We start from the raw sequence: 144,179 nt of genomic DNA, 5'->3' as shown, positions 1-144,179 counted from the left end.
TTTATTTATTAATTTATTTTTAAGATGGAGTCTTACTCTGTCACCCAGGCTGGAGTGCAGTAGTGCAATCTCAGCTCACCACAACCTCCGTCTCCCAGGTCGAAGCAATTCTCCTGCCTCAGCCTCCCGAGTAGCTGGGATTGCAGGCTCATGCCACCACACACAGCTAATTTTTGTATTTTTAGTAGAGACGGGATTTCACCACGTTGGCCAGGCTGGTCTCGAACTCCTGACTTCAGGTGATCTGCCCACCTCGGCCTGCGTAATTATTTTGTATACCACTAAGAAGGAAAAGTAGGCCAGGCACAGTGGCTCACGCCTGTAATCCCAGCACTTTGGGAGGCCAAGGCAGGCAGATCATCTGAGGTCAGGAGTTCAAGACCAGCCTGGCCAACACGATGAAACCCCATCTCTACTAAAAATACAAAAAATTAGCTGGGCATGGTGGCGGGCGCCTTTAATCCCAGCTACTCAGGAGGCTGAGGCGGGAGAATTGCTTGAACCCGGGAGGCAGAGGTTGCAGTAAGCCAAGATCGCGCCATTGCACTCCAGCCTGGGCAACAAGAGCAAAACTCTGTCTCAAAAATTAATTAATTAATTAATTAATTAATTAATTAAATTAAAATTAAGAAAAATACTTCTAATTAAACTATGACACAATGCTAAGGTGTCATCAATTGTAAGTGCATCATAATTTTGGAGATACTAAACAAGTCTATCTTATGATCAATGAATACAATAGTGCTGCTTAATACCATGACAATAGTTAATATAAACCCAAAATTTGGCTCCAAAATCACTGGGTAACACGTTAAAATACAGAATATATTTATAATGAATTTCTTTAAATTATCAGTGACCTGCAAACAACATTTAAAAGACATTTCTAGGGAACTTGTGAAACCTAAAAACATGTACATGCATTCCTGATATTCCACCAATACTACTTTGAGAAACATTGACTTAGGCTTCATGTCTAAACCACAGTAACATCACTGAAACATCAGAAATGTTGTAGAAATTGACAAGATCACTAAAAGGAAGCATTCTCAATTCTTAAAAGAGAACAAAGACCCTACTCCTAAGAAAAATTATTTTAACACTTTATTTATCAAATGCCACTTGTGTATGGTAGAATGACACCTTAGAAAAAAAAGGTAAACCAAAAATTTTCAACTCTGTCTTTTTGGAAACTAAGGGTGTTCACTTTCAGTAATTAACTGCTATGTTCCAACACTATTTTAGCATTTTACATACATTACTCCAATGTGACATTATCCACATCTTCACAATACATCTATCATTTTAATGCATCTCCCTTTTTGGTGTAAATATTTTCCACTCAGTATGTGTTCCAAAAATATCCGTATAAACTCTGCCCATTCTATCATCTCCTTAATTTCCAACCTTACCTGAATTCGACATTTTTCTTTCCCAACAATTACACAACTCAACATCTATTATAGATAACAAAACATAGATAAGAAAAAAAGAATAAATATTAAATTAATACGGTATCATTTTACCAATAAATAACTACTTTTCTCATTTGGGTATATAGCCTTTCAGAAGTTTCAATGCATACAAAGCTTGATACTTCTCAAAAATGGGATATACTGTGTTTATAGTCATGTAACCACCTTTTCCATTTAAGATTATATGCTGCACTTTTTCCATGTAAATAAATGTAGATGTCAATCAATATTTTCAATGGCTGCAGAATATTTAAATATGCAGATATATCTTAAATTTATGAGTAAAAAGTCGATAAAATCACCCATAGAGAACTAATAACATTCTCGGAGTATGCAGCAGAGTTTATGCAGAGATAATTTAGATATGTTTTCTTCATAAAAAGTGTGGCATGTGATTTTACAGCCTACTTTTCCCACTTAAGATTATATGCTGATGTTCTCTCTTATTTGTGGGAGCTAAAAATTCAAACAATTGAACTCATAAGAGAGTAGAATGATGGTTACCAGAGGCCGGGAAGGGTAGTGGGGGACTGAGGGGAAGTGGGAATGCTTAATGGGTACAAAAAATGGTTAGACTACAGAATGGAAGAAAAATTTTGCAATCTACTCATCTGACAATGGTCTAATATCCAAAATCTACAAGGAACTTACACAAATTTACAAGAAAAAAACAAAGGACACCATCAAAAAGTGGGCAAAGTATATGAAAAGACACTTCTCAAAAGGACATATTTATGTGGCCAACAAACATGAAAAAAGGCTCAACATCACTGATCATTAGAGAAATGCAAATCAAAACCACAATGAGATACCACCTCACACTAGTCAGAATGGCTATTATTAAAAAGTCAAGAAACAATAGATTCTGGCAAGGCTGTGGAGAAATAGGAACACTTTTACACGGTTGGTGAGAATGTAAATTAGTTCAACCATTGTGGAAGACAGTGTGGTGATTCCTCAAGGATCTAGAACCAGAAATACCTTTTGACCCAGCAATCCTGTTACTGGGTATATACCCAAACGATTATAAATAATTCTACTATAAGGACACATGCATGCGTATGTTTATTGCAGCACTATTTACAATAGCAAAGACATGGAACCAACCCAAATGCCCATCAATGATAGACTGGATAAAGAAAATGTGGTACCTATACACCATGGAATACTATGCAGCCATAAAAAGTAATGAGATCATGTCATTTGCAGGGACATGGATGAAGTTGGAATCCATCATCCTCAGCAAACTAACACAGGAACAAAAAACCAAACACCGTATGTTCTCACTCATAAGTGGGAGTTGAACAATGAGGACACATGGACACAGAGAGGGGAACAACACATGCCAGGGCCTGTTGGGGGGTAGGGGGTGAGGAGAAGGAACCTAGATGATGGGTTAATAGGTGCAGCAAATCACCATGGCACATGTACACCTATGTAACAAACCTGCACGTTCTGCACATGTATCCCGGAACTTAAAGTAAAATAAAAATTAAAAATAAATAAATAAATAAAACTAAATAGTTAGAAATAATGAATAAGATCTAGTATTCGATAGCACAACAGTGTGACTATAGTCAATAATAATTTAATTGTACATTGTAAAAAAGCTAAAAGAGTACAACTGGATTGTTTGTAACACAAAGGATAAATGCTTGAGGTGATCGATACCCCATTAACCCTGATGTGATGATTACACATTGCATGCCTGTATCAGAATATCTCATGTAACTCATAAATATATACACCTATTATGTACCCACAAAAATTAAAAATTAATTTTTAAAAAAACTGTATGCTGAATTTCTAATGTAGGTAACTGTAGATGTCCACTAACATTTTCAATAGCTGCATAATATTTAAATGTGTAGACATACATCAATTTGCTTAGCCGACTGCCTATCTTGAGATACTTAGGTCGTTTACAACTTTTCACCCTTCAAAACAGTTTGAAGATGCACAGCTTCCTACAAGCCAATTACGTGTTATTTCCTAAAGATACATTTTTACAAGTGGAATTACAGGGTCAAAGGATATGCATATATTCCAAAGGACCTTGTACCAGTGTATACTCCCACCAGCAGTTTGAGAGTGCTCCTCCCCCGACATCCTCACCCTCACTACGGCGTAGGAGCGAGGTAGATCTTCTATGTGTATCCCAACAACACTCTCTATGGTTCCATAAAGGCCCCACCTTAATCAACCTTATAAAGGAAATCTGATACAAGCACTAAAACTTATGCTTTCTTATTATTTCAAAGTTGTAACTGTTTACTTACATAGATACCAGAACTGGCTAAGAGGACATTTTTCTGTCAAATGCCCCAGGACCCAAAATAAAATTGGTCCTCTTTGTATGTCTCCAGAATACATCTAAGCACTTTTTGGTTCAAAAGATCTCTCATTTCCATCCTCTATTTACCATTCCCATGGCCACCAGTAAAATTTCACACCTTTATTATCTCATGCCTGGACTAAGTTGTGGTAGCTTCCTGTTTTTCCAATCTCCAGTCACCACTCCTATCCCCACCCCAGCTTGGACTCATGCTGCACATAAATCTACCATTTCGTTTTCCTTTCATGTCATTCGTCTGGTCACAAAAGGCCTTGATGTCTCCCAGGGGTGGATGCAATAATATTCAGACACCCCAGTTTAGCAGTTAGGGGTGCTCCACGAACAGGACTTACCTCTACTGCCTGACTCTCTCTCTTGTCACTACCCTCCCTACACTTTCCATTCCAGCAGGCCAGCACTTCTCTCTGGAGAACGATTCCCATCTCCATGCCTTTCTTCTCATCCCTCCTCCCAACTTGAGTGCCCTTCTGACCTTTTGTATCCTATCCTTCAAACCCAGCTTACTTAAGAAGGAGGTGGGAGGGTTAGACCCCGCCTGGCCACCGCCCCGTCCGGGAGGTGAGGGGCGCCTCTGCCCGGCCGCCCCTACTGGGAAGTGAGGAGCCCCTCTGCCCGGCCAGCCGCCCCGTCCGGGAGGGAGGTGGGGGGGGTCAGCCCCCCGCCCAGCCAGCCGCCCCGTCCGGGAGGTGAGGGGCGCCTCTGCCCGGCCGCCCCTACTGGGAAGTGAGGAGCTCCTCTGTCCGGCCAGCCGCCCCGTCCGGGAGGGAGGTGGGGGGGTCAGCCCCCCGCCCGGCCAGCCGCCCCGTCGGGGAAGTGAGGGGCGTCTCTGCCCGGCCGCCCTACTGGGAAGTGAGGAGCCCCCCTGCCCGGCCAGCCGCCCCGTCCGGGAGGGAGGTGGGGGGGTCAGCCCCCCGCCCAGCCAGCCGCCCCGTCCGGAAGGGAGGTGGGGGGATCAGCCCGCCGCCCGGCCAGCCGCCCCGTCCGGGAGGGAGGTGGGGGGGTTAGCCCCCCACCTGGCCAGCCGCCCCGTCCGGGAGGTGAGGGGCGCCTCTGCCCGGCCGCCCCTACTGGGAAGTGAGGAGCTCCTCTGTCCGGCCAGCCGCCCCGTCCGGGAGGGAGGTGGGGGGGTCAGCCCACCGCCCAGCCAGCCGCCCCGTCCAGGAGGGAGGTGGGGGGGTCAGCCCCCCGCCCGGCCAGCCGCCCCGTCGGGGAAGTGAGGGGCGCCTCTGCCCGGCCGCCCCTACTGGGAAGTGAGGAGCCCCCCTGCCCGGCCAGCCGCCCCGTCCGGGAGGGAGGTGGGGGGGTCAGCCCCCCGCCCGGCCAGCCGCCCCGTCCGGGAGGTGAGGGGCGCCTCTGCCCGGCCGCCCCTACTGGGAAGTGAGGAGCCCCTCTGCCCGGCGGCCACCCCGTCTGGGAGGTGTACCCAACAGCTCATTGAGAACGGGCCATGATAACAATGGCGGTTTTGTGGAATGGAAAGGGGGGAAAGGTGGGGAAAAGATTGAGAAATCGGATGGTTGCCGTGTCTGTGTAGAAAGAGGTAGACATGGGAGACTTTTCATTTTGTTCTGTACTAAGAAAAATTCTTCTGCCTTGGGATCCTGTTGATCTGTGACCTTACCCCCAACCCTGTGCTCTCTGAAACACGTGCTGTATCCACTCAGGGCTGAATGGATTAAGGGCGGTGCAAGATGTGCTTTGTTAAACAGATGTTTGAAGGCAGCATGCTCGTTAAGAGTCATCACCACTCCCTAATCTCAAGTACCCAGGGACACAAACACTCTGCCTAGGAAAACCAGAGACCTTTGTTCACTTGTTTATCTGCTGACCCTCCCTCCACTATTGTCCTATGACCCTGCCAAATCCCCCTCTGCGAGAAACACCCAAGAATGATCAATTAAAAAAAAAAAAAAAAAAAAGATATCACAAAAAAAAAAAAAAGAGTTCTCCTCTGCAAAACTTTCCTTGAGCACTGTGGCCTGCAGCTGTTTCTGCTGCCTCTAAGCACTGATGGTCTCCCGGTTTTGTTAATATCTCTTTGTTTTAGTTTCCATATATCTTACCTTTCCAAACAGATCGTAAACTCAAGGACAAGGACAACGTCTTTTTTTTTTCTGCTGCTTAAAACACAACTTTATTGATGAAACACAAGTCTTAGAATAACAAATATAAACTAATATAAAAGTGTAGCTTATTCATGATGTATAACTAATTCATTGTCAGTTTAGGTAGAGGAAAGATTAAAAAATCTCAATCTAGGTAATAAGATCAAATCAATAAATTCTTTCTGTGTACAAATACTAATATTTCATTTGGCATCCTTAAAATGGTTCATCCTGAACCCAACCGTTACAACCAACATCAGTCACTGTTATGATATATGATAGTCATTATTCCAAAATAGCAGCTGAAAAGATCTCTTTACCATATACGCACAATGAAAAACAAAGAATTTACAAATCACATCGTACCAACTGCAAATACCTTAATATTGTTTGGGACAGACTCCAAATTAGAGTTTGGTTAATACTTTCAGGACTTTTACTTTCACCACCAGATCATTGTGATTTGCTAGTGCTTTGATTTTCTTAACACAAACTCCAGACTCTTTGAATAAGAAAAAAAGTGAACTTCTGCTGAATTCTTTCCTGGATGATGCGAGCCCTTCATTTTTTATGTTGTCATTTATATTCTCAAATAGGGTAAGGATATTAAGAAGAATCTCTCTATCCCATTCTTTATTAAAGAGGGAAATCAATTCTGATGGTACTTTACAACTGACCAGCTCTCTTGTCATGGCTGGATTTTCAGTAAAGTTTATAATTAGTTTCATAATCTGTATCTTGGTGAAGTGATTTCCCAGGAATAACAAAGCAAAAAAGTCTGGAAAAGAATAGGAAAGCAAATGTTGGTAATGATTAGTCACAGTCATGTTGGTTAACAGTCTTAGCCCAGCCATCTGCACAGCTGAGTCCAAGCGACAGACCATGGTGTCATCACACACTTGACTGATGTACGTCTTAATCTTGCCCTGATTTTCTGCGTTCACACTCAAGTTATTAAGGGCATTGTAAGTCTTTTCCCTAATTATGGGGTCTTTTGTTTTTATCAGTTTTGCAATAATTGGGACACCTCCCAATTCACGTATGGCATTCTGGTTAAATGAATATGCTGCATTGTTACCCAGAGTGACCAAGGCTACTTCTTGAATAAAGGGATCATTTGTTCGCTCCAGGATGTTGAGGACCTTTTGGAGGTCTGGAGCACTCAGAATATCATCAATTTTATAAGGAAAGTTGAACTTGCCTCTCCGGACAGGCCATGTTGTAGCTGGAGCCCTGGTGCTCTTACTTCGGGCCTTTCCCTTGGATTTTCCACTTGCCCTGCCCCCGGCCCTAGATCCACTCCTGGTGGGGTGGCAGCCTCCACCCCTGCCTCCTGGGCAGGGTAAACTCGGTGCAAGGGTCCTATTCCCAGAGATGGTACCCACCCTAGCCCCTTTGCCTGCCTTTGCACTTGCCTGTTCCTTCAGCGTGTTGAAAAGGGCCTTGGCCTTGGCCTCTAGGCCACCTCCGCTGTGGGATCCTGAATGGGCCTTCTCTTTTACACCCGGACAATCCTCGAGTCCCAAACTCACCTCAGGCTTGACCTCTGAATCACCCTGAAGTTTGGCCCCAGACCCTGCCCCGGCGTTAGTTTTAGCTCCTTTCACAGTCTCAACCCCAATCTCTGAGGTGTCCGTAGACTCCTCGTCTTCGTCCCAGATTTTCTCGTTCTCGTCTCTTCCCCAAGCCAGTCTGTATACACAGTAGCAGGCACCAGCCCCGATAACCACACCAGCGGCCACGCAGCCAGCTTCCCGAGTGCGGCCCATGGTATAGCTGGGACAAATCTCTTAACCGGAGCACAAAACAGGCTCGCTCTGGCCCAGAGAAGCGCGCACACGTCGGGGGCGGAGTCTGCAGCTACTGCTGGCCGGCTCTGAGGCAGCTTGACCTAGGAATAAAGGATGCATTTCAGATTTCAGGCTCCTCCTCCTTTTGTGTCTTTGCACGCAAACAGACTGAAACAACAACAAAACAAACAAACGTACAAAAATACAGAGATACTGGCAGAGACTCGGGGCTTGATATCTAGATCACTGATTCCTTTCTTCCACCCGGAAGCTAAGTTTGGAAATTTTCCCCGCTTAAAGACTCTCCAACCTCACGTTCCACCACCCCACCCCAGAACGTTAAAGTTCCCTGCCACCGCTGCCCTTCCAGATATCCTGTGAACAGTGGCGCCCTCACATGCACCCACAGAGGTCCAGGCAGTTTTTTTTTCCTTCTCTTTCTTGCTTCCAAGTGCACTGCTTCGTGCAAACCTGCAGACAAGGGCGCGGGGAGAGGGGTACTGAGAGCTCGGGGTACATATAGATCTCACCTGGGACGGGACACACATCCCTCTTCTGAATTCCTAGCCCTTTACAACTGCCTTGCCCAATGTTTCCCGCCTTCGGTTACCCTCCTGTCCTCACAGAGCTGCGGCTTTGGAATTCATTATCTCCCTCCCTCTTCCTCCTTCGATGATTCCTCTAACCCTCCATTCCACCTCCACCCCTACTCCCATCATTGGCATCCTCCGAAGATGTCGCCACACATTTTCATCGTTAACATTTTCCTTGTAACAAAATGAAGTGAGAATATCTAAAAGCCGTACTGGCGTGAAATGCCTAAAGGTCTCCAACTCTGCCCTTGCCTCCGCCAACTCCTCCATCTCAAAGGTACCAGGACACCCCCACCCACCCACCCCCCCCCCCCCCCCGTGTCATTATACCAACTACCTCTGCTCCCGAGCAATTTCTTACCTCCCTCACCTCGGTTTCCGCTTCCACTAAACCTTCAAGACTGACAAACTTCAGAAGTGAGTGCTTGGTCGACGGACCAACACCAAGGACACTGTACCCCAAACAGTAATTTGGAGTAACGTCCTCCCAACCCCTGGACTCTCTTGACGCCCACCCCTTCTCAGCTATTTTCTTCCCTGTCTTGTACTTGCAGAGCAATTTCTTTTGCAAGCTCCGAAATGGTGTAGATAAGAGGGAAGGAGGGGGATATGGAAGGGGTCCACGGGCCCACTCGAGTTGCAGTCGCCACCATGCTCCACCCCCAAATAATGCCATCACCCTTATTATGACCTACTTGGTTCTTGACAACTTTGCGTTTCTTCCTGCTCCAAGGGATGGACTGGCCTCCGGCCCCAAGATCTGCAGACACAGGCAACAAGGCAGAAACTGAAGGCTCAGCGGACAGAAAAGCACTTCGGGGAGTCCCAATATCCACTTCTCCTAATTCAGGGTCCTAGCTGTCAATGGATTTTACCTTTTTGTTTCTCACCCTACCCTCACTTCTCTGGACTCCGCTGACACCAGCCCTGTCGCTTGGTAGTGTTCCCCTACCCCCGTCCCCGCCCCCGGCCCTCACTCCCTCCCGCAGCCCCAGCGGTCGGCCATTTTCCCAGCAAAACCACACCCCTTTCAAGCCACTGGAAGCGGGGCGGGGCGAGGGGGGATATGGAAAATCCGAGGAGAAAAACAAAACCAACCGATCTCTTCTATCCTTCTCCCCAACGCACCCTGCCCGCAATGACAAGCACTTTTCCTGCAGGCACTGTTACATCCTCTTTTACTGAAGAAAAAAAAATGGCAGGAAGATTGCTTGAGAGTCGGTAAAGGGCCCAAGTTAAGGCAAGGACCTCAGTCATCCCAGTCGTTCTGGGCGCCGCGGGACAGCTCCAGGTTTACACTGACCTGCAGGGATTCCAGGCAGACTATTCCTTTGTTCCCAAATGGCACAGCGTCCTGCTGAAAGAAAAGGGGTATGACTGTCAGACGCACAGCCCCAAGATTCTGGCTTGGTAGATGTACCAGCACACAGGACATGAATCCGAATATCCGCCCTCCCTGATTCAAGGCCCTGGATGTTAAAGGTCCCACGACGCCCGAGTCTGGGGTCGCCCCTGGAATCCGGCCCCAAGGTCTACCATTTTTGTTCTAGAAAGGGCCAGGGATACTGCAAGGGTTTGGAGAAAGTGAACTGTGCTCCCCCTTCGGCCTCCACCGTTCACTGCCCGCGCCGCAGGGATCCCCTGGCAACGCCCACCCACACACAAACCTGCTGGGATCCAGGCAGAACCTCGTCCTCCTTCCCCCAGGCCACAGGCCCTCTCGCCCTCTGGGCGATAGGAAGAGTGCAACCGGACCAAACGAAGACTAGGATTAGAAGGACGTCTGCACGCGTCGGCTCCAGCTCACGTGAGGGCCACGTCAACCATGAGATCAGGACCCCAATTACCACTCCCATCAGCAGCGCCGCAGAAGCCGGCCCTCCCCTTCCTTCCCTGACACATCAGGTCCTGCCACTCATTTTCCTCTTTGCCAACCCCGGAGACTAGAAGTAGCTTCTCTTTGTGGTGAATTTGCCTTTCTTTGGTTTACAGGGAGAGGCTGTATCTGCTCCCGTGTCCGTTGGCCTTTTCTTCCTCTTCGAGGAATAATTTTTTATCTTCTCTAGTCCCAGTCCAACTGTCTCTCTCTATACCTCCCCCCATCACCAGTCATGAATGTCCAATTTCTTCTGCACGCCTGTAAAATGTGGAGCAAGATGTTAGAAAAGGAGATAGATCGTGGGAGTGTCTTATTTAAACTTTTCTGCTCATTTGTTTTTAAATCAGTAACGCATTACTTTTATATTGAGAAAATAAAATGATGCTATTTTCCTTTGAGTGGAGAGTTTAAACGGGAGAGAAAACCCAAAAGGCCTCATTAATTTCGTTATTTTATTTGTAACAGTAGGAAAATATTTCTACTGGTTACAGCCAATTAGTAGCTTTTAAAACAAAATAACTCATTTTAAAATTGAAAAGTGGGCTGAGGTGGGTGGATTGCTGGAGCCCAGGAGTTTAAGGCTGCAGTGAGCTATGATGTCACCACTGCCCTCCAGCCTGGGTGACAGAGAGCAAGCCTCTATCTCTTAAAAAAAAATGGATTTTTTTACATGATCTATGAATTACTCCACAAAGAGACGACCAGTTGTCTAATCTTGGCCATTTTACACAAATAATTCCTTACTTTTTCTATTTTTGAATCAACTTGCAATTTGATAAGTTAAAGCAACACAACCCTGTCTTATTAAATTAAAGAAAAGCATGTATTTAACGTCCCAAAGTCTTGACCGACTGTTATATGAACCTCTTGTGATTTGATGGCTACTCTGGTCACCTGCCTCTGAATTGAATTCCAGTCTACCAAGGCTGAGGCACCTGAGGGTGTGAGGGATGCAGCGATGTTCTAATCCTCCCCGCCCTGTCAAGAGCGGAAGAAGGTGCTGCCCTCCCACCCTTCCACATTCCATAGCCTCTCATCCCCTGTATTCAGGCACCCATCTATTGTTCACTCCAAAAATATATATAGATGAGTGACCAAGGTGGTAAATGCCACGTTTACTCAGGTGACCAATCAGAGTAAATACCTTTGGCTCCTTCCCTTCCTTCCCCAAATTCCCACAGAGGTAACAGCAATGCATCGAAGGGCTTTCTGTTCCTACCTACCCCTCTGCCCTTATTCATGGTGCCTAAGTGAGCATTGCTCCTAATACTGTGTGCCGCCACCACCTGACCTGAGAGGTGCAGCCCGCTGGGCTTCTTGCCTCTGGCTTCCTTAAAAAGGGAACCTAACCTTGTTGCAGAGTTACTGCCTGCCAGTCCATAACCACCTTGGTGCCCGCTCAGCCAAATGTATGCCTAAGGAACAATCCCCACGGATTAACCCAGAGTAGGCATTCTCACACGGACAACCTTGTGGACCACCTGCAATTGTGGTCATACGTATATTCATTTTCGTGGAGAAAGGAGCCATAGCTTTCATCAGATTCTCACAGGCATGTATGACTTTTAAAAAATAACTAAGAACTATTAATACTTTCCTGAAAAAAAGCTATATATCCCTTCAATAGAAAATCTACTCCTTCCCAGCACTGTGGGAGGCTGAAGCTGGCAGATCACTTGAGGTCAGGAGTTCGAGACCAGCCTGGCCAGCATGGTAAAACCCCATCTTTATTAAAAATACAAAAATTAGCCAGGAATGGTGGCACGAACCTGTAGTCCCAGCTACTTGGGAGGCTGAGGAAGGAGAATTGCTTGACCCCAGGAGGCAGAGGTTGCAGTGAGTTGAGATTGTGCCATTGCACTCCAGCCTGGGCAACAGAGCAAGACTCCATTTCAAAAAAAAGAAAAAGAAAAAGAAAAAGAAAGTCTATTCCTCTCCCCTCTTCTCTGCCTCTAGTTATATACTTATTTTTTTAAGTGCAGAAATCTGTAGAGTGGAATGCAAAACTGCCCTGCAATGCCTATTCTACCACCAAGCACTTCCAATGATATCGACCTTTCTTCCTGCAAATATACAGTATATGTATGTGGATGTGTCAAGTTCCAAGTTGAACAACATGCAAAACAAAACAATTGACATTTACTGCAGTACTTGCAATAAATCTGCACTTTAATCGGAGAATTTATATCTTTAAAAATGGAGTCTTTCTATCCATGCCAACTTTTGAGATTTTCAATAAATGTTATCTTTCTTTATACTCATTTCTTATTATGTTTGTGTTTTGTTTATATGAATGACATTCCCATTATGATTACACATTCTACCTGGTTATTGTTTGTCTCAGGTAAAGTAATTAATTATGATATATTTATCTTTAGTGACCATTCTTATTATTTCTAATAGTTTTTTCATTGATACTTTTGGTTTTTCTAGGTATGCATGCATAATATCTGCAAATGATGATTTTTCATTTCTTCTTTTCCAGTATTTATATTCTTTATTCTTTTATTTTCTGCATGTATTCCATTGACCAGAACCTCCAGAACTAGTTTGAATGATAATGGTGATTGAGGGCCTCCAGATCTCATTCTTGAAGAAAATGGGAGTGTCCTTAGTATTTCATTGTTTAGTGCAACCTGACATTTGCTGTTTGTTTTTCATGTGTTCTTCTTCATCTGTGTATGGATGATTTGGGGGATGCCTAAAGGTGCACTTTTATAACCCTTTATATAAGACTGAGGAAAATTAAATTGTCCACATCATAATACTGGGAAGGAGAGGAAATAGGGAGAGCGGCCACAAGTGCTGAGCTTATGGGGAATGTATTGGTGAGTAAAAACAACACAGACTCTTCTCTCGTGGTGGAAATAAGACCTTAATAAAATGAGCGTGCACACACACACACACACACACACACACACACAGAGAGAGAGAGAAAAATACTGTAAAGGAAAAAACCTCTGTTAATACCGTTTTTAAAAAAGGGGCATAGTCTGAGGATCAGGGAAAGTTTCCTTGCTGGGGCAGAGAGAGTGAAGTTTTCAGCTGAGATGAAGAAAAGCAGGTGGTAACTAGGAAAAGAGGGGAACAGAAAATAAAAAATCTCAATTTCCCCACCCCTCTGATAACTACTGTGATAACCAATCTACTTCAATCCTAGGATAAATCCTATGAAAACCACTGTTAATTTTTCAGGTGACTCTTTCCACGTTTTGTTGTTGTTTCATATATATTACTAAAAAATATATGTAGATACATTATGTGTGTGTGTACACATATATCTTTCTAAAATAATTTGGGATTATATTATGCATATTATTCTGCATAACTATTTTTTTCACCTGATATATCATGTGAATCTTTTTAGCAGACACACTAATATTCTGTAGCGTGGAATTACCAGAATTTAACCAATCTTTTACTGATTGATACTTAGCCTCTTCCTAATCTTTATCTACTACAAAGATGCTGCAGTGAAGACTTCTGTCTATATATATTTTGGCAACTATGATATTATTTCCTCAAGATAAATTCCTAGAAGTAAAATAACTGTGTCAAAATGGGTGTTCATTTTAAATTTTACCCATGCTGCCAACTTTCACCTCTTAAATTTATATATATAGAGAGATCGATCGATAGATAGATATATATATATGCATTCTATGTTGTGCTCCAAATAATTAATTTATTTAATTATAAGTGAGATTAAACATCTTCTTAGAGGTTTGTTAAGCATCTGTATTTATCTTTCTGTGTACTGTCTTTCCTCATTTTTTACTAAGTTGTTCATCTGTTTCTTACTAATACATAAGAACTTTCTGCAAATTAAGCAAATGAGTCTTTTGACTTCAATAAGTGTTATAAATATTTTCCCGATTTATAATTTTTTGGACTTCTATATAGAATTTTTTATCTTTACAGTACAAAATTTACGAACTTTTTTCTTTTTTTTATTATACTTTAAGTTCTAGGGTACATGTGCACAACGTGCAGGTTTGTTACATATGTATACATGCGCCATGTTGGTGTGCTGCACCCATTAACTCGTCATTTACATTAGGTATATCTCCTTTTTTTAATTATTATTATACTTTAAGTTTTAGGGTACATGTGCACATTGTGCAGGTTAGTTACATATGTATACATGTGCCATGCTGGTGCGCTGCACCCACTAATTCGTCATCTAGCATTAGGTATATCTCCCAGTGCTATCCCTGCCCCCCTTCCCCCACCCCACAACAGTCCCCAGAGTGTGATGTTCCCCTTCCTGTGTCCATGTGATCTCATTGTTCAATTCCCACCAATGAGTGAGAATATGTGGTGTTTGGTTTTTTGTTCTTGCAATAGTTTACTGAGAATGATGATTTCCAATTTCATCCATGTCCCCACAAAGGACATGAACTCATCATTTTTTATGGCTGCAAAGTATTCCATGGTGTATATGTGCCACATTTTCTTAATCCAGTCTATTACTGATGGACATTTGGGTTGGTTCCAAGTCTTTGCTATCGTGAATAATGCTGCAATAAACATACGTGTGCATGTGTCTTTAGAGCAGCATGATTTGTAGTCCTTTGGGTATATACCCAGTAATGGGATGGCTGGGGCAAATGGTATTTCTAGTTCTAGATCCCTGAGGAATCGCCACACTGACTTCCACAAGGGTTGAACTAGTTTACAGTCCCACCAACAGTGTAAAAGTGTTCCTATTTCTCCACATCCTCTCCAGCACCTGTTGTTTCCTGACTTTTTAATGATTGCCATTCTAACTGGTGTGAGATGGTATCTCATTGTGGTTTTGATTTGCATTTCTCTGATGGCCAGTGATGATGAGCATTTTTACATGTGTTTTTTGGCTGCATAAATGTCTTCTTTTGAGAGTGTCTGTTCATGTCCTTCGCCCACTTTTTGATGGGATTGTTTGTTTTTTTCTTGTAAGTTTGTTTGAGTTCATTGTAGATTCTGGATATTAGCCCTCTGTCAGATGAGTAGGTTGCGAAAATTTTCTCCCATTTTATAGGTTGCCTGTTCACTCTGATGGTAGTTTCTTTTGCTGTGCAGAAGCTCTTTAGTTTAATGAGATCCCATTTGTCAATTTTGTCTTTTGTTGCCATGGCTTTTGGTGTTTTAGACATGAAGTCCTTGCCCATGCCTATGTCCTGAATGGTAATGCCTAGGTTTTCTTCTAGGGTTTTTATGGTTTTAGGTCTAACGTTTAAGTCTTTAATCCATTTTGAATTGATTTTTGTATAAGGTGTAAGGAAGGGATCCAGTTTCAGCTTTCTACATATGGCTAGCCACTTTTCCCAGCACCATTTATTAAATAGGGAATCCTTTCCCCATTGCTTACTTTTCTCAGGTTTGTCAAAGATCAGATAGTTGTAGATATGTGGCGTTATTTCTGAGGGTTCTATTCTGTTCCATTGATCTATATCTCTGTTTTGGTACCAGTACCATGCTGTTTTGGTTACTGTAGCCTTGTAGTGTAGTTTGAAGTCAGGTAGTGTGATGCCTCTAGCTTTGTTCTTTTGGCTTAGGATTGACTTGGCAATGCAGGCTCTTTTTTGGTTCCATATGAACTTTAAAGTAGTTTTTTCCAATTCTGTGAAGAAAGTCATTGGTAGCTTGATGGGGATGGCATTGAATCTGTAAATTACCTTGGGCAGTATGGCCATTTTCAGGATATTGATTCTTCCTACCCATGAGCATGGAATGTTCTTCCATTTGTTTGTATCCTCTTTTATTTCCTTGAGCAGTGGTTTGTAGTTCTCCTTGAAGAGGTCTTTCACATCCCTTGTAAGTTGGATTCCTAGGTATTTTATTCTCTTTGAAGCAATTGTGAATGGGAGTTCACTCATGATTTGGCTCTCTGTTTGTCTGTTGTTGGTGTACAAGAATGCTTGTGATTTTTGTACATTGATTTTGTATCCTGAGACTTTGCTGAAGTTGCTTATTAGCTTAAGGAGATTTTGGGCTGAGACAATGGGGTTTTCTAGATATACAATCATGTCATCTGCAAACAGGGACAATTTGACTTCCTCTTTTCCTAATTGAATACCCTTTATTTCCTTCTCCTGCCTAATTGCCCTGGCCAGAACTTCCAACACTATGTTGAGTAGGAGTGGTGAGAGAGGGCATCCCTGTCTTGTGACAGTTTTCAAAAAGGGAATGCTTCCAGTTTTTGACCATTCAGTATGATATTGGCTGTGGGTTTGTCATAGGTAGCTCCTATTATTTTGAAATACGTCCCATCAATACCTAATTTATTGAGAGTTTTTAGCATGAAGGGCTGTGGAATTTTGTCAAAGGCCTTTTCTGCATCTATTGAGATAATCATGTGGTTTTTGTCTTTGGCTCTGTTTATATGCTGGATTACATTTATTGATTTGCATATATTGAACCAGCCTTGCATCCCAGGGATGAAGCCCACTTGATCATGGTGGATAAGCTTTTTGATGTGCTGCTGGATTCGTTTTGCCAGTATTTTACTGAGGATTTTTGCATCAATGTTCATCAAGGATATTGGTCTAAAATTCTCTTTTTTGGTTGTGTCTCTGCCCGGCTTTGGTATCAGGATGATGCTGGCCTCATAAAATGAGTTAGGGAGGATTCCCTCTTTTTCTATTGATTGAAATAGTTTCAGAAGGAATGGTACCAGTTCCTCCTTGTACCTCTGGCAGAATTCGGCTGTGAATCCATCTGGTCCTGGACTCATTTTGGTTGGTAAGCTATTGATTATTGCCACAATTTCAGATCCTGTTATTGGTCTATTCAGAGATTCAACTTCTTCCTGATTTAGTCTTGGGAGAGTGTATGTGTCGAGGAATTTATCCATTTCTTCTAGATTTTCTAGTTTATTTGCATAGAGGTGGTCATAGTATTCTCTGATGGTAGTTTGTATTTCTGTGGGATCAGTGGTGATATCCCCTTTATCATTTCTTATTGCGTCTATTTGGTTCTTCTCTCTTTTTTTCTTTATTAGTCTTGCTAGCGGTCTATTTTGTTGATCCTTTCAAAAAACCAGCTCCTGGATTCATTAATTTTTTGAAGGGTTTTTTGTGTCTCTATTTCCTTCAGTTCTGCTCTGATTTTAGTTATTTCTTGCCTTCTGCTAGCTTTTGAATGTGTTTGCTCTTGCTTTTCTAGCTCTTTTAATTGTGATGTTAGGGTGTCAATTTTGGATCTTTCCTGCTTTCTCTTGTGGGCATTTAGTGCTATAAATTTCCCTCTACACACTGCTTTGAAAGCGTCCCAGAGATTCTGGTATGCTGTGTCTTTGTTCTCACGGGTTTCAAAGAACATCTTTATTTCTGCCTTCATTTCGTTATGTACCCAGTAGTCATTCAGGAGCAGGTTGTTCAGTTTCCATGTAGTTGAGCGGTTTTGAGTGAGATTCTTAATCCTGAGTTCTAGTTTGATTGCACTGTGGTCTGAGAGATAGTTTGTTATAATTTCTGTTCTTTTACATTTGCTGAGGAGAGCTTTACTTCCAAGTATGTGGTCAATTTTGGAATAGGTGTGGTGTGGTGCTGAAAAGAATGTATATTCTGTTGATTTGGGGTGGAGAGTTCTGTAGATGTCTATTAGGTCCACTTGGTGCAGAGCTGAGTTCAATTCCTGGGTATCCTTGTTGACTTTCTGTCTCGTTGATCTGTCTAATGTTGACAGTGGGGTGTTAAAGTCTCCCATTATTAATGTGTGGGAGTCTAAGTCTCTTTGTAGGTCACTCAGGACTTGCTTTATGAATCTGGGTGCTCCTGTATTGAGTGCATATATATTTAGGATAGTTAGCTCTTCTTGTTGAATTGATCCCTTTACCATTATGTAATGGCCTTCTTTGTCTCTTTTGATCTTTGTTGGTTTGAAGTCTGTTTTATCAGAGACTAGGATTGCAACCCCTGCCTTTTTTTGTTTTCCATTTGCTTGGTAGATCTTCCTCCATTCTTTTATTTTGAGCCTATGTGTGTCTCTGCACGTGAGATGGGTTTCCTGAATACAGCACACTGATGGGTCTTGACTCTTTATCCAATTTGCCAGTCTGTGTCTTTTAATTGGAGCATTTAGTCCATTTACATTTAAAGTTAATATTGTTATGTGTGAATGCGATCCTGTCATTATGATGTTAGCTGGTTATTTTGCTCATTAGTTGATGCAGATTCTTCCTAGTCTCGATGGTCTTTACATTTTGGCATGATTTTGCAGTGGCTGGTACCGGATGTTCCTTCCCATGTTTAGCGCTTCCTTCAGCAGCTTTTTTAGGGCAGGCCTGGTGGTGACAAAATCTCTCAGCATTTGCTTGTCTGTAAAGTATTTTATTTCTCCTTCACTTATGAAGCTTAGTTTGGCTGGATATGAAATTCTGGGTTGAAAATTCTTTTCTTTAAGAATGTTGAATATTGGCCCCTACTCTCTTCTGGCTTGTAGGGTTTCTGCTGAGAGATCCGCTGTTAGTCTGATGGGCTTCCCTATGAGGGTAACCCGGCCTTTCTCTCTGGCTGCCCTTAACATTTTTTCCTTCATTTCAACTTTGGTGAATCTGACAATTATGTGTCTTGGAGTTGCTCTTCTCGAGGAGTATCTTTGTGGCATTCTCTGTATTTTCTGAATCTGAATGTTGGCCTGCCTTGCTAGATTGGGGAAGTTCTCCTGGATAATATCCTGCAGAGTGTTTTCCAACTTGGTTCCATTCTCCCCATCACTTTTAGGTACACCAATCAGACGTAGATTTGGTCTTTTCACATAGCCCCATATTTCTTGGAGGCTTTGCTCGTTTCTTTTTATTCTTTTTTCTCTAAACTTCCCTTCTTGCTTCATTTCATTCATTTCATCTTCCATTGCTGATACCCCTTCTTCCAGTTGATCGCATCGGCTCCTGAGGCTTCTGCATTCTTCACGTAGTTCTCGAGCCTTGGTTTTCAGCTCCATCAGCTCCTTTAAGCACTTCTCTGTATTGGTTATTCTAGTTATACATTCTTCTAAATTTTTTTCAAAGTTTTCAACTTCTTTGCCTTTGGTTTGAATGTCCTCCCATAGCTCGGAGTAATTTGATCGTCTGAAGTCTTCTTCTCTCAGCTCGTCAAAGTCATTCTCCATCCAGCTTTGTTCTGTTGCTGGTGAGGAACTGCATTCCTTTGGAGGAGTAGAGGTGCTCTGCTTTTTAGTTTCCAGTTTCTCTCTTCTGTTTTTTCCCCATCTTTGTGGTTTTATCCACTTTTGGTCTTTGATGATGGTGATGTACAGATGGGTTTTTGGTGTGGATGTCCTTTCTGTTTGTTAGTTTTCCTTCTAACAGACAGGACCCTCAGCTGCAGGTCTGTTGGAGTACCCTGCTGTGTGAGGTGTCAGTGTGCCCCTGCTGGGGGGTGCCTCCCAGTTAGGCTGCTCAGGGGTCAGGGGTCAGGGACCCACTTGAGGAGGCAGTCTGCCCGTTCTCAGATCTCCAGCTGCATACTGGGAGAACCACTGCTCTCTTCAAAGCTCAGATGGAAATGCAGAAATCACCCGTCTTCTGCATCACTCACGCTGGGAGCTGTAGACCGGAGCTGTTCCTATTCGGTCATCTTGGCTCCTCCTTCCTACATTAGGTATATCTCCTAATGCTACTCCTCCCCCCTCCCCCCACCCGACGACAGGCCCCTGTGTGTGATATTCCCCTTCCAGTGTCCAAGTGTTCTCATTGTTCAATTCCCACCTATGAGTGAGAACATGCGGTGTTTGGTTTTTTGTCCTTGTGATAGTTTGCTGAGAATGATGGTTTCCAGCTTCATCCATGTCCCCACAAAGGACATGAACTCATCCTTTTTTATGGCTGCATAGTATTCCATGGGGTATATGTGCCACATTTTCTTAATCCAGTCTATCATTGATGGACATTTGGGTTGGTTCCAAGTCTTTGCTATTGTGAATAGTGCCGCAGTAAAAATACATGTGCATGTGTCTTTATAGCAGCATGATTTATAATCCTCTGGGTATATACCCAGTAATGGGATGGCTGGGGCAAATGGTATTTCTAGTTCTAGATCCTTGAGGAATCGCCACACTGTCTTCCACAAGGGTTGAACTAGTTTGTAGTCCCACCAACAGTGTAAAAGTGTTCCTATTTCTCCACATCCTCTCCAGCACCTGTTGTTTCCTGACTTTTTAATGATCGCCATTCTAACTAGTGTGAGATGGTATCTCATTGTGCTTTTGATTTGCATTTCTCTGATGACCATTGATGATGAGCATTTTTTCATGTGTCTTTTGGCTGCATAAATGTCTTCTTTTGAGAAGTGTCTGTTCATATCCTTTGCCCACTTTTTGATGGGGTTGTTTGGTTTTTTCTTGTAAATTTGTTTAAGTCCTTTGTTGATTCTGGATATTAGCCCTTTGCCAGATAAGTAGATTGCAAAAATTTTCTCCCATTTTGTAGGTTGCCTGTTCACTCTGATGGTAGTTTCTTTTGCTGTGCAGAAGCCCTTTAGTTTAATGAGATCCCATTTGTCAATTTTGGCTTTTGTTACCATTGCTTTTGGCGTTTTAGACATGAAGTCCTTGCCCATGCCTATGTCCTGAATGGTATTGCCTAGGTTTTCTTCTAGGGTTTTCATGGTTTTAGATCTAACAAGTAAGTCTTTAATCCATCTTGAATTAATTTTTGTATAAGGTGTAAGGAAGGGATCCAGTTTCAGCTTTCTACATATGGCTAGCCAGTTTTCCCAGCACCATTTATTAAATAGGGAATCCTTTCCCCATTGCTTGTTTTTCTCAGGTTTGTCAAAGATCAGATGGTTGTAGATGTGTAAAATTTACCAACTTTTTTCTTTACATTTTTGAGGTTTGTGTCCTGCTTAGGGAGATCTGTGTTTTCTCCTAATTTTTATGTTTCCTTTTATATTTAAATTTTTGGTCCATACGGAATTATTTTCTTCCAAATGGCTAGCAAATTGTCCTAATGCTAATTATCAAATAATCCCCTCTTTAGCTCACTGATTTAAAGTGCCATCTTTGGGCTGCTTGGGCTAGGCGACCCTTGGGTCGGCGCTGCCGGTGAGGTGGGCAGGTAGGTGGGCGGACGGCCGCGGTTCTCCGACAGGCGCGGGCGGCGGTGTCCCCCACAGCGTCCGAAGCGCTCCCCCGCACCCCCGGCCTCCAGCGTTGAGGCGGGGGAGTGAGGAGATGCCGACCCAGAAGGGACAGCAGCACCATGTCCCACAGGGTCACAGGCGGCTGCAGTGGGGACCATTCCCACCAGGTCTGGGTGAAAGCCTACTACCGCCGGGATATCATGATAACACATTTTGAACCTTCTATCTCCTTTGAGGGCCTTTACAATGTGGTTCGAGGCATGTTCTTTTGACAACAAACAGCTCTTCACCATGAAATGGATAGACGAGGAAGGAGACCCGTGTACAGTATCATCTCAGTTGGAGTTAGAAGAAGCCTTTAGACTTTATGAGCTAAACAAGGACTCTGAACTCTTGATTCATGTGTTCCTTTGTGTACCAGAACGTCCCGGGATGCCTTGTCCAAGAGAAGATAAATCCATCTACCGTAGAGGTGCACGCCACTGGAGAAAGCTTTATTGTGCCAATGGACACACTTTCCAAGCCAAGTGCTTCAACAGGCGTGCTCACTGTGCCATCTGCACAAACTGAATATGGGGACTTGGATGCCAAGGATATGTGTATCAACTGCAAACTCTTGGTTCATAAGAAGTGCCATAAACTCCTCACAATTGAATGTGGGCGGCATTCTTTGCCACTGGAACCAATGATGCCCATGGATCAGTCATCCATGCATTCTGACCATGCACAGACAGTAATTCCATGTAATCCTTCAAGTCATGAGAGTTTGGATCAAGTTGGTGAAGAAAAAGAGGCAATGAACACCAGAGAAAGTGGCAAAGTTTCATCCAGTCTAGGTCTTCAGGATTTTGATTTGCTCTAGGTAATAGGAAGAGGAAGTTAAGCCAAAGTACTGTTGGTTCCATTACAAAAAAAAAAACAGATCGTGTTTATGCAATGAAAGTTGTGAAAAAAGAGCTTGTTAATGATGATGAGGATATTGATTGGGTGCAGACAGAGAAACGTGTTTGAGCAGGCATCCAATCATCCTTTCCTTGTTGGGCTGCAGTCTTGCTTTCAGACAGAAAGCAGATTGTTCTTTGTTATAGAGCATGTAAATGGGGGAGACCTAATGTTTCATATGCAGCGACAAAGAAAACTTCCTGAAGAACATGCCAGATTTTACTCTGCAGAAATCAGTCTAGCATTCAATTATCTTCATGAGTGAGGGATAATTTATAGAGATTTGAAACTGGACAATGTATTACTGGACTCTGAAGGCCACATTAAACTCACTGACTACGGCATGTGTTAAGGAAGGATTACGGCCAGGAGATACAACCAGCACTTTCTGTGGTACTCCTAATTACATTGCTCCTGAAACTTTAAGAGGAGGAGATTATGGTTTCAGTGTTGACTGGTGGGCTCTTGGAGTGCTAATGTTTGAGATGATGGCAGGAAGGATTCCATTTGATACTGTTGGGAGCTCCGATAACACTGACCAGAACACAGAGGATTATCTCTTCCAAGTTATTGTGGAAAAACAAATTCGCACACCACGTTCTCTATCTGTAAAAGCTGCAAGTGTTCTGAAGAGTTTTCTTAACAAGGACCCTAAGAAACAACTGGGTTGTCATCCTCAAACAGGATTTGCTGATATTCAGGGACACCCGTTCTTCCAAAATGTTGATTGGGATATGATGGGGCAAAAACAGGTGGTATCTCCCTTTAAACCAAATATTTCTGGGGAATTTGGTTTGGACAACTTTGATTCTCAGTTTACTAATGAACCTGTCCAGCTCACTCCAGATGTCGATGTCATTGTGAGAAAGATTGATCAGTCTGAATTTGAAGGTTTTGAGTATATCAATCCTCTTTTGATGTCTGCAGAAGAATGTGTCCGATCCTCATTTTTCAACCATGTATTCCACTCATGTTGCCATTTAATGCATGGATAAACTTGCTGCCAGCCTGGATACAATTAACCATTTTATATTTGCCACCTACAAAAAAACACCCAGTATCTTCTCTCGTAGACTACATGAATCAATTATTACATCTTTTTTACTATGAAAAATAAATTAATACTAGCTTCCAGACAATCAAGTCAAAATTTAGTTGAACTGGTTTTTCAGTTTTTAAAAGGCCTACAGATGAGTAATGAAGTTATCTTTTTTGTTTAAAAAAAAAACAAAGAAAACCACTGCATTTAAAAAGTATCAGTTGCATTAAGGCACATAGTGGGATTACATCATAAATCTCCTATAATTTTTGTCATTCTGTGTTAAATCACTTCAGGGTTTAATTTTGAAATAAAACATTAATATAAAATGCAACAACTTTTTATATTACCTATTAGTTTTGGTGTTCTTTATGTTTAAAAATTCAGGTGTAAATTTTATTGCCTTGGATAAATAAATTATCGATTTTTTAAGGCAGCAGTTACTAAATTGGTAATAGAAGATGCTGCTTGCTTAAAATTGGGAAATTCAGCTGGGTGCAGTGACTCAACGCCTGTAATTCCAGTACTTTGGGAGGCTGAGGCGGGCAGATCACTTGAGGTCAGGAGTTCGAGATCGGCCTGACCAACATGGTGAAATCCTGTCTCTACTAAAAATACAAAAATTAGCTGGGCACGGTGGCGCATACCTGTAATCCCACCTACTCGGGAGGCTGAAGCAGGAGAATCACTTGAACCCAGGAGATGGAGTTTCCAGAGAGCCAAGATTACTCCAGCCTGGGCAACAGTGAGTGAGACACGGTCTCAAACAAAACAACAAAACAAAAACCAAATTGGGAAATTCTTCTTGAGTTAAAAAACAGACACTTTTTATTATGAATCAGATTGCAAATCATTAACTATTTTTGCAAAACTGGCACAAATGATTTTTCTTTTTAAGTATATTAACGGGGTAGCTCCTGAGCCTATCCATTTATTGGAAACTTTAACTGCAATGTTAATATATATACTGCAAAAGACCAAGGATGCAGTTGAATGGAAGATTACTCAGTATATAGAAAGGAAAAAAACAGAAATTTAAAATAGATACAGCAAAGTACAGTGGTAATATTTTTATTTCCTATTGGAGAGTGAATCCCCACAGTTGCTTTTGTGACTTGATTCAAATGAGGCACTCATTATTGTTACCAAACTTGTAAAAGCATTCCATGTATTCAGTGGAGGCAGAATGTATAACATTTTTTCCTTACAATTTAGTATACAGGAAAATTATTTATTTTTTAAGTAGGGTATCTTAATTATGCTCATTTCTCCCCCTAAACCACATTATCTATATGGTTGGACCCTGTTTATAGAGTAGTGAAATCAGAAAAATCAGGTAGGCATGAATAAATGTTCAGGACACACACATACACTCACACACGTCACAGTATCAGCTCTTTCAGTGAGTTTTTATTAACTGGATAACACATGTAACACATAGTAGAATACATTTCAGAGGCAGAGTTCCTCGGATTATTTTTTATTAATATTAGTGTTTAGCAGTTTATTATTTAAGGGGGTGCCAAATATAGCATCCTTCTGTTGTTTATTTTAAATATTTTTTAATGAAAAGGGACTTAAAAAGTAACCATGATCATCTAAATTACTTAAAGTTTTTTAATCTTAGTAAAACTTAATTTTAGGAAAGGGTCCTAGTTTAAATTTCAAATGTTTCAAAATTTGTAGGCATTTAATAAATTGTCTTTTTTTGGAGGGGTGGATGCTACATTTCATTGGAAATGTCATTTTTCCAAAGTTTCTAGCTGTGTACTCGCTTTCCTTCAAATAACATAAGTCTGAAAGCAATGAAAACCTCAAAGGAAAGTGTTTATATACATGCACATGTTTATTTAATATGTTTCTCTTAACATCTGAAACTCGTTTTAAAACAAAAAGCAGTATTCACTTCAAATCATAAACTTAGAATTCTGTATCTCATGTCAGAAATATGTTATGGCCTTGCTTTTAAGTGGTGCTGTTTCCCACAGGGCATTAGTTCTCAGATTTTGGAATGTGAAATAATCACCTAGGAAGTTTGTTTAAAATGCACACTAGTGGGCCCACCTTAGACTTCTTTTAGGGCCTTCAACTTCACTTTGAGAAACACCTTCTTCAGGTTATTCTTTATGTTTGTCCTGTGGTTAAATACTAGAGTATTCATGATAAAACATTTTGAGAGGGGTAAGCAGTGAGTTATTACCCACAATTTAAAGCAAATTTTGAATGAATCTTTAAGTTAGGTGTCTACCTTCCCACCAGCCCCCCAAGAAAACCTCTCAGTAGTTTCTATCAATAATGTGCAAAATGATGAGCATTTTTCTATGATGAGGTTTTAACCATTATTCAGGGTGGTCTTTACGGTGTATATTTTATACAGAAATGCATTATAAATGTTTTTAATTGTGTTCTGTTTTTTGCAGTCTTTAAGTGCCATGCCAATTGTTTTTATATTCTATAGAAGTTCGCTCAAAATACTCAACAGGGGAATGGGCAGCAGACAGTCAGAATGGTTGGAATTTTGGCGTTCTAAGAAAAACTTTACTTTGCATAAGCATGTGGTCAGATCATTTTGTGCATATGCAGCCTGGATTGGATGTTAAGTAAATGCTTGTTCAGTGCCGATACATTTACTTAAATCTGTTTTTATTTTTGTCATGTAGAATACTACTGTGGTCATCACAATGTAATCTGTATTTCTGTACCTTTTTTTTACTTTGAAGTCTTTAAATTAAATGTATAATACCCAAAAAATAAAAAATAAAGCGCCATCTTTACCATAATTATCATAATCTAAACATCCACATATGTTTGTATCTATTTCTTTATTCTTTATTATATTCTTTTAATCTGTTATCTTTTCTTTCTTCTTAAAAACCAAACTGTTTTAACTATAGTATCTTCATAATATGTTTCAATATCTGAATGGTAAGGTCTCTCATAACTCATCTTTTTTATCATTACCTGCCTGTTCACATGTATTTATTTAGAGACTAAAATCTGTTATTTTGTTATAGTACCCTCAAAACTACTGTTTTTAATTTCAATTTGTGTTGCATATAATTTATAAGTTAACTGAGGGATAATTGGCATCTTTACAGGAATATCTTTCTATCCAACAACCCAGTTTTTCTACTTATTTGTCTTTATTTTTCTCAGCAGAGTTTCTAAATATTTTAATAAAAATAACTTCTAGAACATTGCCTGGCACACTGTAGGTTATCAATCCATATTTACTGAATGAATGGATATGTCTTACAGATTTTTTTGTTAAGTTTATTCAAAAGGAGCTTATCTTTTCCCATGGCTATTGTAATTTAGATTTTTTTTCTTATTTTACATTTTGTTTGTTGTTTTTATACATGAAAGTGATCAGTTTTTATTCTATTGATTTCATAACCAGCCTTTTTATGGAGTTCCAAAGGTTTCAAGTAGTCTTTAGTTGATTCTCTTAGATTTGCTTCATTTGTGGTAATGATAATCTTGCCTGCCCCTTCCTTTCCAATATCAATATTACATTTCTTTCTCTTGGTTGACTGCATTAACTAGTACTTCTAGAACAATGTTAAATAATTGTGGAAATAACTGGCATTCTTGTCTTTTTCCTAATTTTAATGGAAATGCTTCTAGTGTTTATCCCTTAAACATGAAAGGCTTCTTGTTAGAAATGTATATATTTTTGTCATATTTAAGAAATATCCACCTATTCTTACTTCAGTGAGTTGCATCCAGAAGTTATCTGACTTTAAGTACAATTTGATTAAGATTCTGCTTCATTTTTCTATAATTTTCTCTGCTATACCCTTCCTTACGTGAAAGCTTTATCCTTGACTGTGCATTCTAATGGTATCAAAATAGCTGCAGTAATTCTAGGCCTCACACCAGCACCTCAGTCAGAGTCCTAGCCAGTAAAAAAATCTAAATCAGATGGTTCAAGGGACTTTAATGTAGGGACTACTTACAGAGGTATATGCAAGATTATGAGACCCAACAAGCAATTTTGTGGCACCCAGAGGTTAGCAATAGCAGGTAGCTGTTACCCTAGGCCTAAGAGGGCAAGAGGAAGAAATAGTATTTCTGGAGCCTAGTGAGAGCTACAGTCATGGAGGAGGGGACTTCTGGAAGAAGCTAAAATCTTGAAGGGATGCAGTCCCTGCCAACAAAACATAGCCCAAATCAGAGTGGGAGCAGTGAAGAAATACACTGTCTTCTCTCTTCTTCCCTCCAAAGCTGTGCCAGGGCATTCCATTGACCAAACCCAAGCAGAAGTCAATTACAAATGGAGCCTGGGGGATGCAGTCCCTAAGGATCAGCCGCCCAGGGCATAGAACAAGACAGAGAAGGGCAGGAAATGAATCAGGATGTGTGGGAAAATAAAGACTAACCACCATGGCCCACTCCTTTCACATTCAGCATCTATTCTTGTTATTCTATTCTCCCAACAGGGAGGCAGGGACAAAAAAAAATCCCATCAGCCACTGTACTGTTACGGGATAATGCTAATTCAATCATATTCGCCCACCTGAAACCTGATTTATAACAATTATCTCAAGTATTTTTCATATAATCAGAGGAAAGGAAGAGAAAAATAAATTAACAAAGATGTGCATAGCTGTTACAGTTTCCCACTGAAGCTGATCATGAGGCCAAAGTCAATAATCAACTTCATTCTTCTACCACCCATTTCATATTCCCCTTACAGCAACCTGGTCAAAATTATTTCCCTGATGTAGTGACCCTAATCTTCAATCCTGTATTTATTGAATTTCTGCACTTTCCCACTTACCAGGACTATTAGGCAAAGCAGTACTAGGAGGTGCCCCAGTGAGTATCCCTGGGCTCTGAGCATTGCTCTCCCTGTTTGTATATCAGCAACCTTATTTCCCCTTAGTAATTGGGCTCAATCCCTCTAGCCACTATAGCAGCCCCTTTCCCTGCCTGTCAGTTCAGTGGTACGAGAGGACAAAAATGGCCAGAGTGTAGTCTCAGCTTTTAATATAATGGAACCATGGCTTTATTACCTGGTGAAAGCATTCATCCCTGCTGTACCTAAGAGCCCAAGGTTGTGGAGACAGAAAAAAAGAATCACATACTTCTTCAGTAGGTTAACTGGTGCAATAGTGAAAAGGGCCACTGCTTTCATGACTTCTTTATTCCTAGTCCTGTGTAACCTCACTATGGGGAAAAAAAGCACCATATATGGGTGGCTCTGTTAAAGCATCTATTGCAATCTTGTCATACAGTACTCCCAGGAACAGCTGATCCCATAACTAAGCTTCCAGTAAGTTATTTATTTTTGTGTAAGGCAAGCTGCTTCTGCATGGTAAAGTAAGTAGTAAAGACTAGTGAATCTTTGGATGTGCACTTCACTTACCATTAAATGAGTTCCTTGGTCAGAGACAACTTTGTGTAGGATACTCTGATGATGATTAAGGCATTCTGGAAGTCCATGGAGATGGTGATGACAGAATCATTGTCAGCAAAGAAGGTAAATGTGTGTCTAAAATACATATTCATTTCCATGAGGAAAAGTTTCTGTTTTCATCATGATGAAAGGTGTCCCATGTAATAATCCTACCACCATGGGACTGGCTGATGCCCCTAAGGAATGGTGTCTTATAAAGGCTCATCATCTTCTCTGTTGTCAGGTTGGGCACTTAGTATTAGTACAAGATCAGCCTTGGTGAGTAGAAGTTCGTGTTGTTGAGTCCAGGCATAGCCTCCATAATATCGATGCTAAAATCTAGCAAAGATAACATAGACATAAAAATATGACTATTTGCACTATTCTATTATTTTGCCACAGTACTAGCTTGAATTTACTACTATTCTATTTTGGATATTTACATCTATAGTTCTAAGTTAGACTGACCTCTCATGTTTACTTTTTTACTTCTATTCTTCTTTGTTTGGACATAAGCATTATGTTAGCCTTAGAGAAAGAATTAGGTAAATTTCTACATTTTCCTATGCTCTAGAACACTTTAAATTATATAAGAATTATTGAATCCTTGACAATTGTTGTTGTGGGAAGAATAATGGCTCCTCAAAGATGTCCACATATTGGAACCTGTGAATATGTTACCTCATATAGCAAAAGGGACTTTGCAGATGTGATTATGTTAAGAATATTGAGATAGGAAGATTATCCAGTTCTATCTGGGTGGGCCCAGTGTAATCACAGCGTCCTTGTAAAGGAAGGAAGGAAGCAGATGAGTCAGAAAAAGATGTGACAATAGAATTAGGCAGTGAAACAGTGGAATTCAGGCCGCCTGTAGAAGCTGGACAATGCAAGGAAATAGATTCTCCACTAGAGCATCCAGTGGTAACACAGCCCTTTCAACCCATTTTAGTCTTCTGACCTCTAGAACTGTATGATAATAAATTTGTCTTGTTTTAAGCAATTGAGTGTGTGGTAACGTTTTATACAATTTGTTATAGCAGTAGGAAACTAGTGTAACAGCTATTTTTAAAGAACAAAAGAGGAAAAAAGTATTTTCTATTTACTCAGATATTTATCATTTCTATTGCTTCTCCATCCCTGAGGTTCAAGTTTCCCTCTGGTATCATTTTCCTTTAGTCTGAAGAGCTTCCTTTAACATTTCTGGTACAGCATGTCTACTGGCAACAAATTATGTTTGCTATCCTTCATCTGAGAATATTTTCATGTTGTCTTCGTTTTTGAAGGATATTTTTGCTGGACATAGATTTATGGGTTGGCAATTCTTTTCTTTCAACACTTTAAAGATGTTCCACTGTTTTCTGGCCTTCATTGTGATCAGAAAACCACAGTCATTCAAATTATTGTTCCCCTAGAAGAAATGAGTTATTTTCCTCTAACTACCTTAAAATTTTTTTCTTTTTTTATATACCACTTTTTTATTTTTATTTTTATTTTTTATTTTTTTATTATACTTTAAGTTCTAGGGTACATGTGCACAACGTGCAGGTTTGTTACATATCTATACATGTGCCATGTTGGTTTGCTGCACCCATTAATTCATCATTTACATTAGGTATTTCTCCTAATGCTATCCCTTCCCCATCCTCCGACCCCACAACAGGCCCCGGTGTGTGATGTTCCCCGCCGTGTGTCCAAGTGTTCTCATTGTTCAATTCCCACCTATGACTGAGAACATGTGGTGTTTGGTTTTCTGTCCTTGCGATAATTTGCTCAGAATGATGGTTTCCAGCTTCATCCATGTCTCTACAAAGGACATGAACTAATCCTTTTTTATGGCTGCATAGTCTTCCATGGGGTGTATGTGTCACATTTTCTTTATCCAGTCTATCATTGATGGACACTTGGGTTGGTTCCAAGTCTTTGCTATTGTGAATAGTACCGCAATAAAAATACGTGTGCATGTGTCTTTATAGCAGCATGATTTATAATCCTCTGGGTATATACCCAGTAATGGGATCGCTGGGTCAAATGGTGTTTCTAGTTCTAGATCCCTGAGGAACCACCACACTGTCTTCCACAAGGGTTGAACTAGTTTACACTCCCACCAACAGTGTAAAAGTGTTCCTATTTCTCCACATCCTCTCCAGCACCTGTTGTTTCCTGACTTTTTAATGATTGCCATTCTAACTAGTGTGAGATGGTATCTCATTGTGGTTTTGATTTGCATTTCTCTGATGACCATTGATGATGAGCATTTTTTCATGTGTCTGTTGGCTGCATAAATGTCTTCTTTTGTGAAGTGTCTGTTCATATACTTCGCCCACTTTTTGGTGGGGTTGTTTGATTTTTTCTTGTAAATTTGTTTAAGTTCTTTGTAGATTCTGAGTATTAGCCCTTTGTCAGATGAGTAGATTGCAAAAATTTTCTCCCATTCTGTAGGTTGCCTGTTCACTCTGATGGTAGTTTCTTTTGCTGTGCAGAAGCTCTTTAGTTTAATTGGATCCCATTTGTCAATTCTGGCTTTTGTTGCCATTGCTTTTGGCATTTTAGACATGAAGTCCTTGACTATGCCTACATCCTGAATGGTATTGCCTAGGTTTTCTTCTAGGGTTTTTATGGTTTTAGGTCTAACATTTAAGTCTTTAATCCATCTTGAATTAATTTTTGTATAAGATGTAAGGAAGGGATCCAGTTTCAGCTTTCTACATATGGCTAGCCAGTTTTCCCAGCACCATTTATTAAATAGGGAATCCTTTCCCCATTTCTTTTTTTGTCAGGTTTGTCAAAGATCAGATGGTTGTAGATGTGTGGTATTATCTCTGAGGGCTCTGTTCTGTTCCAACGGTCTATATCTCTGTTTTGGTACCAGTACCATGCTGTTTTGGTTACTGTAGCCTTGTAGTATAGTTTGAAGTCAGGTAGCGTGATACCTCCAGCTTTGTTCTTTTTGATTAGGATTGTCTTGGCAATACGGGCTCTTTTTTGGTTCCATATTAACTTTAAAGTATTTTTTTCCAGTTCTGTGAAGAAAGTCATTGGTAGCTTGATGGGGATGCCACTGAATCTATAAGTTACCTTGGGCAGTATGGCCATTTTCAGGATATTGATTCTTCCCATCCATGAGCTTGGAAATTACTTCCATTTGTTTGTGTCCTTTTTTATCTCATTGAGCAGTGGTCTGTCATTCTCCTTGAAGAGGTCCTTCACAGCCCTTGTAAGTTGGATTCCCAGGTATTTTATCCTCTTTGAAGCAATTGTGAATGGGAGTTCACTCATGATTTGGCTCTCTGTTTGTCTGTTATTGGTGTATAGGAATGCTTATGATTTTTGCACATTGATTTTGTATCCTGAGACTTTGCTGAAGTTGCTTATCAGCTTAAGGAGATTTTGGGCTGAGATGATGGGGTTTTCTAAATATACAATCATGTCATCTGTGAACAGGGACAATTTGACTTCCTCTTTTCCTAATTGAATACCCTTTATTTCTTTCTCCTGCCTGATTGCCCTGACCTTAATTTCCAACACTATGTTGAATAGGAGTGGTGAGAGAGGGCATCCCTGTTTTGTGCCAGTTTTCAAAGGGAATGCTTCCAGTTTTTGCCATTCAGTATGACATTGGCTGTGGGTTTATCATAAATAGCTCTTATTATTTTGAGATACATCCCATCAATACCTAGTTTATTGAGAGTTTTTAGCATGAAATGCTGTTGAATTTTATCGAAGGCCTTTTCTGCATCTATTAAGATAATCATGTGGTTTTTGTCTTTGGTTCTGTTTATGTGATGGATTACGTTTATTGATTTGCATATGTTGAACCAGGCTTGCATCCCAGGGATGAAGCCCACTTGATCATGGTGGATAAGCTTTTTGATGTGCTGCTGGATTCTGTTTGCCAGTATTTTATTGAGGATATTTGCATGGATGTTCATCAGGGATATTGGTATAAAATTCTCTTTTTTGTGTGTGTGTCTCTGCCAGGCTTTGTTATCAGGATGAGGTTGGCCTCATAAAATGAGTTAGGGAAGATTCCCTCTTTTTCTCTTGATTGGAATAGTTTCAGAAGGAATGGTACCAGTTCCTCCTTGTACCTCTGGTAGAATTCGGCTGTGAATCCGTCTGGTCCTGGACTTTTTTTGGTTGGTAGGCTATTAATTATTGCCTCAATTTCAGAGCCTGTTATTGGTCTATTCAGAGATTTGACTTCTTCCTGGTTTAGTCTTGGAAGGGTGTATGTGTCGAGGAATTTATCCATTTCTTCTAGATTTTCTAGTTTATTTGCATAGAGGTGTTTATAGTATTCTCTGATGATAGTTTGTATTTCTGTGGGATCGGTGGTGATATCCCCTTTATCATTTTTTATTGCATCTATTTGATTCTTCTAGATTTTCTAGTTTATTTGCATAGACGTGTTTATAGTATTCTCTGATGATAGTTTGTATTTCTGTGGGATCGGTGGTGATATCCCCTTTATCATTTTTATTGCATCTATTTCATTCTTCTCTCTTTTCTTCTTTATTAGTCTTGCTAGCAGTCTATCAATTTTGTTGATCTTTTCAAAAAACCAGCCCCTGGATTCATTGATTTTTTTGAAATGTTTTTTGTGTCTCTATTTCCTTCAGTTCTGCTCTGATTTTAGTTATTTCTTGCCTTCTGCTAGCTTTTGAATTTGTTTGCTTTTGCTTCTCTAGTTCTTTAAGTGTGATGCTAGGGTGTCGATTTTAGATCTTTCCTGCTTTCTCTTGTGGGCATTTAGTGCTATAAATTTCCCTCTACACACTGCTTAAATGCGTCCCAGAGATTCTGGTATGTTGTGTCTTTGTTCTCACGGGTTTCAAAGAACATCTTTATTTCTGCCTTCATTTCGTTATTTACCCAGTAGTCATTCAGGAGAAGGTTGTTCAGTTTCCATGTAGTTGTGCAGTTTTTAGTGAGTTTCTTAATCCTGAGTTCTAGTTTCATTGCACTGTGATCTGAGAGACAGCTTGTTGTGATTTCTGTTCTTTTACATTTGCTGAGGAGAGCTTTACTTCCAAGTATGTGGTCAGTTTTGGAATAAGTGCGATGTGGTGCTGAGAAGAATGTATATTCTATTGATTTGGGATGGATAGTTCTGTAGATGTCTATTAGGTCTGCTTGGTGCAGAGCTGAGTTCAAGTCCTGGATATCCTTCTTAACCTTCTGTCTCATTGATCTATCTAATGTTGACAGTGGGGTGTTAAAGTCTCCCATTATTATTGTGTGGGAGTCTAAGTCTCTTTGTAGGTCTCTAAGGACTTGCTTTACTAATCTGGGTGCTCCTGTATTGGGTGCATATATATTTAGGATAGTTAGCTCTTCTTGTTGAATTGATCCCTTCACCATTATGTAATGGCCTTCTTTGTCTTTTGATCTTTGTTGGCTTAAAGTCTGTTTTATCAGAGACTAGCATTGCAACCCCTGCTTTTTTCTGTTTTCCATTTGCTTGGTAGATCTTCATCCATCCCTTTATTTTGAGCCTATGTGTGTCTCTGCACGTGAGATGGGTCTCCTGAATACAGCACACTGATGGTTCTTGACTCTTTATCCAATTTGCCAGTCTGTGTCTTTTAATTGGGGCATTTAGCCCATTTACATTTAAAGTTAATATTGTTGTGTGTGAATTTGATCCTGTCATTATGACATTAGCTGGTTATTTTGCTCATTAGTTGATGCAGTTCCTTCCTAGCATCAATGGTCTTTACAATTTGGCATGTTTCTGCAGTGGCTGGTACCGGTTGTTCCTTTCTACATTTAGTGCTTCCATCAGGAGCTCTTGTAAGGCAGGCCTGGTGGTGACAAAATCTCTCAGCATTTGCTTGTCTGTAAAGGATTTTATTTCTCCTTCACTTACAAAGCTTAGTTTGGCTGGATATGAAATTTGGGGTTGAAAATTATTTTCTTTAAGAATGTTGAATATTGGCCCCCACTCTCTTCTGGCTTGTAGAATTTCTGCTGAGAGATCCCCTGTTAGTCTGATGAGCTTCCCTTTGTGGGTAACCCGACCTTTCTCTCTGGCTGCCCTTAACATTTTTTCCTTCATTTCAACCTTGGTGAATCTGACAAGTAGGTGTCTTGGGGTTGCTCTTCTTGAGGAGTATCTTTGTGGTGTTCTCTGTATTTCCTGAATTTGAATGTTGGCCTGCCTTGCTTAGGTTGGGGAAATTCTCCTGGATAATATCCTGAAGAGTGTTTTCGAACTTGATTCCATTCTCCCATCAATCAAACACAGATTTGGTCTTTTCACATAGTCCCATATTTCTTTGAGGCTTTTTTCATTTCTTTTTACTCTTTTTTCTCTGAACTTCTCTTCTCACTTCATTTCATTCGTTTGATCTTCAATCACTGATACCCTTTCTTCCACTTGATTGAATAGGCTACTGAAGCTTGTACATACGTCATGTAGTTCTTGTGACATGGTTTTCAGCTCCATTAGGTCACCTAAGATCTTCTCTACACAGTTTATTCTAGTTAGCCATTTGTCTAATCTTTTTTCAAGGTTTTTAGCTTCCTTGCAATGGGTTTGAACATCCTCCTTTAGCTCAGAGAAGTTTGTTATTACCAATCTTCTGAAGCCTACTTTTGTCAACTTGTCAAAGTCATTATCCGTCCCACTTCATTCCATTGCTGGTGAGGAGCTGCGATCCTTTGGAGGAGAAGAGGCGCTCTGGTTTTTAGAATTTTCAGCTTTTCTGCTCTGGTTTCTCCCCATCTTTGTGGTTTTCTCTACCTTTGGTCTTTGATGCCGGTGACCTGCATTTGGAGTTTTGGTGTGGATGTCCTTTTTGTTGATGTTGATGCTATTCCTGTTTGTTAGTTTTCCTTCTAACAGTCAGGACCCTTAGCTGCAGGTCTGTTGGAGTTTGCTGGAGGTCCACTCCAGACCCTGTTTGCCTGGGTATCTCCAACAGAGGCAGCAGAACAGCAAATATTGCAGAACAGCAAATGTTGTTGCCTGATCCTTCCTCTGGAAGTTGTGTCTCAGATAGGCATCTGGCTGTATGAGGTGTCAGTCGGCCCCTACTGGGAGGTGTCTCCCAGTTAGGCTACACAGGAGTCAGGGACCCACTTGAGGAGGCAGTCTGTCCATTCTCAGAGCCTAAACTACATGCTGGGAGAACCATAGCACACTTCAAAGCTGTCAGACAGGGACATTTAAGTCTGCAGAAGTTTCTGCTGCCTTTTGTTAGGCTATGCCCTGCCCCCAGAGGTGGAGTCTACAGAGTCAGGCAGGTCTTGTTGAGCTGTGGTGGGCTCCACCCAGTTCAAGCTTCCTGGCTGCTTTGTTTACCTACTCAAGCCTCAGCAATGGCAGATGCCCCTCCCCCAGCCTAGTTGGTCTCGGACTGCTGCATTAGCAGTGAGCAAGGCTCCATGGGCATGGGACCTGCTGAGCCATGTGCAGGATATAATCTCCTGGTGTGCCGTTTGCTAAGACCATTGGAAAAGTGCAGTATTAGGGCGGGAGTGTCCCGATTTTCCAGGTACCATCTGTCATTGCTTCCCTTGGCTAGGAAAGGGAAATCCCCGACCCCTTGCACTTCCCAGGTGAGGCAATGCCCCACCCTGCTTCAGCTTGCCCTCCATGGGCTGCACCCACTGTCCAACCAGTCCCAGTGAGTTAAACCATGTACCTCAGTTGGAAATGCAGAAATCACCCATCTTCTGCATCGATCACACTGGAAGCTGCAGACTGGAGCTGTTCCTATTTGGCCATCTTGGAACGATCAGTCCAAAATTTTTGCTTTACTTTTCATTTTCAGCAGTTTAATAAGATGTGCCTAGAGGTGGTTTTCTTTGAGATTATTCCATTTGTAATTCATGAAACTTCTTGAATTTATAAATTTATGTCTTTCAACAAATCTGGACAATTTTGACAATTATTTCCTCAAATATATTTTCTATTCCAAAATGGGCAATCCAAGAGGACCAGGAGCTGCCACCCCTTCCTAGAACTATCTCACAGAGCAGGGGCATCACTCAGATAAAAGCAGGTCCCTGGCTCCAGCTCTGGTGCAGTAGTTCAGGGATTCTTCCCAGGAGGAAAGGCAGGACATAAGGATAAAGGACTCTGCAGCTCTGCTTGAGGGTACTGACTTAACTTGGAAAAGCGGAAAAAAAAAAAGCTATGCCTGCAGGCATTTTCTAAAACAGTGAAGATCTTGGTAGACAATAATTTATATTTATACACTGTATGAACATCAACACAAATTTATACATGTTGCTTTATAAAGTCAAGTAAGTAGGAGAAAAAAACAGAGTTATTACAAAATTCATTTATATTGTCTTGTATTTACCTATGTAGTTGTTGCTGCATGTGTTGTATTTTTTGTTGAAAGCTGGACATGTTAGATAATATATTATAGAAACCCTGAATACTGAACCACCTGCCCACACCCTGGAGATTGTTGTTGTTTGCTTGGTCATGGGTTTGTTTGTTGGCTTGGCTGAACTAATTCCGTGAAGTCTATTTCCCCCAACATGTGCAACTCTGGTGTCCCTGCTCAGATATTTTTTCTTTATTTTTATCTTTTAGCCTGGCTACTTAGGTTTTGACCATAGCTTGGCATAAGCTATTTATTAGTTAAAGATTATGCTTAAGCACCCTTTAGCCAATTAGATTTTTATCCTTTGCCATTGGATATGTGGATGGCTTGGAGATGGCTCTCATAGTTCAGTGAATTTACATATTTCCTTGTCCCCCATCCACCACCTCATTCAGCCACTAGTACCTTGGAGGATCCTTCTGTGATTGCTCCTTCAAGGGCATAGCCTTGGGCATACACACATTCTTCTAGACTTCCAGGGATGATACTGATTTTATTTTTCATCCTGGATTTCTAGGATTTGCCCCTGGGTCAGAGTAGCCTATGGTTGAGTCAGTGTTTGCTCAGAAGTTGTGTTTAAGTCCCTGTGCCACTGGTGCTTTTGCCCTATGTTTATAGGTCTGTGTGTGGCTTGAGGAATTCTTTCAAGCCTGCTCCATCCTTCTCTGATTTCTCCTAAGTGAATGTAGCTTCATATATGTACATAGCCTTCCTAACTCCCGAAATGTATGTGATCCCAGAAGCGTTGTTATTGATGGTCTCCTTCCCTGGCTGTTCTGCCAATACATGCAACAACAATGACATAGGTAAATATAAAATACAATATAAATGAATTTTGTTATAATTCTGTCTTTTCTCCTATCTAACTTATAAGACTTTATAAAGCTATATGTATAAATCTGTGTTGATGTTCATACAATGTATAAAAATGTAATTTGTATGACAATAACGATGCAAAGGAGTAAAGAGGTTATGAAGTTATTAAGAGCAAAGATTTGAAATTAAGTTGACATTGATATGAACTTGATTTTTATGTTAAGATATTAATTGTAACTCCAAGGGCAACCTCTAAGAAAATAAATTCTAAAATATAGTAAATGGAATGGCAAAGGAATGAAAATGGTACACTAGGAAACTCCTATTTAACACAAAAGAAGCAGTAATAGAAGAATAGAACAAAAAAGATATGAGACATATAGAAAACAAATAGTAAAATGGCATATGTGAATCCCAATCTATAAGTAATTGCATTAATATAAATGGATTAGACACTCTAATGTAAAGGCAGAGATTGACAGAATTAATTTAAAACGTGTGATCCAACCATATGCTGTCTATAAGAGACACACTTCAGATTCGAAGACACAAACAAGTTGAAAGTAGGACAGAAAAAGATATACCATGCAAACGGTTGCCAAAAGGGACCTGGAGGGCTTTACTAATACCAGAAAAATTATACCTTGAGACAAGCATTTTTATTAGAGGCAAAGAAGGATAATTTAAAATGATGAAAAGGTCAAAAAGATATAACAGCTCTCCCTCTCCCTCTCCCTCTCCCTCTCCCTCTCCCTCTCCCTCTCCCTCTCCCTCTCCCTCTCCCTCTCCCTCTCCCTCTCCCTCTCCCTCTCCCTCTCCCTCTCCCTCTCCCTCTCCCTCTCCTCTCCCCTCTTTCCACGGTCTCCCTCTGATGCCGAGCCGAAGCTGGACGGTACTGCTGCCATCTCAGCTCACTGCAACCTCCCTGCCTGATTCTCCTGCCTCAGCCTGCCGAGTGCCTGCGATTGCAGGCGCGCACCACCCCGCCTGACTGGTTTTCGTATTTTTTTGGTGGAGACGGGGTTTCGCTGTGTTGGCTGGGCTGGTCTCCAGCTCCTAACCGCGAGTGATCAGCCAGCCTCGGCCTCCCGAGGTGCCGGGATTGCAGACAGAGTCTGGTTAACTCAGTGCTCAATGGTGCCCAGGCTGGAGTGCAGTGGCGTGATCTTGGCCCGCTACAACCACCTCCCAGCCGCCTGCCTTGGCCTCCCAAAGTGCCGAGATTGCAGCCTCTGCCCGGCTGCCGCCCCGTCTGGGAAGTGAGGAGCGTCTCCGCCTGGCCGCCCATCATCCGGGATGTGAGGAGCCCCTCTGCCTGGCTGCCCAGTCTGGAAAGTGAGGAGCGTCTCTGCCCGGCCGCCATCCCATCTAGGAAACAAGGAGCGCCTCTTCCCAGCCGCCATCACATCTGGGAAGTGAGGAGCCTCTCTGCCCGGCCGCCCATGGTCTGAGATGTGGGGAGCACCTCTGCCCTGCTGCCCAGTCCGGGATGTGAGGAGCGTCTCTGCCCGGCCACCCCGTCTGAGAAGTGAGGAGACCCTCTGCCTGGCAACCGCCCCGTCTGAGAAGTGAGGAGCCCCTCCGCCCAGCAGCCACCCCGTCTGGGAAGTGAGGAGCGTCTCCGCCCGGCAGCCACCTCGTCCGGGAGGGAGGTGGGGGGGTCAGCCCCCCACCCGGCCAGCCACCCCGTCCGGGAGGGAGGTGGAGGGATCAGCCCCCCGCCCGGCCAGCCACCCTGTCCGGGAGGTGAGGGGCGCCTCTGCCCGGCCACCCCTAATGGGAAGTGAGGAGCCCCTCTGCCCGGCCAGCCGCTCCGTCCGGGAGGGAGGTGGGGGGGTCAGCCCCCCGCCCGGCCAGCCAACCCGTCCAGGAGGGAGGTGGGGGGGGTCAGTCCCCCGCCCGGCCAGCCGCCCCGTCCGGGAGGGAGGTGGGGGGGCCAGCCCCCCGCCCGGCGAGCCGCCCCGTCCGGAAGGGAGGTGGGGGGGTTAGCCCACCGCCCAGCCTGCCGCCCTGTCCAGGAGGGAGGTGGGGGTTCGGCCCCCCGCCTGGCCGGCCACCCGGTCCGAGAGGTGAGGGGCGCCTCTGCCCGGCCGCCCCTACTGGGAAGTGAGGAGCCCCTCTGCCCGGCCAGCCGCTCTGTCCGGGAGGGAGGTGGGGGGGTCAGCCCCCCGCCCGGCCAGCCACCCCGTCCGGAAGGGAGGTGGGGGGGTCAACCCCCCGCCTGGCCAGCCGCCCCGTCCGGGAGGTGAGGGGCACCTCTGCCCGGCCGCCCCTACTGGGAAGTGAGGAGCCCCCCCCGCCCGGCCAGCCGCCCCGTCCGGGAGGGAGGTGGGGGGGTCAGCCCCCCGCCAAGCAAGCCGCCCCGTCCGGGAGGTGAGGGGCGCCTCTGCCCGGCCGCCCCTACTGGGAAGTGAGGAGCCCCTCAGCCCGGCCAGCCGCCCCGTCCGGGAGGGAGGTGGGGGGGTCAGCCCACCGCCCAGCCTGCCACCCTGTCCGGGAGGGAGGTGGGGGGGTCAGCCCCCCGCCCGGCCAGCCAACCCGTCCAGGAGGGAGGTGGGGGGGGGTCAGTCCCCCGCCCGGCCAGCCGCCCCGTCCGTGGGGGAGGTGGGGGGGCCAGCCCCCCGCCCGGCGAGCCGCCCCGTCCGGAAGGGAGGTGGGGGGGTTAGCCCACCGCCCAGCCTGCCGCCCTGTCCGGGAGGGAGGTGGGGGTTCGGCCCCCCGCCTGGCCGGCCACCCGGTCCGAGAGGTGAGGGGCGCCTCTGCCCGGCCGCCCCTACGGGGAAGTGAGGAGCCCCTCTGCCCGGCCAGCCGCTCTGTCCGGGAGGGAGGTGGGGGGGTCAGCCCCCCGCCTGGCCAGCCACCCCGTCCGGAAGGGAGGTGGGGGGGTCAACCCCCCACCTGGCCAGCCGCCCCGTCTGGGAGGTGAGGGGCACCTCTGCCCGGCCGCCCCTACTGGGAAGTGAGGAGCCCCTCAGCCCGGCCAGCCGCCCCGTCCGGGAGGGAGGTGGGGGGGTCAGCCCACCGCCCAGCCTGCCACCCTGTCCAGGAGGGAGGTGGGGGGTCAGCCCCCCGCCTGGCCAGCCGCCCCGTCCGGGAGGGAGGTGGGGGGGTCAGCCCACTGCCCAGCCTGCCGCCCTGTCTGGGAGGGAGGTGGGGGTTCGGCCCCCCGCCTGACCAGCCGCCCCATCCGGGAGGTGAGGGGCGCCTCTGCCCGGCCGCCCCTACTGGGAAGTGAGGAGCCCCTCTGCCCGGCCAGCCGCCCCGACCAGGAGGGAGGTGGGGGGGGTCAGCCCCCTGCCCGGCCAGCCACCCCGTCCGGGAGGTGAGGGGCACCTCTGCCCGGCCGCCCCTACTGGGAAGTGAGGAGCCCCTCTGCCCGGCCACCACCCCGGCTTGGAGGTGTACCCAACAGCTCATTGAGAACGGGTCATGATGACAATGGCGGTTTTGTGGAATGGAAAGGGGGGAAAGGTGGGGAAAAGATTGAGAAATCGGATGGTTGCCGTGTCTGTGTAGAAAGAGGTAGACATGGGAGACTTTTCATTTTGTTCTGTACTAAGAAAAAATTCTTCTGCCTTGGGATCCTGTTGATCTGTGACCCTACCCCCAACCCTGTGCTCTCTGAAACACGTGCTGTATCCACTCAGGGTTGAATGGATTAAGGGCGGTGCAAGATGTGCTTTGTTAAACAGATGCTTGAAGGCAGCATGCTCGTTAAGAGCCATCACCACTCCCTAATCTCAAGTACCCAGGGACACAAACACTGCGGAAGGCCGCAGGGTCCTCTGCCTAGGGAAACCAGAGAACTTTGTTCACTTGCTTATCTGCTGACCTTCCCTCCACTATTGTCCTGTAACCCTACCAAATCCCCCTCTGCGAGAAACACCCAAGAATGATCAATAAAAAAAAAAAAAAAGACTTGCAAAAAAAAAAAAAAAAAAAAAAGATATAACAATTATAAACATATATGTACTTCATGACAAATCCCCAAAATACATAAAGCAAAAGTAGACAGAATTGGAAAAATAGACAGTTCAATAATAATAATTGAAGAATTCAATACTCCACTTCTAACAATGGATAGAACAACTAGATAAAAGATCAACAAGGAAATATAAGACTTCAACACCACTTTAAATCAACAAGAAGTGGCAGACATCTATAGAACACTTCACTAAACAACAGAAAAATACATATTCTTCTCAAGGACACATGGAACATTCTTCAGGATAAAGCACATATTAGATTTTAAGAGTCTCAATAAATTTAAAAGGATTGAAATCATATGAAGAATGTTCTTTGACCATAATGAAATTAAATTAAGAATCAACAACAAAAATAGAGGTAGATGCACACATATGTGCAAATTAAACATATGCCTATGTCACCAATGAGTCAAACAAAATAAGTTAGAAAATATTTTGAGCTGAATGAAAACAAAGATACAACATACCAAAACTTATAAGGTACAGCTGAAACAGTGCTTACAGAGAAAAATATAGCTATAAATACCAAAAGGTCTCAAATCAAGAACCTAACCTAAAGATACTGTGAAAAGAAGAGAAAAATAAACTTAAATCAAGCAGAAAGAAGTATTAGAGAGGAGATAAATGAAACAGAATAGAAAAATAATACAGAAAACCAATAGAACCAAAGTCTGGCTCTTTAAAAAGATCAACAAAATTGACAGACCTTAGGCTAGATTGACCAAGAAAAAGAGAGAGATTCCAAATTACTAGGATAAAGACTGAAACAGGGAAATTACTACCAGCCTTACAAAATGAAGTGTTATAAGGAATACTATGAAAAATCGTATGCCAACAAATTAGATATCATATATGAAATTGGACAAATACCTAAAACCGAAAATTACCAAAACTGACTAAAGAAGAAATACAAAATAAAAACTGACCAATTTAGTAAAGAGATTTAGGCTGGGCACAGTGGCTCATGCCTGTAATCCAAGCACTTTGAGAGGCTGAGGTGGGCAGATCACCTGAGGTCAGGAGTTTGAGACTAGCCTGGCCAATATGGTGAAACCCCGTCTCTACTAAAAATATGAAAATTAGCCAGGCATGGTGGCCGGCATCTGTAATCCCAGCTACTTGGGAGGCTGAGGCAGGAGGATCGCTTCAACCTGGGAGGTGGAGATTGTGGTGAGCCAAGACTTCATCATTGCACTCCAATCAGCCTGGGCAACAAAAGCGAAACTCCATCTCAAAAAAAAAAAAAAAGACATTTAATTAGTAATAATTTTTTTTAAAAAAACCTCATAAAGAAAATTCCAGGACCAAATGGCTTCACTGGTAAATGCTACCAAATGTTTAAAGAAAAATTAATATGAATATTTCACAAATTCTTCCAAAAAATTAAAGAGAACACTTCAAAACTCATCCTGTAAGGCCAGTATTACCCAGATACCAAAATCAGATAAAGGCATCACAGGAAAGGAAAACCACTCTAACCAATATAACTTATAAATACAGACAAAAACATTCTCAACACAATACTTGCACACATAAAAATAATTATACATCACGACCAAGAAGGATTTACCCCAGGAATGTAAAGTCAGGTTAACATCTGAAAATCAGTCAATGTAATATGCCAGATTTAAAAAGTAAAGGAGAAATAACACATGATCATTTCAATAGACACAGAAAAAGCATTTGACAAAATTAAACACTCCTCATAATAAAAAATGCTTGATAAACTAGGAAGGGAAGAGAACTTCCTCCATTTGATAAAAGATGTCTATGAAAAACCCACAGATAACGTATTCAATGGTGAAAATCAGGAACAAGACAAGGATATCTGCTCTTACCACTTTTATTCACCATTTTAGTGGAGGTCCTAGCCAGGGTAACTGGGTAAGAAAAAGAAATAAAATGCATCCTGATTGGAAAGGAAAAAATATGATGTCTATTTGCAGATAACATAACCTTGTACATGAACAGTTTTAAAGAAAGGTTGCAGGATGCAAGATTAATTAATATACAAAAATCAGTTATAATTCTATACACAAGCAATCAAAAAATAAAATTAGGAAAATAATTCTGTTTAAAATAGCATCATGCGTATATCTGATAAGGGTTAATCTCCAAAATATATAAGTAACTTCTACAACTCAATAGGAGAAAACCAAATAACTTGATTTTAAAATAAGCAAACGACTTGAATGGACATTTCTTCAAAAAAGACATACAAATGGCCAACAGATATATAAAAAAATGCTCAACATCACTAATCATTAGGGAAATGCAAATCAAAACCACAATGAGATATCACCTCACACCTGTTAGAATGTCTATTATCAAAAAAAAAAAGATAACCAGTGTTGATGAGGATGTGGAGAAACTGGAACCCTTGCACACTGTTGATGGGAATGTAAAGTGGTGCAGCCATTATGAAAATCAGTATGGAGGTTCCTCAAAAAACTAAAATAGAACTACCATATGATCCAGCAATTCTACTTCTGTATATATATCTAGAAGTATTGAAATCAGAATCTCAGAGAGATATCTGCAGTCTCATGTTTATTGCAGCATTATTCACAGTAGTCAAGATAGAAAACAATGTAAATGTCCACCAAAAGATGAATGGAGAAAGAAAATGTGGAATATACATATAATGGAGTGTTATTCAGTCTTTAAAAAGAAAGAAATTCTGCCCTTGTGCCTATGTGACAATATGGATGAAACTGAAAGACATGCTAAATGAAATAAGCCAGTCACAGAAGGGCAAATACTGTAGGATTCCACTTATATGAGGTATCTAAAATAGTTAAACTCAGAAACAGAGAATAGAATGGTGGTTGCTAGGAGCTGGGTGTAGGGGGAAATGGGGAGTTGCTGTCCAATGGATACAAAATTTTAGTGATACAAGATAAACAAGTTTTGGAGATTTGCTATAAAACATTGTACTTACAGTTAACAAAACTGAAAATTATAGCTGATACATCATGGATGTGGCTTATACAAGGAAAATGATGTGAAACTCTAACCAGAAGATTTATACTCAAAGTTAAGTTGTTGGTTCTATATCAAAGGCAGCCAAGTGAAAGAGAATTTGTGTATTTTAAGTTAAAATGCCTAATATATATTTTATTATTTTCTCCAATGTCTCCATTATTTTTCAATTAACTGATGAGCTACCAGTCCAAATTTCATTGGATAATAGGGCTTCTGCTATATTTCTAATAATATTAATTTATATATTTCAATGCTATGCTGTTTGATAAAGTTTCTTGTATATTCTTGGTGGATCACACCATTTATAAATATAAAATAAAATACATAGATATAAAATAAGATAGTTATTTTAAGCTCTGATAAGCTCTGATATTCAAAGCTTACCAGCTAAGCTTCGAATTTAACTTATCTGATATTAATCTTAGCAATTCTGATTTTTTAATTCACATTTACCTGGGTTTTTTAAATCTTTTTATTTTCAATCTTTGTGTGTTTGTTTTTGATGTGTATCTTGAAAAGATTATATTGTTGGCTTTTTAGTCCAATCTGGATATCCTTGTATTTTAATAAGGGAATTTAACCATCCATGTTAATTGTGATTACTTCTTTCTGGTTTTATTCCTGCCATCTTATATTTATGCTTTCTATTAATCATGATTCCTTATTGCTCCTTTTAGTTTTTCTTTTCTGACAAATTTTTCCCTCTAGTCACTTGAAAATTCTACATTTTAATGCTAGTCTACTATTGACTACAAGTGAAAATTTTACCAAATGTATATAAATGTATTTCCTACTAATGTCACCATTTAACCACTATCTATAACTGCACTCAATCTCAAGTAAGATGCGACCTTTAATATGCTTTCAATTATATCCTAACTCCGCTTCCAAATGTGTTCACATTACCTTGAACTTCAGTTTTATTTCTCTATTTTTTACTCTGTTATTATAGTATGTCACTATAATTTTAGGAATTCTTTACAAACAATTGCATTAAACTTTACAGAATATTACTACTACAAATGATTAATTGGTTGTATACAGACTTCTAGGTTCATGATCTTTTTCCTTCAGAATTTTAGAGACATTGCTCCATTACATTCTAACATAAACTTTTTTGGGTAAAAAAATCCAATTACATTTTAATTTTCTCTTTAAAAATTACCTTTTTTCTCCCTCTGGAAGCATGTAGGATTTTATATGTTTTATGTGCTTAAGATGTGTCTAACTATTTTTCTTACTCAGCATTTGGTGGGGCATTTAAATCTAGAGGACCCAGACTTTCAGGAAATTTCTTTCTATTATTTCTTTGTTTGTTTTTTTTTACAAACCTTGAGTAGATATTAGATCTACTGGATTTAATTTCTATGTCACTCAATCTTTCTTTTATAATTTCCATCTCTTTTTAATTTAGGAAGAATTCCATGATTAAATCTCCCAAACAACAAATTCCACCTTCAGTCATATCCATTAGGTTCTTCTGTACTTCTGATGAGGTGTTTGTTTTTTGTTTCACATCTTTGATACTGTCTTAAAAGGTCTGTTACTTTTCAACTATCTCAGTGTACTTCAAAATACAAAAGTAAATGTAATAATCAGGCCAAGTGTGGTGGCTCACCCTTGCAGTCCCAGCACTTTGGGAGGCAGAAGTTCATGGATCGCTTGAGCCCAGGAGTTCGAGGCCAGCCTGAGCAACATGGCAAAACTCCATCTCTACAAAAAATACAAAAAAAGAATTAGCCCAGCATAGTGGCATGCACCTGTAGTCCCAGCTCCTGAGGAGGCTGAGGCAGGAGAATCACTTGAGACCAGGAGGTCAAGGCTGCAGTGAACAGTGATTCCACCACTGCACTCCATCCCAGGTGACACAGTGAGACTCTATCTCAATAAGAAAAAGAAAAGTAATAACTATTGTTGGTACAGTTATTCTAAATCTAAATAGATAATTTCCACAGCAATATTATTTATTTAGCCCATATTTTCCTTTCAAATATATGTAAAAATTTCTAAATCAGAATACTACTTACTGAACAGAAGCCTCATTGTTTAAATCTCAACATTCAGTAAAACAGACACTACATATTAGGTTGCCTTTGAATATGAATCACTCATTTAGGTAAAGATATAATTTCTAGCTTGTGTTAAAAGTGAAAGAAAATTAAGTGAAGAAATAATTTTTTATGTGAAGCCTTGACCAAAACCAATTAGTCAAATACAAGATTACTGCCACGGGTATCAACTATCCAGGCTGGTGGCATGAGCAGTAAAAAGAATTTATCAAGACAATTGTAGGTAAATAAAGGTAAATTTATTAGAGAAAGTATGAAAATATGCTGCAAGAAAGCAACAAGCAAATCAGGAAGAGAGGAGCTGACTGCAAAAAGACAAAGGCTTGCTGGCGATTTTTTAGGATGGTGCTTGTGCTGGAGAGGGCTGCGTGCAGTACTGATAATGCCAAGGTTGCAGTGAGCTAACTTGCATTTTTCTATCAGACGAGGGTTTGGTAATAGCTGGACACAAGAAGATTGTGAGTTATCTGCGCAGGAGGGGTATGTGTCCTGGACCATGAAGAAAGACAGGCTTATAGATTATCTGCTTTCTCTTCTTGCTTTCTCCTGCTCCCGCCAGCCTGACTCCTTTTCCTTTATTAGGACTCCAAAATTACCGTATTATAATACAACTGAAGCTCTAATAACACGACACATTTGTTAGAGATTTGGATGCAGATATAACTACAGTTGAGGAATTGAATGTTCTTTAGCTAGGGGGTAATAAGAGAAAAAGACATTTTGTGGATCAGGCCCCAATTTTTATTATTTTACTGATAACAATGCCTTACTTTGTTTATTGAAGAATGTTTCTTCCAATTAAGATACACTTATAATTTTATAATGTTAGTGGGGAGAAAAGAGGGGCCCACTTTTTAGAAATCCGCTGTTTATAAAGTTATTAATTAGACATGGAATGACTTCATTTTCTGCTCTGATGACAACCAAATTTTTTTTCAAGTATTGACTTGCCAATTTATCCTTGACAAGTGATTCAGAAAGATAAATGAGCTTTCTGATTTTGCAAATAAGAATGTGGATATATTTTTTTCTGAGAAACTATGTCCCATCATCTGGCCCATACTTCTAATTTAAAATATAACTGTTATCTCAACAAACAGCATTAATTTAAAATTTTAAACTTAAATCATCCTTACTGCACTGTTCTAATTCTCTGTACTTTTTATTTTTATATTATTTCTATAAAGAATCTTAAGTGTGAATTCTGTGGTTTTAGAATTAGTTCTCTAATCTGATTAGATTTAAAGATACTAATAACTCTGTTTCCAGTGGTAAAGAGAACACGGATAGTCAATGGCATGATGAGGCAGTAGAAATACACAAAACATGGCTGTGCACAGTGGCTCACGCCTGTAATCCCAACACTCTGGGAGGCTAAGGCGGGAGAATCACTTGAGGCCAGGAGTTCAAGACCAGATTGACCAACATAGCAAAACCCCATCTCTACTAAAAATAACAAAAAAATTAGCTGGGTGTGGTGGCAGCTGGCTGTAATTCCAGCTGCTCAGGAAGCTGAGGCACGAGAATCGCTTGAACCTAGGAGGCGGAGGTAGCAGTGAGCCAAGATTGCACCACTACACTCCACCCTGGGCAACAGAGTGAGACTTTGTCAAAGAAAGAAAGAGAGAAAGAGATAAAGAGAGAAAGAGGGAAAGAGAGAGAGGGAGGGAGGGAGGAAGGAAGGAAGGGAGGGAGGGAGGGAGGGAAAGAAAGAAAGAAAGAAAGAAAGAAAGAAAGAAAGAAAGAAAGAAAGAAAGAAAGAAAGAAAGAAAGAAATGAAAGAAAGAAAGGGAGGAAGGAAGGGAGGAGAAAAGAAAACAGAAAAGAAAAAAATACACAAAATATCATCACTGGATACTCCTAATCACATACTTGGAAGAGTCAAGGTTCTGAGTGACCAAACATGTATTTTATACCTGAGGACATTTTTTGTCAAACTAACAAGTAAGATGAGATTAGCTGGTTGCTGTTAATCGTGCTGGATAAAGTTGCAGAAGAAAGGGATGAGCTCAGGGCTTCAAATTCCCAACACAAGTACTGTATAAATGACCTGGAAGTTTCTATGTCTGCAAGTGGCTGAATTACAATGTAAATTGAATTCCCAACTCTCAGGGTGTCTGATGTTAAAGTGAGAGCATTGATTAGGAGGGAATTGGATTCTGAAAGTTCAAATGAGAACATATGGGTAGATCCTGATGAAGCTGGGGACCTTCGTTAAGGAATTTAAACCCCTAAATTCAACTGAGTCTTCTTTGCCAGTAAAGACAGCCCTTCCATCCCTGTCTAAGGAGATTAACCCTGCCAGCATTAAAGACCAAAACTGAGTCCTCCATTATGGAAACATTCCCCAGGGAAATTAACTAGCTACCTGGAGGCAGGTTGATTATGTTGGACCACTACCATCATGGAAGGGGCATCACTTTTTTCTTATTGGAACAGACACTCTGGATATGGATTTGCCTTCCCTGGTTGCAATGCCTCTGCCAAAACTGTCATCCATGGATGTACAGAATATTTTATTCACTATTATGGTATTCTGCACAGCGTTGCTTCTTGTAAGAAACTTACTTCACAGCAAGTGAAGTGCAACAATAGGTGCATGGTCATGGAATTACTGGTATTAAACCATGTTCCCTATTATCCTGAAGCAGCTGACTTAACAGAATGGCCTTTTGAAGACTCAGTTACAGCATGAGGTAGGTAACAATTTCTTACAGGCAACTCTATATAGGAGTAATGTTCTCCAGGAAGTTTTATGTGATCTACATCAGCAATCCAATATATGGTGCTATTTTTTTCATAGCCAGGTTTCATGGGCCCAGGAATCAAGGGGTGGAAATGGGAGTGGCATCACTCTCTATCACCCCTAGTGTTCCACTACCAAAATTTTTGCTTCCTGCCTCCATGATCTTATGCTCTGCCGGTCTGAAGATCTTAGTTTCAAAGGGAGAAATGCTTCCAGTAGGAAACTCAACAATGATTCCACTGAAGTTAAGACTGCCACCAGGCCACTTTGGGCTTCTCATGCCTGTGAATAAACAGGCAATGAACAGATTTGCTGTACTAGCTGGGGTTATTGGTCTTGATTAACAAGGGGGAAATGTGAGTCTATTCCACAATGGAAGTAAGGAACAGCTTGTCTGGAATATAGGATATCCCTTAGGGCTTAGTGCTACCATGCACTAGTATTCCTTAGTACTAATACTAGTACTAATATCCACTAGTATTAGTACTGGTACTAGTACCCCTTAGTGTTTCCATGCCCTGTGATTAAAGTCAATGGAAAGCTACAATAACTCAATTCAAGCAGGACTAATAAAGACCCAAACTCTTCAGGAATGAAGGTGTAGGTCACCTGACCTAGCAAAAAACCATGACCAGCTGGAGTACTTGCTGAGGGCAGAGGGAATATGGAATGGATAGTGAAAGAAACTAGTTATAAAAACCAGCTGTGACCACATAACCAATTGCAGAAATGAGGACTGTAATTGTCATGTGTATTTTCTCCTTATTTCATTATGATTATGTTTGTTTGTGTGTATATAGCAAATATCTTTGTGTGTGTATATAGCAAATATCTTATTCCCTTGTCATATAACAAAATATGTATTAGCTTTACATCATAGCATTTAAGTTACAGGATATCAAGGAGAAGTGTAAACATTGCCCAAGGACTTTGCGTCCTCTTCTGGGGAAAAGGTTGGTGCATTTTCAGTTGAACACAGGATATCTGTATCATGATAAGTGGAGGTATTGCTTTGTTATTGTCTACATTTAGAGATTACGTATGGTTTAAGGAGATGTGTATGGGTGCCAAGGTGACAAAGGGTAGACTGTGATGGTTAATACTATGTGTAAAGTTGGCTAGGTTGTGATGTCCAGTTGTTTGTTTAAAAACTAGTCTAGATGTTTCTGTGAAGGCATTTTGTAGATGTGATTCACATTTATAATCTATTGACACAATGGATTGTTTTTCATTGTCTGGATGGGTCTCACCAAATCAGCTGAAGACCTTCAGAGCAAAACTTGAGGCTTCCTGGAGAAGAAGGACTTCTGCCTCAAGACATAGAAATCCTACTTGACTTTCTAGCCTGCAACATGCCCTATGGATTTCAGAATCAAGATCACAACATCAACTCTTACCTAACTTTTCAGCCTGCCAGCTTGCCCTAAAAATTTCAGGCTTGTCAGTTCCCATTATGTGAGCCAACTCCTTAAAAATGAATCTCTCTCTCTCTCTTCTCTCTCTCTCTCTCTCTATATATATATATACACATATATGTATATATATGTGTATATATATGTGTATATATATATATGTGTATATATATATATGTGTATATATATATATGTGTATATATATATATGTGTATATATATATATATGTATACACACATATATTCCCCTATTGGTTCTATTTCTCTAGACAGTCCTAATACAGAATACAACATATGCATTTATCTCAAGTCCATCTTGAAATCTCATTAAAATAATCAGAAATACAAACAGAAATGGAGAAGAAATAATAGTTCATGGAATATATTAACAAAATATTGGAAGATCAGTGGATAAACATTGAATGACCTAGAAAAACAGGAAAAGCTGAAACTCCAATCTCCCATTAATGATGATGATGAGTAAGGAGTATGTGATTCACTCCACAGAGCAATACAGAAGCTCAGGAATTTGAGGCACCAGTTAACTGCTGAAGGGTCCTCATTGGACTAAGAACAAAAGGATTAGTTGAAATTTTTGTTTTCTTTTTTCGTGAGATAGAGTCTTGCTCTGTCACCCAGGCTGGAGTGCAGTGGCACAATCACAGCTCACTGCAACCTCTGCCTCCCGGGTTCAAGCCATTCTCCTGCCTCAGCCTGAGATTACAGGCGCCTGCCACCACATCAGGCTAATTTTTGTATTTTTAGTAGAGATGAGGTTTCGCCATGCTGGCCAGGCTGGTCTCGAACTCCTGACCTCAAGTGATCCATCCACCTCAGCCTCCCAAAGTGCTGGGATTACAGGCGTGAGCGGCCGCGCCCAGCCCATTAGTTGAAATTTTTAATAAGGGGCAGTTAGACCCCAAGATCTTCTCCTCCAGCCCCTATACTAGGTGAGTTCTCTCAGAAAACAGATGGTTTACTTTCTGGAGAAGTTAAACCAGAAAAGGTCTGAACTTATGAGTGCAGCTGAAGGTGGGTATAATAAGTTGTACTAAAAAAAAAAAAGGAATAATTAAGTGAGAGTTTGCATATTGAAAGGTGAGACATTCTCCCCACTCAAGGTCCTTTCCCTTGCTCAGCCTCCTGAGCACTGTCAACTGTGCTTATATGCCCAAGGAAGGAGATTGAAGGATTCCTCTCCATGTAAACTAATTAGCCTAATAAAAAGTACCTACAGAGGTTGAGGTGGGAGGGTCACTTGAGCCCAAGATTTCAAAGTTACAGCAAACTATGATCACACCACTACACTCCAGTGTGGGCAACAGAATGCTCAGAAAAAAAAAAGTATCTATGAAAACTGGCACTTGTGTGTGCTGCAATGATATAACTGGATCCCTCCTAACCCTATGGAGGGGCTCATTCTTAAAGATAAATATATGTTTGTTAGAGGACTAACATTGTTTTGGTGAGACCAAGACAAACGGCCATAAAAAGGAAGCTGAGAGTAAAATAGACAATACATGAAACAGAAGAAAGCCATAAAAATCTATAATATCCATAAATAGATAAGAATATATAATATCCATGAGACATGTGCAGAATTCTATTTTAAAAGAAACAATCAGAGGTCAGGAAAAGCTCCATGTATCAATAGAAGATCAAAAGAGTAGGGGGAAGAAATCCCCAAATGTAGAACACAATAAGAAAGAGATTTTTTAAAATAGGAAAAAGATAATAAAATTATCATATGGGAGGTAAAACATAGAAATAGTACAAGTTCCATAACAAAAGAACAGAAAAATGGTAAGAAGAAACAATCAAAGTGCTAATACAAGAAATCAAAAAATCATTAAAGAACTAATGCAAAATATGTGTCACCAGATTGAAACAGCCCATTAAGTTCCTATCAAAATGAATAAAAATAGACTTACTTAATATCATGATTTTTCTTTTCATAGCAACCCCTACAAAATTAAAAAATCATATTATTGATAAGTTTCAAAATATTAAGGATGAAAAGAAGAACCTAAACATTTTCAGAGAGGAAAAAAATGTCATGTATAATGGACAAGAAATAGAAGAGCATTAGGCTTCTCAAACCACACACAACTAAACGATTTCAGAAGGATAATTTCAAAATTCTAAGGCATGAACTCCCAATAAAATATTTGGGGATGAACTTAGCATTAGACTTTATTTCTTCCTAAAAATCCCACTAAAATTACAGTAAAGATATTTAAAGGTACAATAAAAAAAGAAAAGGATAGGAGACAACAGTAACACAATTTTAGAAGCTGGAGTACAGATGGGCACATTGCAATCAACTTATTAGATTTGAGATAGCTGCATCCTATCCCTAAAGTAGAGAAAGGTGAGAAGTAATCTAACTTACATCACATAACCCCCAACCTCAGAGAATAGTATTCTGTAATAAGCAAGGGTGAAAATAAGACCAAAAATAGGAGGCTTGGTTAAATGTTTCAAAAACAGACCCTCACCCTTCCACTCCAAGTACCTCAGTGACTATCCCTCCCCGACCCTGGCAGAAGACTGGAGATTATTTACTGAAGCAATGTTTGTCATTGGAGTGACTGGAAATAATCAAAATATTCATTGGAAGAGAGCTTTCTAAATAAAATTGGTACATTCACACAAAGGGAGATTATGCAGCTGTAAAATGCGAGTAAATTATGTACTCATGTGGAAAGACTTCCGTGATATCTTGTTAAGTAAAACAAGCAAATAAACAACCTAAAAAAAGCAAAGTGCAGGACAGCAAGTGTGTGAATATATGCGCATATATATTCTATATTTCATCATTTATAAAAGGGGTAAAATAAGAATATTTACATTTATGTTTCCTTACATATGCAAGATGAAATCCTGGAAGTATGAAAAAGAAACTAATAACAATAGTTATCTGTTTTCGGAAAAGAGGAACTGAGTGGAAGAAGAATGTTGGTTGGAGGAAGGTTTTTCACTGCATTTTTTATTATTAATTTGAACCATGTGAATGTATTACCTAGTGTAAAAGTAAATATATAAAAAAGAACTGGAGTAACATCTGACTTCTCAACAGCAACACTGGAAGCTAAAATACAATGAAACAATGTCCTCAAAATTCTTAGAGAATTTCCAGTTCAAAATTCCATCTCCAGCCAAGCTATCAATCAAGTATTGGAGTAGAAAAATGACATTTTCAAGATAACCTGTCAATGTAGTAGGAAAACAGGAGAGGACAGTAACAGAAAAGCACAGGGGAAAAGATGGCAAGGTTAGTTAAAATAGAAAAGTGCTCAGTGTCTCATACCTGTAATCCCAGCACTTTGGGGGGCCAAGGCAAGTGGATCACTTGAGCCCAGGAGTTCAAGGCCATCCTGGGCAATGTGGCAAAACCATCTACAAAAAAATACAAAAAGAGGAAGAAATGATATTTCACAAATTTGTATCATTTGTCATGATGTGATTCTTGAATATATTAAATTTTTTTCCTTTGAATACTGTATGCTGTTTGCTTACATAAAATTTTTTGATTAAAAAAAAGAAAAATGACTTTCAAACCTGAAAGATCTCAGAAGTGTGCTTTGCATATACACTTTCTCAGGAAGCTACTGGAAGATATGTTCTGTTCCGCCAAAAGAGAGCATAAACCAAGAAAGAGGGAGATGTGAGATCCAGGAAACAGTGAATCTAACACAATAGTGAGCAAGGAAAGTCACCAAGATTATTGTGAAAAGAGATCCCAAAATAAAAGTTGTGTTGCATGCCTAGAGTGCAACCAGTCTAGTTTAAAGCAGGTCCAAAGATTCCCAAGAGAAACTTTGTCCAGAAAATGAAATTGTTGGAATACCTAATTTATTTAAACATAATGGAAGAATATTTACATAATTGGGAGTGTATTTTGGAAATAAATTGGTGATAAATACATAGAAAAAGAGAGGGGGGAAGAAATTAAATCTAGAGAAAATAAAAAGTTGTACAGGACGGGAAAAAATAATCCTAATATACTATGTAACTCAACTGTCAATAACAAGTACATAGTCAACATAATACTGTCAATATAACTAAAATAAGAATAAAGCAATTGAGAGGGCAGGGTATAAGAAATGTAGAAATGTATGATTACAATAAGCAGGGGTGAGTATAAAAGAAGAGCTAAACTCATCTCCCATAGTGGGAAGTCAGTGACTTAAAACTCAAAAATCAAGAAACAATATAAGTACGTTATTTTGACATAGGTAGATAATACCAAAATAATACATTAAAAGAGTTGAAATTTATTGTTTCTGGGTATAGAAAATAGTGTTGCGATACAAGGATATTGCTGTTTTTCATAGTAAGCTGTTATATACTGAATCGTGTCCCCCAAAATTTATATATTGAAGCCCTAAACCCTTAATGTGACCGTATTCAGAGATAGAGCCTTTAAGGAGGTAATTATGGTTAAATTGGGTACTAAGAATAGAGCCCTAATCTGATAGGATTGGTGTCCTTATAAGAAGAGACAACAAAGATCTCTCTCTATCTCCACGCCCACACAGAGAAAAGGCCATGTGAGGACACAACAAGAAGGTGGCCATATACGAGCCAGGAAGAGAGGCTACACCAGAAACTAACGCTGATTGCGTCTTGATCTTGGAATTCTAGCCTGCATAACTATGAGAAAATAAATTTTTGCTGTTTAATCCACCCAACCTGTGGAATTTTGTTATGGAAGCTCAAGAGGACTAATACATTAGCCTTGTATGATTATACTCATGCATTGCTTAACAGTGAAGATACGTTCTGAGAAATGCATTGTTCTGTGATACAGTCATTGTGTGAACATTACAGAGTATAATTTACACGAACCTAGATGATATAGCCTACTACCTACCTGGGCTATATGGTATAAACTATTGCTTCTAGGCTATAGACCTGAACAGCGTGTTACTGTACTGAATACTGTTGGCAATTGTTACACAATGGTATTTACATATCTAAACATTTAAACATAGAAAAGGTAATGTGTTGTGCTGCGACATTACAATGGCTACGACATCACTAGCTGATAGGAATTTTTCAGCTTCATTATAATCTTATGGGACCACCATCGTATATGCTGTCCATCATTGATGTTGTTATGCAGTGCATGACTGTATTGGATTGTTAAACTATATGCATATACAGCTTTGATTTGAAAAGTAAATTTTTAAAATTCTGAGGGAAATGACCTAAACCTAGAATTTTATATCCAATAATTATCAGTCAAGTGTAAGGGTAGAATACAGGCATTTTCAGACAGGCAAAATCTCAAGGTATTTATATACTATACACTCTTTCTCATAAACCTAGATTTACTTTGTCAAAATGAGGTCATAAATCAAGAAAGATTAAGCCATGGGATGTAGGGAAAGCAAGATCCAACATGAAAAAGAGACTAAGAAAATTCCACTATGATGACAAGGGAGTTTCTAGGACAATAGCTGTACATTAGGCCTGAAGAGTAATCTTCCAAAATGGAGCAGGAATACAGAAGGATCCATGAACTCTAGGGAAAAAATGTATACAATGAACAACAATAATATATAATAGATGCCAATTACTATGTACCAAGTATGACTCTGAGTGTTTAATCTTTTAATCTTCATAGAAATCTTATGAGATATGCCATTCCCCATTTTAAATATGGGGAAAGTGAGACAGAGAGTGGAAGAGATTTGTTCAAGATCATGTAGCTATTACATGACAAATTCAGGATTTGAAGCCAGGCTGTCTAGTGGCAGAGTCCATGCACTTATCTGCCTCTCCTTCTAATGTCTCAATTGTGAAAAATCCTTACACAGACATAATGTAAACACTGAATATTGATTGAACATAATATAGTGATACAACAACAACAATATATTGGGAGAACATGGGAGAAGTATGGTTTTGTATAGGATGGGAGGTATAAGACAACTGAATCCTTCCACTGTAGGAAGTCCCAGCTGATACATAAAATTCAAAAATCAAGAAATAAAATGGTTAATAAAAAATATAAAGGCAATATCAGAAGAAATAGTTAAGAGAATTGTAAGTAATCTGGAATTAAAAGTAATTTTAAAAAGAAATTGAAATTAATTTGGAAGCAGAAATCTGGGGTGGGGAAGGATGAAGGAAGGTTCTGTAGGATTTCTGTAATTGTTATGGTACCCTATAACTATGAAAATTACATTTCAAAAACCAGGTTCTGAAATTGAACATAGAGTACTCCAATTCTGTGTAAAGAACTAGAAGCTTGAGAACCATTATGGACTGAATGGTTGTGTGCCCGCAAAATTCACATGTTAAAGCCCTAACTTTCAGTGTGGCTGTATTTGGAAATAGGACCTCTAAGGAAGTAACTGAGGTTAAATGAAATCATAAGGGTGGGGTTCTGATTTTGTAGGATTAGTATCCTTATATGAAGAGACATCAGAAAGTGTCTCTCTCTCTCTTTCTCTCTCTCTCTCAACGCACCAAGGAAAGGCCACATGAGGACACAGTGAGAAAGCAACCATTGACAAGCCATGAAAAAAGCCCTTACCAGAAACTTTTGGCATTTTGATCTTGGACTCCTTAGCCTCCAGCAAATAAGTTTCTGCTGTTTGTGAGCCACCCAGTCTGTGGTATTTTGTTGTAGCGGCCCAAGTAGACTAATAGAAGAATATTATGCTAAGTCACAAAAGGACAAATCATATATGGTTCCACTAAAATGAGGCACCTTGAGTAGTTAAATTCATAGAAATAGAAAGTAGAATAGCACTTTGCAGGGGCTGAGGGAGCAGTGGGAGGAGTTACTGTTTAAGGGGTAAACATTTCAGTTTGGGAGATGAAAACAGTTCTGGGCGGGGCGTGGTGGCTCTCACCTGTAATCCCAGCACTTTGGGAGGCCAAGGTGGGTGGATCACCTGAGGTCAGGAGTTCGAGACCAGCCTGGCCAACATGGTGAAACCCCGTCTCTATGAAAAATACAAAAAATTAGCCGGGAGTGATGACAGGTGCCTGTAATCCCAGCTACTTGGGAGGCTGAGGCAGGAGAATCGCTTGAACCCGGGAGGCAGGGGTTGCAGTGAGCCATGATCGTGCCATTGCACTTCAGCCTGGGCAATCAGAGCGAAAATCCATCTCAAAAAATAAAAGAAAAGGAAACAGTTCTGGAGATGAATGGTGGTAATGGTTGCACAACAATGTGGATGTATTTAATGTCACTGAACTGTACACCTAAAAATGGTGAAGATGGTAAATGTTATGTATATTTTACCACAATTTTTTAAAGAAAAAAGAAGGATGTACAAGGACATGCATGATAATACTGCTGGAAGGCTCTACCCTTGGTTTCAATTCTGCACTATTCTCTGCCAAAGCCCCACATGTACTAGGCTTCCTCAGTGTTCTGTCCTCAGTTTTTCCATCTGTACTCCTCACTAAGGCTACCTGACTTACTCTTCTGTTATCATCTGTAATATGTATATTCAGCCCAGACATTTATTCTGAGCTCTAGACCCATACCTCTCAAATAAATACTGAGCTTCTCCACTTGGAAGTCCCACAGTGTCTTAGTTTGTTGTGTGTTGCTATAAGAGAATGCCTAAGACTTAGACATTTATAAAGAAACGTTTTATTTAACTCACAGTTTTGAGGGCTGGGAAGTTCAAGACTGGGCAGTCACATCCGACAACTTCTTTTGAGGGCATCAAAATATGGCAAAGAAACAAAAGGGGAAACAGGTACACGCAAAAGACACCAAGCACAAGAGGCAGACTCACTTTATAACAACCAACCTTCTCACAGTAACTAATCCAGTCCCATGAGCACAAGAACTCTCTCATTCCAAAGAGACTGCATTCATACCCTCATCAGGACAGATTCCTCATGACACAAACGCCTCTTAAGGGTACCACCTCCCAACACTGTCACATTGGGAACCCATCCTCAACATGACTTTGGATGGGGATAAACCATATTCAAATCATAGTACATAAGCACTTCAAATTCAAAGAGTTCAAATCAGGATTTATCCTCTCCCTCTCCCAAATCTTCTCCTTTATGTCTGAAAAATAAAAGGGGAAGAGAAATGTTAATATCCCTCCCCATTCATTCCTCACTCCAGATTATATTCTTTCCCCTACACTAAACTGCCTCAAGGACCAATCAGTTCATATGATTTTCAGAAATTGACCTTTTTGCCCAAGAAGAAGGACTGCATTTTCACCTTTGAAAAGTGGTGTTATATGATTTCTTATATGTGCATGACCCAGCAAACCCACTGTACTCAAAACCTTAAACCAGCCTCTAAGCCCTAATTCTACTACTACAACAACACTAGAGTAAGAATCTGGGGACCCAGGGCCAGAGTCAGACCCAGAACTGACTATAAGACCAGCTATCTCTCCAAAACATTTAGAAATGTTGTCCACTGCTACCCTAGCCTCATAACTAGGCAGGAGGGCTCTTAGGACTGAGCCAGAAGGCCCCCCTAAGTCCCACGTTTTGAAGGGTCTTGGGTCTAGAATCTCTCTCTCCTTCTCTCTCTCTCTCTCTCTCTCTCACACACACACACACACACACACACACAAACTTATTAAAGAACACTTGGGTAGGAAGAATCAATATTGTGAAAATGGCCATACTGCCCAAGGTAATTTATAGATTCAATGCCATCCCCATCAAGCTACCAATGACTTTCTTCACAGAATTGGGAAAAACTACTTTAAACTTCATATGGAACCAAAAAAGAGCCCGCATTGCCAAGTCAATCCTAAGCCAAAAGAACAAAGCTGGAGGCATCACACTACCTGACTTCAAACTATACTACAAGGCTACAGTAACCAAAACAGTATGGTACTGATACCAAAACAGAGATATAGACCAATGGAACAGAACAGAGCCTTCAGAAACAATGCCACATATCTACAACCATCTGATCTTTGACAAAACTGACAAAAACAAGAAATGGGGAAAGGATTCCCTATTTATTAAATGGTGCTGGGAAAAGTGGCTAGCCATATGTAGAAAGCTGAAACTGGATCCCTTCCTTACACCTTATACAAAAATTAATTCAAGATGGATTAAAGACTTAAATATTAGACCTAAAACCATAAAAACCCTAGAGGAAAATCTAGGCAATACCATTCAGGACATAGGCATGGGCAAGGACTTCATGTCTAAAACACCAAAAGCAATGGCAACAAAAGACAAAATTGACAAATGGGATCTCATTAAACTAAAGAGCTTCTGCACAGAAAAAGAAACTACCATCAGAGTGAACAGGCAACCTACAGAATGGGAGAAAATTTTTGCAATCTACTCATCTGACAAAGGGCTGATATCCAGAATCTACAATGAACTCAAACAAATTTACAAGAAAAAAACAAACAGCCCCATCAAAAAGTGGGCGAAGGATATGAACAGACACTCTCAAAAGAAGACATTTATGCAGCCAACAGACACATGAAAAAATGCTCATCATCACTGGCCATCAGAGAAATGCAAATCAAAAGCACAGTGAGATACCATCTCACACCAGTTAGAATGGCAATCATTAAAAAGTCAGGAAACAACAGGTGCTGGAGAGGATGTAGAGAAATAGGAACACTTTTACACTGTTGGTGGGAGTGTAAACTAGTTCAACCCTTGTGGAAGTCAGTGTGGCGATTCCTCAGGGATCTAGAACTAGAAATACCATTTGACCCAGCAATCCCATTACTGCGTATATACCCAGAGGATTATAAGTCATGCTGCTATAAAGACACATGCACATGTATGTTTATTGTGGCACTATTCACAATAGCAAAGACGTGGAACCAACCCAAATGTCCAACAATGATAGACTGGATTAAGAAAATGTGGCACATATACACCATGGAATACTATGCAGCCATAAAAAAGGATGAATTCATGTCCTTTATAGGGACATGGATGAAGCTGGAAACCATCATTCTCAGCATACTATCACAAGGACAAAAAACCAAACACTGCATGTTCTCACTCATAGGTGGGAATTGAACAATGAGAACACATGGACACAGGAAGGGGAACATCACACACCGGGGCCTGTTGTGGGATGGGGGGAGGGGGGAGGGATAGCATTAGGAGATACACCTAATGTTAAATGACGAGTTAATGGGTGCAGCACACCAGCATGGCACATGTATACATATGAAACTAACCTACACATTGTGCACATGTACCCTAAAAGTATAATTTAAAAAAGAGAAAAAAATTCCAAGGCAATAAATTAAGCAAATTGTCCTAAAGAAGAAGAAAAAAATAAAAAATAAAAAAAATAAAGAACACTTGAATGCCTGTGTCACATAGGATCTGGTGTAAGGCCATAGCTATAGATAAGGAAAGGTACTAGTGCAACAGTGGTGGCTATCATAGAGGATCTGCTCTACCTGATTGTGCAACTGCTTATGACCTCCAGTCCTGCTTGTGCTTGATCCCATATATAAAACTTCCATCTTGGCTGGACACAGTAGCTCATGCCTCTAATCCCAGCACTTTGGGAGACCAGGGCAGGAAAGGCCCTCGAGCCCAGGAGTTTGAGACCAGCCTGAGCAACATAGTGGAGCCTAAGCTCTACAAAAAAATTAAAAGATTAGCGAGGTATGATGGTGTGTGACTATATTCCTACTACTCAGGGGGCTGAGGTGGGAGGATCACTTGAGCCAGGAGGTCAAGGCTGCAGTGAGCCATGATCGTGCCACTGCACTCCAGCCTGGGTGACAGAGCAAGACCCTGTCTCAAAAAAAGAAACAAAAAAGAAACTTCCACCTCATTGCTGGGGCTACTCAACCTTATACCTTGGTGGATCTGACAGAACTCAGCTCATGAAGCAGTTCTGGCTGCATGGCCACTAGATGTTCTATAGTCAGGCATTTCATCTCTACCAGGATGTAGTAGCATGTCAGGAGCTGTTCTTAAAAGGTATATAATTTTCCATTCATATGGCATGGCTTTGCTCCACAACCCTAGCTAAGTTGCGATTTCCCCATAGGGACTTCCCATAGGGCCTTTCCCATAGGGGCTTCCAAAAACTCCACATGGCATCTTTTTCCAACACAGATACCTCTAATACTGAGATAGGACATCAGCAGGACTTGCTTTCCAAGCACTGGTAATGGCCCTGCTCATCAAAAACAGGATGCAGTAAAGACACCAGGAGATGACGAAAAAAGCAACCTCTGGTTGTCCTCACTGCTCATTATTAAAGACACTCCAACCAGTGCCATGACAGTTTACAAATGCCATGGCAATGTGCCATGGCAATGACCTAGAAGTTGCCTTATATGGTTCTAGGAACTTTCCACTCCTTTTCTAGAAAATTCCAAAAACCCATTCCTTCATTAGCATATAATTATGAGTGGGTAAAATATAGCTAGCCAGCAGAACTGCTGCTCCTGCTCCCTCTGCTGCTCCAGAATGCTACTGTTGCTATATATTGCTGCTGCTGCAGCTGCTGCTGCTGCTCCAGGCTGCTTTGCCTGTGGAGCAGCAACTTTGCTGCACACTGCTACTCAGGGCTCCTTCGCCTATGAGACAGCCCTGGTCTGTCTATGGAGCAGCCATTTTGCTATACACTATTGCTCTAATAAACTTGCCTTCTTTTACCGTCAGCTTGCTCTTGAATTCTTTCCTGAGTGAAGCCAAGAACCCCCCCAGGCTAAGCCCCAGTTTTGGAGTTCACCTGAATCAGTACCATAAGGACTGTCTCTTGTATGCATCAAGTGGCAGAACTGCCTAAAAATGCATCCTGGACCTGCTATAGGGCCTTGTTCTGCTATAGTTCTCCTCAAAGCTGGCACTTTTTGTGTCACCCAGTATATGGGGTGAAACAGTAATTCCAGGTGTGAAATGTGATATTTCCAGAACCCAAAGAGCCCTACCAGGCAGTGCACTTCCAGAAAATTCTCTGTGAAGAAGGTAAAAAATACCTTAATTTGTCCTTCCCTTTGAGAGGATATTCTAGCATTCCCCAGGCCATTCAACCCCTAAAAATTATACTTAATGTGGCCAACTGCCTGGATCTTTGTAGGGTTCATCTCCCATTCTCCATAGTGCATGTGCCTTACTAAGGCCTCCAATGTGCTGGCCCCTTCCTACTTATTTTGGTCCAATTAGCATGATGTCACAGACATTGTGGACTAGTACTATATTCTGAAGGATGTTCGAGTGGTCCAGACCTCTTCAGACTATATTATGACAGAGGACATGATAGTTAGTAGAGCACTGAGGAAAAACTGTGTATGCATACTGTTATCCATTCTGTGTGAATATGAACTTTCCATTACGATACAGATAGGGAAAAAAACACATTTTCTAAATCAATAGCTAAAAACTAGGTACTTAAGGCCATGCTTTCTGCTGTAGCAAAGATATCATGTCTGGTATGCCATTGCAATTGTCTTACTACTTGGCTGAGTTTTCAGTAGTCTAGTGTCATCTAGGCTCTGTCCACATTTTGCAGGGGATTAAACTGGTGAATTAAACGAAGATATGATGGAGACCACACCTCTTCATTCTCTAGGTCTTCAAAGGCGGCAATAATTTCTGCCATCCCCCACTCCACAGATGTCATATGTTTTCATTTACTATCTTGGCCATGGAAGGTGAGGGCAGTTTCAGAAGCTTCCACTTGGCCTTCTCATCTACAAATAGCTCTGACTCCACAGGCCAAAGAACTACTATAGGGCTTGTACCAACTAACCAACTATGTCTATTCCAATTATACATTCAGAGATCAAAAACATAACCACTGAGTGGGTCTGTGAACTCAGTGGGCCCACTGTGAACGCTACCTAGGCCAGGATCCCCCTTAATACTTGGCTCCCATGTGCCCCCATTCTAATAATGGGGCCAATTAAGACACTTTAGGTCTCTGGGTGTCAATATCAACTCAGAACCAGTGTCCATCTGTTCTCAAAATGTTCAAGTATTTCTCTTTCCTTGGTACACAGTTACCTGAGTAAATGGAAGGACGAGAGAAATCATTACTACACATGCGTTGCAGGGTCCTTCTTCCCGGGCACTCAGCCTTTCTTTCAAACCATGTGTTGTGGATCAAAACCTGACTTGAGACTAGAAGCTGGATAAGTAATTATGACTTTTTATTGAGGCAACCTCCCTCAAACCTGTGAACACCTTTCACTTCTTTTGATTGTATAGAGTGCAGATTGTTGGCTGCCTATTTCCCCCCAGGACATTATGTTGTATTGACTGTCCATGTCCTATTAACTGTCTCTTAACCATCTACCCACTAGGGGTACTGTGTTCTGTTAACCATCTCCATAGCTCTCTGCAGGTCAGGCCTCCCCACCTGCCACTCTGACCCTGCAGTGCATTGTGGTATTTACATCCGCCTAACTTCTGACAGTTAAGTGCAACCATCTTGCCTCTATTGTTTCAGAGGCATCATCTTTTCTATCAGTGATCCTTGTTCCATAAGATCCTCTCCTACTCTGAGCCCTGGCATGCAGAAGAGATCCACTACTGAACTTCTCAGTGATGCTGATGTCCCTCTCACCAGAATATTTCTTATAGCTTTGGTAAATGGTTTGTCCTTTGGATCCTCCTGTAGAATATAATCTTCTGGAGGGTTTTCTGGCCTTACATAATAGGTTTATTATATAATTCTCACCTCTCTGAGTCTTTGATCCCTTTTCCCACCATCTTCTATGGCAACTCTGGCATTTACACCTCACTTAATGTAGGCCATGGCTTTTTCCATACTTCGAGGAGCCATCGCAGTAATGAGTTCGTGTCATTTCCTGTGGTTTTCTCCAGGGTATTAAATCCTGTATTCTGGGAAAGCACTTTCAAATTGATTAATTCTTTCATATTCAAGTTTATATTCCAGCCCTCCTGATCAAGCTCCTTAGAATTTGATGCCATACTTACTCCCTCAGCACCTTCTCTTACATGCTGGCTAGGTTATGTCCTGAAACTCTTTGTTGGTGTATTCTCTTTCTTTCCTTATTACACCCAGCACATCACCAGCTAGATTATGCGTGGCTTAACCCTAGTTATAAGCCCAGTGGCCAGGATAGGAGGTGCGGGCAGATTCTGAGGGAAACCCAGGTTATCTTACAGGGGAAAGGATTCCATATATTGAAGCAAGATGGAGTGCCAGCCCTTAACAGGGAGGAGTAGGACACTTCTCAAGGGGCTCAGGGGAATCTGGGGATATAAGATTTTTAGGGACATCAATCCAGATGTCCCCCATTCCAAGTGTCAGAGTCCCATTCCTTCTTAACCATGGCACATAACTCGGCATAGAAGACTTGTCTTGGTTAGAATTTTAACTTTCTTTGAAGCTTGCTTTTAACAAATCCTGAGTCTACTCCTCAGATTTCTCCACCTTCTACCTGGAAAAGATGAGAGCCTCTTTATATGTTATGAATAAAGCCATCTGACTTTCAAACATAGCTTTCAATTGTTGATTAATTTAATTCAGCTTTTTGTTATTCTTTTCCAGAGCTCAATCTGCTTAGCAACAGCCGCCCAATTTTCTGGCCTTCCTTATATTTAATATATCCCATATTTCTCAAAGGTCTGACACATGGCACCAGTTAATGTGTCCCCTTTTACCAGTATGCCACCCCAGTTAACCACCATTGAAAGTTTTAACAATTCCTCTGCTACCTTGTTCCAGAGGCCTATCTACTCCACCTACCACCAATGATGGAGTCTTCATTGACAGCTGGGTAGCAGGTGATTCATCTCCAAAATTTCATCACAGTGTTTGCTTTCTCGAACCACTTCTTGTACCAACTGTTGCAGGTTGGCTTCCCAGGAAGCAGGCCCAGAGATAGAGTTCAGCATGAAGCGTTTTTAATAGGGAATGCTCTTGGGATCAACACCTGTGGAAGGGAAAAGAAGGAAGCAGGATTGGACAGAGGGAGGAGTTAAGCTGTCCCAATTTGGGGCAAGAAGGCCATATCCATCAGTAATTGGATGTGAAATACCCCCAGGTAGGGGGTGTAACCTTGGGGGAGGTGGCTTTCTTCAGCTGAGGAAATTCCTGAAGAGGGCTGACAGCTGAGGACTGTCTACTTGCCGCACTCCTGGCAATTAAAATAATAAGCTTTTCATTCCTGAAGGGGGATCAGGGCAGCAGATGGTAGAATCCACTACAAGCGTGACATTATTTTTTTACAGTAGAGTAAGTTGGTGGCCATCGAATGCTAGTATTGAGAATGGTTTTATTTTTAAATACCTAATATGATTTAAATTTTAAAACACTTATTGCTTTACAAATAATATTTATTTAAAATTTTAAGTTATACTTTCCAAATATGTAGACATAAATATGTGAGCCTCCATTTGTACTTTTGTCCAGGTCCCTCAAATACTATTGACCAGGCCTGCCTAATATGAATCCATCCTCTTCCTTGTTGGTAAATTATGCATAAAATTCCACTTATTATATAAATATCATAAATAGAGATGAGTAAAAACAAATGAGGCCGGGCGTGGTGGTTCACGCCTGTAATCCCAGCACTTTGGGAGGCCGAGGTGGGCAGATCACCTGAGGTCAGGAGTTCAAGACCAGTCTGGCCAACATGGTGAAACCCTGTCTCTACTAAAAATACAAAAAAAAAGCCAGGTGTGGTGGCAGGCGCCTGTAATCCCAGCTACTCGGGAGGCTGAGGCAGGAGAATCGCTTGAACCCAGGAGGCAGAGGTTGCAGTGAGCCCAGACCGCGCCATTGTACTCCAGCCTGGGCGACAGAGGGAGACTCCGTCTTAAAACAAAAAAAAAAAAAAGAGAAAAAACAACAAATGAAATCACCCATCAGTCTAACACCCACAGAAAACTATTAATATTCTCAGAGTATGTAGCAAGATAATTTAGATATATACTTTTTCTTCATTAAATGTATGGCATGTGCTTTTACAGCCTATTTTTCCCACTTAAGATTATATGCTGAATTTCTAATGTAAGCACAAGTAGATGTCCATCAACATTTTCAATAGTGGCATAATATTTAAATGTGTAGACATACATCAATTTGCTTAGCCGACTGCCTATCTTGAGATACTTAGGTCGTTTACAACTTTTCACCCTTCAAAACAGTTTGAAGATGCACAGCTTCCTACAAGCCAATTACGTGTTATTTCCTAAAGATACATTTCTACAAGTGGAATTACAGGGTCAAAGGATATGCATATATTCCAAAGGACCTTGTACCAGTGTATACTCCCACCAGCAGTTTGAGAGTGCTCCTCCCCCGACACCCTCACCCTCACTATGGGGTGGGAGAGAGGTAGATCTTCTATGTGTATCCCAACAACACTCTCTATGGTTCCATAAAGGCCCCACCTTAACCAATCTTATAAAGGAAATCTGATACAAGCACTAAAACTTCTTCTTTCTTCTAGTATACTTTCTTATTATTTCAAAGTTGTAACTGTTTACTTACATGGATACCAGAATTGGCAAAGAGGACACTTTTCTGTCAAATGCCCCAAGGACCCTAAAATAAAATTGGTCCTCTCTGTATGTCTCCAGAATACATCTCAGCACTTATTGGTTCAAAGGGCCTCTCACGTCCATCCTCTCCTTACCATTCCCATGGCCTCCAGTAAAATTTCAAGCCTTTATTATCTCATGCCTGGAGTAACTTGTGGTAGCTTCCTGTTTTTCCAATCTCCAGTCACCACTCCTATCCCCGCCCCAGCTTGGACTCCTGCTGCACATAAATCTACCATATCATTTTCCTTCCGTCTTGTCATCCCTCTGGTCACAAAAGGCCTTGATGTCTCCCAGGGGTGGACGTAGTAATATTCAGACACCCTAGTTTAGCAGTTAGGGGTGCTCCACGAACAGGACTCACCTCTACTGCCTGACTCACTCTCTCTCTCGTCACTACCCTCCCTACACTTTGCACTCCAAGCAGGCCAGCACTTCTCTCTGGAGAAGGATTCCCATCTCCATGCCTTTTTTCCCATCACTCCTTCCATCTTGGGTGCCCTTCTGATCCTTTTGTATCCTTGAAGCCCAGCTTAACTAAGGGTCCCTCTCCTTTGTAAAACTTTCCTTGAGCACTGTTGCCTGCAGCAGTTTCTGCCGCCTCTAAACACTGATAGGAGGCATCTGGCCATGATTGGAAGCTCCCAGTTTTATTGCTATCTTTTTGTTTCCATATATCTTGCCTTTCCAAACAGATCATAAACTCAAGGACAAGGACAATGACTTTTTTCTGCTGCTTAAAACACACAACTTTATTGATGACATAAAAATAAAGTCTTAAATGTATAAACATAAGTCCACACAAAGGACCAAAGATTACCTTACTTATGAAGAATCCATTCAGTTTCTGCTCATGAAGCATACTAAAAATATCTCAATCCAGACAAGATAAAAATCAACACACGTATTTTTAGTACAAGCTTGAATTCATTTGGTGTTCATAAAATGGTCCAGCTATAGACCATCATAGGTAACATCAGTTTCAAAGTTATAATGCAATTTACAATGTGCATTACTTCCAGAGTGCAAAACCAAAATATTACTCAAATTTGTTTGGGAACATACAGCCAATCAGAGTTTACTTATTAATAGCTCAACTCTCTCTTTCACCTCAGGGTCATTGCATTCTGCTGCTAAGGCTCGAAGTTTCTTGGCACATGCTTTAGGTCGTTGGAATAGGAAATAAAGGGAATTTTTACTGAATTTGTCCTGGGTAAATGCTTTTGCTCTTCTTTTAAAATGGTAATTTATATTTTCAAATAGTGAAAGAGCATTAAGAATATTCTCCTTTGTCTCTTTCTTGCTAAAAATGTTAATCAGTGATGTTGGTGCATTGGCAATGAGCAAGTCTTTTGTCATAGATGGATTTTTAGAGAAATTCAAAAGCATTCCCAAAACATGGTCTTTAGTTTCTCCACTTCCCACCGTTAACAAACGAAGAAATTCTGAAATATAATTTGTAACCATATGCTGATATTCACTGGTAATAGTCAGATGCCTTATCAACCTTAGTCCAGCCAACTGCACATTTGAATTCAAGGGATAGGTGACAGTGTCTTCACATACTTGGTTTAAGTAAGTTTTAACCTTCCTATGGTTTTCAGCAGCCACTGAGATATTATTCAGTGCATTTAAAGCCTTCTGCCTAACACTGGGGTAGGGATTATTGAGCAAGCTTTCAATAACTGAAATTCCACCTACATTACGAACAACTTCATGAGAATAAGAATAATCAGCACTGTTATATAAAGCATTATTGGCTATTTCATGAACAGAAGGATCTTCAGTCATCTCAATCATGCAAATGAGTTTTTCAAGATCTCGTGGATCCATATTAGCTTCGTGTTTACAGCGGCAAGACCAGGGCCGAGTTTTTTCCCCAGTCCTGGTTTGTTTTCTGGACTCATCTTCAACTGGGAAGCTGGCCTCACTTTGGTGTGCAAACTTAGTTTCCGACCAGATCATGGCTCCATCCCATGACCCCATTCCTGCCCCAGGGACCATGGACGGATATATGCCTCTTGACTCAGATGACTTTTTGGCTTTAGCCTTAGGTGCAGATTTGTCCTCACTTGTGTTTTCATTACCAGCACAGAACCAAGACCCTATATCAACTCCACCAGCAGCCTCAAACTTATCCTTGATGCTGGTGTTATCCCCAGCTCCAGACTCAAAATTGGCATCTTTCCCACTCTTAGATCTGAACGTATTACTGTTCTCACTCTCAGCCCAAAACAAAGACCTTAAACTGATCTCCTCAATATCAGGGCTGGACTCTCTACTTAGCTCATCCTCTCCCACATCCCTAGCCAAGGTCCAGGACTCTACACCAGCCTCTTCCCCAGCCCCAAGCCTAGACTCTACAGTGGTTGCATCTCCATCCCAGGACCAAACCCCAGCCCCAGACTCAGCCCCAGGCCCAGCCTCAGCCCCAGCCTCAGCCCCAGCCCCAGCCCCAGCCTCAGCCCGAGCCTCAGCCCCAGCCCCAGCCCCAGCCCCAGCCCCAGCCCCAGCCCCAGCCCCAACCTCAGCCTCAGCCCTAGCCCCAGCCTCAGCCCCAGCACCAGCCCCAGCCCCAGCCCCAGCCTCAGTCCCAGCCCCAGCCCCAGCCTCAGTCCCAGCCCCAGCCTCAGCCCCAGCCCCAGCCTCAGTTCCAGACCCAGCCTCAGCCCCAGCCCCAGCCTCAGTTCCAGCCCCAGCCTCAGCCCCAGCCCCAGCCCCAGCCCCAGCCTCAGCCTCAGCCCCAGTCCCAGCCCCAGCCCCAGCCTCAGCCCCAGCCTCAGCCCCAGCCTCAGCCCCAGCCCCAGCCTCAGTTCCAGCCCCAGCCTCAGCCCCAGCCCCAGCCCCAGCCTCAGTCCCAGCTCCAGCCTCAGCCCCAGCCCCAGCCCCAGCCTCAGGCCCAGCCTCAGCCTCAGCCCCAGCCTCAGCCCCAGCCCTAGCCCCAGCCTCAGCCCCAGCTTCAGCCCCAGCCTCAGCCCCAGCCCCAGCCCCTACACAGGAGCCCATATAAGCCACCTCCTCAGATCTAATCCAGGAGCCACTACTAGCCTTGTTCTCAGCCTCAATCCTAGAACAAATGATGGCCTCTTCCACAGCCCCTGATCTGGATGCAGTAGTGGCCTCATCTTTATCATCAGGCCTGGACACAATATCAGCTTTTTCCTCTGTCCAGCACCAAGACCCTATAACAGCCTCAGCTCCAGGCCCAAACCAGAATCCTTCATTGGCCTCTACCTCAAAACTGACCTGGAACCTTCCACTGGCCTGGTCCTCAGATCTAGCCCAGGATCCTCCAGTGGCCTGGTCCTCAGATCCCATCCTAGATCCTCCAATGGCCTCATTCCCAGGCCTAGATCCAGCCCAGGATTCTCCACTGGCTTGGCTCCCAGCACCAGCCCAGGAGCCTCCTCCACAAGCCTGATCCTCAAATTCAGGCTTGGAACAGTCACCAGCCTGATCCCCAGGCCCAATCCAGGACCTTCCACTGGACTGATTCCCAGTGCCAGCCCAGGATCCACCACTGGACTGGTCTGCAGGCCCCGGCCTAGCTCCCCCAAGGACCTGGCCACCAGCCACACCCCAGGAACCTATTCCACTGGACTGATCCTCAGACCCTGGCCTGGAGCCTCCACCAGTCTGGTCCCCAGCACCAGGCCAGAATCCCCCTCCAATGGCCTGATCCTCAAATCCAGGTTTGGAACAACCACCAGCCTGATCCACAGCCCCAGCCCCAGTCCAGCAGCTTCCACTGACCTGACTCCCAGTGCTATCCCAGGACCCAGCACTGGACTGGTTCGTGGGCCCTGGCCTAGACCCTCCAACATCCTGGCCACTAGCCCCACCCCAAGACCCTCCATTCGTCTGACTCCCAGGGCAAACACAGAACCATCCACTGGCCTGGTCCCCAGTGCCAGCCCAGGAATCTCCACTAGACTGGTCCCTAAGCCCCAGCCTAGAATCTCCAACAACCTGCTCCCCGGCATCAGCCCAGGACCCTCTGCCACTGACCTGATCCTCAAATATAGGCTTTGGCCCAACACTAGCTGGATGCCCAGCCCCAGTCCAGGACCCTCCATTGGCCTGGTCCACAATCCCAACTAAGAATCCTCCACTGATTTGGTCCCCAGAGTTAGCCCATGACCTTCCACTGGACTGGTCTTCAGGCCCCACCTTGGACCCTCCACCAGCCTGGCCACCAGCCCCAGCCCAAGACCCTTCTTCAGTGGTGTGATTTTCAAATCTAGGCTTGGACCCACCACCAGACTGATCAAGTGTCCCAGCCCAGGCCCCACCACTGGACTGATCTACGTGGCCCAGCCTAGACCCTCCACTGGCTTGGTCTGCAGTGTCAGCCCAAGACCTTCCACTGGACTGGTCCTCAGGCCCCAACATTGACCCTCCACTAGCCTGGCCACCAGCCCCAGCCCAGGACCCTTCTCCACTGGCTTGATCCTCAAATCTAGGCTTGGACCCACCACCAGATTGATCACTAGTCGCAGCCCAGGACCCTCCACCGGCCTGATCCACAACCCCAGCCCAGTATGAAATACTACTCATATTCCCAGCCCCAGCTCCAGCCCAAGACCCTCCACTGGCTTGGTTCTCAGCCCCAGTCCAGGACCCTCCAATGGCCTCTTCCCCAACCCAGGACACCCCACTGGCCTGTCCCCCAGGCCAGGACCCATCACTGGCCTGACCCGCAGCCCAAAGCTCTCCAATGGCCTGATTCCCAGCGAGAGCCCAAGACCCCCCACTGGCCTGGTTCTCAGCCCCAGTCCAGGCTCCTCCACTGGCCTTGTCCCCAGCCCAGGTCCCCTCACTAGTCTGACCCCCAGCCCAGAGCCCTCCACTGGCCTGCTCCCCAGCTCTAGCCCAAGTCCCAATACCAACCACATTCTCAGCCCTGGCCCCAGCCCAGGACTTAACACTGGTCTCATCACAAGCCACAGCCCAAGACCGAATAATCCCAGCCTTATCACTAGCCCCACTCCAGGACCCAATACTGGCTTCATTCTCATCATCAGCCCAGGACACGCTATTTTCCCAGTCTCCATCCATGGTCTGAAACCTAAATTTGATCCACCGCTCAGCAGCAATCCAGTCTTCAACACCAATCCCATTCCAGTAGTAGTCATGGATGTTAGGCTGAGTCTTTCTGCAGGCTTGAGTGCCTGACCCACCCTCACTCTCAGAAGTGGGCATGGCCTCAGCCTCAGGCTTTGCATAGGCCTCATCTTCTGCTGTGGCTTCTGCCTCAGAAGTGGGCATAGACTTGTCCCTTGCCCCAGGCAAGGTCTCACCCTGGGAACCGGCCACAATCTGAGGCTGGGCAGAGTGCCTTGTGCCTGCCCCAGTCCCTGCTTTAGGCACAGCAATGGTATTGCCCTTGACCTTATTCCTGGCACCAAGCAAGGTCTCACTCTGGGAATTAGCGACAGCTTGGGGCTGGGCAGAGCCCACTGTATCTGCCCCAGCCTCTGCCTTAGGCACAGCATTGGAATTGCCCCTGACCTTATTTTTGGCCCCAGGCAAGACCTCACCCTGAGAACTGGCCACAACCTGGACCTGGACAGAGCCCATTATGCCTGCCCCAGCCTCTGCCTTAGAAATAGCATTGGAATTGCCCTTGACCTTATTCCTGGCACCAGGCAAGGTCTCATGCTGGGAGTTGGCCACAACCTGAGGCTGGGCAGAGCCCATTGTATCTTCTCTGGCCCCTGCCTTAGACACAACATTGGAATTGCCCTTGACCTTATTCCTGGCACCAGGCAAGGTCTCACGCTGGGAGCTGGCCACAACCTGAGGCTGGGCAGAGCCCATTGTATCTTCTCTGGCCCCTGCCTTAGACACAACATTGGAATTGCCCTTGACCTTATTCCTGGCACCAGGCAAGGTCTCACGCTGGGAGCTGGCCAAAACCTGAGGCTGGGTAGAGCCCACTGTATCTTCTCTGGCCCCTGCCTTAGACACGACATTGGGATTGCCCTTGACCTTATTCTTGGCACCAGGCAAGACTTCACCCTGGGAATTGGCCACAGCCTGGGGCTGGGCAGAGCCCCTTGTATCCATCCCAGCCCCTGCCTTAGACACAGCATTCCAATTTCCCCTGACCTTATTCTTGGCACCAGGCAAGGTCTCACAATGGGAATTAGCCACAGCCTGGGGCTGGACAGAGCCTGTTGCACCCATCCCAGCTTCTGCCTTAGACACAGCATTAAGATTGGCCTTGACCTTATTTTTGGCACCAGGCAAGACCTCACCCTGAGAATTGGCCACAGCCTGGGGCCGGGCAGAGTCTGTTGTATATGGCCCAACCCCTGAATTAGGCACAGTAGTGGGATTGCCTCTGACCTTATTCTTGACACCAGGCAAGACCTCACCCTGGGAATTGGCCACAATCTGGGGCTGGACAGAGCCTGTTGTATCTGTCCCAGCCCCTGCCTTAGACACAGCATTGGAATTACCCTTGACCTTATTCTTAGAATCAAGCAAGGCCTCACCCTTGGAACTGGCCATAATCTGAAGCTGGGCAGTGCCCATTGCACCTGCCCCAACTTCTGCCTTAAGCACAACATTGGGATTACCCTTAACTTTATTCTTGGTACCAAGCAAGGCCTCACCCTGGAAACTGACCACTGCCTCAGGCTGGGCAGAGTCTGTTGTACCTTCTCCAGCCCCCACCTTAAGCACAGTATGGGGATTGCCCTTGACTTTATTCTTGGCACCAGGCAAGGCCTCACCCTGGGGATTGGCCACAACCAGGGGCTGACCACAGACCCTCTGGTCTGCCTTAGTCCCGGCTTTAGAAGTGGCATTAGGATTGCCCCTACCATCAACCCTGGAATTAAGCAAGGCCTCAGCTGGGGTCTTGACCCCAGCCTGAGGTTGTGTACAGGTTTTCATGTCCATCCCAGCCCCTGTCTTACACTTGGCTTTGGCTTTGCCCCTAGCCTTACCTCTAGTATTAGGTAAGGCTTCACCCTGGCTCTGGGCCATACCTTGAGCTTTCATATCCACCCCAGCTCCTTCCTTAGGCATGGTATTGACATTGCCCCTGACCTTAATTTTGCCATCAGACAAGGTATCAGCCTGAACACTGGCCACAAGCTGAGGCTGTGTACAGGACAACATGTCTGTCCCATCCCCCACCTTAGCCATAACACTGGGATTGCCTCTGCTCTTATCCCTGGCATCAGGCAAGGCCTCAACCTGGGAATTGGCCCTCAAGTTTGCCTTGGCCCCTGCTTTAGTCATGGCATTGGGATTGCCTCTGTTCTTAACCTTGGCATCAGACATGGCCTCAGCATGAGTACTGGCAACAGCTTGAGGCTGAGCAGCTGCTCTCATGTCAGCTCCAGTTATTGCCTTAGATATGACATTGGTATTTCCCCTACCATCAACCCTGGCACCAGACGTCACCTCAGCCTGTTTCTTGGCCACAGTCTGAGGTTGTATACAAGCTCTCACATCTGCCCCTGCCCCCACCTTACACATGGCATTGGTGTTACCCCCAGCATCAATCTTTGCCCCAGGAATGGCCTCAGTCTGGGTTTTGGCAAAAATTTGAGGCTGAGCAGAAGCCCTCGTGTCTGCCCCACACTCTGCCCTAGACATGGTTTTACAATTCCCCATGTCCTCAACCCCAGTACCAGGCATGTCATCACCCTGGATCTTGGTCACAGCCTGAGACTGTGCACAGGACTTCATGTCCACTCCAGCCACCTCCCTGGACATGCTATTGGGATTTCCCCTAGCATCAACTGTGGCACCAGGCCTGGCCTCAGACTGAGTCTTAGCCACACTCACAGTCTCTTCCAGAGCTCTTGTCTTGGTTTCATCCACAATTCCAGTCTTGTTCGTGGCCCCCATCTTGGCCACTTCCCTGGGTACTGCCAAGGTCTCACTCTGTGTAACCATTACTCTGTTAATCTCTGTCTCTTTTTCAGCCAATATATGAGTTTCAGCTTTGGTCTGGGTCATTGCTTCTCTCTTGGCCTCTGTCTTGGCAACCAGCGCCCAAGCTTTAGCCTTGGTCTGTGTCACTGCTTCTTTCTTAACTATTTTGCCAGCCTCAGCATCAGTTTGGGTCACTGCTTCTTTCATGGCCACTTCCCTGGCTTTGGCCTTGACCTCAGTCAGAGTCACTGCCTCTGTCATGACCAGTGTTCCAGCCACCACTTTGGACTCAGATTGAGTCTCTGGCTCTGCCCCAACCATTGCTTTGGCCTGAGAGTTGGCTCTGTGTATGGCTATAGCAGTGGCCTTGGTCTCTACTTCAGCCCCAGGCCCACTTCTTGCTCCAGTTTCTGCTCCAATCTCGGCTTGGGGTTTAGTCTTAATCTCTGCTTCATTTATGGCCAAGGTCTGGCTCTGTACCCCAACCACAGTCTCCATCTTAACTGTGGATCCATTTCTGGCAAGAGTCCTCACACTCTGGGCTCTTCCCTTGGTAAATTTGTAAATGTAGTAGCAGGTGCCAGCCCAGATCACCAGTCCTGCAGTCACCCAGCCCACTTCCTGAATGCGGCCCATGTAATCACCCCTGCTAAAAGCACGAACAAGGTATGGTAGAGCGCACTCGGGCTGGGGTAAAGAGAGTGGTAGTTGTGGGTGTAGGCCTGTGAGGGTGCTGGTCTTCAGCCACTCAAAGGCCACTACAGCTGCCTCTGGAGGTGGACCTAGAAGTGGAGGAAGGAAATGGACTAAAATTTCTCTTCTGATTTTGTTGCATCATACAGATAGATACACAGAGGAACAGAAAATGGTAGAACCATGTGCTTGGTGGAAGAGAGGATGATTAGCAGCCTCTCCATTCCTCTTATTTCATCCTCTCTCCACCTTCCCCACTGCCCAATAATTTTCTTCCAAGATACTTCTATACACATTTCCATACACCAAACGAACAGTGGAAAGGATGGTAGGAGGTCTGACGATAAACGGGAGCAACCGAGAAGCCCAGACTTTGATTTCTACTGGACCTACTCTGGTCACCTGTCTACAGGGCCCCACCCTCATACCAACCTGTAATGATCCGAGGCAGTTCCCTCCTCTCCTCTTGCTTCTCTTGGCAATACACCCTAAAGTAGATATATAAATTCATGAGATCTCTGGACCTAGAGACAGACAGACAGATGGAGGGACAGATGGGAGTAGAGAGTTTGTTCTTGATGGGACAGACATATTATTAGCAAACTACCTTTCTACGTTTCTCAGTCCACCCCACTCCCCAAGACACTGTCACACTCTTTTCCCTGTACCAGAATTAAGGTGAGGGTATGGAGTAAATGACAGGGATGGTGGGAAAGGTGGCTAGAAAAGGAGAGACTGAGGATCCTCATCCTCCAGACTGGTCACTGGTCCTTACTGGATGCACACTGGTCTCCACCAACCCACTCTAGAGGTCTACCCAGGCAGTCCCCACACTCTTACCAGTCTATACTGATCAGGAGCAATCTCCTCTTTGTTTCTTTGCTTCCAGTGATCTTAAGCCCTGCAGCAGACATGCAGGCAGATCTATGGACAAGTAAACAAACAGTAGGTAATGGAAACCGAGTCCCTGGTAGAACAGACAAGCAACCTGATCCCTGACCCCAATGTCTGCCTCGCCAGAGCCCAGGTTCTATATACTAATGTGTACCATCTCATGGTCCCCCCATCAAGTCTTCCCCCAGTCATACTCCAGCCCACCCTTACCCCCATATTCCTATCATTTCCTGCACTGAAATCCACAGGAGGCATGGCAGCACTGTGGCAATCCAGCACTCCACTGAGACCCTCTTAAATCTCACCCACCTCCTATGCCCACCCTCTCTTGTCATCCCCAGAGACTACCCCCGCTTCACACCAACCTCCATGCTTCTAGATTGGTCTCCTCCTCTTTCCCTTGCTTCCAATGGTAAACAGCCCTACTGCAGGCCTATGGGAAGACCTTGGAACAGATGGAGAAAAAGAAGAGAGTGGATGTTAAGTTCCTGTGACACTTACCATCTAAGACATAGGTCCCTGTACCTGCCTGCCTGGATTTAGAGACCCATTTGCTGGCAGAAAAAAAAAAAAAAGCCTGGGGCTTCCCCAGAACTGAAATGGGAAGGATGGAAAAGGGAGGCAGGAAAAGTAAAAGGCAACAGACAGAGGCACGTTATTTTATTTTATTTTATTTTATTTTATTTTATTTTATTTTATTTTATTTTTTATTTATTTTGAGACAGAGCCCCACTCTGTCACCCAGGCTGGATTGCAGTGGCAAGATCATGGCTCACCACAGTCTCGACCTCCCAGGCTCAAAAGATCCTCCCACCTCAGCCTCCCAAGTAGCAGGAACTACAGACTGTGCCACCATACCCAGCTAATTTTTAAATTATATGTAGAGATGAAGTCTCGCTATGTTGCCCAGGCTGGTCTTGAACACCTGAGCTCAAGCAATTCTCTTGCTTGGGCCTCTCAAAGTGCTGGGATTACAGGCAAGAGCCACTAGGCCCGACAAGGCAAATTATTTTAAAACCACCTGTAGGGTTCTAGGGATTTCCCCAAAAGCCCACCATTTCCTTCACCAAGATGGTCAGGTAGGTAAAGGGATCTGGAAAACTGAAGGATGGGAGCCCCCAGATCCCATACTCTAGAACCACAACCTACTGCTGTCCACGTCCCTTTCAACCTATCTCTAGGAGTCTCCAGCAGAAGAGAAAAGCTATGGGGGAAGCCTTTTGCTTCTACAAAATCACTATCCTTCCCCGCCAAAGGCTATCTAAAAAATAATAATAATAATATTCTTTAATATAATTTATCTTTTTCTCAATATTATCTGAAATGCAAATAAAAGCATCTGTAGAAAAGTTTGCTGTCTTTATTGGTCTTCAACATACAATTTAAAAGTCCTAAGCTTGGTAAGTAAAATGCAGTTTAGGGAAAGTCCCCAAGCTAGCCCCACCCCACATCCCAGACAGCCGCACATAAGTTCCTGTCATAGAATTCATATGGAACTCCAATGGTTTAGATAGTGCCTGTACTCACACTAACCTCCTTGATCCAGTGCAGTTTTCTCCTCTCCTTCCTTTCTCCTCGCCGCAAACAGTGCTACACCGAACTACTGTCCGACAGACAGGAGAGAGTAAAACCACTTAGTGTTGGTCTAGAGCCCAGGACATAGATCCCAATACTCGCCTTTCCGGGTTCAGGAACCTGGTTATCAAACGTCCCTCTCCACAGTCTGAGACACCACCCTTACCAACCCCACCGTCCAGTCTCTAAGGCCCACCATTTTCTCTGCAAACGCCACCGTGGCGCATCCCTTCCACTAAATTGAGCAGGAAGCGAGCGGACATGTGTGGCCAGTGATTAGAGCGATGGGCATCTCAATCTCTGTATTTCCCTCTGGCAGAGACAATCTCCCCACAAATCAAAGCCCACGGTTCGCCTGCACAGATGTAGGCGGGGGCAAGGGGGCTAGGGAGAATCAGAGGCAAAGGCTCCTCGAACTTGAGGCAGCATAGACCACCGCCCCCTCAAGCCCCGTAACCGCTGCCGGGGTCAGTGAGCTTCTGCCGGCCTGGCCAGGACGCGCGGGCCCCGGGGCCCTTACCTGCTCCGCTTTCCCCGGGCCCGATGCCAGCCCGCCGAGCGCAGGGCAGCGGGGAGCTGGTAGCCAGATGCGAGTGACGACTGCACCGAAGGCTGCGTAGCTCTGCAGCTCCGGGTCACGTGAGGACCGCGCGTCACCGCCGAGCTCGCCCTCCTCCCCAGCACCCCCTACCACCCACCAAGGGCCGGCGGCCAGTCACCAGGAACTCCCCCCTCCTCCACTCCGCACGCACAGACATCCCCGTTCTCTGGTCTGTGCTCGGTGCCCCAGTGCGCACGCCGTTGTCACTCATCTCCGTCCTCTCCAATCTGAGGGCCCACAAGTGGCATCATCGCCTTGTGGTTGGAGTTTACCCATCTTCAGTTACAGGGGAGGGTCTGCATCCCCCTACCCACTCCCGGCCCTTGGCTGTGGCCTTTTATGTTTCTTCTTTGAGTAATCACTTCTTTCTCTCTTAGACTATAAGACCAGCACTCCCCACCCGCCCCCTACACGACCTGCCCTCTCTAAGTACAATGCCTGCACCAAACGGGCTGTGGAAGGGGGTATCAGGAAGGAAAGCAGAAGGTGCAAGTAGAGCTTTAATTTTCTTTTTTGTGTTCCTTTTTTTCTTTTAATATGACATTCTTTTTTAATATTGTAATCAGAAAATACAGTATAGCCATTTTCATTTGACACAAAAAATATTCAGGGTGTAAAAATAACAAAAGACTCATTCTTTTGTTTACATTATTTTGTGCCACATTTTAAAATGTCTTCTGTTACTGCAAACTATTTTACAGCTTTCAAAACTGACTAGTAATTCTTGACATTTTAAATACAAAATTGTCCTAAACAAAACCAGCACGTATTCAATATGATCTATAAGTTAATCTTTGGAAAGACATTTCGTTTTCTAATATTGACAATTTTACACAGGTGATTTGTAACTTTTGAAGTTCTGGCTGAACTCAGCGTCTTTTTTCAGGTGTCTAAGACCTTCTTCAGAGAAGACTCCTAGAGGATATATTTAAGACCCAACTGCTGATGAGCCTAGTGCTTTACTAGTGACTTACCAAATTAACCTGCTTTACTAGTGACTTCCCAAATTAACCTGCTTTACTAGTGACTTCCCAAATTAACCTGTTTTCCATTCAAGGGGCTTTCTTTGGATTTTACATAAGCATGTAATCAGATCAGCCTCACCACACCCATGGAACGACCAACTGCTAGAGCTTGGATGGAAAGGAGGCTTAACAGGTGGAATTTTCATCCGTCGTAACACTTGAGATCTCGCCGGTGTCTGCCATTCATGTACTACACATTACCCTAGCAGTGTTCAATATTTTCCAGTGGAGATGGTGGTGAGGGTCTGTGGATGACTGTGAGTCACTGCAACACACCTGATGTCCGTGTCATTTTTTTTTTCCCCCTCACAAGTGGAAGGGCAATGTACAGGATCCCAAGCAATTGCCAAGAAAAAGAAGTTTTTTCATGTCCTGCCTTGTGTTACAACTTCACTGCACCTCCCATACAAGCCCCTCAGAATAATCCCAAAACTCAGGGACCAAATATGCAGAAGTTAGTCCCCACGCATCCACCTGTCCCCACTGAGGAGTCATACTCCAAATATAGACCCTCCAGGCAGACTCTTTCTTAGAACATTGAAATATGACACCCCAGAGGGAGGGGCTCCTGTGAGGGGCCCCTGTGTGGAGGAGGCCCTTTCAGGAGCCAAGAAAGGAAGTCCTAGTGCCTTACAATCTTACTAATGGCTTTTCAGAACTCAATTGAAAGTGACGAACTTACTTTCTCCACCAAAGGAAAATATTGATAAATTAACTGCATAAAAATTTTAAACTTTGGTAAAGTAAAAAAAAAACCATAAACATTGACTATCAAAAGGCTAACTTGTAATAATCTAAAAGCTCTTACAGATCATTAGTAAAATGATAAACAACCCAATAGAAAAATGTGCCAAAAGACATGAACAGATTTGTTCACAGAAAAGAAATAGATTACTAATAAACATATGAAAAGATGCTCAAACAAAGAAATGCAAATCAAGCAACTATGCTTTACCATGTTTCAAGTATGATTTTCTCAAAGTTTAGAAACTTGATAATATTGTTGACTGGTTTGTCAGGAAATGGGCACTCCTGTACTCTGTTGGAGGCAGATATTGATGCAACCTTTTTATATAGGGCAATTTGGCAAACTCTATTAAATGATAACTATAATATTTCACAAATTCTTTGACCCAATAATTCTATTCCTTGGAATTTAGCCAACCTATATGCCTACACAGTTTCACAAAGATATATATACTAGAATTTTTTTTTTTTTTTTTTTTTTTTTTTTTTGCAGTGCTTGTAAGGTTTGAAAAAACTGACGCAGCCGGGCACGGTGGCTCACACCTGTAATCCCAGCACTTTGGGAGGCCGAAGCAGGTGGATCATGAGGTCAGGAGTTCAAGACCAGCCTGGCCAAAATGGTGAAACCCCGTTTCTATTAAAAATACAAAAATTAGCCGGGCGCAGTGGCAGGCGCTTATAACCCCAGCTGCTTGCAAGGCTGAGTCAGGAGAATCGCTTGAACCCAAGGGATGGAGGTTGCAGTGAGCCGAGATCATGCCACTGCACTCCAGTCTGGCTGACAGAGTGAGACTCTGTCAAAAAAAAAAAAAAAACCTGATGCAACATAAAATGGCTATTGATAGGGGAGAGATTAAATAACTCATGTTATATTTATACAACGTGGCTGATGGAGTTAGCTCTGTGTATCCCAGTGGAAAGATAATTGGGGTGTTTTAATATTTGCTGTTTACTTTACATACAAATTCCACAAGAGTACAATTCTAGTATAAAATTCAAACCCAAGGCCAAGTGTGATGGCTCACGCCTATAATCCCAAAACTTTGGGAGTCTGAGGCAAGAGCATTACTTGAGGCCAAGAGTTTGAGACCACCCTACATGGGTTTCCCGACATAGGGAAACCCTGTCTATTAAAAAAAAAAATAGCTGGGCTTAGTGGTGCATGCCTGTGGTCCTAGCTACTTGGGAGGCTACTTGGCAAGAGGATTGTTTGAGCTTAGGAATTCAAGGTTACAGTGAACTATGATTGCACCACTGCTCTCCAGACCGGCAATGGCGTGAAACCCTGTCTCTGAAAAGAAAAGAAAAGAAAATTCAAACCCAGAAAAAGCACTAGTACCACTTTCACTCCCCTATCCTCACCCAAATCACAGTTACCTCTCCATTTTAAGTTTGGTGTATTAACCTTTTGTATACATGATATACACATACATGTCTTATTAAAATATATAAATGAGATTTTTTTTATATGGAGTCTTGCTCTTTCACTCAGGCTGGAGTGCAGTGGTGCGATCTTGGCTCACTGCAACCCCCACCTCTCGGGTTCAAGTGATTCTCATGCCTCAGCCTCCCTAGTAGCTGGGATTACAGGTGCGCACCACCATGCCCAGCTAATGTTTGTATTTTTAGTAGAGACTGGGTTTCACCATGTTGGCTAGGCTGGTCTCAAACTCCTGGCCTCAAGTGATCCGACCACCTGGGCCTCTCAAAGTGCTGGGATTACAGGTGTGAGCCACCACACCTGGCCAGGATCATAATTAACATACTGTTTTGCAGCTTGCTTTTTTTTCATTTAAAATTATGTCTCAAAGAGCTCTACATACCAGTACATTTAAAGCTGCTTCATTCTTTTTAACTGCTGCATATTATTCTTTTTAACTGCTGCATATTATGAGTTCTGGATCTGGAGCTAATAAAGCAAGGTTACAATGAACAATCTGGCACATACAGCTTTGCCAACAGGTAGAAGAATTTCTTTAGGATATTCTACTATAAATATAATTATTTGCTTAAATGTATGAGATTTTATACATTTGATATTGCCAAAAGAAGGATGTGAGATTTTATATAGTTAATGGATATACCACCAAACTGTCCTCCAAAAAGCCTTGGCCAATTTATACCCCCATCAAACATAAGACAGGATCTATTTCCCCACACTCTCATGCACACTGTGTACAAATGTTTCTCAACTTATAATGGGGTCATGTCCAAATAAACTTATAGGTTGAAAATACCATAAATCTAAAATGCATTTAATACATCCAACCTACCAAACATCATAGCCTAGCCTACCTTAAAAATGCTCGGAACACTCACATTAGCTGACAGTTTGGCAAAATCATCTAATGCAAAGCCTATTTTATAATAAAGTGTTGAATATCTCACATAATTTATTGAATACTATATTGAAAGAAAAACAGGATGGTTGTATGAGTACTTGAAGTACAGATTTTACTGAATGTGTATTGCTTTTGCACCACCAATTAAAGTAAAAAAATCATAGGTTGAATTGTCATAAATTGGGGACCGTCTGTATTAGTAATTATTGCCAATATAAGAGTCAACAAAAGATTGTCCTTTTTTTGTTTTGTTTTGAGATAGGTTCTCACTCTGTTGCCCAGGCTGGAGTGCAGTGATGTAATCACAGCTCACTGCAGCCTCGACCTTCCTGAGCTCAGGTGATCCTCCCACCTCAGCTTCCCCAGTAGCTGGGACTACAGGCGCGTGCCACCACGCCCAGCTAATTTTTGTACTTTTGGTATAGACGGGTTTTTGCCATGTTGCCCAGGTTGGTTTCGAACTCCTAAGTTCAAGCAATCCACCCACCTCGGCCTCCCAATATGCTGGGATCACACAGGTGTGAGCTACTGCACCTGGCCAAGATTGTCCTTTTAATTCACATTTTCCTAAATATCTATTATCTTGAGCATAATTTCACACGCTTAACATCCATTTGCATTTCTTCTCTGAGTATTAGTTAATATCCTTTGAGTATTTTCCTATTCAGCTATATTTTTTTCACTGGTTTGTAGTTCTTTACACATTTCTGTATATTAGTTATTTTTCTGTTACATAGGTTGTACATATATTTTCTCAATCTATCACTAACATCTTAATTTTATGGTATTTTTGATATTCAGAATTTTTACTTTTTTAGACAGGGTTTCGCTGTGTCGCCCAGGCTGGACTGCAGTGGCGTGATCATAGCTCACTGCTGCCTTGAACCCCTGGGCTTAAGCGATCTTCCTGCCTCAGTCTCCTGAGTAGCTAGGACTACAAATGCGTGGCACCACGCCCAGCCAATTTTTATGTTTTGTAGAGACAGGGTCTCACTATATTCCCCAGGCTGGTCTCAAACTCCTGGTCTCAAAAGATCCTCCCACCCAGACTTCCCAAAGTGCTGGGATTACAGGCATGAGCCAGGGCTATAATCCCAGCACTTTGGATTCTGGAGCCATGGCACCTAACTCCAGAATTTTTACATTATGATGTGGTCAAAACATTAACCTTTTCTTGTATGGCTTCTGGGTCATTGCATATATATGTGTGTGTGTGTGTGTGTGTGTGTGTGTGTGTGTGTGTGTCTCCAAATCCTAGCACCATTCATATAATAGTCCATTATTCCCCAATAAATTTAAAGAGCTAACTTAACCATATGTTAAACTCTCATTTATACTCAGATCTGTTTCACTGATTGACTTTTCTGTTTCACTGATAATATATATAGTTATAAACTGCCTCAATATCACACTTTTACATGGTGTCGTTTTGTAGCAAGTTTTGGTGTCGGGGAAGACAAATCCTTCATTGCTCTGCTTTTTCCAACTATTTTTGGATATCCTTGGGCATTTCAAGTGAAGTTCCAAGTTTCATTTTTAAAAAATCTTGTTGGACTTTTCATTAGGATTGCATCCAATTTATAGATTAAGCTGGGTATGGTGGGTCATGCCTGTAACCCCAGCACTTTAGGAGGTCACAGCAGGTGGATCACTTGAGGTCAGGAGTTCAAGATCAGCCTGACCAACATCGTGAAACCTCGTCTTTACTAAAAATACAAAAATTAGCCAGGAGTGGTGGCGCACACCTGTAGTCCAAGCTACTCGGGAGGCTGAGGCATGAAAATCGCTTGAACCCTGGAGGTGGAAGTTGCAGTGAGCCCAGACTGTGCCACTGCACTCCAGCCTGGGTAACAGAGTAAGACTCTGTCTCAAAAAAAAAAAAAGGAATTTATAGATCAACTTAAGGAATAATTAAAATCTTAGTAATAAAGTATTTTCACCCAGGGTCATGTAGTATTTTTAAAATTTATTCACATCCTCTTTTGTGCTCTTCAGGAAAATTGTCATTTTTCGTGTGTGTGTGTGTGTGTGTGTGTGTGTGTGGTTTTCTTTATAGATTTTATACATTTCTTATTAGCTGTATTCCCCAATATTTCATAGTTTTTGTTAATATTGTGAATGTGGCTTTTTGTACATTATATTCTCTCTACATTTTTTAGAAAAATGATTTCACTATTTTTATAAAAATGATGCATGCTCATTATAAAGAAGCAATGCAATGCAATAAAGTACACAGAATAAGATATCATCTCAGATTCTAGCACTGTGAAATAACAAACTTTCAAATGACAATCAAACTTCCCAGGACATGTTATGCTATTTAGATCTAAACATTTTATTCTTTCTTAAGAATATATATATGTGTGTATGTATATACATATATATGTACATATAGTTATTTCATTTAATTTCTTCTTTTTCATTTCCCGTCAATGTAATTATCTGAAGCCCTTACTCTGTCCATAATTCAATTTTTAGCCACATGTTTCTATTTCACTCTATTTATAATTTATTCTATAATGTTGTTTTGTCCTTATGGGTTCTTTAGTTTGCAATCTTCCTTTTTACCTAATTCTGCTGTTTTCACATCCCATCTTTGCATTCTTGTTTTATTAAGTTCATATTCTTATTAAGTTGTTCTATAGCTTAAAGTACTTGGAAATTTCCTTCTGTTCTTTGTGGTACGCTTTTTTCTTGTTTAGATTCTTTGTCTTGTGCTTCCTGTATCTTATATGGCTTCTGCGGAATGGAAAAGCCTGGTTACACTGCACCACAATGCCCAGTTCTGGAATCTCCTGTTTCTTTACTTGGCTGAGATATTTTGAAGTTTACGTCATTGGAATGTGCCCCTTTCTTTGGTTGCTGATGATCATCTCCACTCTTCTGCTGTTTTGTTTTTTCTGCATTTTGTTGAATATTAGGAGAGATCTGGTGAAATAGTATCTTCCCTCTATTCTAACATAGAAGCTTCTTATCCATTTTCCATTTGTGTATTGCTGGTGCAAAGCAAAGCTACAATTTCTGAATGTTGACCTTGTATCAGGCCACCCTAATGAATTTGTATTATTAGTTATAAAAGTTTGTCAGTTGATTTTCTCTGATTTTCTCAAAAGACATTTATATTGTCTGTAAATGACAATTTAATACTTTTCCTTTCTGATACTTTATACTATTCATGTTATCTTTTCATCTTATTATATGTAACAAGAAGTCCAGAGTAATGTTGAATAGTAAAGGTGATAACAGACATCCTTATAGTCAGAGTCTAGCTCCTGAATATAACGGGAATGCTTTTCACATTTCATCATTAAGTACAATATTTCTATGCATCTCCTACACAAATCCTTTGCCAAGTTAAGGAAACTTCTATTCCTAGAATGCCAGGAGTTGTTATCAGGAATGGATGTTTAATTTCAACAAAAAATTTTATGGTTCCTACTGAGATTATCATATTTTAATGATTTTAATATAGTAGATTACAATAAAAATGTTTAAATATTGGACCACCTTTGAATTCTTGCAATAAACCTCACACGGTAGTGACAATTTTTTTTAATAAACTGCTGGATTTCAATTTGCTAATATCTGGTTTTACATTTTTGTAGATGAGGTCAGTTTATAGTTTTCTTTTTCTGTGTACCATCCTTTTTCAGTTTTTGGTATTATAATTATACTAGCCTTATGAAATGCATAATATAATTATACTAGCCTTATGAAATGCGTTAGGAAGTTTTCCGTGTTCTGGAATTAGTTTGTATAACAAGAGAATTTTTCCATTCCTTAAAGGCTTGGGGAAGAACTTTTCTAAAAATAATAGTCTGAGCACGGTAATTGTCTTTCTTTCCTTTTGTTGTTTGTTTTTAAGCAGTGAGGTTTTTTTTGTTTGTTTTTTTTTTGTTGTTTGTTTGTTTTTTTGAGAAGGAGTCTCGCTCTGTCACCCAGGCTGGAGTACAGTGGCACGATTTTGGCTCACTGCAACCTCCGTTCACGTGATTTTCATGCCTCGGCTACCCGAGTAGCTGGGACTACAGGTGCGTGCCACCATGTCGGGCTAATTTTTGTATTTTTAGTAGAGACGAGGTTTCACCATGTTGGCCAGGCTGGCCTCAAACTCTTGACCTCAAGTGATCCACCCACCTCGGCCTCCCAAAGTGCTGGGGTTACAGGCGTGAGCCACCATGCCCGGCCTGAAGTAAAATTTTTATCTCTTTATTGTTCTATTCAAGTTTTCTACTTCTTGAGCCAGTTTTGATTAGTTGTATTTTATTAATATATGATCCATTTTGTCTGAAATTTCAATTTGAGTGTTATAAAATTCTGACTTGTATTTTCTTATATTTTTCCTATTGCCTTTTATATCTATAATTATAATTCCCAATGTTGTTTATTGTCTCTTCTTTTTTCTTTGATCAGAATTGCCAAAAAAATTTTCTCAAATAACTTGTATGTATCAATCAATTGTATTGTGATTTTTTTCTTCTTGCTTTCTTTCTTTTTTTCTTACCTTTATTTTTCCTTCCTTCTATTTCCTTAAGATCCAATTTACTGTTCTTTTTCTACATTCTTGAGTTAAATGTCTAGTTCATTTATCTTAAATCTTCCTTATTTTTGAATATGTAAGTGAGTGTATAAATGACCCTCTTTAATAACTCTAACCTCATCCCAGGTTTTACATCTGGTGGGTTTATTTCCATTCTCATCTACATAATTTGAAGTCATGATTTTTATTTCCTCTTTAACCCAGAGTCATTTAGAAGAGGGTTTTTTTTTCTTAAATTTTGGATTCGGTGTGGGGACGGCATTAATGTCTAATTTTATTTCATTATGTTGTGTCACCCTCTCTTTAAGGTATTTCTTAATTGTGCAATTAAAAATATCCCTGCAGTTTCTATGGCATCATTGAGTTTGACTTTCTTTCCTTTTTTAAATTTTTTTATTTTTAATTTTGTGGGTACATAGTAAATGCATATATTTATGGGGTACATGAAATGTTTTGATACAGGTATGCAATGTAAATCATTACAGGACTTATCACTTATTCATTTACTTATGTATTATTTGATTCTTCTATCTAGGATGTAAGCTCCTTGGGAACTGAGACATTGCTTATTATTTGCTACCACATTTCCAGTACCTGAAACAGGGCCTGGAACATAGTAAGCACTCAATAAATATTTGCTAAATAAATAAATTATGAATAATAAATATGACCCCTATGAGTACTCTTTCCACTTTTTTAAAAAAGAAATTGATGGGATTTAACTGTTGAATAAGCATGTTCTAATACCTGGGCACTTTTTAAAACCAAGTGCATTTGAAAAGAATGTTATTTTCTGTTGTGTACAAAGTTGTTTATATTAGAGAGATTAGTTAAAGCACATCGATTGTGAAATTTAAATCCTCTATCTTTTTGCTAATCTGTGGATTATTGAAGAAGGTGTGCTAAGCCTCCCAACTATGATTGTAGATGTAACAATGTTTCCATATATACATATAATATTTTGCATTGCATATTTTGAAGCTATAGTTAACTACATAAAAGATTGTGTTACATTTTCTAGGTAATATAACCATACTTAATAATAAGCGTCCTTCTGTGTCCTTTAGTCCTTTCAGTCTGAAATTCTACTCTGTCTTATATTGATAATGCAGTTTCTGCTTTCTTTTTATTAGTTTTTGCCTGGTTTATCTTTTTCCATCTTATTTAATACAGTATAGAGGTATATTTTTATTTTTAACACAATCTGAGAGTCACTGTCTCTTGTTAAGTGAATGCAACCAATTCACATTGTCATTACAATATATTTGGATTTATTTATGCCATTTGTTTTTGCATTTTCTGCTTACCATGCTTTTTTGTTCCTTCCCCACACCCCCCTCCTCCCCGCCCACTGCCGGCTTTGTGTTAGATCAATTTATTTTACCTATAGTGGTTTGGAGGTTATGCATTCTATTTTTATTACACCCCCCCCCCCAACCTTTGTCAGCCCTCATAGCTTTTTTCTTTTGCAGATACCTACAAAGAAGTCCTTTTATTTATTTATTTAGACAGGATCTTGCTTGTTGCCTAGGCTGGAGTGCAATGGTGCAATCACAGTTCACTGCAGCCTTGATCTCCCAGGGCTCAAGGATCCTCCCACCTCAGCCTCCTGAGTAGCTGGGACTACAGGCATGCGCCACCACACGCAGCTAATTTTTTTATTATTATTTTTCACAGAGATGAGGTTTCACTATGCTGCACAGGCTGGTCTTGAACTCCTGAGCTCAAGATATCCTCCTGCCTGGGCCACCCAAAGTTCTGGGATTACAGGCATGAGCCACCGTGCCTGGACCTACCAAGCAGTCCTAATTTCTATTATCCATTCTCTCTAAATCTGATAGCCTGTTCCATAAAACCTGTTTCAGAGGGACAAATACCTCTTCCGTGTTCCTAGCATACTAGAAGTAGAAGCCGAAGCCAAAGCCATAAGGTTTCTAGCATAAAAAATGGGGGAATAGCTTCGTGACCTAGAGGAAGGCAAAGATGCCTTAGAGCATAAAAAGCATTAATAATAAAAGAGAAAATTGATAAGTTGGGCTTTATCAAAATTTATGTTTTGTTCATCCATAGACATTATTAACAAAATGGATAGGTAATGTACAGGCTTGGAAAAATATACATATAGTACATGTAGCTGACAAAGGACTTACATCCAGAACATATAAAGAACTCCTACAAATCAACAATAAAAAGAAAAATCCATTGTAAAAGGGGGCACAAACTTGAATGGACGCTTTGCAATGGTAGATATCTAGTCCTCAACATCTTCAGTAATCAGAGAAATGCAAATAGAAAACACAATGACATTCCACCACACTTCCACTAGAATGGCTGAAATCAAAAGACTAACAGCACCAAATGTTGGTGAGAACATGGAGAAACCAGAATACTAATAGATTATCATCAGGGGTGTAAAATGGTACAGCCACTTTGGAGAAATCTTTCTCAGGTTCTTATAAAGTTTAACATTCGCTTACCATACAACCCAACAAGTTCACTTCTGAGTATTATTTAACCAAGAAAAATGAAAACATGCCCACACAAAGACTTGTACATGAATGTTTATATCAGCTTTATTCATAATAGCTGAAACTCAGAAACAAAAAGAGAATGGATAAATTGTTGTACCTATATACAGTAGAATACTATTCAGCAATAAAAAGTATTAAAGTACTGATATATGCAACAACATGAATAAATCTCAAAAACAGTATGCTGGCCCAGCACGGTGGCTCACACCTATAATCCCAGCACTTTGGGAGGCTGAGGCAGGTAGATTGCTTGAGCTCAGGAGTTTGAGTCCATCCTGGCCAATGTGGTGATACCCCATCTCTACTATTAATAAAATTATAAAAATTAGCCGGGTGTGGTGGCGCACACCTGTAATCCCAGCTAATTGGGAGGCTGAGGCATAAGAATCACTTGAACCCAGGGGGTGAAGGTTGCAGTGAGCCCAGATTGTGCCACTGCACTCCAGCCTGGATGACAGGGTGAGACTCTGTCTCAAAAAGGAGAAGTTAAAAAAAAAAAAAAGCCAGTATGCTGAGTGAACAGAGCCAGACACAAAAGAGTATTGCAGGATTCCATTACGTGAAACGTAAAAACAAATGAAACTAATCCGTGGTGATAAAAATCAGAAAGTGGTGTTCAGGGGAATAGAGGGGAATCTGACACTGGGCAGGCAAGCCCCAAAATTGAGGCTTAGCCCAGGAGAGTTCTTGGCTTCTCCCAGAAAAGAATTCAAGGGCCAGCAGGTGACATTAGACAGCAACTTTTATTGATGTGGCAGTGTACAGCAGCAGCAGAGGTACTGCTCCTTGCGGAACAGGGCTAACCCATAGGCAGTGTGCCCAGAGTAGCAGCTCTGGGGCAGTTCTGCAGCCATACCTATACCCACTTTTAATTATATGCAAATTAATGGACAGGTTATTCAGAAATTTCTAGAAAAGGGGTAGTAACTTCCAGGTGTTGCCATGGCCATGGTAAATTGACATGGCGCACTGGTGGGTGGGCATGTCTTATGGAAAGCTGCTTCAGCCCAGTCCCTATTTTAGCTGGTCCTCAATTTGGTCTGGTGTCTGAGCTCCACCCCTGGAGTAGAGTCCCACCTCCTACCTCAAATTGTCTAGAAACAGGCACAAAGGACCTTTCGGGATGATGAAAACATTCTACATCTTGTTTTGTGTGGTAGTAACATGGGATTATACGATTGTTAGAACTCTTCAAATTGAACATTTAAGATGTGTGTGATATATTGTATATAAATTATACTTCAATATACCTTAATTCCCTCTCCAGAGAAAGCCACTTTATTAGTTTGGTGTGTATCATGCCAGACCTTTTTCTATGAGTTTCATGCATATATATGTACCTATAGAAATATTGTTAGAGGGTATCAAATGGTACATATGTTTCACAACTTGATATTTTCATTCTACAATATATCTTGGGGCTCTTTTCTTGTCAATAAATGTTGATCCTTTTAACTGTTGTATTGTATTCCATAGTGTGGCTATAGTATGGTTTATTTAGCCATTCCTCTACTGATGGACATTTAGGTTTTCTTTAATTTTAAGCAATAAAAAACAATGCTGCAAAAATTATCTTTGCAAATTTTGACAATTGGATAACTGATAAGTGGTATAACAATGTTGCAGATTACATTTCTCTGTTAAGTAGTGAGGTTGTGCCTCTGTTCACATGTTTATTGGTTACTTGTAGCTCTGTAAATTGCCTGTTCACATGCTTTGCCTGTTTTCCTGGCACAAAAGATATTACCTTTATCTTACTGATTTTGCAGAAGGGCTGTATTTAGTATAGATAGTACTTGTTTCTCTGTTTTATATGTTGCAAATATTTTCTCCTAGTCTGTAGCTTGTTTTAATCTTGTCTATGTTGTCTTTCTATATACTGAAGTTTTTCCATTTTGATGTAGTTAAATGCATCAGTCTTTTTATTTATGGCTTTTTTCTTCCCCAACTGAAGCCTATGAAAAATACTCTCCTAGATGGAGAACATCTTGGCTAACACGGTGAAACCCCGTCTCTACTAAAAATACAAAAAATTAGCCAGGCATGGTGGCAGACACCTGTAGTCCCAGCTACTTGAGAGGCTGAGGCAGGAGAATGGCGTGAACCCTGGAGGTGGAGCTTGCAGTGAGCCGAGATCGCGCCACTGCACTCCAGTCTGGGTGACAGAGCGAGACTCCATCTCAAAAAAAAAAAAAAAAAAAGAAAGAAAAGAAAAGAAAAGAAAAATACTCTCCTAAGGACAGGCATGGTGCCTCACACCTGTAATCCCAGCACTTTGGGAGGCCAAGGCGGGTGGGTCGTTTGAGACTAGTTAGAGACTAGCCTGGGCAACATGGTGAAACCTCCTCTCCACAAAAAAATACAAAAATTAGTCAGGCATGGTGGCGCATGCCTATAGTCCCAGCTACTTGAGAGGCTGAGGCTGGAGGATCACCTGGACCCAGGAAGGCCAAGGCTGCAGTGAGCCATGATCACACCACTGCACTCCAGCCTGGGCGACAGAATGAGACCCTGTCTCAAAAAAAAAGAAAAAAAAGAAAAGAAAAATACTCCCCTATACTGATATAGTACTATTCTAAGTTCTAAAAATCTATTTGGAACCTAATAAGTGGCATAAGATAGGACTCTGATTTTTTTTTTCATATGGATACCCAGATTCCCAGGAGCATCTGTTGAAGAGATCCTTTCCCCTATTAGAACTTGAAATGCAACATTTACCATATACTTAACTAAATGCCATATACTTTACCCATATATGCCTGTATCTATATGAGAATATATAGGTTAAACACAAGGATCATATTGTACATACTATTCCATATTATGTTCTTCCTCAAATTAATTATAAATTTAGCACTATCCAATCAAACCAATTCATCTTAACTAACACCCAAAGCAACAGTTTGAACCGGAACATAATTTCTTATATTTTCTAAATCTGTTGGACTCAACAAAACAATGACTAAGTGGGGCAACGGTTTCATTAGAGGAGAAGAATTAGGCAGTTACCTGCCTTTCCAGCAGAAACCATGTTTTGGGTAACCAAAAAGCCCAGTTAATGAGGGAAAGTGCTTCCTTCTAGATTAGGAGAATGTTAACTAATACCCATAGAAAAATGATAGAATTCAAAAATTATTTTATGACACCGTCCCCCCCCCACCATGAAATAATTGATTCAGAAAAGGATCATGGATGGATGCTTGTATCATCAGGTGCTATAGCCATGAGGGAAAAACATAACTTTACAAAAGAGGAATTATATCATCATCACCAGCTTAACCCAGTTTGATCTGTTTGGTTGGGATTTTTTTCCTAGCTTCTTGAGATAGATGCTTTGATGGTTTCTTTCCAGCCTTTTTAAAATTCATAGGTTTTGGCTGGGTGTGGTGGATCATGCCTGTAATCCCAGCATTTTGGGAGGCCAAGGCGGGCAGATCACTTGAAGCCAGGAGTTTGAGACCATCCTGGCCAACATGGTGAAACCCCATCTCTACTTAAAATACAAAAAATTAGCCGGGCATGGTGGCGCACGCCTGTAATCCCAGCTACTCAGGTGGCTGAGGCACGAGAATCACGTGAACCTGAGAAGTGAAGGTTGCAGTGAGCCGAGATCACACCATAGCACTCCAGCCTGGACAACAGAGCGAGACCCTGTCTCAAAAGAAAAATCATAGGCTTTTAAAAATCAAGTGTATTTTTTAATTATGTTCTTAATATTTGTGTATTTCTCTATATATAATTTTACCTAAATTTTTAAAAATACAAAAATAAAAAGGATTCAATATGGAATAAGACAAGGCCACTACTATCTCATTTGTTGCCTTTGCATAAATGAGACAAAAGAGATTCCTCTAGGAAGATGCCACCCAGTTGGCACATGGCTTTGTGCAAATTAGCAAAAGAGATTAATTACAAATTAGCAAAAGGGATCACTTTAATCAGGTTTATTGGTGTATAATTTACACACAGTAAAGTTTGTTCTTCTAGGGTGTAAAGTTCTATGAGTTCTGGCAAGTGTATGTAGTCATGTAACTACCACCACGATCAAGATACAGAATATTTTCATCACCCCACCAAGTGCCCTTGTACCATATAGTCAACCCTCTCTCTTCAGCCTCAGCACTCCCAAAAAACCACTGATCTGATTTCTGTCCTATAATTTTTGCTTTTCTCGGAATGTCATATAAATGAAACAAGACTTTTTATGTCTGAGATTCATTTAACATAGTGCTTTTGAGCTTCATTCATGTTGTTGCTGGTATTAATTGCTTGGTCCTTCTTATTGCTAAGTAGTATGCCATTGTATAGTACAATTTATTTATTCACCAGATGATGGACACTTGGGTTGTTTCTAGGTTAGGCCAATTACCAAGAAAGCTGCTATAAATATTTGCTTGCAAGTCTTTGTGTGGACTTATGTTTTTATTTCTCTTGGGTAAATACTGAGGAGTGGGATTGTTGAGTCACATGGGAAGTGTATGTTTAACTCTATACAAAACTCTTTTCCAAAGTGGCTGTACCATTTTACATTCCCACTAGAATCATATGAGAGTTCCAGTTGCTCCAATTCTGACATGCACTTGGTTTTGTCATTTTTAAAGCCACTCTAACAGATGCAGATATTCTAATCTTTTACCTGTATTTTTAAAATTCAGTTGTTGTTTTCTTAATATCGAATTGTGAGAGTTCTTTATATATTCTGGATAAAGTCCTTTATTAGCTTTGTTAAGTTACAAATATTTCACCCCTGTCTATAGTTCAGCTTTCATTTCCTTAACAGCATCTTAGAAAGGGCAGTAGTCTTTATTTGGGTACATCCAGTTTATTTATTCACCGTTTATGGTTTGTCCTATTTGTGTCCCACCAAAAAAATGTTTGCCAAACACAAGATCACAAATATTTTCTATTATATTTTCTTCTAGACATTTTATAATTTTAATAATTTTAATAATTATTAATTTTAAAGTTGTAGCTTAATTTTGCAATAGCTAAAGGATATACGCTGTGTTATTTCAACCTTTGCTGTTTGTTGAGACTAAATTTATGCCTTTCATGTAGTGAAATTTTGTAGATGTTCCTTGTACCTAAAAATAAACTGTATTCTGCAGTTTTAGAGTGCAGGGTTCTACATTTGTCAGTTATGTTAAGATTACTTGTGCAATTCAAATATTTGATAGTCTTACTTATTTTTGTCTTATTTTACCAATACTGAGAAAAGTTTATACAATGAAACACCATGAGGCAATAATAATGAACAAACTACTGCCGCATGTAACCAAATGGATGAATCTCACAAACACAATGTTGTTATGTTATTAAAAGCTGTATTATTAGATGCATGCAAATTTAGAATTCGATCTTCCTGCTGAATTGACTCTTTTATCATTATGAAATGTCCCTTTTTGTCTTTACTACCACTTCTTGCTTTAAAGTCTACTTTATCTGATATTAATACAACTACATCAGCTTTTTTGTTAATATTTGCATGGCATATCTTTTTCCATCTTTTTACTTTTAGCCTTCTGTGGCTTCATATTAAAAGTGGGTCTCCTACAGACAACATGTAGTTATTTTGTAATACATTCTGATTTTGTGTTTTAACTGGAATGTTTAGGCTGCTTACCTATAATATATATTATATAGATGGTATATTTGGTATATTGGGGCTTAAATCTACCATCTTATTGTTTGCTTTGTATTTGTTCTTCCTGTTTTATATTGCTTTTTCTCTTTTCTCTTGCCCTCTTTTGAAATGCATAATGGTTTTTTATAATTCCATTTTCCCCATTATCTTGTTAATTATAGATTCTATTACTATTCATGTAGTGGTTACCTTAGAGAATAAAAAATACATCCTAGACATTACTCAAGCCTAGTGTAAATTTTACATTGTCTGATTATAGCACACTCCTAAATAAGTATTAGATCCCTTGCCTGCATTCCACACTCCATCTGTGATTCCAAAGCCTGTGAGATTTTCTATATATATTACTGCCTTGGAGACCAAGTGATGTTGGTCATACACCTTGGCCCTTTAGCACAAAGAAAGGGATTTTATCTCCATCAAGAGAGATACATAAACTGGTACCCATATGTATGCATCATTTCATAATATATGTGCACCATTCCAAACAAATGTAACACAGCCATATCCTGAGCTCTAGAAATCTAGAAATCCATCATCTAAAAGGGGAAGCAATGCAGTAAAATTGGAGTTGTGCATATTGGAGTCAGAGTTAGATGGAACCTGGAAACGTTTTCACCCTCTCTTGACCTATCTTCACTTATTTTATAGGTATAACTTGACATTCTTGAACCTACCACTTGATGTTAGCAAATCCTAGAAAGGGATGGGCTGTTCTAGTTGTGGTATTGTGGGTGTTCATTCCCATTTTCTCTCTGTTTTAATATATTTTCTAAATGTTCTACAATGAACACATTTTATTTATTTATTTACTTATTTGAGACGGAGTTTCACTCTTTTTGCCCAAGCTGGAATGCAATGGCGCTATCTCAGCTCACTGCAACTTCCACCTCCCAGGTTCAAGTGATTCTCCTGCCCCAGGCTCCCAAGTAGCTGGGATTACAGGCACCCGCCACCACGCCTGGCTAATTTTTTTTGTATTTTTCATCGAGACGGGGCTTCACCATGTTGGCAAAGCTGGTCTCGAACTCCTGACCTCAGGTGATCCACCCGCCTCTGCCTCCCAAACTGCTGGGATTACAGGCATGAGCCACCGCACCCAGCCTGAACACATATTATTTAAATCTTAGAAAAAATAGGCTGGGCGCGGTGGCTCACGCCTATAATCCCAGCACTTTGGAAGGCCGAGGCAGGTGGATCGCTGGAGCTCAGGAGTTGGAGACCAGCCGGGGCAACATGGCGAAACCTTATCTCTAAAGAAAATACCAAAAAAAATTAGCCGGCCGTGGTGGTGCACACCTGTGTTCCCAGCTACTTGGGTGGCTGAGGTGGGAGGATCCATCACTTGAGCCTGGGAGGCGGAGGTTGCAGTGAAGCAAGATCACGCCACTCTGCACTTCAGCCTAGGTGACAGAGTGAGACCGCTTCTCAATAAATAAATAAATAAATAATAAAATTAATACTACACATAGTAGGCACTTAATTGTAGCGAGCACTTTATCCATTCCTCTTTGTTATAGAGCAAAATAATACTGTTCATTATCACTACCAAGCTACCACTGGGTCTCTTACTTCTATAACCCCAGTGTCTTTCCCGAAGACAAGACTGGTTCTCACTTTCCCTGAGGTTCAGTTTCCACTTCTTTAAAATGAGGATAACAATCCCTCCTCAAAGGATTGAACTAAATATTTAATGTTATCATGTGTGGGCAGGGGCCAAAGTCTATGCAAATTGACCCCTAACCTAATGGAGAGGCACACAAAAAATACAAGAGTCCCTTGAAAGAGGAGCCGTGGTACAGTTTGCCAAGAGCACTTGCAAGACAGTGCTGGAAATGTAGTCTGGATCCATGGGATGAGGAGCCTTGCATGCCAGCTGGGAAAGAGTGCATAGTTCTCTTGGGTGGGTAGTGTATTGCCTCTGAGGGTGTTTGTGTGACAATATTAGAGCTAACTTCAGGGAAACCGTTCTGAGCAGCTGTATGTAAAGCGGCCTGATTCGGGAAGTCATTATAGGCGTATGGTATTTGAGGACTTGAACCACCTCCTCTCTCCAGGGAGTGCTCTACAGTGTGGACATCAGCCAACCTTGATGGATAAAGAGAGACAGAATGGAGCCACCTGGTGATTAGAATCAGAGTTGCAATTATGAAAGTCAGGACAGAGGGCTTTGCAAGGGAAGGAGGAAAGGAGGGAAAGGCTTGGACTTATTGGCACCGGCCAGATCTTTCCGGAATGACCACCCACTGGCAGCAATCCTCTGAATATAGGACTTTCTGTGGTCTCTAAGCCCTAAAACTAGACATCCACTTCCAGCCTGAGCTGAAGGGAAAGCTGCATGTGTGAGTGTGTGATTATTTGGGGTGAAGAAGTTTGAGACATAGCAACACACACACAAGTAGATACATCACCAAATCAGCTGCTTTAATCTGCTCTTTTCCCAAGAAACCAGTATACTGTACACATATTTCCAAAACATAATATATGTGTATCTAATTTTTGGGGGGGTTATATATTTTTGCTCTTTACAAATTTTTATCTTTTCTTTTTTTTGTTTTGAGACAGAGTCTCACTCTGTCGCCAGGCTGGAGTGCAGTGGTGCAATCTCGGCTCACTGCAACCTCCAACTCCCTGGTTCAAACGATTCTCCTGCCTCAGCCTCCGGAGTAGCTGGGATTACAGGCACACATCACCACGCCCAGCTAATTTTTGTATTTTTAGTTGAGACAGAGTTTCACCATGTTGGCCAGGATGGTCTCGATCTCCTGACCTTGTGGTCTGCCTGCTTCAGCCTCCCAAAGTACTGGAATTACAGGCGTGAGCCACTGCGCTGGCCTACAAATTTTTATCTTAATAAATGTTCCTGATTACAAATTTCAAACAAGCCAAAAAGGTATATGTGTAAATTAAATTTATCCTATTTCATCTGCCTGACTCTCACTCCCTGACCCAAAGATTTTCACTGAAAATTGGTGCATGTTCTCCAGATGTGTTTATGTACACGTAATTTACTACTGTATAGCTACATATAAAGAAAAATATTTACATAAAATATACAAAATACACATATTCTTCAAAACTGTAGTCATACATGTTCTTCTGCAATTTTCCTATTTCACTTAATATGATATCTCTGACTTTCACTGATATTTCATTAGCAATGTTTACTGACATAAATATTGCTCTTTCAGTGAATTTTCTTTTGACATCATTGACCCACTGTTGGTCAGTAAGTCTGCCTAACATATCACAAATATAAGCCCCATTAGTTTGCAAATATTCTCTCTACTTTTCACATAACTTTTACCTTTTTTTCTGCAATACACAGTGTTTTAAATTTTTCAATAATGTTAATTAAAATTATACAGCTTTGTAAATTTAAAATTATTACAAAATAAAGTTTAGTTTTAAAAATAAATAATAAATCACACCCATTAGGATGGCTATTATTTAAAAAAAAAGAGAGAGAGAAAATAGTTAAGTGTTGGTGAGGATGTGGAGAAACTGGAACCCTTGTGTATTGCTTGTAGGAATATAAAATGGTGCAGCCACTGTGGAAAATAGTATGGCAGTTCCTCAAAATATTAGGCATAGAATTACCATATGATCCAGAAATTCCACTTCTGGGTATATAGCCAAAAGAAATGAAACAGAGACTTGAACATATATTTGCACACCCATGCTCACAGCAGCATTACTCACAATAGCCAAAAGGTAGAAACCACCAAATGTCCATGAATGGATGAATGGATAAACAAAAGACAGTATATCCATACAATGGAATATTATTCAGCCTTAAAAAGGAAGGAAAGTCTGTTACATGCTGACTCTGAAAACATCATGCTAAGTGAAAGAAGCCAGACACAAAAGGACAAAAGTGGTATGATTCCACTTATATGAACTACCCAGAGTAGTCAAATTTATACAGACAGAGAAAAGGATGGTGGTTGCCAGAGTCTGAGGAAAAAGAGAATAGGAAGTTATCATTTAATGGGTATAGAGTTTTATTCAAAATGAAGAGTTCTGGAGATGGACAGTGGTGATGGTTGCACAACAATGTGAGAGTACTTAATGCCACTGAGCTGTACACTTTAAAATGATTAAAATGGTAAATATTATGTTATATTGTACAAATAAATAAACAAAACAGTTCATTATAACAGAAATTGAGCAATACCCTGGAGAGCATCAAGTGCCAGCACCCAGAGAAATCAGAGCATTCAGAGCCCTGGAGGCTTCAAACAGAAAAGCTTTAGAGTAATTTCAGTTTTCATTATCTAAGCCTCTCCTAACTACCAGCCCACACTCAAGGATAGGAATTATGCAAGTGCATGAACACTAGGAGGCATGGCTCATTGAGATCACCGTCTTAGAGGCTGCTTACCTCATTTGTCCATCTCTTTATATTGGCTACTGGGAAGGCTTCCTATATCATAAGAATTAGCTACATATATTAATAGTTTGCAAATATTTGCTGTCATCATTTTAGACAAGCTTTACTGATTTTTTGCCATACACTGTGTTTTAAATTTTTCAGTAATAATATAATTTAAAAGTAATACATTTCACTATTTTAAAAAATTAAGCCATACCCCGCCCAGCATCAGTTACCCAGACAGATTGGAGTACTTAGAGCCCTGGTGGATTCCAGACACCATGGGGAAAGCTTTAGAGTAATTCCAGGTTTCACTACTAAGTAAGCATTTATAAGACAGTTTCCCTGGTTTACTTAACATCTCCTAACTTCCTATACCCTGATCTGAATTACGGATTTAACAATAAGTAACTTGAATAGCTAAGATCAAGGGAGATCCCAGGAGCCTGGAGCTTAATCCCTCACCCACCAGGCTCCCCAGGGTAAGAGATGTGATGAAATCACCAATGCCCACATGAGTTGTTCTAAGGACCAGTGACTGGTTCCCTTACATTTTAGGAGAATGATATAGTGTCACCCCCTGCCTGAGTGAATGGCCCAGGTCATGGGCCTAGGTACACTGCAAACTCTGACCCCTTTGCTTTGACTCCAGGCCACGTACTTCCACCAATCCTCTCAGCTCAGTGCAATTCTCTATGTACCTTGTAAAGAATAAATGCTGTTTTGTTTATTTGTTTGTTTGTCTATTAGCCAGACCAGTGGTTCTCAGACTGTGGTCCCTAGAGCGGTAGCATCAGCATTACCTGGGAACTTCTTAGAAATGCATATCTTTGGGTCTCAACCAGATGGTCTGAATCAGAAACTCTAGGGGCAGGGCCCAGCAATTAGTGTTTATACACCTACAGATGATGCATGCTGAACTTTGAGAGCCTCTGCTCCACTCCATAAATGACTGATAGAGTTTTATATGTTATCACCTCTTGTGAGCCTCAGTCTCCTCAGTGGAGGTGACAGATCCCCCTGCTTTAGCACAGTGGTGTGAGGAAAAAATGGGAAAACCTGTGCAGATAGTATCTGGTGATACTTCTGCATTGTAAGAGTAATTACCTTCTGGGGCTGAGAAAAAAATAGAAAATCCCTATGCCATTTCCTTTTTTAAAAAATTGTGTTTTCTTGTCCTCCTTATTTTACCTTTTACGTGACTCTAATGAGAACATAATGAGAAAATCAACAAAGAATGTCTGACACATAAAAGGACTTCACCAAATGTTAGTCCTGGCCTACCCTGCTTTCTTTCTCACATAAAGAGAAGACTTTGATATAAACTGCATAGAGCTATTATAGCTATTATAGCTACATAGCTATTATAGATAGCATCTGGAAATGTAAGCAAGAAATGAAATATACAGGTAGGCCAGCTTCATGAAGGCCCACAGGCACCCAGGCACCCAGGCACCTGCCCTCCCCACTGCAGCCATTGCCAAGATTTATAAGAAGAAAGTCAATTCAGCTAAAGAGGTGCTAAATAAAGAGCCCAAGAGAAGATCTGAAGGTAGTCGTTCAAACCCGCTCCTGCAGAAGTTAAAATTAAATCATAAACAAAAGGCAAAGTAAAAGGATAAACCTTCAGTAAAAAGTACAAACATAAGGGAAAGGAAGGGCAAAAGGGAAACTCACTGGAGTGGCTAAACAAGACACTAAAGACGGCAAGAAAGGGAAAACATAAAAGGTGAATCTAGCCTCTGATGCAGCAGGATGGAAAGAAGCCAAGTCTGAATAGCATACTTATACCCAGTACTATCAGGGGTCCCAATACTTCCCTTCTACAATATGGGGGAATGGTTTTTACCAAGGACTTTGAAAATCCAAGTTTTTTAGTAGCTCCAGGAACACATTTTTAAGAAGGAAGAGATTCTACCCCATTCCATTTTAATTTTAATTTTATTTTATTTTATTTTATTTAGATAAGTATCAATGTTTTGTTTAGAAGAGGAAATCATGCACTAGCTGCCTAGTAAAGCTAGAAATTAGTAGGATATTGAGCCGGGCACAGTGGCTTACGCCTGTAATCCCAGCACTTTGGGAGGCCAAGGCGGGCAGATCACCTGAGGTCAGGAGTTCGAGACCAGCCTGGCCAACATGATAAAATCCCATCTCTACTAAAAACACAAAAATTAGCCGAGCGTTGGGGCGGGCACCTGTAATCACAGCTACTCGGGAGGCTGAGACACGAGAATTGCTTGAACCCGGGAGGCAGAGGTTGCAGTGAGTCGAGATCACGCCATTGCACTCCGTCTCAAAAAAAAAAAGCGGGGGGGGGGGTATTGAATTAAAGGAAGCTTTGACTGTCTTATGTGTCAACTTAACATTCCACAGGTTGGATGCAAGGGTAGTTTTTATTTCCTTTTATATGAAGCATAACGAAATGGTAATTTAGAATCACAATTTTGCAGTTAACATGTCATAAATATTTCAAATTACTTATTTATGTTATTTTACTAGTTACCAAGCAAGAAAGCTATCAAGGGCTAGTGGGGTTGTGTCAAAAGCATTCAGGAGCCAACTTGAAAATGATTGCAACAGCAAATTTGAGCATCATTAAAAATAACAACTGCAATGAACTGATGAGTCGAAACACATCGAATATGTTAAAACTCTAAGAATTCATAATAATATCAAAAAAAATCTTTATTGGCCACCTTTGAAGGATGATGCTAAGGGAATCCAAATTGCCCCTCACAGTGACCAATTATTGAGAGAAATTTTCCATTTACAGAAGGTTTTTTAGGCCAGGCACAGTGGCTCATGCCTGTAATCCCAACACTTTGGGAGGCCGAGGCTGGTGGATCACCTGAGGTCAGGAGTTCGATACCAGCCTGGCCAACATGGTGAAACCCCGTCTCTACTAAAATACAAAAAATAGCCGGGCATGGTGGTGCACACCTGTAGTCCCAGCTACTCAGGAGGCTGAGGCAGGAGAATCACTTGAACCCAGAAGGCAGAGGTTTCAGTGAGCCAAGATGGCGCCACTGCACTTCAGCCTGGGCAACAGAGTGAGACTCCGTCTAAAAAAAGAGGGGTTTGGGGGGTTTTGTTTGTTTGTTTTTGAGATGCAGTCTCGCTTTGTCGCCCAGGCTGGAGTGCAATGGCGCAATCTCGGCTCACTGCAGCCTCCACCTCCCAGATTCAAGTGATTCTCTGCCTCAGCCTCCCGAGTAGCTGGGATTACAGGCATGCACCACCACACCCAGCTAACTTTGTATTTTTAGTAGAGATGGGGTTTCTCCATGTTGGCCAGGCTGGTCTCAAACTCCTGGCCTCAGGTGATCTGCCCACCTCTGCCTCTGTTGGGGATACAGGCGTGAGCCACTGCACCAAGGCCATTTTTTTTAACCAATAAATGAAGAAGGAATTACAGAAATTGAATATCACCATCTTACAAATCCCTAAGGAAATAATGAATCTAGGCTATGACCATTGATGGCCACTAACATCACAAAAAAGAGAGCTTCAGTCAGATAGTATGTACCTCTTGAAAGAAATACAAATAACATTTATGAAATATTCCTTCCAGAAAATCAAACCTGAATCAGAACAAGCCTCTAGATCTACCAGTTTACAGGAAAATAGGAAGCAAAATAATATGTTAATCAATACCACAGGGATGCAGTCAGTAAATTCCAGAATGTGGAAAATTTTACAGGCTAAATTAACCTGTTTTCTTCAACAAAGAAGTTGAAATAATTTTAAAATAAAGCTGGGTGTAGTAGCATATGCCTGTAATCCCAGCTACTTGGGAGGCTGAGGCAGAAGGATCACTTGAGCCCAGAAGTTCAAGACCAGCCTGGACAACATAGCAAATCCCCACCTCAAAGTAAAATAAAATAATTTTAAAATAAAAATACACAGAGAACCAACAAATTAAGAGAAACTTTTAAAAAGTCAATAAAATACAATATATGGACTTTGAATCCTGTTTTAAACAAATTATAAAGGAAAAATTAGACAATTAAGAAAATTAGAACACTAAATGAAGATTTAATAATGTTAAGGAATATTGTTAATTGTTTGATGAATAATAATAACACTGAAGTTATGGATTTTTAAGTCCAAACTCTTTAGAAGGATTAAATGAGATTAGTTATGAGTTTATAATTGTTGAAGTTGGTTGGTGAGAATATGGCAATTCATTACCATTCTATTTTTATGTAGGTTTGAAAAAGCCCACAATAAAAAGAAGTACATATCTATAGTACTTTAAAATTCAACAATAAAAAAACATCACCATTAAAAATGGGCAAAGGACATGAACGATACTTCTCAAAAGAAGACACCTATGAGGCCAGCAAATAGATGAAGAAGTGCTCATCATCACTAATCATCAGGGAAATGCAACTGAAAACCACAATAAAATACCATCTCATACCAGTCAAAATGGCTTTTGTTAAAAAGCAAAAAAAAGAAAAACAGGTGTTGATGAGGCTGCAGAGAAAAGGGAACACTTATATACTGTTGGTGGGAATGTAAATTAGTTCAGCCACTATGGAGAACACTTTAAAGATTTCTCAAAGAACTAGAGTTGAACGACCATTTAACTCAGCACCCCATTACTGAGTATATATCCAAAGGAAAATAAATTGTTCTACCAAAAAGACACACACACCCATATGTTCATTGCAGCACTATTCACAATAGCAGACATGGAATCAACCCGGGAACCCGCCCACCAACGGTGGACTGGATAAAGAAAATGTGGTACATATTCACAATGGAATACTACACAGCCATTAAAAAAGAATGAGATCATGTTCTTTGCAGCAACACCAGTGCAGCTGGAGGCCATAATCCTAAGCAAACTAATGCAGAAACAGAAAACCATATGTCTCGTATTTTGACTTATAAGTGGGAGCTAAACATTGGATGCACATGGACATAAAGATGAAAACAATAGACACTGGGAACTACTAGACGGGAGGCTGGAGGGGGGCAAGGGTTGAAAAACTACCTATCAAGTACTATGCTCACAATCTGGGTGGTGAGATGACTTATACACCAAACCTCAGCAACATACAATTACCCATGTGACAAATCTGCACATGTACCCCCGAAACTAAAATAAAAGTTGAGAAAAAAAGTATTCATATATCTTCTTTTTATACACAAAATCATAATAAACCATGGAGGAGCATTATCTTTTTGTGCCTTTGTTAAGATGCACATTGTGATAGCTGTGTAATTCTTAAGTAGATTATAAATTATCTTTTTTTAAAAGAGTTTAGTGGTAATAATCTAAAATTGTGTCATTACTTACTACAAATATGCTCTTTGTGGAGTATCTAATAACATGATTTGCTTAATAACTTGAAAAAAAATACAAATAGATTCAATTAATGTCCTTACTAAGATTTAAGCTCATCACAGACATAAATGCAGCATTGGTCTAGTTTGATGGAAATGATTTGGCAAAAGCAATAATGGGATCAGAAAAGAGAGTAAAATTAAATGCATTCTGTAATTAAATGTTTGCCTACTTGGAGACTTAGGACTGTCCACTTCCACTCTAATTCATAACTTACTGCCAAAGCACCATGTTTCCTATTACCTTGGGTCATTTGCACCTGCCATCCTTCTACCTGGAATCCTCTCATTTGTCCTCTACATTTGATGGGCTAACTTCTGCTTATCCTTCAAATCTCTTCTTTCCCACTGCAATGGTCTAAATGGGTCCCTCCTTCCCTCAAAAAATCCATATGTTGAAATCCCAATGCCCAGTGTGATAATATTAGGAGGTGGGGACTTTGAGAGGTAATTAGGTAATAAGCATGGAGCCCTCATGAATGGAATTAATGCCTTTATAAGAAGAGGCCAGAAAGCTAGTTTGCCCTCTTTCTACCATGTGAGAGTACAGTGAAAAGTTAGCAGTCTGCAACCCTGGGAAGAGGGCCCTCACCAGAGCCCAACCATGCTGGCACCCTGATCTTAGACTCCAGAAACGTGAGGAATAAACTCTTGTTGTTTACAAGCCATCCAGTCTATAGTACTTTGTTATGACAGCCCGAATTGACAAAGACATTTACTTCGGGAAGGATTCGCTACCTCAGTGGTGTGCTTAGAGTCAGCTTGGCCTGACTTACAAGAGCCAATTATGAACATCTCTTCCCAATTCTTTGTTCAGTGACATCAAGATAGTACCTTGAAATTGGCCATGATGAGCCAGGCGCAGTGGCTCATGCCTGTAATCCCAGCACTTTGGGAGGCCGAGGTGGGCGGATCACGAGGTCAGGAGATCGAGACCATCCTGGCTAACATGGTGAAACCCCGTCTCTACTAAAAAAAAAAAAAAATATATATATATATATATATATATATATATATAAAATAGCTGGGCATGGTGGCAGGCACCTATAGTCCCAGCTACTCGGGAGGCCGAGGCAGGAGAATGGTGTGAACCCAGGAGGCAGAGCTTGCAGTGAGCCAAGATCGCACGACTGCACTCCAGCCTGGCCGACAGAGCGAGACTCCATCTCAAAAAAAAATAAAAAAAAAAAAGAAATTGGCCATGATGGAAGTATTTACACCATGGAAGTCAACAAACACTACAGATCAGAGGTTTTATTTTTTTCAGAGAACTGATTGTTAAACATTTTCCAACACACCACTGCCCTGCTCCTTCCCCATCCCATCCCAAGTGTGAGTTAAATGGCTCTGCTCTAGGCTCTGATAATGCCCTAAACTTACACCCATCACTATGTTCTGTAGGTTACTCGTCAGTCTTCCCCTCCAGGCTGAAATTTTCTTGAGGGTAACGACGCTATATCTCTAAAATCTTACTCAACATCTGGCTTACAGAGGTATATAGGGAAGTTTAAACTTTCTAAAACTCTTCATGGTCCAGGCTCCCTCTCTCTCCTCCCTATCAAGCAGCAGATACCTATCGTACTTGCCTCTCTGATTCACCCTCTTCTAGGCTGCCGTTGCTCATCATCCTCTTATAATTAACATCAAGGGACTGCAATAGCATGCAGATCCAGTAATACCTGGCATAGCAGATTTCCACTCTGCTATGTGGATTTGGCATAGCAAATCCACTCATATACAGGAGATAGAAGTGGTACCACAAGCAGAGTTCTGGTGTAGAGGAGAACCCCTGTAAAACAGCTGTGACCAGAAGCCTCAGAGTTCTAGCACAGCTAGCCATCCTTGTCCGTGTCTACAAATTCTTAGACTGCTGGAAGCATCCCGGGAATTTCAAGAGTATTTCAGTTTTGCTACTCCACAGTCTTGCTACTCAAACTATGATATGAAGACAAGCAGTATCAGCACCACGTGAAAGCCTGTTAGACATGCAGCTTAGGCCCCACTCAGGACCTATTGGATAAGAGCCTGCATTTTAACCACATACCCCAGGTGATATGTTTACACATTTCAGTTTGAGAAGCATGGGTCTATAGAACATCAAATTTACTGAAACTGAGCAATTAGGGGCTTAGAGCCATGGAGCTCAGAGTATTAATGTTAGTGGCCCTTCATAATAACAAATACTATTTTTGTGTCATGAAAATATGGTAAAGATTTATATTCATTTTGGCATTTAATCAAAAAATAACTCTATGACTTAGCAAGCTCAGATCAATGTAACCCTAAATCTTGAAAGCGCACCATCTCAAAATGAAGCACCACAATAAACACCACAGTTAAACAAAGCCTGGATTTGAGTCCTTCCTGTTCCACTAACTAGTTGAGTGATCCTAAAAAAAACTATCTAACCATTCTAACTGTTCATCTCCTTATCTGTAAAATGGTGATAATAGTACTTTATTTTCAGGGTGGTAATGAGAATTAAATAAGAAAACCTATATAAAGTAACCGGTGTGTTGTAATTGCTCATTCAATATAAGTTCTCTCCCTCCCTACTACCTCCTTTCTGAAAATAATAATAATAATAATAATAATAATAATAATAATTAAACAAACAGCCCAGCTGGGCGTGGTGGCTCATACCTATAATTCCAGCACTTTGGGAGGCCGAGGTGGGTAGATCCCTTAAGGTCAGGAGTTTGAGACCAGCCTGGCCAACATAGCGAAACCCCATCTCTACTAAAAATACAAAAATTAGCCGAGTGTGGTGGTGTGCACCTATAATCCCAGCTACTCAGGAGGCTGAGGGAGGAGAATCACTTGAACTCGGGAGACAGAGATTGCGGTGAGCTGAGACTGCACCACTGCACTCCAGCCTAGGCGACAGAGTGAAACCCTGTCTCAAAAAACAAAAACAAAAACAAAAACAAAAACAAAAACAAACAAACAAAAAAAATCAGCCCGACCATGTCATGGAGAACCTCTGGAAATTTAACAGCAAAAAGGAAAATAAATAATATTTTGTACATTATGTGATAATACTATTTCTGCATGATATAATGAGTTGTTCTGATGGGACTAGTTGTGAAAATAAAATATAAAAGCAGTTGGAAGCCTCAAGACATTTAAAGACTTGAGAGAGATGTAACTGTGATCTGAGTCATGTAGCACGTATTTATAACTTCTGCTTCTTAGATCACAGATTAACTCTCTTCCTCATTGTTCTTGCTCTGTAAATAACTAGGAAAGATCAGAGACTAGACTTCCCCCTTCCAATCACTGATCTTTGTTATAGACCAACTGCCTCCTTTATTGTCCTGCATCTAACTCAGATCGGATAACACCCCCAAATAGGTACCCCATGACAGTTATATATTCGGTGTGGAATGTTAAATATACCTTTCCTAAAAGAAAAAGACCACCTTGACCAATTGTATCATTGTAATTATACATTAAGGCTTCCATAGAAAGACAATGAAATTCTGTTAAACTTCCCTGAACCTTATCTATATAAACGATCTTGAACTTCTACTCTTTGGAACACTGACTTGCATTCTTTGAAATCTGTGCTTACTGGGCAGGCTGTCCTCAACCTTTTCACTTGAATAAACTCCCAAACAGATTGTGATCTTTTTGGTTATTTTAAGTTGACATAGAGTTGAGAGAAAAAAACATTACATTCTTTTTAAATGAAGTGGTAGGATTTCCTTTCATTCTTTGGACTTTCTAGATCAGTGTCCAGAGTAAATGTTGTATTCATTCATGCTCTCTGGGAAGCACATTTTGGTCTTGTGTCTTCACCTATCAAAATACATACATGGAGAAGGACAGGGCAAGATGGCTGGATAGAAGGCTCCACTGATCATCTCCCCAACAGGAACACCAAATTTATCAACTATCTACACAAAAAAAGCACCTTCAAAAGAACTAAAAATCAGGTGAGTACTCACAGTACCTGGTTTTAACTTCATATCCCTGAAAGAGGCACTGAAGAGGGTAGGAAAGACCATCATGAATTGCTGATGGCACCCTTCCCCCATCTCCTGGCAGCAGCCACATGACATGGAGAAAAAATTCATGTGCTTGGGAGAAGGAGAATGCAGTGATCATGAGACTTAGCATTGAACTCAGTGATGCCCTGTTATAGCAGAAAGCAAAACCAGGCTGAACTCAGTTGATGCCTGCCCACAGAGGGAGCATTTAGACCAACCCTAGCCAGAGGGAAATTACCCATCCCAGTGGTCAGAACTTGAGTTCTGACAAGCCTTGTCACCACAGGCCAAAGTGTTCTGGGGCCCTAAATAAACTTGAAAGACAGTCTAGGCCAAAAGGACTGCAATTCCTAGGCATGTCCTAGTGCTGAACTGGGCCCAGAGCCAGAAGACTGAGGGTCACATGACCTATTGAGACACAAGCCAGGGAGGCTAAGTGAATGCTTATGCCACCCCACCTCCAACCCCAGGCAGACAGCTCACAGCTTTAAAAGAGACTCTTCCTTCCATTTCTGTAGAGGAGAGGGAAGAGTAAAGAAGACTGTCTTGCATCTTGGATACCAGCTCAGACACAGTAGGATAGGGTGCTGGGCAGAGTTGTGAGGCCCCTATTCCAGGACTTAGCTCCCAAATGACATTTATATACACACCGTGGGCCAGAAGGGACCCCACTCCCTTAAAGGGAAAGACTCTGTCCTGGCAGGACCGATCACCTGCTGACTGAAGAGCCCTGGATCCCTGAATAACCAGCAGCAATATCCAGAAAGTACACTATGGGCCTTGGGTTCTGAGATGTGCTGGTTTCAGGAGAGACCCAGCACGTTGCCAACTCTGGTGGCTATGGTGAAAAACTGCTTCTGTTTGAGAAAAGCGGAGGGAAAAGTAAAGAGAACTTTCTCTTGCACCTTAGGTATGAGCTTGGTCCTTGGAAGTAGAGCACAAAGTGGGTTCTTGGGGTCCCTGATTCCAGGCCTTGCCTCATGGACAGCATTTCTAGACCTGCCCTGGGCCAGAGGGGAGTTCACTGCCCTGAAGGACGAGCCTCAGGCATGGAAGCACTCACTACAAGCTGACTGAACAGCCCTTGGGCCTTAAGTGAACATTGATGGTAATCTGGAAGTACTTCCTCACGGGCCTGTGGTGGCAGTGACCATGGAGTGAGGCTTATCTGCCTGTGGGAAGGGGAGGGAAGAAAGACACAAGCCTAACTGGCTTTGCCACCTATTGATCGTAGAGCCCTAGGGCTTTGAGCAAACATAGGTGGTAGCCAGGTAGTGGTTACAGAGGGCCTTGGGCAAGACCCAGTGCTGTGCTGGCTTCAGGTCTGACCCAGAAAATTATCAGTGGTGCTGGCCACAGGTGTACTTTTCTCACTTAACCTCCAGCTCCAGGAGGCTCAGCACAAAAAGAGAGAGAAGGAAAGAGACTCTGTTTGTCTCAGAGAAAGTAAGGGAAGAGAAAAAGAGTCTCTTCCGGGTAATCCAGAGAACTCTTCCAGATCTTATCCAAGACCACCAAGGTAGTACCTCTATGGGTCTGCAAGAACCGTAGTGTTACTGGGCTTGGGGTGCCTCCTAATGCATACAGCTTAGATCACAACGTCCAAGTCCCTTTGAATACCTGGAAAGCCTTCCCAAGAAGGATAGGTACAAATAAGCCCAGACTGTAAATAATACAATAAATACCTAGCTCTTCAATGCCCAGACACAGATGAACATTCACAAGCATCAAGACCATCTAGGGAAACATGACCTCACCGTACAAAATAAATAAGGCACCAGGCACCAATCCTGGAGAAAAAGAGACATGTTATCTTTTAGACAGAGAATTCAAAATAGCTGTATTGAGGAAATTCAAAGAAATTCAAGATAACACAGAGAAGGAATGCAGAATTCTACCAGATAAATGTAACAAAGAAATGGAAATAATTTAAAAGAATCAAGCAGAAATTCTGGAGCTGAAAAATGCAATTGGCATACTGAAGAATACCTCAGAGTCCCTTAATAGCAGAATGGATGATGAAGAAGAAAGGAATAGTGAGCTTGAAGACAGGGTATTTGAAAATACAGTCAGAGGAGACAAAAGAAAAAAGAATTTAAATAAATGAAGCACAACTACAGGATCTAGAAAATAGTCTCAAAAGAGCAAATCTGTTATTGACCTTAAAGAGGAGGTAGAAAAAGAGATGGGGTAGAAAGTTTATTCAAAGGGATAATAACAGAGAACTTCTGAAACCTAGAGAAGGTACCAATATCAAAGTACAAGAAAGTTATAATGGTGATTTGACCCAGGCGAGGTGGCTCACGCCTGTAATCCCAGCACTTTGGGAGGCTGAGGCGGGCAGATCACTTGAGGTCAGGAGTTCCAGACCAGCCTGGCCAACATGGCAAAACCCGTCTCTACTAAAAATACAGAAATTAGCTAGTGTGATGGTGCACACCTGTAATCCCAGCTGCGTGGGTGAGGCACAAGAATTGCTTGAACCTGGGAGGCGGAGGTTGCAGCGAGCCAAGATTGCACCACTGCACTCCAGCCTGGGTGACAGAGCAAGACTCTGTAAAAAAAGAAAAAAAAAAAAAGGAAAGAAAAGAAAAAAGAAAAGAAAAAACGGCCAGGCGCGGTGGCTCTCGCCTGTAATCCCCCACTTTGGTGGGAGGCCAAGGTGGGCGGATCACGAGGTCAGGAGTTCAAGACCAACCTGGCCAACATAGTGAAACCCCATCTCTCCTAAAAATACAAAAATTAGTCGGGCATGGTGGCATGTGCCTGTAGTCCCAGCTATTTGGGAGGCTGAGGCAGGAGAATCGCTTGAACCCGGGAGGTGGAGGTTGCAGCAAGCCAAGATCACTCCACTGCACTCCAGCTTGGGCAACAGAGTGGGGCTTCATCTCAAAAGAACAAAAAACAAAACAAAAAAAAAAACCTGCAATGAGATACCATCTTACCCCAGTTATACCCTAGTTAAACTGGCTTTTAACCAAAAGACAGGCAATAACAAATGCTGGCAAGGATGTGGAGAAAAGGGAACCCTTGTACACTGTTGGTGGGAATGTAAATTAGTACAACCACTATGGAGAACAGTTTGGAGATTCCCTCACAAAGGTAAAAATAGAGCTACTATGCGATCTAGCAATCCCACTTCTGGGCACATAATCAAAAGAAAGAAAATCAGTATATTGAACATATATCTGTACTCCCATGTTTATTGCAGTACTATTTACAATAGCTAAGATTTGGAAGCAACCTAAGTGTCCATTAACAGATGAGTGGATAAAGAAAATGTGGTACTTATACGCAATGGAGTACTCTTCAGCCATAAAAAGAATGAGATCCTGTCTTTTGCAAAAACATGGATGGACCTGGAGGTGATTATGTTAAATGAAATAAGCCACGCACAGAAAAACAAATATCGCATGTTCTCACTTATTTGTGGGAGCTAAAAATTAAAACAATTAAGCTCATGGAGATAGAGCTTACCAGAGGCTGGGAAGGATAGTGTGTGGTGGGGAGGAAGTGGGAATGGTTAAGAGGTACAATAAAATAGTTAAAAAGAATGAATAAGACCTAGTATTTGCTAGCACAACAGGGTGACTATGGTCAAAAATAATTTAATTGTACATTTTAATAATAACTAAAAGAGTCTAACTGGACCGTTTGTAACACAAAGGATAAATGCTTGATGTGATGGGTACCCCATTCTCCATGAGGTGATTATTACATATTGCATGCCTGTATCAAAACATCTCATGTAACCCATAAATATATACACCTACTATGTACCCACAAAAACTAAGAATTAAAAAAAAATTAAAACTTGAAAAAACCAGACACAAGCATAACAGACAGGAGGTAGCAGACACTGAATGCTGGGTGGGCAGCCGAGCTCCCAGACAGCCTTTTCCAATTCAGGGCCAACATCATCTAAGTGTCTTCTCTTCACATTTGTTTGTTTCATTATCAGATTGTTGTCTGACCACCTCTTCACCTCCCACTGTGTCTGTAGACATCGAGAGAAACCTTGTCAGGGTTTAGTCGATGTTCTTACTGTTATTTTCTCACCACTGGATCCTTTGGATTTAGCATAGGACCCAGCACTAAGTAGGCATGTTCAGAAAATATTTGTTGAATGAATAGGTAATAGGTAGGTAAAATTAAGGGGACTGTGGTGATTTAAAAAGATGTCCACAATTATTTGATATTATTCCCTCTAAAAGTGTATGCTAATTTCCTTCCCCTTAAGTATGGGTTGGACTTAGTGACATGCTTCCAACTAATAGAATCTGGCAAAAACAACAGTGTGTGACTAGATCATAAAAGACATCACAGCTTTCTCCTTTATCTCTCTCTCTTTCAGATCATTCCCTCTGGAGGAAGCCAGCAGCCATATCATGAGTACACTCAAGCAGCCCTGTAAAGAGACCCACATGGTGAGGAACTGAAGCATCTTGCAAACAGCTCTGTGAGCTGTCTTGGAAGTGGATCCTTTAACACCAAACCTTCAAATGACTTCAGTTTCAGCTGACCTCTTTTTTTTTTGAGACGGAGTCTCACTCTGTCGCCTAGGCTGGAGTGCAGTGGCGCAATCTTGGCTCACTGCAACCTCTGCCGCCCGGGTTCAAGCGATTCTTCTCCCTCAGCCTCCCGAATAGCTGGGATTATAGGTGCCTGCCACCACGCCTGGCTAATTTTTGTAGTTTTAGTAGAGATGGGGTTTCACCATCTTGGCCAGGCTGGTCTTGAACTCCTGACCTCATGATCCACCCGCCTCAGCTTCCCAAAGTGCTGGGATTACAGGTGTGAGCCGCCACGACTGGCCTCAGCCGACCTCTTAATTGCAACCTCATGAGAGACCTGAAGCCCAAAACACCCAACTTAACCACTCCTAGATTCCTGACACTCAGAAATATGTGAGATAATAAAAAATTATTATTTTAAGCAGCTAAGTTCGGGGGTAAGTTGTTATGCAACAGCAGATAACTCATAAGGGACTTTCAAACAAATTGCTCCCTTCAAAGGGCAGATATATACCACTACAGATACTAGTGGAAGCAATGTAGGAAGTTGCCATTTTATGCCCCCTTGTTTTATTCTGCCCACAGTATATACCACATGTCTATGCTTCTTCATGTATTACTCAATCAGCTTCTATGAAGGCCCTAGCATAGCTTACAGGTAAAATTGAATGAGCAAAATGAACACACTTGCTATATGAGACCATCAAAAAGGGACTAAAAATCTGCTCAAAAAGAACCAAGAGACAAGAAATCAGGGTGGCTGAAGAAATAAAAAGTGGTTTCAAAGAGGAAGTAAAAACATTTTCAGTATATTCTGCAGGGAGTAAAATTGTTTTTCTAATCAACAAAAAAATAAACTAATATCAATTGAGAAATACTAAATTGGAAACAAATGGAAGAGCCAACATTATATGTAGGAAATTTTCCTATCCAACTCACATAAGCTTCCACAAATTTGAAGATGGTGCTATCAGCAGTAAGGTCTTCTGCAACAGAAGGAAAAAATGTAATCACAATCAATAAAGACAACTGTCAATTGGAAATAAACATGTGTTGTGTGCCTACTACGTGCCAAGCAAGGGAATCTGCATGGGGAAAGGTGGCTCACTTTAACTACATCCAACTTTGTAGCTACCACCCAAGTACAGAACTCTCCTCCCCAGGGTAGGCACTACATATCCCCCCTCTCCTCTTTTCCCTCCTCACATCCTCCCTCCACAAAATAGATAGGGGTAGGGGAAAGGAATCTGGAAATAGAGCTGGAGGGGCAAATTTATGCCAGTGCTGCTAACGAGACTTCATAATAATAAACACCATTTATGTAACTTGAACATGTATTCAAGATTTATATTCATTTTGTCATTTAACACCAAAACAACTTTATTCCTCCACCCTTCTCTAATCTCCAGCAATCTGTTTCTTTAACAAAGACAAGGCTGGCAAGACATTCTCCTCAAGACTTGTTTTCTTCTCCTCTAAAACTGGGTACCAATGCTCTTTCATGGGTTTGATCTGAGGATGTGGTGACATCATGTGTGTGCCAAGGCCAAGCCCTGTAAAAATTCAACCCTAGCATGCTAAAGGATTGTGGAAAAATGAAGGAGTCTTTTGAGGGAGCAGAAAATTGTGCCATTTGCCAAGAGCACAGAGTTCTTGGAAAACAGGACTGAAAATGTGGTCTTTATCCATAGTGGGGGGAGCTTTGACTGCCAGCCCAGTACTCTACAAATAATGTCAGAAAATCCAGGATAGCAAATATACCATTGGCTGGGGTTGGAGATACTTTGGCATGAGAATGCCAAGAATAGTAATATTTCAAATGATAATGATGTAGAAATGTTATCTTTTGTGTCCTTCCTCTTATTTCAAGATCTTACTTATTATGGTTAAAATACATCATGTCTTACTTTCTAAAATTTTAACTCCTAAATTTAATCTCAACTAAAGCTGTGTACATATACACATCTGCATTTTACCCACAACTTTTTGACAGCAATGTTATTCCAAGAGCTTGGAGGAAGGGGAAGGAGACAGCCAGGGCAAGCAGTATGTCCTTCTGTTGGTAGTCATAGTGATTATAGTCAATAATAATTATTGTATATTTGAAATTTGCTAAGAGAGTAGATCTTAAGTACCTTTACCACACATACACACACAAAATGGCAACTATGTGAGGTGATGAGGTTGTAATTAACTTGATTCTGGTAAATATTTCACACTGTATACATATATCAAATCATCACAGTGTATACCTTCAATATACACAATATTTATTTGTCACTTATACCTTAATAAAGCTGCAGATAACAGAGAAATTATTCTGGCACTTATTGAAATGGTAAGGAAGACTTTATTCAAGACTATTACAAGAGGGGAGAGAGATTGCACTTACTCCAAATTCAGCAAAGATAGCTATAGATGTATTGCCAATGAGAAGAATGAAAAGGTCAGTGGATAGAGAATTAACAAAAGGAGATATCAAGGGTAGGGGGATTCTTGCTAAAATTGTCTAATAGGATTCTTGGTAGATGGAAGCCAAGGACTTAGACATCAAGGGTGGGGAATAAGAAACTTGATCAGATGGCAGACGGAGTCTCGTTAACTCAGTGCTCAATGGTGCCCAGGCTGGAGTGCAGTGGCGTGATCTCGGCTCGCTACAACCTCCACCTCCCAGCCGCCTGCCTTGGCCTCCCAAAGTGCCGAGATTGCAGCCTCTGCCCGGCCGCCACCCCATCTGGGAAGTGAGGAGCGTCTCTGCCTGGCCGCCCATCGTCTGGGATGTGAGGAGCCCCTCTGCCTGGCTGCCCAGTCTGGAAAGTGAGGAGCGTCTCTGCCCGGCCGCCATCCCACCTAGGAAGTGAGGAGCGCCTCTTCCCGGCCGCCATCCCACCTAGGAAGTGAGGAGCGTCTCTGCCCGGCCGCCCATCATCTGAGATGTGGGGAGCACCTCTGCCCCACCGCCCTGTCTGGGATCTGAGGAGCGCCTCGGCCCGGCCGTGACCCCATCTGGGAGGTGAGGAGCATCTCTGCCCGGCCACCCCGTCTGAGAAGTGAGGAGACCCTCCACCTGGCAACCGCCCTGTCTGAGAAGTGAGGAGCCCCTCCGCCCGGCAGCCGCCTCGTCCGGGAAGTGAGGAGCCCCTCCGCCCGGCTGCCACCCCGTCTGGGAAGTGAGGAGTGTCTCCGCCCAGCAGCCACCCCGTCCGGGAGGGAGGTGGGGGGTCAGCCCCCCGCCCGGCCAGCCGCCCTGTCCGGGAGGTGAGGGGCACCTCTGCCCGGCCGCCCCTACTGGGAAGTGAGGAGCCCCTCTGCCCGGCCAGCTGCCCCGTCCGGGAGGGAGGTGGGGGGGTCAGCCCCCCGCCCGGCCAGCCGCCCTGTCCGGGCTGGAGGTGGGGGGATCAGCCCCCTGCCCGGCCAGCCGCCCTGTCCGGGAGGTGAGGGGTGCCTCTGCCCGGCCGCCCCTACTGGGAAGTGAGGAGCCCCTCTGCCCGGCCAGCTGCCCTGTCCGGGAGGGAGGTGGGGGGGTCAGCGCCCCACCCGGCCAGCTGCCCCATCCGGGAGGTGAGGGGCGCCTCTGCCCGGCCGCCCCTACTGGGAAGTGAGGAGCCCCTCTGCCCGGCCAGCCGCCCCGTCCGGGAGGGAGGTGGGGGAGTCAGCCCCCCCGCCCGGCCAGCCGCCCCGTCCGGGCGGGAGGTGGGGGGGTCAGCCCCCCGCCCGGCCAGCCGCCCCGTCCGGGAGGTGAGGGGCGCCTCTGCCCCGCCACCACCCTGTCTGGGAGGTGTACCCAACAGCTCATTGAGAACGGGCCATGATGACAATGGCAGTTTTGTGGAATAGAAAGGGGGGAAAGGTGGGGAAAAGATTGAGAAATCGGATGGTTGCTGTGTCTGTGTAGAGGGAGGTAGACATGGGAGACTTTTCATTTTGTTCTGTACTAAGAAAAATTCTTCTGCCTTGGGATCCTGTTGATCTATGACCTTACCCCCAACCCTGTGCTCTCTGAAACATGTGCTGTGTCCACTCAGGGTTAAATGGATTAAGGGCGGTGCAAGATGTGCTTTGTTAAACAGATGCTTGAAAGCAGCATGCTCGTTAAGAGTCATCACCACTCCCTAATCTCAAGTACCCAGGGACACAAACACTCTGCCTAGGAAAACCAGAGACCTTTGTTCACTTGTTTATCTGCTGACCTTCCTTCCACTATTGTCCTATGACCCTGCCAAATCCCCCTCTGTGAGAAACACCCAAGAATGATCAATAAAAAATTAAAAAAAAAAAAAGAAACTTGATCAGATATCAAAGGTAATTAGATATAAAAGGTGGGGAGATTCTCCCTAAAATAACTTAGCAGGATTCTTGCCTAATGGCAGACCAAGGTCATGCCCTGGTTAAGCAGAATGCTCAGATGAGCCCAATTAAAGTTTGGTCAAGGAAGTTGTCTTAGTCTGTATGTGCTGTTATAACAAAATACTTAAGATTGGGCTGCTTTGCTGATGCCACTGACACACAGAGACCTCTGCCACCAGCCACAGTCAAACTCACCATGTTCTTCAACATCGCCACCCATGGTGAGCCCTTGGGCTGCATCTTCTTCTAACTGTTTGTAGACAAAGTTCCAAAGACAGCAGAAAATTTTCATGCTCTGAGCACTGGAGAGAAATAATTTAGTTATAAGGGTTCCTGCTTTCACAGAATTATCCCAGAGTTTATGTGTCAGGGTGGTGACTTCACATGCCATAACAGTTGATGGCAATTCCATCTATGGGGAGAAATTTGATGATGAGAACTTCATCCTGAAGCATACAGGTCCTGGCATCTTGTTCATGGAAAATGCTGGACCCAACGCAAATGGTTCCTAGTTTTTCACCTGCACTGCCAAGATTGAGTGGTTGGATGGCAACCATGTGATCTTTGGCAAGGGGAAACAGGGCATGAATATCGTGGAAGCCATGGAGCACTTTGGGAGCAGGAATGGCAAGACCGACAAAAACTATTGCTGACTGTAGATAACTCTAATAAATGTGACTTGTGTTTTAACCACCAGATCATTCCTTCTGTAGCTCAGGAGAGCACTCCAACTCATTTGCTCACAGTATCCTCTAATCTGGGTACTCCCACTGCAGTTTTTTGGGTTCCATATTTTCCTTATTCCTTCCATGTCTAGCTGTATTGCAGTTAAGTTTATGATTATGAAATAAAAACTAAATAACAAAAATACTTAGACTGCATAATTTATAAAGAATAAAAACTTATTTCTCATAGTTCTGGAGGCTGTGAAGTCCGAAATCATGGTGCCGGTAGGATTGGCATCTGATGAGGGCCGCCCTCTGCTTCCAAGATGGCACCTTGTTGCTGCATTGTCCAGAGAGGAGGAGCACTGTGTCTTCACATGATGGAAGGGACAGAAGGGCAAGAGAGTGCTCCTTTCAACCTTGAGCCTTGTTAAAAGGGTGCTAATTCCATTTATGAGGGCAGAGCCCTCATGACTTAAAAGATGTGGCCTCCCAAAGGCTACACCTTTTAATACTGTTTAATTGGGGATTATATTTCTTTTTTTTTTTTTTTTTGAGACAGAGTCTCACTCTATCGCCCAGGCTGAAGTGCAGTGCCACGATCTTGGCTCACTGCAAGCTCTGCCTCCCGGGTTCATGCCATTCTCCTGCCTCAGCCTCCAAAGTAGCTGGGACTATAGGTGCCTGCCACCATGCCCTTCTGATTTTTTGTATTTTAATAGAGACAGGGTTTCACCGAGTTAGCCAGGATGGTCTCGATCTCCTGACCTCGTGATCTGCCCGCCTCAGCCTCCCAAAGTGCTGGGATTACAGGCATGAGCCACCACACCCGGCCAATTGGGGATTATATTTCAACACAAATTTTGGAGGGGTCACCATCATCCAAACCATAACAGTGTCTTTGCCAGGGGACAGTGGCCTGGAGACAGGATGATAGAGGTAGAGAGAGGTCTGGGAAGCCTTTACAGGGGTGGAAAACTGGGGGCAAGGATGGGTTGCTGTCTCTGATGGGCCCTCCCAACAGGCAGACCTGCTTTTGGTCAAGGTTGAGGCAAACGCTGTGTATTCTTAAAACATATCTCTTCTATCCTTGAGTTTCAGGAGCTTTACACAGCAGCTAAAGTCCCCCATGGTCAGGACCAAGGATGTTGGGTTTGGGTGTGCTCATGGATAAAGAAGGTGTATAAGAAAAGAGGAGGACATGTCTTGGGTATGGCTGAGAGTCTGACTCCCAGGGAGTCATTTGTTTGCTGAATCCACCAAGGTCTTTCCCAGTGGAGTCTTGTGCTGTACTAATCTGGTGACCCCTTGGACATGCCTGTTTTGCACTGACAAGACTGAGTGCGGGAGCAAGTTGTGAAAAGGATCTTATGACACTCCCAGCCTGGTATCAGGCACAGCAAGCAGATTTCATTCCATCAGCAGCTGTTTCACAATAGCTCTCGAGGCCTGTCTTGGAGAATTCTTCATTTTTTTGCTGACAGCGCTAGGAATCCTCCCTGATGGGAAAGGAGCTTTATTTGTAAACACATTTGCAATGCATTTTCATATCACTTTGCTGGGTGAAGCAGAGAAGATATACCATGCTTACACATAGGATTGTTTCTGTTTTGGTTACCTCTTTTAGGGTTGGATGAAAAAATGCAGGAATAAATGAATGGGTGGATAACGGAATCCATGCATCCATCAGTCAGTAATTCCCTGCAGCAGAACCACCCTGCGCACTTGTTAAAACACAACTTACTGGGCTTTACCCCCAGAGTTTCTGATTTAGTCTGGGATGCAGGGAGTAGGGAGAAGAGCAAAGAATTTGCATCTCTAACAAGGTCCAAGTACTGCTGATGTTCCTGGTCCAGGAACAATACGCTGAGAACCACTAGCACAGGCCATCAGTAGAGACCCTCTTAGGCCATGATTATTGTGACTGCAGACTTTCTGACTGATCTTGCCAACTAGTTCACGCACATAATTGAAAATGACTCAGTGTTTGGGGCGGTTGTGGGTGGCCTGCCTACTCTACCTCCCAACAAACACTCCTGGGTAGTAGTGTTAGATTTGAGAGTTAGAGCACTGGTGCTGTGTGTGTGTGTGTGTGTGTGTGTGTGTGTGTGTATGTATATTAACATGTGTGTGCATGTGTGTGTACATGCATGCACACATCTGTACTGCTCTCCTGACAGGTACTGCTGTCCTTTGGCACACCTCTAGTGCTGACCACTGACCTTCTCCAGGCTCTCTCCTCTTTGCCTTTCATGGAATCAGGGCTTTTTCAAGGTGAAGGAGATGGTAAGTTGGCTGCTTTGCTGAGCCATTCAGCAAGCAGACCATCATGGTGAAGTAAGAGGATCGTGGGTTTGGAGCCAGGCACTCCTGGGATTTGCATGGAAATTCTGCCTCTTAGCAGTTATGTGAACTTCTAAGATTTTCAGGGCCTGTCTGAGGCTCAGCATCATTATCAGTAAAGCTGGGATTATATCTCTACCTCACAATATTGTTGAGAGCATTAAATTAGAAACCGTGGAGGAAGCACTTTACAGCGTCAGGCACATAGCAGGCATTCAAAAAATGTTAGTCCCGGGGGGTGGAGCCAAGATGGCCGAATAGGAACAGCTCCAGTCTACAGCTCCCAGCGTGAGCGACGCAGAAGACAGGTGATTTCTGCATTTCCAAATGAGGTACCGGGTTCATCTCACTGAGGAGTATCAGAAAGTGGGTGCAGGACAGTGGGTGCAGCGCATCGAGTATGAGCCAAAGCAGGGCAAGGCATCGCCTCACCCGGGAAGTACAAGGGGTCAGGGAATTCCCTTTCCTAGTCAAAGAAAGGGGTGACAGATGGCACCTGGAAAATCGGGTCACTCCCACCATAATACTGCGCTTTTCCAACGGTCTTAGCAAATGGCACACCAGGAGATTATATCCTGCACCTGGCTCGGAGGGTCCTACACCCACGGAGCCTCGCTAATTGCTAGCACATCAGTCTGAGATCAAACTGCAAGGCGGCAGTGAGGCTGGGGGAGGGGCGCCTGCCATTGCTGAGGCTTGAGTAGGTAAACAAAGCGGCCAGGAAGCTCCAACTAGGTGGAGCCCACCAAAGCTCAAGGAGGCCTGCCTGCCTCTGTAGACTCCACCTCTGGGGGCAGGACATAGCCAAACAAAAGGCAGCCAAAACCTCTGCAGACTTAAATGTCCCTTACAGCTTTGAAGACAGTAGTGGTTCTCCCAGCACGCAGTTGGAGATATGAGAACTGACAGACTGCCTCCTCAAGTGGGTCCCTGGTCCCCGAGTAGCCTAACTGGGAGGCACCCCCCAGTAGGGGCAGACTGACACCTCACACGGCCGGGTTCTCCTCTGAGACAAAACTTCCAGAGGAACGATCAGGCAGCAGCATTTGCCGTTCACCAATATCCGCTGTTCTGCAGCCTCTGCTGCTGATACCCAGGCAAACAGGGTCTGGAGTGGAACTCCAGCAAACTCCAACAGACCTGCAGCTGAGGGTCCTGTCTGTTAGAAGGAAAACTAACAAACAGAAAGGACATCCACACCAAAACCCCATCTGTACGTCACCATCATCAAAGACCAAAGGTAGATAAAACCACAAAGATGGGGAAAAAACAGAGCAGAAAAACTGGAAACTCTAAAAATCAGAGCGCCTCTCCTCCTCCAAAGGAACACAGCTCCTCACCAGCAATGGAACAAAGCTGGATGGAGAATGACTTTGATGAGTTGAGAGAAGAAGGCTTCAGATGATCAAACTACTCTGAGCTAAAGGAGGAAGTTCGAACCCATGGCAAAGAAGTTAAAAACCTTGAAAAAAAATTAGACGAATGGCTAACTAGAATAACCAATGCAGAGAAGTCCTTAAAGGACCTGATGGAGCTGAAAACCAAGACATGAGAACTACATGACGAATGCACAAGCCTCAGTAGCCAATTCGATCAACTGGAAGAAAGGGTATCAGTGATGGAAGGTCAAATGAATGAAATGAAGCGAGAAGAGAAGTTTAGAGAAAAAAGAATACAAAGAAACAAACAAAGCCTCCAAGAAATATGGGATTATGTGAAAAGACCAAATCTACATCTGATTGGTGTACCTGAAAGTGACGGGGAGAATGGAACCAAGTTGGAAAACACTCTGCAGGATATTATCCAGGAGAACTTCCCCAATCTAGCAAGGCAGGCCAACATTCAAATTCAGGAAATACAGAGAACGCCACAAAGATACTCCTCGAGAAGAGCAACTCCAAGACACATAATTGTAATTGTCAGATTCACCAAAGTTGAAATGAAGGAAAAAATGTTAAGGGCAGCCAGAGAGAAAGGTTGGGTTACCCACAAAGGGAAGCCCATCAGACTAACAGTGGATCTCTCGGCAGAAACTCTACAAGCCAGAAGAGAGTGGGGGCCAATATTCAACATTCTTAAAGAAAAGAATTTTCAACCCAGAATTTCATATCCAGCCAAACTAAGCTTCATAAGTGAAGGAGAAATAAAATACTTTACAGACAAGCAAATGCTGAGAGATTTTGTCACCACCAGGCCTGCCCTAAAAGAACTCCTGAAGGAGGCACTAAACATGGAAAGGAACAACCGGTACCAGCCACTGCAAAAACATGCCAAATTGTAAAGACTATCGAGGCTAGGAAGAAACTGCATCAACTAACGAGCAAAATAACCAGCTAACATCATAATGACAGGATCACATTCACACATAACCATATTAACTTTAAATGTAAATGGGCTAAATGCTCCAATTAAAAGACACAGACTGGCAAATTCGATAAAGAGTCAAGACCCATTAGTGTGCTGTATTCAGGAAACCCATCTCACATGCAGAGACACACATAGGCTCAAAATAAAGGGATGGAGGAAGATCTACCAAGCAAATGGGAAACAAAAAAAGGCAGGGGTTGCAATCCTAGTCTCTGATAAAACAGACTTTAAACCAACAAAGATCAAAAGAGACAAAGAAGGCCATTACATAATGGTAAAGGGATCAATTCAACAAGAAGAGCTAACTATCATAAATATATATGCACCCAATACAGGAGCACCCAGATTCATAAAGCAAGTCCTCAGAGACCTACAAAGAGACTTAGACTCCCACACAATAATAATGGGAGACTTTTTTTGGGGGGGGGACAGAGTCTCGCTCTGTCACCCAGACTGGAGTGCAGTGGCGCGATCTTGGCTCACTGCAAGCTCTGCCTCCCGGGTTCACGCCATTCTCCTGCCTCAGCCTCCCAAGTAGCTGGGACTACAGGTGTCTGCCACCACGCCTGGCTAATTTTTTTTATTGTTTAGTAGAGATGGGGTTTCACCCTGTTAGCCAGGATGGTCTCTATCTCCTGACCTCGTGATCTGCCCACTTCAGCCTCCCAAAGTGCTGGGATTACAGGCGTGAGCCACCGCACCCAGCCTGATAATGGGAGACTTTAACACCCCACTGTCAACATTAGACAGATCAACAAGACAGAAAGTTAACAAGGATATACAGGAATTGTATATCCAGGAATTCTATATCCAGGAATTGAACTCAGCTCTGCACCAAGAAGACCTAATAGACATCTACAGAACCCTCCACCCCAAATCAACAGAATATACATTCTTTTCAGCACCACACCACACCTATTCCAAAATTGACCACATAGTTGGAAGTAAAGCACTCCTCAGCAAATGTAAAAGAACAGAAATTATAACAAGTTTGTTATAATGTGGTCTGTCTCTCAGACCACAGTGCAATCAAACTAGAACCCAGGATTAAGAAACTCACTCAAAACCGATCAACTACTTGGAAACTAAACAACCTGCTCCTGAATGACTACTGGGTACATAACGAAATGAAGGCAGAAATAAAGATGTTCTTTGAAACCACCGAGAACAACGACACAACATACCAGCATCTCTGGGACACATTTAAAGCAGTGTGTAGAGGGAAATTTATAGCACTAAATGCCCACAAGAGAAAGCAGGAAAGATCTAAAATTGACACCCTAACATCACAATTAAAAGAACTAGAGAAGCAAGAGCAATCACATTCAAAAGCTAGCAGAAGGCAGGAAATAACTAAGATCAGAGCAGAACTGAAGGAAATAGAGACACAAAAACCCTTCAAAAAAATCAATGAATCCAGGAGCTGGTTTTTTGAAAAGATCAACAAAATTGATAGACCGCTAGCAAGACTAATAAAGAAAAAAAGAGAGAAGAATCAAATAGACGCAATAAAAAATGATAAAGGGGATATCACCACCGATCCCACAGAAATACAAATTACCAGCATAGAATACTATGAACACCTCTATGCAAATAAACTAGAAAATCTAGAAGAAATGGATAAACTCCTCGACACATACACCCTCCCAAGACTAAACCAGGAAGAAGTTGAATCTCTGAATAGACCAATAACAGGATCTGAAAATGAGGCAATAATTAATAGCTTACCAACTAAAAAAGGTCCAGGACCAGATGCATTCACAGCCAAATTCTGCCAGAAGTACAAGGAGGAGCTGGTACCATTCCTTCTGAAACTATTCCAATCAGTAGAAAAAGAGGGAATCCTCCCTAACTCATTTTATGAGGCCAGCATCCTCTTGATACCAAAGCCTGACAGAGACACAACAAAAAAAGAGAATTTTAGACCAATATCCCTGATGAACATCGATGCAAAAATCCTCAATAAAATACTGGGAAACTGAATCCAGCAGCACATCAAAAAGCTTATCCACCATGATCAAGTGGGCTTCATCCCTGGGATGCAAGGCTGGTTCAACATACGCAAATCAATAAACGTAATCCAGCATATAAACAGAACCAAGGACAAAAACCACAAGATTATCTTAATAGATGCAGAAAAGGCCTTTGACAAAATTCCACAGCCCTTCATGCTAAAAACTCTCAATAAATTAGGTATTGATGGGACATATCTCAAAATAATAAGAGCTATCTATGACAAACCCACAGTCAATATCATACTGAATAGGCAAAAACTGGAAGCATTCCCTTTGAAAACTGGCACAAGACAGGGATGCCCTCTCTCACCACTCCTATTCAACATAGTGTTGGAAGTTCTGGCCAGGGCAATCAGGCAGGAGAAGGAAATAAAGGGTATTCAATTAGGAAAAGAGGAAGTCAAACTGTCCCTGTTTGCAGATGACATGATTGTATATCTAGAAAACCCCATCATCTCAGCCCAAAATCTCCTTAAGCTGACAGGCAACTTCAGCAAAGTCTCAGGATACAAAATCAATGTGCAAAAATCACAAGCATTCTTATACACCAATAACAGACAGAGAGCCAAATCATGAGTGAACTCCCATTCACAATTGCTTCAAAGAGAATAAAATACCTAGGAATCCAACTTACAAGGGATGTGAAGGACCTCTTCAAGGAGAACTACAAACCACTGCTCAATGAAATAAAAGAGGATACAAACAAATGGAAGAACATTCCATGCTCATGGGTAGGAAGAATCAATATCCTGAAAATGGCCATACTGCCCAAGGTAATTTATAGATTCAATGCCATCCCCATCAAGCTACCAATGACTTTCTTCACAGAATTGGAAAAAACTACTTTAAACTTCATATGGAACCAAAAAAGAGCCTGCATTGCCAAGTCAATCCTAAGCCAAAAGAACAAAGCTGGAGGCATCACGCTACCTGACTTCAAGCTATGCTACAAGGCTACGGTAACCAAAACAGCATGGTACTGGTACCAAAACAGAGATATAGACCAATAGAACAGAACAGAACCCTCAGAAATAACGCCACATATCTATAACTATCTGATCTTTGACAAACCTGACAAAAACAAGAAATGGGGAAAGGATTCCCTACTTAATAAATGGTGCTGGGAAAAGTGGCTAGCCATATGTAGAAAGCTGAAACTGGATCCCTTCCTTACACCTTATACAAAAATTAATTCAAGATGGATTAAAGACTTACATGTTAGACCTAAAACCATAAAAACCCTAGAAGAAAATCTAGGCAATACCATTCAGGACATAGGCATGGGCAAGGACTTCATGTCTAAAACACCAAAAGCAATGGCAACAAAAGACAAAATTGACAAATGGGATCTAATTAAACTAAAGAGCTTCTGCACAGCAAAAAAAACTACCATCAGAGTGAACAGGCAACCTACAACATGGGAGAAAATTTTTGCAATCTACTCATCTGACAAAGGGCTAATATCCAGAATCTACAATGAACTCAAACAAGTTTACAAGAAAAAAATCAAACAACCTCATCAAAAAGTGGGCGAAGGATATGAACAGACACTTCTCAAAAGAAGACATTTATGCAGCCAAAAGACACATGAAAAAGTACTCATCATCACTGGCCATCAGAGAAATGCAAATCAAAACCACAATGAGATACCATCTCACACCAGTTAGAATGGCGATCATGAAAAAGTCAGGAAACAACAGGTGCTGGAGAGGATGTGGAGAAATAGGAACACTTTTACACTGTTGGTGGGACTGTAAACTAGTTCAACCACTGTGGAAGTCAGTGTGGTGATTCCTCAGGGATCTAGAACTAGAAATACCATTTGACCCAGCAATCCTATTACTGGGTATATACCCAAAGGATTATAAAACATGCTGCTATACAGACACATGCACACGTATGTTTACTGTGGCACTATTCACAATAGCAAAGGCTTGGAACCAACCCAAATGTCCAACAATGATAGACTGGATTAAGAAAATGTGGCACATATATACCATGGAATACTATGCAGCCATAAAAAAATGATGAGTTCATATCCTTTGTAGGGACATGGATGAAGCTGGAAACCATCATTCTCAGCAAACTATCCCAAGGACAAAAAACCAAATGCCACATGTTCTCACTCACAGGTGGGAATTGAACAATGAGAACACATGGACACAGGAAGGGGAACATCACATACCAGGGCCTGTTGTGGGGTTAGGGGAGGGGGGAGGGATAGCATTAGGAGATATACCTAAGGTTAAATGACGAGTTAATGGGTGCAGCACACCAACATGGCACATGTATACATATGTAACTAACCAGCACGTTGTGCACATGTACCCTAAAACTTAAAGTATAATAAAAATTAAATAAATAAATAAATAAATTTAATAGAATAAAAAAAAAGTTAGTCCCTTCCCACCCTATACTCATTTTGATGTTTTTTAAGAATACTCTGACCATGGCTGGGCGCGGTGGCTCACGCCTATAATTCTAGCACTTTGGGAGGCTGAGGCAGGCGGATCACGAGGTCAGGAGTTCGAGACCAGCCTGGCCAACATGGGGAAACCCTGTCTCTACTAAAAATACAAAAAATTAGCCAGGCATAGTGGCACATGCCCCTAATCCCAGCTACTCAGGAGGCTGAGGCAGGAGAATCGCTTGGGCGGCAGAGGTTGCAATGAGCAGAGATCATGCCACTGCCCTCCAGCCTAGGCGACAGTATGAGACTCCATATCAAAAAAAAAAAAAAGAATACTCTAACCAGGCACATTGCTCACACCTGTAATCCCAGCAATTTGAGAGGCCAAGGTGGGCAGATCGCTTGAGCTCAGCAGTTCAAGATCAGCCTGGGCAACATGGTGAGACCCACGTCTCTACTAAAAATACAAAAAACAGCCAGGCATGGTGGCACGTGCCTGTGGCCCCAGCTACTTGGGAGGCTGAGGTGGGAGGATTGCTTGAGCCCAGAGGACAGAGGTTGCAGTGAGCCAAGATCAAGCCATTGCACTCCAGCCTGGGCGACAGAGCCAGACCCCATCTCAGAAAAAAAAAAAAAAAATGGATAACCACCCAAGATATCTTCTTTTTAAAAATAAAAATAGAAAAGAATGTTCTAAGGCAAAATGTTTTCTGAGGTGGTTTCAAAGCCCACAGGCCCACCGTGGTCTCTGCCTCAATAGTCCAAATGTGCATAAAGCAAGTGGGTTTTGCAGGAGAATAATTTTTTTTGCATCATCATTAATCACCACTTCCAAGCCCTGTCCTGTTTTCTGTACTCAATCGATACTTCTCCACACTACGTCATTTATCAGGGAATAGTAATAATGACTGACATTTATGGAGCACATTCTGTGTGCCAAGCACTGGGATTCATTTATAGACATTTTCTCATTTAATCACCACAACAACCCAGTGACTTGTTATACCTGCAACCCACATGGATCAGATGAGGAAACAGATGTGACAGATGAGGAAACTCAGACTCAGAGAAATTAAGTACTTTTCCCAAAAATGTTTTTATGAAGACCTTCCTATTGCACAACACTGTCCTAAGTACGTGTGTGTATATATATACACATATGTATATATGTTTATATGTATGTATACATGTACATATATGTACCTATATGTTTACATGTAAGTATATATGTACATATATGTACATATATGTATATGTGTGTATATATACATGTGTACATGCATGTATATATGTGCGTATATATACACATATATGTGTATATGTGCGTGTATATACACATGTATGTATACATAGGTGTATATGTGCGTGTATATACACATATGTATACATATATGTGTGTGTCTATATACACATATGTATACATATGTGTGTATATACACGTATATATACATATATGTGTGTATATATACGTATATATACATATATGTATACGTATATATGTGTATATACATATATGTGTATATATGCGTATATATACATATATATGTATATACATGGGTTTTTTTTGTTTTTTGGTTTTTTTTGAGACAGAGTCTTGCTCTGTTGCCAGGCTGGAGTGCAGGGGCAGGATCTCGGCTCACTGCAACCTCTGCCTCCCAGGTTCAAGCGATTCTTCTGCCTCAGCCTCCCGAGTAGCTAGGACTACAGGCGAGCGCCACCACACCTGGCTAATTTCTGTATTTCCAGTAGAGACGGGGTTTCACCATATTGGTCAGACTAGACTTGAACTCCTGACTTCGTGATCCTCCTGCCTCAGCCTCCCAAAGTGCTGGGATTACAGGCATGAGCCACCGCGCCCAGCCCTATATGGTAAATGTTTTAGAAGGCTGGTGTCTTGGAGGATGTGATTCACCCTATCCAGCAAAGCAGAACTCCCTCACATGAAACCACTATTAATGGATAGAGAACACGGGACTCATCTTTGCTTCAGTCCATTCCAGAGGCAAGACATATAGGGTCAAGAGTGGTCATAGAGGGCTTCAAGGCTAAGTTGTCATTCAGTGAACCTGCCTACAGCCATAAAAGGGAGAATATGCAAACCTTGAAACAGATGTTTATGGAAATTTTTAAATGAAAACAGGAAAATGCGTATGTTATAATGTCAATTTTTAAAAGAGTAATTCAAGATTATATATTCAAGATTTGTTGAAAAGCTGGAGGAAAATATGCCAGAATATCAATAGTAATTTCCTCTGGCTCATTTGTTTTCATATATATCTTTTTGTACTTTCATAAATTTCTAAAGAAAACACTGTTAGTACATGATCAGCAAAACATACACTATTAGAAAAACTAGAAAAGAAAACAATCACTATATATGCCTTTAAGAAACATGGTGCAGGCCAGGCGTGGTGGCTCACGCCTGTAATCCCAGCACTTTGGGAGGCTGAGGCGGGCAGATCACGAGGTCAGGAGATCAAGACCATCCTGGCTAACACAATGAAACCCCGTCTCTATTAAAAATACAAAAAATTAGCCGGGCATGGTGGTGGGCGCCTGTAGTCCCAGCTACTCGGGAGGCTGAGGCAGGAGAATGGCATGAACCCGGGAGGCAGAGCTTGCAGGGAGCTGAGATTGTGCCACTGCACTCCAGCCTGGGCAACAGAGCGAGACTCTGTCTCAAAAAAAAAGAAACGTGGTGCGTAAACTTTTGTAATACCAAATGTGGGGCAATTTTTTAACTGCTTATCAGTGAATTAGGAAACACTGTGAACTTCTGGGAAGGAAGTGTAGAATACAATAGAGCCAAAAAATGATGCTCAAGATGGAATGCAGAAAACGTATTGAGAGCCACCTCTGTGCAAGGTGCAGTTAATCTTTAATCCATACCTAAGTCATAGTGATATGCCTCTGTTCTTGTTTTTGTTTGCCTTATCCTGGGGAGTGAGACCCAACTCCTTCACTCCCCCAGGTATACTATGTATCTTCAAAGCCCCTCTGAAATGGCAGAGTTCCACTTTGAAGTATGACCTTCCCAAGTGAACAAGCTGTTCTTACAGCTTGGGAGGAAATAAAAATGTGCCAAAAGTAGGTTTTGGATACAGAGACAAGCATGACCATCTAAGACCTAGGAGTGCAGGGAATGGAGGGCAGAAGCTGAAAGGGGAACATCTGAGCCTTAGACCCTTCGTAGTCCACCTTCAGAGAAGCCTTCCAAGATGCTGCTGCCTAGAGCTGAACTAGGAATCCTCCTGGCAGTTAATGAACTTCCCAGGATCCCATGAATTGGATACAATCCACACTCTGTAAATATTTATTTTCTTCCTTCTGAGACTCTATCCTCACTTCCTACCCTGACCTCAAAGCTGCTTGCTAGTAACACAGGTCCCTAGCAGGGCCATGCCTCATTTGTGGAAGATAAATAGTTCTACTCTAGCATCAACAACAACCCCTCACACAATGTCTAGCAAAGAGTCAATGCTCAACAAATATCTGTTGAACGAATGAACAAATGGATAGATGGATAGACAGAGGTTTGGTTAAAGCCTTGTCTAGAGATTATGGGCCATCAGTGTTTGATTTGCTTCTGTGGTTAGGCTTAGTCATTTTGGTTTCAAGAAGATAGTTGGTTAACAGTGACTGCAATGGGGCTAAGACAGAGAAAGGCTAGACTATTTGTCACATGCTCTTTAAATCTGAAGCAAAAAGAAATAAAATCAATGGATAGGGATAAGGGATATTTCTTCTGTCACATATTAGCTGAGTGGTGGTCTAGAAACTGGTTCTCTTTTCCACAATCAAGTTTTCTCATTCTCCAAAATCCAATAGTGTTTATTACCTCAGAGTTGATTAGACCTCCTTAAAAACAACTAGCCCTATGTTTGACACAGAGCAATCATTCAACAAATATCAGTGTTCTTTCCACCAAAACTTCCCTGCAGAAGATAACTTTGAGATCAACTAAATAGCACAGCTAGCTAAAAAGCTCTCAAAAATGAGTCAGTAAGGAGAGAAATAAATAGGCATCTGTGTTATGGTTGACATTCACTGTTATTTCTATGTAGTAGGAATGAGTCATCTGGTAGAGTCTGGGGTAGGAAGAAAAACCATAGCCCTATTTTTATTTACTCAGATGTCTGTAATGTCTTATTACGTCTGCTCAAGGAAAGATATAGAACATTTGTCAGTGCCAGACCTATCACCATACAAGATATAAGATCTTGGTGAAGTCAAGATGCCTCTCCTGCCTTCACCTCTGTAACAGGATAGCGACAACTAGCTGTCTCAAACCAACCACCCAGGAATGTCGTGGAAGCCAATAAAAAAGCCTTCTCCATTCTTATATGGTAAGAAACATGTTATGTGAGCCCAAGGACAGATTTAAAAGTCATATTGCAAGTATAAGTCCTCTCCCTAGTTGTTATACTAGTAACAATAAAAAGAGTTATTTAATGTCTAATGGAGCAGGGCTAGATGTCATCCAAGAGTCAAAAGTCACAAGTTCACAGTCTTGGGAAATAAGAAAGCCATCCGAAATTAAGTGGCCTCTCGATGGCAGGCAAAGTGCTTTACCAATATTATCTCATTTAATTCTTAAGACACCTGGCTGGGCACGGTGGCTCACGCCTGTAATCCCAACACTTTGGGAGGCTGAGGTGGGCAGATCACCTGAGGTCAGGAGTTTGAGACCAGCCTGGCCAACATGGTGAAATCCCATCTCTACTAAAAATACGAAAATTAGCCAGGCGTGGTGGCGCATGCCTGTAGTCCCAGCTACTCGGGAGGCTGAGGTTGGAGAATCACTTGAACCCAGGAGACTAAGGTTGCAGTGAGCCAAGATCACGTCATTGCACTCCAGCCTGGATGACAAGAGCGAAACTCCATCTCAAAAAAAAAAAAAAAAAAAAAGACAATCTAGGAGGTAGGCATTATTATACCCATGCTCTGGATGAGAAAACTGAGGATCATAGAAGATAAGTCATTGTATCAGGATCAAATAGCTAACAAGTGGTGCAGCAGGGATTCAAAGGCAAGTCTGTCTGATTCCTATGACGCCAGCTGTTAAAGAAATACCACAACAGAGCTGGGCACAGTGGCTCATGCCTGTAATCCCAGCAATTTGGGAGGCTGAGGCAGGAGGATTCCTTGAGCCCAGGAGTTCGAGACCAGTCTGGGCAACATAGGGAGACCCCATCTCTACAAATAACTTAAAAAATTAGCCGGGCATGGTGGCACATGCCACTCGGGAGGCTGAGACAGGAGGATTGCCTGAGCCCGAAAGGTTGAGGCTGCAGTGAGCTGTGATCACACCACTGCACTCCCGCCTGGGTGACAAAAAAAAAAAAGGAAAAGAAATACCAAAACAGAAGTGAAGGCCCAAAGATACGTATCTAATTCAAGTGCAAGGGAAAAGGAAGAAATGTTTACTCCTAAGAGCTATTCTTTAACCACAGACTTCTTCAATCCTACTTTCCTGAATAAACTGTACATTTGAAGGGATGTGAACATTTAATTGGCAGGGTTAAGTGTAGAGTCAGCATTAGTGCCTGATGTGCCATCAACTCTCTCTCAAATGGATACAAAAAGTAGAGAACAGAGAAAGATGGAGAGAAAAAGAAATATAGGAAAGGGTCAAAGGAAAGGGAAAGGAGACTGACAAAAGGAGCTAAACTTTGTCTTAACCTTTTTACTGAGATACAACATTCACAGAGTAACATGCATAAATCTCAAATGCACAGCTTAATGAAATTGATATGTATACACTGGTGTAACTAGACCAAGATATAAAACATCTCCATCACCTCATAAGATTCCTTCATGCCCCTTCCTAGTTAATCCTCACCTTCAGAGGTAACCACTGATCTGAGTACTGAAAATGTATATTAATTTGCATTTCCTATACTATATAAATGTAATAATACAGTATATACTCTCTTTTTTAATCTGACATCTTTCACCCAGCATAATTATTTTGAGATTTGTCCATGTTGGTGTATATATGAAGGATTTATTCCTTTTTATTGCCAAATAGTATTCCCTTGTATGGATATACCACAGTTTATCTACTCACTTGTTTATGCACATTTGTCTGTTTCCAGTTTGGGGCAATTATAAATAAAATTGGTAAGAACACTGGTGTACACGTCTTTATATACACATAAGCTTTAATTTCTCTTGAAATGAAATTTCTAGGAATGGAGTTGTTGAATTATAGAATGCTATACTTTGGATATAGTTTGTCCTCACCAAAACTCATGTTGAAATTTGATCCCTAATGTGGCATGTTGGGAGGTGGGGCCTAATGGAAGGTGTTTGGGTCATGAGAGCAGATACCTCATGATTGGCTTGGTGCCATTCTCACGGTAGTGAGTGAGTTCTCCCTCTTTCAAAACTGGATTCATTCCCTTAGAAATGAATTAGTTCCCACAAGAGTAGGATTTTATAAAGCCAGGATGCCCCTTAGGTTTTGCCTCTTCACATGTGTTCACTTCCCCTTTGACCTTCTCTGCCATGTTATGATGTGTCAAGAAAGCTCTCGGCCAGGCACAGTGGCTCACGCCTGTAATCCCAGCACTTTAGGAGGCCAAGGCAGGCGGATCACCTGTGATCAGGAGTTCGAGACCAGCCTGGCCAACATGGTGTAACCCCATCTCTACTAAAACTACAAAAAAAATTAGCCAGACACAGTGGTGCGCACCTGTAGTCCCAGCTACGTGGGAGGCTGAGGCAAGAGAATTGCTTGAACCTGGGAGGTGGAGGTTGCAGTGAGCCAAGATTGCACCATTGCACTCCAGCCTGGGTGACAGAGCAAGACTCTGTCTTGAAAAAAAAAACGAGAGAGAGAGAGAAAGCTCTCACCAGAAGCTGAGGCCATGCCCTTGAACTTCCCAGCCTGCAAAACTAAATAAACCTCTAAATAAACCTCTTTTCTTTATAAATTACACAGTCTCAGATATTCTGTTATAGTAACACAAAATAAACTAAGACACAAAGTAAACATGTTTAGCTATAGTAGATTTTAAAAACACTGAGTCTTAGACCTCTATTCCCTTCCTAGCCTGGCTTTTTTATTTTAGAGATGTTAACTTTATTTTTCCCCACAAAATGAAAATTATATGTACTCTCTATAGAAAATTGGAAAATACAACAAACTAGAAGGAAAGGAAATCAAAACTCTTGTAACATAGGGTTCAAATAAGCTCTCTCCTTTCTGAGATTTGGCATTGACTCAAGAATGCAGCTAGAGAGTTTCTGGAAAAGTCACTGGACAGACCATCAAGCATAAAACCAACAATGTAGTCCTTAAACGTGATTATACAGATCTATGTTTATCAATGAAAAAGTATGATCAGGACCTATTTTTAGGATATATTTTAGAGTGATGGTTAAGTTCATGGGCTTTGGAGTCAGACTACCTGGCTCCAAACCTAGCTAGCTCTTTGTCCTTAAACAAATGACACAACTTTGCTGTACCTCCATTTTACCATCTGTGACAAGGGGGTGATAATAATAATACCTACCTCATAGAGCTGCTTTGGGGATTAAATAAAACACTAGAACACTTAGAGAAGCACTTAGAAAAAAATAAAGCTTGGCTCATAGTAAATTTACCATCAACAACCAGAAGTGAGCCATCAACATTTCTCAGCAGTCCTTCTATTTTTCTCTGGTCAACCTACAACCTGCTCTCACCCTTACAACTCATTGAACCTTCTCCATTCTCTTCAGCCTTCCAACTCCTCCTCCTTATTATCTCTACATGCAGATGACCACACCCTCATTTATAGAAAAAATAATGGGGTTGGGGGAGCCTTTAGAAGGAAGTTGTCTCTCATCTTCCTAACACCAAACATAAACCAACTATACCTGCACACATCCTATCAGCAGTTAGTTCCTCAATTAAGACAGAGATGCTCTTGCCTTTTAGTGAACACTAATTCCTCCACCTATGCTTTCGATTCCAGATGCTCCTCTCTCTTAGCAAATGTACTCTATGATTTATCCCATCTCTCTGCTGTATTTTTAACCACTCACTCCCTACAGACCCTTAATTGTAAACTTTACACATCCACAAAATTTCTCCATTAAAAAAAAGTCCTTGGCTGGGTGCAGTAGCTCAAGACTGTAATCCCAGCACTTTGGGAGGCTGAGGTAGGCGGATCACCTGAGGTAAGGAGTTCAAGACCAGCCTGGCTAACATGGTGAAACCCCGTTTCTACTAAAAATACAAAAAATTATTCGGGCATGGTGATGTGCGCCTGTAATCCCAGCTACTCGGGAGGCTGAGGCAGGAAAACTGCTTGAACCCGGGAGGCGGAGGTTGCAGTGAGCCGAGATCGCACCATTGCACTCCAGCTTGGGCAACAAGAGTGAAACTCCGTCTCAAAAAAAAAAAAAAAAAAAGTGCCTTCCTCTCTCTGTTAACCACACTCCAATCTGTTCCATTCTAGATTTCTGCCCTGTCATTCCATGAAAATAGATCCATCCAGGACACCAATGCCTCCATATTCTTAAATGCAACACATATTTACCAGTCCACGTCTTATTTGACCTCTGAGCAGCAATGGACATTGTTAACAGTCCATTCCCTACATCTTGAAACAGTTTCTTTCTTTGGCTTCAATGACACAAGTCCCTCCTAACTTTCTTTTAAACCTCCCTGGCTGCTGTTTCCCAGTCTCCTTTGCAGGCTGACCCTCCTGTACTCCACATGAAATACTGGAGTTTCTCAAGGCTCCTTCTTTGATCTCCTACATTCTCACTCTGATACTCTTTGGCCTAGACAACCTTATCCCCACACATGGCTTGAATTATCAACTATATCCATATAGCACACAATTTATATATACAATATATAGGCCCCTTCTGAGCTCTAGATCCATCCATCCAACTACCTATATTCTCTTGGGTGTTCTCAAAGGCACGTCAAACACAGTATGTCTAAGACTAAACTCACAGTCCTCATACCTGAACTTAGTATTCAATGTGATCTTAAAGGTCCTGCTTCTTAATGCTGTTACTCCAAACATCCAGTTGTACAAGCCAGAAACTGAGAAGTCACCCTTGACCGCTCACTCTCACTGTAAGATACAGTGGGGAGTAAACAAAGTGTGGATTTTCCTATACTCTCTATTTAATATAGAATGCTTCTGTAGCCCCAGATGTATGGGAGAATTTTCCCATACATCAAGCAATCAGTTTTGCAGTGGACACCAGCTGGATGTCCTCTAATTGAATTCAGTTCTGTTCCTACCTACCTGGAGATAGTGTCAGATCCCACAGTTTGAGAGCTCAGGCTCACAAGACTGCTCTCCACTTCAGATGCCAGGTTGTAAGCTATGCTTCTGACTGACCCACTATAAATCAGGGTTCCCATGACCCTCCCCTTGGGTTTGATTAATTTGCTAGAGAGAGTCACAGAACTCTGAAAAACATGTTTACAGGTTTATTATAAAGGATATTACAAAGCATATAGATGGACAGCCAGATGGAACAATCACATAGGACAAGGTACAGGATAAGGGGCACCAAGCTTCCATGCCCCCTACAAGCACAGCACCCTCTAGGAACCTCCATGTGTTCGCTATCCAGAAGCTCTCCAAACCCAATTCTTTCGGGTTTTTATAGACTTTACAGCCAGGCACGGTGGCTCACGCCTGTAATCCCAGCACTTTGGGAGGCCGAGGTGGGTGGATCACATAAGGTCAGGAGTTCAAGACCAGCCTCACCAACATGGCAAAACCCTGTCTCTACTAAAAATACAAAATTAGCCAGGCGTGGTGGTGCATGCCTGTAATCCCAGCTACTTGGGAGGCTGAGGCAGGAGAATCGCTTGAACCCGGGAGATGGAGGTTGCAGTGAGGCGAGATCACGCCATTATACTCCAGCCTGGGCAACAAGAGCGAGACTCCATCTCAAAATATAAAAATAAAAAATAAATAAAATAGAGGCTTTACTACGTAGGCATGATTGATTACATCATTGGCCACTGCTAGTCAATTTAACCTTCAGCTCCTCTCCCTTCCCCAGAGGCTGGGGGTGTGGTGAAAAAGTCTCAACTCTAATCCTGCCTTGACCAGCGCCCCCGTCCTAAATCTACCTAGGAGCCTCAGCCACCAGTTATCTCATTAGCATGCAAAAGATACTTTTTTATTTTTATTTTTTTGAGACAGAGTTTCACTCTTGTTGCCCAGGCTGGAGTGCAATGGCGTGATCTCAGCTCACTGCAACCTCCGCCTCCCAGGTTCAAGCGATTCTCCTGCCTCAGCGTCCCAAGTAGCTGGGATTACAGGCATGTGTCACCATGCCCGGCTAATTGTGTATTCTTAGTAGAGATGGGGTTTCACGATGTTGGTCAGGCTGGTCTCAAACTCCTGACCCCTGGTGATCCGCCCACCTCGGCCTCCCAAAGTGCTGGGATTACAAGCGTAAGCCACCACCCAGGGCAAAAGATACTCTCATCACCTCAGAGATTCTAAGGGTTTTAAAAGCTGTAATTCGTGAAAATGAGGATGAAGACTACCATGGTTTGAATGTTTGTCTTCTCCAAAACTCATGTTAAAATTTAATTGCCCTATGGGCATGGTGGCTCACGCCTGTAATCCCAGCACTTTGGGGGGCCGAGGCCGGTGGATCGCCTGAGGTCAGGAGTTCAAGACCAGCCTGGCCAACATGGTGAAACATTGTCTCTAGTAAAAATACAAAAATTAGCTGGGCATGATGGTGGGCGCCTGTAATCCCAGCTACTCGGGAGGCTGAGGCAGGAGAATCGCTTGAGCCCAGGAGGTGGAGGTTGCAGTGAGCCAAGATTGCGCCACTGCACTCCAATCTGGGCAACACAGTGAGACTCCGTCTCAAATATATATATATATAAATAAAATAAAAATGAAAAATTTAATTGCCATTGTAATGAAACCACCTTTGCAAAATTATAACTGAGGAAATTATGACAGTGAAAGAAATCAGACCTAACCGACTCCACCTTGCTTCTAACCTTTAAGCTGTCCTTGTTCATTCCTGGGCATAGGTCAAACTAACTTTGGGAAGGAATTCAGTTTGTGGTTTGATTCTGAAACAAAATTGATCATAGGCCTTTCTTTCCTGGGGACTAGTCTGCCTGTGCAGGACTAACAAATTAGCTACAAGATTAGAAATTACAGTTTAGGGGTCATGCAGCCTCTGGCTCCAAGAGTCTGAACCTCCCCAAATTGCTCCTGGGGATAACATCACTATTGTGAAACCTAAGATCAGTGCCTGAGATACTTTTCAGACCCTGAACTCGATGGAGCAGCTGACACCACCCAGACCTGTAATCTGGCTCAACCAGCTCTGCCATCCCACCCAGAACACAAAACTGCAAGAAAGACTCACTTCGACCCCCTATGATTCCATCTCCAACCTGACTGATCAGCACTCCGTACTTCCCAAGCCCCTACCCGCCAAGTTATCTTTAAAAACTCTGATCCCAGCCGGGCACGGTGGCTCACGCCTGTAATCCCAGCACTTTGGGAGGCTGAGGCGGGTGGATCACCTGAAGTCAGGAGTTCGAGACCAGCCTGGCCAACATGGTGAAACCCCATCTCTACTAAAAAATACAAAAATTGGCCTGGCATAGTGGCGGGCACCTGTAATCCCAGCTACTCGGGAGGCTGAGGCAGGAGAATCGCTTGAACCCGGGAGGCAGAGGTTGCAGTGAGCCGAAATCACATCATTGCACTCCAGCCTGGGCAACAGAGCAAGACTCTGTCTCAAATAATAATAATAATAATAATAATAATAATAATAATAACTGATCCCCCAAATGCTCTGGGAGACTGATTAAAGTAATAACAAAACTCTGGTCTCCTGCACAGCCGGCTGTGTGTGAATTACTCTTTCTTCATTTCAACTCTCCTGTCTTGATAAATCTCTGTCTAGGCAGCAGGCAAGGTGAACCCACTGGGCGGTTGCAGTAATAGTATTAAGAGGTGAGACTTTTAAGAGGTGATTAAGCCATGAGGGCTCTACCCTCACAGGTGGGATTAATGCCATTATAAAAGGGCAAGATCGGTCTCCTCTTGCTCTATCTCTTGGCCCTTCTTTCTGTCTTCTGCCATGTCACGATCTAGCCTTCCTCCCCTCTGGAGGACACAGTGTGTGCAAGGACCATCTTGGAAAAAGAGAATGGCCTCACCAGACACCAAAACCTGCCCACACCTTAACCTTAGACTTCCTATCTTCCAGAACTGTAAGGCAATAAATTTCTGTTTATAAATTACCCACTATCGGGTATTGTTATAGCAGCACAAAACAAACTAAAGACTAAATGTGTACTTCACAATATCACACTCCCTCCCTCCCTCCCAATTCCAATCCATTGCCAAGTCCTGCAGATTTTACCTCCTAAGAAACCCTAAAATATACCAATCCCCTCCATGTAAACCATGGCTATTGTAGTGCAAGCTACTATTACCTCTACTCTAGATTGTTGAAATGGCTTCTAATGAAACTCTCCATACATTCTGACTCCTTCCCAATCCTTTATCCACACTGTAGCCAGGGCAATATTTTCTTTTTCTTTCTTTTTTTTTTTTTTTTTTTTTTTGAGACAGAGTTTTGCTCTTGTTGCCCAGGCTGGTGTGCAATGGCATGATCTCAGCTCACCACAACCTCTGCCTCCCGGGTTCAAGCGATTCTCCTGCCTCACCCTCCCGAGTAGCTGGGATTACAAGCATGCACCACCATGCCCGGCTAACTTTTTGTATTTTTAGTAGAGACGGGGTTTCACCATGATGGTTGGCCAGGCTGGTCTCAAACGCCCGACCTCAGGTGATCCACCTGCCTCAGCCTCCCAAAGTGCTGGGATTACAGGCATGAGCCACTGTGCCTGGCCCCCAGGGCAATATTTTCAAAGACAAATCTGATTCGTTCTCCCCATCCCACAGGGCTTCCAAAGGCTCTTAGGATATAGACTGAATGGCTTAAGATGGCTTGTAAGGCCCTACAAGCCCTGACCCACCACACTGCTGTCCCAACTGCCTGTTGAACTCCAGCCACTTTCATTCAGTCTCTTTTACTCACCATGCCATCTCTGAACACATAGCCTCAAACCAGCTCCTCCAACTCTCACCTCCAATCTAATTAGCCACTATTCTTCCTTTAACTCTCAGCTCAATAACTGCTTCTTTGAAGCAATTCCTGACCACCTTGACTAGTCGAATACCCCTATTTTATAGGCTCTCATTGCACCATGTACCCTCCTTTTCATGATACTTGTCCTCATTGCAATTATACACTTGTATGGCTATTTGCTTGCTACTTGGCTCCCCACTGTACTATGAGCTCCTTGAGGACAGGAACTTAATAGGTGTTTTTCCTCAAATTTCCTCAGCACCCAGTACAATGCCTGGCAATAAATTGGTGGTCTTTTTTTTGTTTTTGTTTTTTTTGAGACGGAGGCCCACTCTGTCACCCAAGCTGGAGTGCAGTGGCACAATCTTGGCTCATTGCAACCTCCGCCTCCTGCATTCAAGTGATTCTCCTGCCTCAGCCTCCCAAGTAGCTGGGATTACAGGCGCACACCACCATGCCCAGCTAATTTTTGTATTTCTAGTAGAGATGGGGGTTTCACCATGTTGGCCAGGCTGGTCTCGAACTCCTGACCTGATCCACCCGCCTCGGCCTCCCAGAGTGCTGGGATTACAGGCGTGAGCCACTGCATCCAGCCAATTGGTGGTCTTTTTAAAAAGAATTGTACCCTGGCAGGTCATGCTAATATATACTACTAGAAGCACTGTCTGAGAGTGCCTTCCGCCAATGGGAAACAGAGCCAGATACTAGTCAAAAGCAGTAAAGACATATTTTGAGTACTATTATAATAGAGGAAAAGAGACTTCAGTATAGAACTAAGCTCAATCCAAAGACAACTAGGACAAGTGTGGATTTACAGTCAAGCAGCAGAGTGAGGGAGTCAGTAGAAAGAAAATTCCTAAGGGGAGAGAGATATCAAGGGTAGGGGGATTCTTGCTCAACTGACTAAACAGGATTCTCGCTCAAGGCAGGACAAGGTGATCAGGTATCAAGGGTGGGGGAGTTACTCAGCAGGACTCTTGCTAAAACTGGGCTAGGCAGGCCGAGGACAGGGACCAAGGACAAGGTGTAGTTGAAAAGAAAGCTGAGAGGAGCCTGTCCAAAGTTTGCTCAAAGAGACTTTGTTACTTCCTCAGGCCAGTGTATGTTTCTTTATCTTTATGTCTTACTTTGCTGCTAGTCTCCCCACAAAATAGATCATATCCCCACTACTCTTCACTTATTATTCCATAGGCATTTTAAGAGCTTCTTTGAGTTATAATTTATATTTCATAAAGTTCTCCCCCTTTTCAAGTGCAAATTCAATAGTTTTTAGTAATTTATAGAGTTGTGCGAACTATCACCACAATCTAAGTTGGGACATTTTCGTTATCTCTAAAAGACGCTCCATGCCCATTTGCAGCCACTCCCAGTTCCCACCCCATAGCTGCTTTTGAAAGCCATCATATTTGCCTAAGGATGAAAGGTACAGCCTCTCTGGAAAAGCAAAAATCAAAACTACCACGCGTGAAATAATTTGAGAACCACCAAGCACTAATTGTGCATTTCTGATTATTTTCTCAAAAACATTTAAAGACAAGTCAATGTGAACTAAGGAATGGGAGGAGGTTTCAAGGAAAAGGTAGAACATTTTAAGGTTTTTCTGCAGAGGAAAAAGTGAGCAAAAAAAAAAAAAAAAGGAAAAGGAATTTAAGTTGAAAAATACTCCAACAAACGAACCAACATGTTTTCAGAACTTTTTGAAGTTCCAGTATGGTGCTGTCATGGTTGGTGAGCTGTCTGTCCTTGATCCAGTAGACAATGCGAGTTTCTAGAACAGAAGGATAAGGATTTATCACAAGCCATAAAAGTTGAAGCAACACTCAGCTGAAAATAAACATGTATTGAGCGCCTACTGTGTGTCACGCAAGGGGCTCTGCGTAGGAAAAAAAAAAAAAAGGCTCCTCGCAGCTCCCCCTGCCCCGGCCAGGTGGCTGCGTGCCCCCTTCCGCCTAATCCCTGGACTGCCCTGGGGCTGAGAACTCCCCTGGCGCGAGAAGCTGGACTCCCCCGGGGACCGGCCCGAGATCACTCGGAGTCGGGGGCGTCCGGCACAGGCCAGACGCAAGGAGGACCCAGCTGGGGCCGGCCCTTCCTTCCCTTCTCCTGTCGCACGACTAGACCTGTGCCCGGTCCCACCTGCCGCCCTCCCCCTCCTCCTAGTGGGACCGAAAAGAGCCCGAAGGGCCTGGGAGGGCGGGTGAGGTTCCCAGGCCTTTCCAGATGCCCTGCCGTGTTTGGCAAAGCGATTGTCTTCCCTCTTGGAGCTCCGCGGACACCCGACCCCTCTTCCTCTCCCTCGCCACCTTCCGTCATTCGCCACGCTGGCCACTTCCCCTCTGCTGCCTCCCGCTGAAGCCCCAGCCCGGCCGCGGCCGCCATTTCCCGACAGCCTCTTCCCTGTCCCTTTCCCTGAAAGGAAATGTACTGGGGCGGGGCGGGGCGCTGTGTGAGGGTCTCGAGAAAGCCGCCGGGGAGAAGGAGGGATGGATTCTTTCCAAACTCTCTCCGCTCTCCCGGAGCCCCCTACCTCACCCTTTCTCCCCGAATTCTTGTGGGCTTGGGAGCGAGAGAGAAGGAGCTGGTCCCAGCGCTAGTCACCGCCACCCTCACCCCACAGATCCGGGGGGCACGGGTACTCGTACACCACCCCATAAGGATCCCAGCCATGTCCTCTTTCCTTCGCCAGAGCTCATTTCCTCCTCCGCTCCAGCTTCCTGC

The 144,179-nt window shown here is 42.3% G+C and overlaps 2 protein-coding genes and 1 pseudogene across 8 annotated transcripts; 1 reads left to right on the top strand and 2 right to left on the bottom strand.

Moving 5' to 3' along the window:
- Positions 1 to 5,935: 5,935 nt before the first annotated feature.
- On the bottom strand, positions 5,936 to 54,448 carry ARMCX1 (armadillo repeat containing X-linked 1). Of its 3 annotated transcripts, XM_055376583.2 has the most exons (5): positions 54,312 to 54,448; positions 28,617 to 28,985; positions 9,623 to 9,676; positions 9,015 to 9,079; positions 5,936 to 7,827 (listed from the first exon to the last, which is right to left on the bottom strand). In XM_055376583.2, the coding sequence occupies exon 5, from the start codon at positions 7,703 to 7,705 to the stop codon at positions 6,344 to 6,346; it is 1,362 nt and encodes a 453-aa protein (XP_055232558.1). In that variant the 5' UTR covers positions 7,706 to 7,827; positions 9,015 to 9,079; positions 9,623 to 9,676; positions 28,617 to 28,985; positions 54,312 to 54,448; the 3' UTR covers positions 5,936 to 6,343. The 3 variants fall into 3 exon arrangements, with proteins under 3 accessions (XP_055232558.1, XP_030861944.1, XP_030861943.1); XM_031006084.3 differs by lacking the exons at positions 28,617 to 28,985; positions 54,312 to 54,448 and adding an exon at positions 9,987 to 10,455 and having other exon boundaries at positions 9,623 to 9,673; XM_031006083.3 differs by lacking the exons at positions 28,617 to 28,985; positions 54,312 to 54,448 and adding an exon at positions 9,987 to 10,317.
- Positions 21,384 to 23,257, top strand: LOC115932234 (protein kinase C iota type-like; annotated as a pseudogene).
- Positions 54,449 to 68,214: 13,766 nt separating the features above from the next.
- ARMCX4 (armadillo repeat containing X-linked 4) lies at positions 68,215 to 143,864 on the bottom strand. 5 transcript variants are annotated; one of them, XM_063703024.1, is made up of 7 exons: positions 143,765 to 143,864; positions 143,139 to 143,229; positions 78,494 to 78,563; positions 77,326 to 77,405; positions 76,907 to 76,990; positions 76,499 to 76,590; positions 68,215 to 76,155 (listed from the first exon to the last, which is right to left on the bottom strand). In XM_063703024.1, exons 5-7 carry the CDS (start codon positions 76,978 to 76,980, stop codon positions 68,549 to 68,551), a joined length of 7,773 nt encoding a protein of 2,590 aa, XP_063559094.1. In that variant the 5' UTR covers positions 76,981 to 76,990; positions 77,326 to 77,405; positions 78,494 to 78,563; positions 143,139 to 143,229; positions 143,765 to 143,864; the 3' UTR covers positions 68,215 to 68,548. The 5 variants fall into 5 exon arrangements, with proteins under 5 accessions (XP_063559094.1, XP_063559095.1, XP_055232554.1 ...); XM_063703025.1 differs by having other exon boundaries at positions 143,139 to 143,864; XM_055376579.2 differs by lacking the exons at positions 143,139 to 143,229; positions 143,765 to 143,864 and adding an exon at positions 79,056 to 79,426.
- Positions 143,865 to 144,179: the final 315 nt, after the last annotated feature.

This window comes from Gorilla gorilla, chromosome X (genome assembly GCF_029281585.2).
Source record: "Gorilla gorilla gorilla isolate KB3781 chromosome X, NHGRI_mGorGor1-v2.1_pri, whole genome shotgun sequence".
NCBI classification, from domain to species: domain Eukaryota; kingdom Metazoa; phylum Chordata; class Mammalia; order Primates; family Hominidae; genus Gorilla; species Gorilla gorilla.
Note: the sequence above shows the minus strand (reverse complement) of the source record. Positions and strands in the feature narration are given on the sequence as shown.

Coding starts and splice junctions, on each gene's coding strand:
- ARMCX1 (XM_055376583.2), bottom strand. CDS start 7,705: ATGGGCCGCACTCGGGAAGCTGGCTGCGTGGCCGCTGGTGTGGTTATC.
- ARMCX4 (XM_063703025.1), bottom strand. CDS start 76,980: ATGTCTGCTGCAGGGCTTAAGATCACTGGAAGCAAAGAAACAAAGAGG. Junction 76,591..76,906: donor CTCCTGATCAGTATAGACTG/GTAAGAGTGTGG, acceptor GTCTGTCTCTAG/GTCCAGAGATCTCATGAATT. Junction 76,156..76,498: donor ACTGCCTCGGATCATTACAG/GTTGGTATGAGG, acceptor CTCCACTTCTAG/GTCCACCTCCAGAGGCAGCT.